Genomic DNA, 118,413 nt, shown 5'->3' on the forward strand with positions numbered 1-118,413 from the left:
GCCCCACGGGCCGGGGTGACCTGGACCCGCACAAATGGTCCCCGGCGGGGAGCTACCCAAGCTCGCCCACCCCCGCGTAGGGCCTGTGGCCAGGCTGGAAGTGGGTGCCAGGCTCCGAGGGTGGCACGTCCCAGGGCCCCTCTGCAGGGTGTCGGGGCTGTGAGGCCTGAGCGGTGGCCGCCGTCATGCCTGCGGGGGACCCCTTCCACCCCCACTAAATGCACTGCAGCCCTGCTTCAAGACGGGCTTGGAGATCGCAGATGGGGCTGGCCCGGGTGGCTCTGCGGTCAGCCTGGGCCCAGGGCGAGACCCCGGGTCCCGGGATCGAGTCCCGCAGGGCTCCTGCCTGCCCCTCTGCCCGGGTCTCTGCCTCTCTCTCTCTCTCTCTCTGTCTCATGAATAAACAGCATCTTGCAAAAATATGTTTAAAAAGCTTGCAGGGGAAGCCTTCTGTTACGAAATGTGAGAAGTCCCAGTATGCAGCAGCCTCCTTCCGTCGGCCCTAAGCAGCCTGTCCTGGGCCGCCGTCTGCAGGCAGCGCCCGGGAGGGGGTGGCCCGGACCCCACAGGGATGGGCTGGGGTGACCTGGACTGGATCTGAGGCCCAAGCCGGCCCGTGGGACAGCAGCGGGAGGCGGGACAGTGGCCTGCCTGCACGCCCGGCCTCCGTGCCACACAGGAGGTGCCCAGGGACCGCCAACCCCTGCACAACCCGGGCCGCGACCACTATGCCGCTACCACTTCCAGTTCTGGAGGGTTCTAAGAGGCCCCAGGGAGGGGATGTGCCTGGCCCTCTGTGGGGCTGCGGGGTCCAGCACGGGGGAGGGGGATGAAGGGGGAGGGAGGAAGGGGAGGAGGGGGAAGGGGGGATGGGGTCCAGCGGGGGGGGGGGCGGGGGTGAGGGAGGAGGGGGGATGAGGGGGTAGGGAGGAAGGAGAGGAAGGGGAAAGGGGGAAGGGGGAGGAGGGGAGGGGGTCCAGCATGGGGGAGAGGGAGGAGGGGGGAGGGGGGAGAAGCTCCAGGGGGGGTGGGGGGGGGGTGGGGGGAGGGGGGAGGAAGGGAGAGGCTCCAACACGGGGGAGGGGATGAGGGAGGGGGTCCAGCACAGGGGAGGGGGGACGACGGGGTAGGGAGGAAGGGGAGGAGGGGGAAGGGGGAGGGGGTCCAGCACGGGGGGGGGGGTGAGGGAGGAGGGGGGATGAGGGGGTAGGGAGGAAGGAGAGGAAGGGGAAAGGGGGAGGGGGGAGGAGGGGAGGGGGTCCAGCATGGGGGAGAGGGAGGAGGGGGAGGGGGGAGAAGCTCCAGCACGGGGGGGGGCGGGAGGAGGAGGGGGGAGGAGGGGAGAGGCTCCAACACGGGGGAGGGGATGGGGGAGGGGCTCCAGCACGGGGGAGGGGGGAAGGGGAGGAGGGGGAAGGGGGGAGGGGGTCCAGCCTGGGGCGGGGGTGGGGTGGGCACGTGCGCGCCCCTGGGGGCCCCGGCTCCGCCCCTCGCGCCGGGCGGGGCTGTTGAGACACGGGGTCTGTTGTAACCGGGCGTGCGCTCCTCCAGGCCGCCGACGTGCAAGCCAGCGGGTGGTTGTGCAATGCACGTGGGGCGCGCCACCCTCGCTGCGGGCCCTGCGGTCAGAGGGGAACCGGGCCTCTCCTGCCGCGCTTAGCGCCTCCGGGTGCAAAGAAATGCAAAGTGAACCCCGAGGCCGGGAAGGCCGGGAGGGTGTCTCTCTTTGGGAGGAAGCACGGAGGGCTGAGACATGGTCTTTAAAGGTTTTAAAAGGAAACACTCTAGGGGCCACGCGGGGGGCTCAGCGATGGAGCACCTGCCCTCGGCCCAGGCCGTGACCCCGGGGTCCCGGGATCGAGTCCCACATCGGGCTCCCTGCGTGGAGCCTGCTTCTCCCTCTGCCTGTGTCTCTGCGTCTCTCTCTCTCTCTCTCTCTGTCTCTCAGGAATAAATAAATAAAAACCTAAGAAAACAAAAACACTCCAGGGAAGGAGAAAGCCAAAGAAAGGTCTTAAACAGCAAGCAGATACCCGGGCCTGGAAGTTTAGAGGCAACCGCATCCATCAAGGAGACAGAGGCAGAGAATGCAAGGAACAGCTGTCACGGCCAAATACCAGAAGGAGGAAAAGGCCCAGGGCACTTTAGGGGAACCGTGAAAGGGCGCAGAGTGTCTTGCTCCAAGAGAGAGAAATAGCACTGAGCACAAATACGGGGATGAAGGATCTGGATGGCAGAAATGTGGATCCTACAAATGTGTAAGAAGCACCGAGAAACAGAAGAAAAACACAAACAACCATTACATAAAGGAGAAAGGGGCAGCAGGTGTAAGCATGAGACGTTTTCTCCGGCCCTGCTAACTCCCCTCGTGGGCCACCTGCGCATCCAGAGGAGCCGCACCCCTGCCCGCGGCCCCCCCACCCCCCAGGGCTGCACCCACGGCCACGGGCTTGGCTGGACCGAGGATGGACTGACCCGAACGGGGTGAGCGAGGGCACCGCCACAGGCCCGGAGAGAGGAGGGAAGCGCCTAATCCAGGGTTCGGAGGAGGGTGGCGGGAAGCGGCCGGTTCCCCCAGGATTGCTGCTTCTCAGGCAGCTTAGGAGAAGCAGGGACCCAGGAAGACTTGAGGCTGTTTGTGGCTGAGCAACGGGCTGTGCCCGGAGTGGAAGGTAAAGGGCAAGGCCGGCCTGGGGCATCATTCACAGAGTCACACATCACTCAGAAGGAGGGGGTTAGGGCATTTTACAGTCTTGAGAGAAAAAGTATTTTCTGCTAATTTTGCAGCTGGCCTTGCTGTCTGTCCCCCCACCCCCACCCCCAGGGTGGTTAAAGGTAGCACTGCTTTTTTTTTTCTTTTTTACTCTTCAGCCTCAGTCAGGTTTTTCTCTTTCAGTCCCATTTTGGCCGAGAGCAGATGATGTCAGCCCCCAGGACATCACTCCGCGATCTTCACCACAATCTGGGCTGATCTAAAGGCGGTTCAGAGAACATAACCTATAGTCAGATGAAAGGAAGCTTCTCATTCCTGCTGGGGGCAGATAAGCCACAGCTTATCTGATAGGACAGGGGCTATGCATCAGCATCTGGACTCCGGAGGTCCCGAGCGAATAGGGCAACACGGGCAAACACTAGCAGAACAGATTGCCATCAGGGTGTGTCGTCCGCCTCTAGACCGGGAGCCGATTTACTCAAAATTATGCCAGGAGAACAGGTTCCATCCCCGATCGGTAGAGCCTGTAGAACCAGACGCAGGGGTCATAGCTAAATTACCTCATCTCCTGATTTCCACGTTTGTTTCTCAGCTCTTTTTAATAATGTCTAAGATTCTGAAGAGCTCTAGAGGAATGCAGTTGCACCATCCTTCTAAGATGACCTGTGTTCCACCCTGGGAGGCAGGCCTCTATGGTGTCCGGAGGGCTCTATTCTCTAGCACTGCCTGTCTGACGTTATGAACCTCCTGGAGGAGCTTTTCCATCACCTTACTGAGTGTCTAGCTCTCTCTGAGCCAAAGGTCATGGGATTTTTCTCATTCTTCAGGCCTTTTGTATGAAATGGAATGAAAAGGCATGGGAAAAGAGAGCCCCGGATTCCTTTTGAGCGGGGACAGTTTTTGAACGCAGATCAAAACCCAATTCTTCTCATTCTTAGAATCACATAACCTAAGGGAATTTGATGGCTCCAGCGGACCCTGGATGATCTTGAAGGCCAGCCTTAGTTCACCAAGATAGTGGATCTCTGTCCGAGTTACAGGTGACAACCAATAGGCTTTTGTGCCACAAATCCGATCCCAGTCATTAGGGGCCATCAGAAATCTGTCTTTGACCAAAACACCATGAAGGAGCTGGTTGTCAGATGGTATTGTGATGTCATTGCACATTTATCAAGTGTGGTTCAAGACCGAGCAATGGAGTTTTCAGTAGAGAGATATCTAGTAGATCTAAGCCCAAACCACAGGAACTTGAGCCTACATACTAAATAGGATCTATAAAATTAAGGCCGCCTCTAAACATATCCCCTCTGTTCCCCAGTATCTTCGCAAGTTCTATTTCTATGGAAGTTCAGCTATAAAAGCCCACTCCCATGACAGGCACCCAAATGTTGTTTGGGTGCAGGAGGGAACGTCCTTTTCTGGGTCGGGTGTGAGAGGGGGCTTTAGATTTTTGAAGATCTCACCTACTGTGGAATTTGCCGTCCAAAGTCTCTTGGTGTTTGAGCACAATTGCCTAGAAAGCCCGCTGAATCGGTATCAAGCCTAAGAAGTTGAACGGCACCTACGGGGACGTGAGTACGAGTCGACCAGTTTGGGTAGGTTTTAGCCAAATCACAACCCAACTGTAGCCAGGTGTTGGACTCCAGTCAAGGAGACACTAAAGACGTCAAGAACAATATGAAGGTTAATATTGGGATTTCTCTGTTTCCTAATTTATACAAACTATCACTTTTTTAAAAAAAAAATTATCAGACAGTCAGAAAGTTTTAAACACAGCCTGGATGTTAAGAAATTATTTTTTTTAAAGATGTAGTAGCGGTATTTTTTTTAAAAAGTGTCTTTATCTTTTAGAGGTAGGTGCTAAATACTTACTGATGAAATGACGGGATGTCTGAAATTTGATTCAGACTCATCTATTCCACATGATACTATAAGGGTAAATGCGGACACGGACAAATCCCGGCTGCTATCCGCCTGTCAAAACCTGTAGAGCTTTTCAGCATGAGGAGCGAACCTTGATGTATGCAAATTTTTAACACATCATTTTGGAGGGTGAGGGATATCCCAGGATGGAACGTGAGCAAAGTGCACTAAAATGTGTGAAACAACCTACTGCAGTGGGTGGGAGAAAAGGCCTGCTGACCTAATTAATTTCGGAGATGATTAGATTGTGTGAAGCTAAAGGCAAAAGTAACTGCACATCAGCATGTGCTCGAGTCGATGTAGCGGTTTCTCACACGGGTGCAGCTCGGAAGCCACCATACGTACGTCCCGGAATTCAGCGATTAAATCAAGGAGGAGGGGTAGGGGGAGCCAGATTTCCCTCAGTCCCAGTGGGCGGTTAAGACACATTAGGCTTAGATTGGGAGACATAGTATGAACTCATGTGTAGCTTAAAAATTCACGTTTTTTTTTTAATTTTATTTATTTATTCATGAGAGACAGAGAGAGAGGCAGAGACACAGGCAGAGGGAGAAGCAGGCTCCATGCGGGGAGCCCGACATGGGACTCGATCCCGGGACCCCAGGGTCACGCCCTGAGCCGAAGGCGGCGCTAAACCACTGAGCCATCCAGGGATTCCAAAAATTCACGTTTTTTCAATAAAGATACAGAAGGTGACCTGCAGAATTATTTACTCATACATATGTAACATAAACACACGGCTTCAGACACACACTCTTCCTCGCTCTGTCAGCGGAGGGGATCTAGAACCAACACGGCGGTGGCCGTGAGCACGCAGAGCGCCCCAATCTGGCTCTCGAGCTTGGTTCTCCAGTATTGAAACCTGGGTTCTTTGGCAAAATGGCTAATTCCAGGACTGGATCCAAAGATTGCGAGCCTGGAGCGTCCTGCAGTTCCAGAATGCAAGGATGTGTTCCAGAAAGAACCAAAAGGGAGGAAGGGGAGGGAGGGAGAGGCCTCGTGCACACACCTGCACACACAAGGGAGGCCCAGGGAGCAGCCCCAAGATGCCCCGGGGCCAAAGCCAGAGCGATTTGAGCAAATCAACCAAGTAAAGAAAGGGCTGTTGAAGGACAGCTCGTGTATCCAGTAAATATCTAGGCGTCTGTGCCGGCTGTGCCGACGTAAAGCTTGAATAAGTAGGAAGAGCAGAGAGCGTGGGTAGACCAAACGCCTGTGCAGGAGGATTCCAGATCACTCGTGGAGATGCACAGGGTCCCACTGTGTCTGTGCCCTGAGGTCCGCGGGACCCTGTGGGGTGGGGACCCGACACACGGCCTCGGCGAGGCGGCCCAGGCCAGCCCCAACGGTGCTCGGTGCTCGGTGCTGCCCACGAGCCCTCGGCCGTCTCCCTCCTGCAGACTGTGACCCCAACCCAATCACGGGGACACGGACAAATCTTGGCGCCCCGACGACGTGCCGACCAATACTTCCCAAGGCTGACGAGGTCACCAAAACCCAGGGTAACAGGTGCTTTCGGAGGGGGTTTGAACCCGTGTCCTCCGAGGACGGGGAGGCGCCCACAGCCGGCTGCTTCCCGCGTTCCCCCCTCTTGTCCCCCAAGTGGCTTCGACCTAGAGCATCCTCGTGGTCAAACTGCCGGGCCCCGCGGCGCCAGGTGCTCCCTCTGGGCCGGGCCAGCGCGAGGGCAGGGGCGGCCGGGGTCGAGGCCCGTGTGCGCCCGTGTGCTCGCCCCAGTGCAGGGCCCACAGCTTGCCCCTCACGGCGTTTGGTGGACGTGGGACTTTGAGCAGCCCGCCTCGTCCCCGTCCGTGCTCCAACCTCCCTGTCCGGCAGGCGGGGCGGGTCCTGAGCACCCTGGGGGCCCGGCTCCGTGCGGTGTCCTGGAGGGACGAGTCCAGGAGTGGACTTGCCCCCCCGCCCCCTTCCAGGGCTTACCATCTGCAATTGACTATTGACTCAAAATTAATCAAATTATCCAATAAATGAAAACAAAATAGTCACCGTTGGGACACGAAGGGACAAGGGAAGACCTAGGAAGATTGCCGGGGAGAAGCGGTGCTCCGGGGAGATGCGGAGGGTGGCGGGGGGGCGAGGGAGAGCAGCAAGGGCGCGGGGCCACCCGGCCGGGCCACCTCCCCACCGCCGAGCCGGTTCCCCAAGGGGCTGCATCTGCAAGGACGCGACAACCGCCGTGTGGCTCAGACGGACAAGCCGCACTGACCCGCAGCCGCGTCCGCCCCGTCCTGCCCGGGGTGCGGAGCCGGTGGGCGACAGTGGCAGCAGAGCCAGCCTCGGGGCTCCCGGCCCCTCGCAGGCCGCCCGCCCCTTCCTCCGACTGGCCGGGGCTGGGGGCGCTCTTTGCCCTGGAAGCTGGGGGCCCCCCACCCCTGCGGGCGCCCTGCTGGGTCACTGGCCACTCTGCAGAGCTCATCCCCGTCGGGGTGCACCTGCCACCGCCCTGGCCCCCTGGGCACCTGCGCCCCTAGCGGGAAGGTGAACACGCAGCCAGACGGCGGCCCTGGGCCCCTTCCAAGGGGCAGGCCCTGGACCTCCGACCCCCGGGAGCTGCGCCCCCAGAGTAACTCCCGTGGGAGCCGGCCAGGAGGCCCCCCTCCTTTCCCCCAGCTGGGTGCACCCCCCCCCCGCCACAGTGCTTGCGGCTCTCTGCTCCCCGATAGCCTCCGCAGCCTGGAGGCGTCGGGGCTGGTGTGCCAGGGCGCCGGGCCCCAGCAGCCCCCCAAGGCCCCGTGGAGGCCACGCCAGGCCGAGTGGCGCCGAACAGAGCTGCGAGTCCAGCCGGCTCTGGAAGTCCCGGGCGCCCGCGGAGGCGCTGGCAGATGACCCTGCAGGTGACACAGCTGCCCAGGCGTCAGGAGCCGGCGAGGAACTTGGGGGAAGTGGCGCTGGAGCGGCGGTGGGAAACCCAGCTTTGGAGAACTTCTGCCGAGATACGCAGTTTTTATTAAGAATTCGAGAAAATTGTGAATTGGGTTGGGGGGCGGGGGGCAGGAACCTACCTCTGTTCAATTTTTCTCCTGATGTGACATTAGGTAGGAGGATCGTTATTGGGGCCTCATTTTATTTTCTTTTTTCTTTTTTTGGGGGGGGGTTCCTCATTTTAAAATCGACTCCTTTTGTCACAGAAGCAGGTCATTTTCTAGGAGGTGTGAGTCCCTGTCCCTGGTTGAAGCTTGCAAGGGGTCCGGGTGGTTCCGCTGGCCCCGGGAGCGTTTTGATCCTCTCTGGTCACTGATAACCCCTCGGGCTAGTTGGGCTACAGGCTGTCCCAGCCCATGGGGAGGGGGGCAGTGGGCCTCGGTCATGCCCGGCACCAAATCTCCCTTTTGTTGCCTTCCTTCGTTCAGGTTGGGGGGCTATGCAAGACTCACATCCAGAATGGGGACACCCTTGATTTCCCCCAAAGAGGAAGGAGGACCCTTTCTCATCAGAACCAACTAGAAAACTCTAGGGAAACACCGGGATTGGTTTACCCACCCTTGCCCTAAGAGATGACCTGGGAAGGAGAAAACCCCTCCTCCTAAAAGGGGGTGTTGATCTAGGCTAATGAAATCATAAATAAATGTCTGGGGAGGGGGAGCCTCAAAGAAGTCATTTTTATTTACAAGCATTTTGAGGTTGTTCCTGGTGACCTCATAGTCCAAATTTTCCTGAATGGTTCTGAGGTCATTTAATGTAATTTTTCCTCAATAAAAATGATTTTTTAGGGATTCCCCAGGTGGCGCAGCGGTTTGGCACCTGCCTTTGGCCCGGGGCGCGATCCTGGAGACCCGGGATTGAATCCCACGTGGGGCTCCCTGCATGGAGCCTGCTTCTCCCTCTGCTGTGTCTCTGCCTCTCTCTCTCTCTCTCTCTCTCTCTCTCTGTGACTACCATAAATAAATAAAAATTTTTTAAAAATGATTTTTTAAAAGATTTATGTATTCATGAGAGACACAGAAAGAGGCAGAGACACAGGCAGAGGGAGAAGCAGGCTCCACGCAGGGAGCCCCACGTGGGGCTCGATCCCGGGACCCTGGGGTCACACCCTGGGCCAAAGGCGGATGCTCAACTGCTGAGCCCCCCAGGGATGCCTCAATAAAGATGATTTTTAAGTGTACACCTAAGTATGACTTTTTGGACACTTCTGTACAAACTTCCTATGAGTGAATGAACAAATCTGAAAGGGATTTGTCACATCTTCTGTCCTTGGTTCAGAAAATCTGATGTGTCCCTGCCCTGCTGCAGAGCATCTTAGAGACGTTAGCAGGCATCTCCGGCACGTCCCGCCTCTGTCGGCTGGGCTTCCCTGTGCCCTTGGGTTCTGCTGGTTGGTCACCCAGGTCCGGGGCGGTGGGGACCTACCGACAGGTGAAGGATGTACAGAGAAATAATGTTCTACGGGTTAGACTGGATTTGGGGTGCGGAGCCCTATTTGTGGGCCGCCTGAAAAACATCACCGCAAGTTCCTTTGACTGAGACTCCTTTGAGATTTTTGGGGTCGGGGTTGGGGGTTTGCAACGCCTACATCGTGATCCCCCCTCTTTTGGCTTCAGACTGGGCCTGAGGCTCTTGATCTAGCGGCACTCTCTGGTGCTCAGGGCGGGCGGTGGCTGGGAGGATGGCGGTGAGGGTGGGGGACTCGGGGGGAAGCAAGTGCACATGCAGGACGCAGGACGGGATCCACACCTGGGCCTGGACGGAGGATGGTGTGAGGTGGAGAGGAAGAGGTGAGTCTGAGCCACCGTGAGAGAGAAGTCCATAGGCTACCTGGGGGCTCAGCGGTGGAGCACCTGCCATGGGCCCAGGCTGTGACCCCGGGGTCCGGGGATCGAGCCCTACGTCAGGCTCCCTGCATGGAGCCTGCTTCTCCCTCTTCCTGGGTCTCTGTCTCTCTCTGTGTGTCTCTCATGAATAAATAAATAAAATCTTAAAAAATAAAAATAAAAAAATTTAAATTTAAATTAAAAAAAAAATCCATACAACGTGTTGAGTACGTGGATACAGGGAGAGAAGAGGGGCTCCTTCCAAGGGGCAGGTCCTCTTGGAAGGCAGCGGGGCTTTGGGGGGGGGGCGGAGGACGTCCTCGACCTTGACGGGAACAGGCAACTTGGGGCGAGGGCCCGGAGCTGCGTGGATTCAGACATACCGACACAGGGACACAGGGACACCTGCCTTTCCGGCAGTTGGAACCGGGACCACTTGTAGCTGATGCTCAGGCGGGGACAAGCCGAGGAGCCGAGGAGTAGAACCCACAGTGCAGGTCGGAGACGGCCCCGCAGCGCCGGGACCCATGGGCTGGAACGCATCCTTTTCTCGACTCTTTTCTTCCTTTTTTTTTTAGTTTCTTATTACGAAGAACTTAAAAGATAAAGTATGGAAAAACATAATGAAGACCCTGTTCGCATACACACGGCCTCGGCAACCATCGAATCGTGGCCCATCTTGCTTTCTCCCACTCGCACCCACTCCTCCCCGCATCACTGTTTCGAAGCCACTTCCAGACATCGAATCTTTCCTTACAAATATTTCAGTACAAATTTCAAAAGATAAGGACTCTTTAAAAAAAGGGGGGGGAGGAATCCTTGGGTGGCTCAGCGGTTTGGCTCCTGCCTTTGGCTCAGGTCATAACCCCAGGGTCCCAGGATCGAGTCCCATGACGGGCTCCCTGCATGGAGCCTGCTTCTCCCTCTGCCTGGGTCTCTGCCTCTCTCTGTGTCTTTCATGAATAAATAAATAAAATCTTTAAATATATATATTTAAATTAAAAACCGTAAGCACAATACCATTATTATGCCTTAAAACCTGAGTGCTATACTATTCGTATGGAATCAGATTCATATTTGCACTTTTAAAAAAGAATTTGAGCCAGAATTCAAATTAGAGCGCAGAGAGGATGGGTGATAGCCGCTGAGCGTCTCTTGCTCCCGGGATGCTCCATCTCCCCGACCTTGGGGCCTCGCTGGGGTGCACAGGGCTCCCCGATCGTCCTCTGGCTGTGCACGGCCTCTTGGTGCCTGTGGGGGGACTGGGGGTCCCCCCGGGCCTGGCCTTCCCCAAGGGACCCCGTCCTGCCCTCGGGCCTGAGTGGTGGGTGCACCCGGGGCAGACGCGCGGACCCGGCTGGGCACCCCAAGCCCGCGTGGTCACCTGCAGAGACAGGAGCAGCACGTCCTTCTTTGCCTTGGAAAGTTCTGGAAAGAGGCGGGGCCCATCATCGAGGCCTCCCTCCCTGAGGAAATGTGGGGCAGGGCCACGGAGCCCTAACAGGTGCCCTGTGGGCTGGGGCGCCGGCATGTCACAGGTCAGCGCCCCCACCCCGCGGCCCTGTATGAGGTGCAGCCGCAGGGGGGGCCCGGGCGGCAGCGAGGCTCGTGGGGTGCAGAGAGGTCGGGGCTGCCAGCCAGGGGAGCAGCAGGGGGCGGGGGGAGGAGAGGGGAGAGGAGGGGTGGGGTGGGGGGACCCCGGGGCTGACCGCAGCCACAAGGCCCATCGCAGGGCTGAGCCTGAAGCCAGACTGTGCGGGCTTGACCGTGTCCCTAGGAGGGGAGCTCCCCCCAGCGCCCCCTCTACCCCCCTCACCCCCCCATCGCCCTGCGCTGCCACCGGGGCCATGGGGACACGTCTATACCACCATCCAGCTCATTTCTACAGCAGTTCTGCGGGGGCTGCTTGGCCCCCGGGAGCCGGGCCACCCTGTGCCCCTGAATGGGATGCAGGACCTCGGCCCTGCCCGGAGGCCCCCAGAGAACCCGCAAGGCCGGGAGGCCCCGCCAGCCTCTCAGGTCCCCCGGGACAACCCTGCGGGGGAGGCTGGGGGCCTGCGGGTGTGGAGGCTGGGTGCTGGCGTATAATGGGGCGCTGTGCTGCTAAAGTCTGACTTAGACGTTCAAATAAGCCCAGGGGTCAACAGATGCAGAGCGCGTTGGTTTTCCTGGGCACAGAAATTCCTCTGCTAAGTGATCTGGATTATCACCAATCCTGTTTCCCTGTAATAGAAATTCTTTTTTTTTTCACTGCTTATTGTTTCTAAAATTATTCTCTTCCTCTGACTTAGACAACATAGGGAAAGTGATTGGAGGGGGAAGAAATCATGGGAGATGTGCTTCCAAATCACAAACCTGAGAAAAGGAGAAGCGTGCGAGGTGTTTTCTGTTTTTCACTGCGGACGAATTATACAGCAAAGTGCTTTGGAAGCGAACTGCGACGCCAGAAGTTCTCTGCCCAGCTTCTGGTTGTTGATACATTTTCGTCTTTATGTGTGACATGAACAGTTTGAGTGCAGATTAATTACCTGCCATCTGGCCCATTTATTTTAAATATAGCTTCTGAATCCATGGATTTTTATGTGCTTTTTCTTTTGTTTATATATATGTGTGTGTGTGTGTGTGTGTGTGTGTATAGACATATATCTTTTTTTTCCCCATAATCTAAAGTGAGAAGAAACTCAACACTTATTTTTAGAAGCTCATTCACTGAAGCTGAAAGAGATAAAAATATGTTTCCTCTCTTAAAGTTACTTCTTTGATAACCTGAAATCATTAAAGCATCCGAGATGTCAAACTCCGAAGTTCAAGCCTTAATGTCAGTAAGATTCCAACAGATGAAACACCGTGACCCAGGTTTCCTCTGGACGGGAGGTAGGCACGCACGTGGCTAGGAGGGAGCAAAGCCACGCGCAGCACTTACCAGGTGCAGGTACTCTGGGCACTTGCAGGGACAGACTCGCTCCACCTTCACGGCAGCTCTGGGCAGCAGGCACTACCATCCCCCCATGCTGTGGATGCAAAAGTAGAGGCACCAAGAGGGTCAGTAACCTGCTAAGGGTCAAACACTAGGAAGTGAAGGAGCTGGCTTGGAAATCTAAGCTGCCTCTTCCCAGAGCCATAGTCTTGCTCTATATGCAGCGTTTCTTAAAATAATTAATTAATTAATTAATTAATTAAAATGGTCCTTCTCGGGGCGCCTGGGTGGCTCAGGGGTTGAGCATCTGCCTTCGGCTCAGGCTGTGACTCCAGGGTCCCAGGATCGAGTCCCACATCAGGCTCCTCAAGGGAGCCTGCTTCTCCCTCTGCCTGTGTCTCTGCCTCTCTCTCTGTGTCTCTCATGAATAAATAAATAAATTTTTTTTAAGACAAGCAAGCCATGATACAAATAAGTATAAGGTGCTAGCATTAGTCTTACAGAAACACGGTCCTTACCCTCAGTAAGTTTAGAATCTGATACCCCATTGAGCTCATGCACACGACAGTTTGCAAGTTGATGAGTGTTGTCGACATGTCACATGGCTCCGTGGCTAAGTGACTTGTGGCTGTTGCTCTGTGTGTCCTCTGCCCAGAAGTCCCGTGAGAGCAGCCCCCTGGTCTGCCCTGTTGCCAGCTCAGGTCCAGTGCCTGGTCCAGCGCCTGGTATGCAGCAGGGGCCCGAACGTGGCACGAACGAATGGGCGGATGAGTGTTGCCAGCCTTGTGAGGCCGTGGACTTGGGGGAGCGATATGAGGATGCCACTGCCATTCAAAGGATGGGACCGAAGGAGGGGCCGATGGCAGGTGGCAGGATGGGGACCGCGGAAGCCAAGACTGGGGGTGCAGTCTGGGAACAGCATTAGGGTGAGGGCCGGAGGGATGCTGTTGCGCTTGGTCTTGAGGCTGAAAGGAGGGCAGCTGCAGGAGGAAGGGCGGTGGGGCCCGTGTGCCGGAAGTTTGGGGGTGAATGGAAGGAAGGATGACAGCGTGGGACGTCTACTTGCAGGGGCAAGGCCACTGTTGATTCAGTGAAGTGTCCGTTGTCACTTTGTTGCTGTCTCAAGTGGAGGCCCCTCTCACTTGTCCTTTGTCCTCAGGGAACAAAAGGGGCCTTGAGTTTCACAAGTGGCCCCGTGATGCTTCGGAGAGCCCCGGCTTTGGGAGCAGAAAGCCCTCATTCAGGTCCCCGTTCCTCCCATTCCTCGCCGCGGTGCTGCCCGAGAGGCCTTAATTCCCTGTTTTCTCATCGATAAAGTGGGGACTCGGTCACGGAGCACCGCAAGCTCCTGCCCCGCGCCAGCCACTGCGCTCGTGGGAGGTTCCCACATCGCGGGACGAGGCCTCTGTACAATTCCAAAACCGTGAAGCCAGCTACTATTTTAAAATTATATCTTGGCTTCTGCTTCCAGGAAAATGGGGTCCGATGCGCCTTTTCGTCTTGCTCCCACTAAGTACAGCTCAGCACCCCGGACACCACATATAGGACGTGGGGTGAAGGCACAGGCTAGAGACTGTGGGATCCAGGGCGCAACCTGGTGCTGAGTGGCTGGGGTTTTCCCTGAGCTTCCATGTACCAGACTTAGAGCTGCAGGAGCTGCCAGCCTACAGATTGCAACGGGAGCAAATTTTTAAAAATCCCCAATGAAAGCCTGTTCTCTGTAACCAAAAGTCCAGGAAAGGAGCATCCTAACAAGACTAAACACTTTTAAGACCGTGAGCACTCACTCCAGCTACAAAGCACAGGACAGGGGCGCCCCCGGGCTCAGACTCCTGATTTCAGAGCAGGTCATGACCTCGGGGGGAGCGAGCCCTGCGTCGGGCTCCTTGCTGGCCCTGCAGCCCACCCAAGATCCTCTTTCCCTCTCCCTGTGCCCCTGTCCTGCCTAAAACAAGACGAAAACACAGGAGAAACAGTGGCCCCGCTCCCACCCATAGCAGGAAAGCAGGGAGCAGGAGACTTCCTGCTTCACCAGGCTCTACCAGAGGGCTCCAGCTGCACACACGCACGTGCACGTGCACACGCACACACACACACGCACACTGAGGGGATCAGAGCAGGCCATACAGAGCTGGGACTTTTATCCCCATGTGACAGTAACAAGGCCCCGGCCTCCGCAGTGTCAACGGAGAGCACACGGGGAATGTGAAGTCCACCCACAGACAGCGTAACGAGGTGCCCCTCCCACCGCCACCCCGGCGTCAGCAGTGACGAGGCATGAACTTCAGCCCCTCCCAGCCAGGGTGGTACGGATTAGTGGATGCCCAGTGGGATCTAGAACTCCCACCCCTGCCCAGCAGTAACTGGGAGCCCCTCCCCTCTCCAGTGTGAACAGAGGTCAAGTGGCAAACGTGGCCTCTTGCCCCCTCTCACCCGCGCCCTGCCCCACCCGGCAGTCACAAGGCTGTGCTCCTCCCTTCCCCTGCCAGATTGACATCAGAAAAGCCAGTTAAGGTGGGATCTCATTGTGGTTTTGATTTGTATTTCCCTGATGGTCAGTGATGCGGAGCATGTTCTCATGTGCGTGTTGGCCATGTCTATGTCTTCCTCTGTGAGATTTCTCTTCATGTCTTTTGCCCATTTCATGATTGGATTGTTTGTTTCTTTGCTGTTGAGTTTAATAAGTTCTTTATAGGTCTTGGAAACTAGCCCTTTATCTGATAGGTCATCTGCAAATATCTTCTCCCATTCTGTAGGTTGTCTTGTAGTTTTGTGGACTGTATCCTTTGCTGTGCAGAAATTTCTTATCTTGATGAAGTCCCAATAGTTCATTTTTGCTTTTGTTTCTTTTGCCTTTGTGGATGTATCTTGCAAGAAGTTACTGTGGCCGAGTTCAAAAAGGGTGTTGCCTGTGTTCTCCTCTAGGATTTTGATGGAATTTTGTCTCACATTTAGATCTTTCATCCATTTTGAGTTTATCTTTGTGTATGGTGAAAGAGAGTGGTCTAGTTTCATTCTTCTGCATGTGGATGTCCAATTTTCCCAGAAAAGGGAACCCTCTTACACTGTTGGTGGGAATGTGAACTGGTGCAGCCACTCTGGAAAACTGTGTGGAGGTTCCTCAAACAGTTAAAAATAGACCTGCCCTACGACCCAGCCATTGCACTGCTGGGGATTTACCCCAAAGATACAGATGCAATAAAACACCGGGACACCTGCACCCCGATGTTTCTAGCAGCAATGTCCACAATAGCCAAACTGTGGAAGGAGCCTCGGTGTCCATCGAAAGATGAATGGATAAAGAAGATGTGGTCTATGTATACAATGGAATATTCCTCAGCCATTAGAAATGACAAATACCCACCATCTGCTTCAAAGTGGATGGACCTGGAGGGTATTATGCTGAGTGAAATAAGTAATCAGAGAAGGACAAACATTATATGGTCTCATTCATTTGGGGAATATAAATAATAGTGAAAGGGAATAGAGGGGAAGGGAGAAGAAATGGGTAGGAAATATCAGAAAGGGAGACAGAACACGAAGACTCCTAACTCTGGGAAACGAACTAGGGGTGGTGGAAGGGGAGGAGGGCAGGGGGTGGGGGTGAATGGGTGACGGGCACTAAGGGGGGGCACTGGACGGGATGAGCACTGGGTGTTATTCTGTATGTTGGCAAATTGAACACCAATAAAAAATAAATTTATTATTTAAATAAATAAATAAATAAATAAATAAATAAATAAATAAACAGTATTATCATCACTTAAAAAAAAAAGAAAAGCCAGTTAAAACAGGTGTAAATAAGATCAGAGTCTCACAACACAATATCCAAAATGCCCAGTTTTTAACTGAAAATCACTCATATGCCAAATATTAGAAAAATCTCAAAAGAAGAAAGATGATCAATAGATGCCAACACTAAAGTGGCAGATGCTAGAACCATCTGACAAAGGTTCTAAAGGAGCCATCTGAAAATGCTTCAAAAAAGCTATTACAAATGTCATGGGAGGAAAACATGAAAAAATTGAAAGTTCATAAGGAAATATGGTCTCAATATAGAAATAGAAAGTAGGAAGAAGAACCAAATGGAAACTTCAGAACTAAAAAATACAATAATTAAAGTCGATTCACTGGATGGACTCCCTAGCAAGGGGCAGGGGCTAGAGAAAAATGAAATCTGTGAACTGGAATAGACAGCAGTAGAAATTGCCCAGTCTGAATAATAAAGAGAAAATAGACTAGAATAAAGAGAAAGAAAACTGGCAGAGGTTCAGAAACCTGTGGGCCCATAACCAAAAATCTAACAGTCATGTCATCCAAATCCCAGTAGAAAAGAAGAAAGGGAGCAAAGCTGAAAAAAAATACTTGTAGAAATAATGGCTGAAAACTTCCCAGATTTGGCAAAAGACAAAAACCTACAGACTCAAGATGTGAGTGAATCACAAACAGGATAAACCAAAGAGATGCATGCCAAGTCTAATTTTTCAAAACGGAACATAGTGTTTGTTCTTATATTTAAGTGTAATTTTATGCCTGAGTAGAAGAATAATAAAATTTAGAGCTTATTAAAAAAAAAAAACTAAGAGAAAAAAATTTTGAAAGCAGTCAGAGAGAAATCATACCTTACACATAGAACAAAAATAACTTGAATGATAACAGGTTTCCTTTCGGGAACCATGGAGGCCAGAAGAAAATGATGCATTTTGCAAGTGCTGAAATGAAAAAACTGACAACCCAGAATTTTATGTCCAGTGAAAATATCCTTCAAGAATGAAGAGAAAATCAAGACATTATCAACTGAAGAAAAACTAAATGAATTTATCATCAGCAGACTTACCTTAAGAGAATGGCTAAAAGAAGTCCTCTAAACAGAAAAGGAAATGAAAAAGGAAAGAATCCTAGAATATCAAAAAGAAAGAACAACAGAAAAAGTTAAAAGTAAATATATTTCTTTCTCCTCTTAAGCTTCTGAATTATATTTTATGGTTTAAGCAGAAATTATATCACTGACTGTTGTGCCTATAAATGTACAAAGAGGAGGGGTGTCTGGGTGACTCGGCCAGTTGTGTCCAACTCTTGATCTCAGGTATTGATCTCAGGGTTGTGAGTTTAAGCCCCATGTTGGGCTCCACACTGGGCATAGAGGCTACTTTAAAAAAAAAATGTATGTAGGTATATAGAGAAAATATTTAAGAATTTATAAGCAGGGGAAGGCAAAAGGATGTAAAGGGATTTGAGTGTTCTATACTTGAACTGACAAAATGGATACCATTAAGCTGTAATAAATTATGCATATATAAAGTAATAGCTGGAGCAACCATTTAAAAAGCTACAAAGAGATATGCCCCAAACACTGTAGTTCTAGGAGAATGTACAGAATGATGTAATTGTAAAATGAAAATTAAAGTTAAAAAAGCCATCTATAGATAAATAAAAATAGAACTCCAAAAATTGTTCAAGTAATCCACAAAAAAATAAGAAAAATAAACAGAAGAATAAGCAATAGAACAAACAGAAAACAAAAAATAATATGGCAGGTTTAAGTCCTAATATCAATAATTATATTAAATGTAAATGATCTAATCAAAAATCATGACATACCACCTTATATTTGTCAGAACGGGCTAGAATCAAGCATTGGTCAGGATGTGGAGAAATGGGAGTCCTTTTGCATTGTTGGTGGGAATGCAAATTGGTGCAGCCTGTGTGAAAAACAGCGCAGAGATTCCTCAAAAAATTGAAAATATGATACTATACGATCTAGTAATTCTCCTACTGGGTATTTATCCAAGGAAAACAAAACACTAATTCAAAAAGATACATGCACCCCATTGTTTATCGCAGCATTATTTATAATAGCCAGGATATGGAAGCAACCCAAATATTTAGAAATAGATGAATGGATTAGAAGACATGGTATAGACATCGATGGAGTATTACTTGGCCATAAGAAGAATAAGATCTTGCCATATGCAACAATATGAGTGAACCGAGAAGGTAAGAAGCTAAGTAAAATAAGTCAGAGAAAGACAAATACCATATAAGTTCACTTATATGTGGAATCTAAAAAATAAAACAGAAACAGAATCATAAGTACAGAGAACAAACTAGTAGTTTTTAGCGGAGAGGAGTTGAAGCCTGGTTGGGGAAATAGGTGAAGGGGATTAAGAGTTACAGACTTGGGCAGCCCCGGTGGCTCAGCGGTTTAGTGCTGCCTTCGGCCCAGGGCGTGATCCTGGAGACCCGGGATCGAGTCCCACGTCGGGCTCCCGGTGTATGGAGCCTGCTTCTCCCTCTGCCTGTGTCTCTGCCTCTCTCTCTGGGTCTCTCATGAATAAATAAATAAAATCTTTTTTAAAAAAAAGAGTTACAAACTTCCATTTATAAAATAAGTCACAGGGATGAAAAGTCGAGCATAGGGAATAGTCAATAATAAACGTAATAACATTGCGTGGTGACAGGTGGTGACTATATCATCACGCCGAGCGTAGCATAACACACAGAACTGTCAAATCACGATGTTGTGCACCCGGAAGTAAGAGAACACTGTATGTCAATTATACCTCAATAAATAAATAAAAATCATTCAAAATGTGAATGACCTAAATGCATCAATAGAAAGACAGAGATGGGCAGAATGAACTAGAAAATGTAACCCAACTGAATGCTGTCTATAGGAAACTCCTGTATAGTTAGGTTGAAGGTAAAAAGATAGAAAAAGACGTATCACGCAGACATGAGTCAAAAGCAAGCGGAAGTGGCTATAATAATATCAATAAAGTACACTTCACAGTGAAGAAGTTTACGCCCAAAGGCATATTGTGTGATGACGAAAGGGTTAATCTACCAAGGAGACACGGCAACCTTAAATACGATGAAGCACCAAACAATGAGATACAAAATACGTGAAGCAAAAGGCGCTAGAATGAAAAGGATCAGGGGACACATCCACGATCACGGCTGGAGGATCCTACATCCCTCTCGCTACAGTTGAGAGAGCAGCTGGACAACGAGTCAGCGAGGACGGAGAACATCATCGAGGATCGGGATTTAATTGACTTTTAGAGAACACTCGGCCCCCAAAACGGCGGAAAACAGTCTTTTCAACTTGTTCGTGGGACATATGCCAAGATAGGGTTCTATGTGAATTTCACGATTTAAAAAAAGACTCTATTGGCCCTTTGAATATTTAGATATAACCATGGGGTTTATATTGGAGCTAATTTATCAAAAGCGAAGATTTACATTTTATCTCACTTTCATTACCCGTTGATGTTGACTGCATCTCATCCGCCACGGCGGGTAACTCCTTTCCTCCCTTCCCAAAGGGGGGGCAGCAACCCAAGACAGGGGAGCACATGCTTTAAGCAAACCAAAACTCTGCCTATCTGGACTTAGAGAGATGTTGTCACATTCACAGGTGTTTTCATAAAAGACTGGCCAAAATATTGCTCTCCTGGAAGCTCCCCTCTTTCAGCCTGAATGCTCTTTCCTGACTAATACTATGCACGTTCTAGTTCCTTCGTTCATTCAGTCCCTCATTCGTGCATTTATGCCAGAGAGAGACAGTGAGAGAACGGGGCGGTGGGGAGACGCAGAGGGAGAGAGAGACCACCTCAAGCAGGCTCCAGGCTCAGCGAGGAGCCCGAGGCCGGGCTCGACCCCCCGAGCCCCGAGATCATGACCTGAGCCAAAACGAAGAGCTGGACGCCCACCTGACGGCGCCACGCGGGAGCCCCTTGTACGTCCTACCTCCATGGGCAATCGCGTGCGTTACCTAAGCACCTGCACGGTGGCTGTGACGGGAGTTGGTCGTGTGCCTTCTCCGGGCACGCACACTCGTGAGCACAAACTGGATCACCGGGGTCACACAGCCGCCGGCTGGTGGTTGGGCCTTTTCCTCGGCCAGGGACGTGGCACGTACATCTCATTCCTTCATTCACGCTCTCAGCCCCGCCGTGGCCGGGACCACCGTGGCTATGAGTGATGGAAATTCAACTCAAACTTGCATAGGCAAAAGGGAGGAATTTACTGGAAGGCTCACAAAAACCAAGCTGTGGGCAGGACAAGGGGTGCTGTGGCATCACAGCTATCTGTGCTTCCCCGGCCCCTAACACAGCATCCAGTTTTCTGAGGGACTAATTCATCTTTTTTTTTTTTTTTTTTTAACAAATCTCCCTGGGCAACGCATTCCAGGTGTAGACAACGAGGAGTTGGAACCACCCACGTACTCAGTGATGTGCATGAAGTAGGGACCACGTAGCACAAGAGATCGCTGGTGTCTGCCGGGGAGGATGACGAGGCCTGTCCCGGGGAGGGGGTCACGCTTTTTTTTTTTAGATTTATTTATTTATTATGTATTTATTTATTTATTTATTTATTTATTTATTTATTTATTTATTTATGATAAACAGACAGCGAGAGAGAGGCAGAGACACAGGCAGAGGGAGAAGCAGGCTCCATGCAGGGAGCCCGACGTGGGACTCGATCCCGGGACTCCAGGATCACGACCTGGGCTGCAGGCGGCGCTAAACCGCCGAGCCACCCGGGGATCACCTGGAGGGGGTCACAGTTAACGTAGAAGTGCGTTCCCTGCTCTTCCGTGTGGTTTCCTTGGTTCACGGAAGACAAGACTCCAAACAGGACAGGTCACGTCAATCCGAATAGTGATTTAAGTTACGACTATATATCAAATGAGTTACATCCCAGAAATGTCCCTGGAAAAAAGAAACTCCCATCTGGGCAGTTGGCATCAAGATTGAAACACTTAAGGCCCCTGGGGGCCTCAGTGGTTGAGCCTCTGCCTTCAACCAGGACGTGACCCCGGGGTCCCGGGATCGAGTCCCGCATCCGGCTGCCCGCAGAGAACTGTTTCTCCCTCTGCCTCTGTGTGTCTCATGAATAAATAAGTAAAATATTTTTTAGAAATTGAAAAATCAAGACACACACAAGGACCCTTCTCCTTTCTCTTCGTGAACAAAGAGAGAAGCGGACGGAGGAAGAGCCGAATGAACTGTTTCCACTTAATTGTGGGAGAAAAGTCACCAGTGACGAGGAGATGCCCTTGGCCCTGGAAAACAACGTGTCGGTCCCCGCGTGGGCATCGGGGGGGCCCGGGCTGCTGCGTGCTGGCGGCCAGGACGGGCGGTGACCCTCCCACGAAGCAGTCATCCCTCAGAGCCACGCCTGCCCCGTTTCCTCTCCTCTCCCGCTTCTCCATCCCTCCAAGTGCGTCTCCTGGGGACCCTCCAGGAGCAGGCCCAGCGCAGGTGCCCAGGTGCCGCTGCCTCTGGTGGGAGCCACATGGTGTCTGTCCTGGGCCTCGGTTCCCGCCCCGACCCCGCTGGGTGGGCCAGGGGCGCCCTGACACCCGGAGGCCCCCGCGGGTCATTGCACCTCCGACGCCCGCTCGGGCAGCACGGCTCCAATTTGGCCTACTGCTCCCCCCGTCTCCCCCTCTCGGCCCCGCTCATGGCAAGGAACAAGCACTTGCCCCCCAGGGCCAGTGAAGGGGTGAGCTGAGCCCCTGAGCACAGGCGCCGGCTCGGCCGGGAAGAGCAGGTCCCACCGGCATCTCCTCCCGGAACAGTGAATGGACACAGGAGACGGCAGTGGCTCGAGTGGGGAAGGGGGTCCTCCTGGCACCGGCTCCATCCACGCTAAGTGAATCGTGACATCTCGTTTAAACGAATACTGGTTTGGATGGAGCTAAATGATGGGCGTGCGTCCCCCTCCGGGGTGGCGCCCAGCACCCCGCCTCTGCTCCTAGGACGGCTCGCCTCCCACCCAACGCGGCAGGAAATCAAATGAAAACCCTGTTTTCTTTTGTGCCTGCCCAGAACCAAGAGGGAAAGCAAAGAAAAGGGTCAAGACGCCTTAGAAGCGTGTAAGACGCGGACAGTCACCGCCCAGGACTCAGAGAGTGTTGTTGTGCTTGTAACAAAGGGGGAGTTGGAAGGAGTGACCTCCTCTAATTTATTTAAAATACCCTTCAGGGCCCCGGGGGGCTCAGTCAGGCAGACGTCTGCCTCTGGCTCAGGTCGTGATCCCAGGGTCCTGGGATCAAGTCCTGCGTCAGGCTCTGCGTCTTCCTCTCCCTCTGCTCCCACACTCATGCCTTCTCTCTCTCTTTCTCTCTCTCTCTCTGTCACATGAATAAATAAAATATTTTTAAAAAGTACCCTTTTCAGGTTCAAGTTGGGAATTGAGTGTGTGCTTAACGTGGCCGATGGCACCGGTTTCCGTGGGCAACCATCTGTGGATCCGTGCTTCACACCCTGCTTCACGGCCGTTTCATGTGGGTTCACATGTAAAAGAAAATCAAAACACAAAACATGAAAAGAAATTGTGAGAGAAACGTGTTTTTTTTTTTTTTATGATCTTCCAGTGGGCAAAGAATATAAAGAATTAAAGGATAAACAGGTGGCTTTCAAGTACACGACAAGGTGTTCACATCCATCCATGAGAAGAGACAGGCCAATGAGGCGGCATGGAGAAGGGACCGAAATATTAAGTCCTGTGCTTCATTCTACCCTGGAGATCCTATAGATATCGGGGAAGGTTATGATGCTGGCTTTTCACCGGGCATCCCGTGGGGGGTGGTCTATACCGCTTTTATTTGGTCATTCAAGGGAAGGTTCGCTTGGGAAGGCTGAAGGCCTCAGATGCAATTGAGATCATAATTGCAAAATAAGAGAGAGAACATATTCCTACTAAATCAACACTCTATAGAATAAGAATCAAGCATATTTCTCTAGGATCTTTTTACATCGTATTACTAAGGTAAAATGCAGACTGAAAAAACAGCATGTGGGATATACCAATTTTGTCTGTTTTGTATGCCGAGGAAAAAACTGGAAAATGGTAATGGTGGTCATCCCTTACCTAGTAAAATTAGAGTTGATTTTTAAAATATTTTCCCTTTACACGCTTTTCTATTTATTTTTCCCAATATTTCTACAAGGAGCACATGCACATTACTTGTGTTTAGAAAGAAGAAAGAAAGAAAGAAAGAAAGAAAGAAAGAAAGAAAGAAAGAAAGAAAGAAAGATTAATTAAAACAAACCCAAATCTGTCCCAGAAAAGAGTGTGTGATACTTTCCTCCAAACCAAGACCCAAACAGATCTGTGACAACCACGTGCAATAACTTACAAAGAAATGGAGGAAGCATCTTTATGTTGGTTAAGTGAGAACTTTCTCAACTTGTCTGTCACCTTAGGAGATCAACTTAGGGTGAAACCACTGCAGCAAGAAAGTAAGGGATAGTGAGAGCTTCTCAAAGCTTTGACTTCCTAAAAAAAAAAAAAAAAAAAAAATCTTTGTGGCCCCCGTCACAGATCCTGTGGTTTTAAACAGCTCTCGGGGAAATTTAATCCGCGGGCCTGTGTTTAAACGCTCAGGATATTATTATATAACTAAGCAGCTGGGAGATTAATCGTGATTAAAAATAAAAAGGGAAAACGCACACAGTGCACCCGGGCAGGACTGTTTGATGAGAAACGGGTACCTCGTCGGGAAACCGTATTTGTAGGGGGACGAGCAGTCACCCGAGGAAGACGCCGCAGCTCGCGTCTGCCCCGAGAGGTGCTGCTGACCCCAGGCAACGGGACCCGGCATTGCGGCCCCCACACCCCGCAGCGTATACGCGACTAGGAGTACCACGGGCCGCTTGCAAGTATTAATTTTCAGATTTCACGCCCAGTCGTAAGGTGCAAGCAGCTGCAGGTGGCTGCCTCCCCTCCGTCCTCACCCGCGCTTCGCGGTGGGAGCGGCACCTGCCGTGTGGCCCCGGGCGCCCCCAGAGCCCAGCCCCGCGCCGTCCGACTGCAGAGCTGTGTGGGGCAGCACAGGCGTCGGGGCACGTCCTGGGGCGAGTGGAAGGATGACTACAACTTGGTCTGCGCTGAGAACTCGGGGAGAGGGAGCACGCGGACAGCAGTCACTGTGCGGGCGCTCCGCTGCAGGAAGGGTGCTGCGCCGCAGGAAAGGTGCTGCACTGCAGGAAGGGTGCTCTGCCGCAGGAAGGGTGCTTTGCTGCAGGAGGGGTGCTCTGCCGCAGGAAGGGTGCTGCGCCGCAGGAAGGGTGCTCCTCTGCAGGAAGGGTGCTGCGCCGTAGGAAGGGTGCTGCACTGCAGGAAGGGTGCTGCGCCGCAGGAAGGGTGCTCTGCCGCAGGAAGGGTGCTCCGCTGCAGGAGGGGTGCTCTGCCGCAGGAGGGGTGCTCTGCCGCAGGAGGGGTGCTCTGCCGCAGGAAGGGTGCTGTGCCGCAGGAAGGGTGCTCCACCGCAGGAAGGGTGCTGCGCCGTAGGAAGGGTGCTGCACTGCAGGAAGGGTGCTGCACTGCAGGAAGGGTGCTGCGCTGCAGGAAGGGTGTTCTGCCGCAGGAAGGGTGCTCCGCTGCAGGAGGGGTGCTCTGCCGCAGGAGGGGTGCTCTGCCGCAGGAAGGGTGCTGCGCCGCAGGAAGGGTGCTCCACCGCAGGAAGGGTGCTGCGCCGTAGGAAGGGTGCTGCACTGCAGGAAGGGTGCTGCACCGCAGGAAGGGTGCTGCGCTGCAGGAAGGGTGCTCTGCCGCAGGAAGGATGCTCTGCCGCAGGAAGGGTGCTGCGCCGCAGGAAGGGTGCTGCACCTCAGGAAGGGTGCTGCGCCGCAGGAAAGGTGCTGCGCTGCAGGAAGGGTGCTCTGCCGCAGGAAGGGTGCTGCGCCGCAGGAAGGGTGCTCCTCTGCAGGAAGGGTGCTGCGCCGTAGGAAGGGTGCTGCACTGCAGGAAGGGTGCTGCGCCGCAGGAAGGGTGCTCTGCCGCAGGAAGGGTGCTCCGCTGCAGGAGGGGTGCTCTGCCGCAGGAAGGGTGCTGCGCCGCAGGAAGGGTGCTCCTCTGCAGGAAGGGTGCTGCGCCGTAGGAAGGGTGCTGCACTGCAGGAAGGGTGCTGCGCTGCAGGCCAGCTCCAGGCGGGCATCACCCGGCACCCCACATACATAGCTTCTCCAGCACCCACGGGAGCTCGGAGGGTGAGCGAGTCACACGGGCCGGGCCCAGGCCGAGGGGGCGCCGTCCCCGCACACTCCGGGTCTCGCTCCTATGGACCCGCGCCTGCCAAGCACCCGGGCCTGCGGGAGTCCGGGGCGTGACTCCCGCGGACACGGACACGGACTCGCCGGCTCAGGGCAGCACCAAGTCCCCGACCTGGGCTCCGTGCGGGGGTTACTCACCGTCGCCTCCCCGTCGCGGGCACAGACAGGCCCCACTTGGCCCATTTACCAACGGGCCGCCGCAGGCGCCAGGGTCCCGAACGTCGCTGAGGTCCCGCAGGGGGTCTGGACCCCCAGGCCCCCCGGCCCACCCTCTCCGAGCCTGAAGGCGGCTGCCGCTGCGCACCGAAGCCCTTGAAAGGTCCCTATCCCGCTTCCAATGCTAACGGGCCATGCGGCCGCCCAGCAGGCCTCCTCCTTGGCAGACAGTGCTGGTGGCGGGCGACACGCACGTCCCGCCTCCACTGGTTCCTGAGCAGAACCCCGCGCCCTGCGTGTGTCGCTGTGTCCGGGTGAAGGTCTCAGCTCCCTCCTCGGAGGCTAAAGCCGGCCCAGGAGGGCCCCGCGACTCCGGGGAGCCCCCCGCCCCCAGCTGGGGGTATCAGTGGGTTCTTGCTGAGTCCTTACAGGTACAAGCGGGATGTTTTGTTTGCAGCAAGTGTCTCCGTGACGTTTACCGGCGTGTGGCTCCTTCTGGACAAGGCGACAGGTTACTGGGCCAGCGTCTTCAGAGAAACCGGGTTTCTGAGAGCTGAAGCAAATGCAAGGCACTCGGGGATGTGGTGAAAAGCTAAGTCCCAACCCTTTGATCTTCATGCAGATGTCGCACTGGACCGGGACGTGGCCACGTTTCATTCACACTTTCCCAAGAACTCTGAACGTGACATGCTTTTTACTTCCGTCAAAGCAAAACACCAGGAGCCTTGACCTAGGCTGTCGACTTCGCCCCCGGCCTCGCTCCTACTGCTCCCGCAGCCGGGCCTCCCCGCGTCTACACCCCTGCCCAGACTCGGGCTCCGACTCAGCCGGCCTGACGCGGCTCACGCCACCTCCTGAGCCCCAAGTGGCGACGGGTCTCTCCCGGGCGGGCCCGCGCCCAGCACTTGGTGCCCATCTCCGTCGCCTGTTTATTTCCCTTTCACCTACTTTGGGGCTAGAACTTTGTACCTGGAATACCCACAGTCATACTTCGGAGAAAAGCTGTGCCCGTGAGCTTTTAAACTTGGCGGTTTAAGATCTCGAGAATGGTAAAAAACACACAGGCGCCGGCATCCAACAGGACTGCGGGCTCGGCATCCAACCCCAGGTCCGACGGCCACAGACCGTGAGCTTGACGTCTCCGAGGCGGTTCCATCCTTTGGAAATAAAGACTTACTTCTCCGTGAAGGTCAGTGGATAAGGGGGGGCAGAGCTACCACGGGTCCAAACTCACGCTCAGCTGCTGTTAGCCTCGGGAGTAATTTCATTTTGTGAAAAGGGGACATTTAATCAAAAAGAGAGGAAGAAAACTGCCAGCCGAGTAGGAATGACTCAAAACCTGTTTTTATAATGACTCGTGACTTCACCTACATCGAGGTTAATCTGCAATTCGTGCCTAACGTGCTATCCGTTGCTCTCCACCTGGGCAAGAGCAAAACGCATCTTCAAGGGTTTGAACATGTATCGGATCCTTTGAAACGCCACCCCCCCCCAAAAAAAAATCCTAAAAATTAAATGATGTTGGCCCCATCCAGGGAGCGTCTTCTGTGCCATGAAGTCAATAGGGCAGTAAGTGTCCTGAGCAAGACCCCGTTTTAATCTCGAGGAGACTGGAAACAGTGGTTTATCCAAATTTTCAAGCATCAAATTTAGAACGGCTCAGAGGGTATCGTGAAGTTAATTAGTTACTAGTAAATCGGCGCCTGAGCCGGCAAAGAATCCAGTGATCCATGTCGGGTTTTTTTTATTTTTATTTTTTGATCCACGTCATTCAAACCGTTCTGTGTAAGGCCATCAGACGGGGACCGAGATGCTTAGCACTGACCGTGGCCGGACTTCGGCGGACGAGCCGGGCGGCGCCTCCTGGGCCTAGGACCCTTGAGCTCAGCGTCCCAGGGCCAAGGGTGTCCCACGTCCTGGCGCTTGCCTCTCCAAAGCCACAGAATTAAACAAGAGGATATTCCTTCGGCATCGGGGCCGACTAGGAGTGTAAGGGTGCCCGGAGGTGCGCAGGCACGCGGCCCACGGCTCAGCCTCTACTTGCTCTGGACCAGAAGCCACCCAGGGCGGGGGGCCCACGACACATCTGACAACGTACGCTCACCCTCAGGCAGCTCCCAGGTCGAGTTTTATCTGCGAAGATGGTGTGTTATGTCGGCGGGGATTCAGACCGCAGGTTTGGGACAGGCGGACAGAAGAGCAGAGGAGCAGGGGCGCTGGGAGGACACAGGCCCGCGGGAAGGGGGCCTTGGCGGGCGGAGGGCAGCCCGCGGTGCCAGCAGCGCCCGCAGTTGTGTTCTGCGATCAGTAGGTATTTTATGATTAGAAATTCTGAATTCCCCAGACAAGCCTTATTTCTTTTTAAATATCAAATGAGAACGTTGACGAGTATACAGCACAGAGTTTATCACTGGGAAGCTCAAGCACTACACTAGTTTTCAAAAAATGTAGTATCCCCCCTTTATTTTTTATTTTTACGATTTTGTTTATTCATGAGAGACACAGAGAGAGGCAGAGACACAGGCGGAGGGAGAAGCAGGCTTCATGCAGGGAGCCTGACGTGGGACTCGATCCCGGGACCCCAGGATCACGCCCTGGGCCAAAGGCAGTGCTAAACCGCTGAGCCCCTCAGGGATCCCCCTCCCCCACTTTTAAAAAGATTTTAATGATCTTAGCGCACGAGCACGGGGAGGGGCAGACGGGGACGCAGGCCCCACCCCCAACAGGGAGCCCAATACGGGCTGGATCCCCGGACCCGGGGTCGGGGCCTGGGCAGGAGGCAGACACTCCCCCGAAGGGGCCCCCGGGCGCCCCTGCAGTGCCCCCTTGATGACTGCTCGGTTCCACTGTGGCCGTGTGACCAGTGCACGTATGGATTCAGTCTGGGCCGCGATCATGATGCTGAAGGGCGGAGCAGAGCCACAGCTAGGAGGCAGCGGCCATCAGCCCAGCCACACCTAACGCCCAGCAAGGGCCGCGGCCCTGGACCACGGGAGCTTGCCTCCACGGGTGAAGGTTCACGGCGCGGTAATGGGGCACGTCGGGCCAGAGCGCTCCTCGCGACCCCGGTGGAGGCACAGCCTGCGAGCTGGGGCTGCTCCGCTGGGCACCAGGGCACTAGCACTCCTGCCCTCGCTCCAGGTCAGGACGGAGGCAGTCCTGGTCCTGCCCCCTGGTGGCTGGGGCACGGCCTGCAGCCTCCGTGCGGCCAGGGCCACACTCCCGGGCGACTGGACCCGACCTGACTGCGCCCCTCGGGGGGATCCCCGCAGCACTGGATGGGCACCGCCCGGCAACGGCTCAAGTCTGCGAGTCACACATCCATCCTAAAGCTTCGTTACTTCCTTAAGTCAACAGCCAGGTCCTGTTGTTGGTAAACAAGAGCCTTAACTCCCAGACTAAAAAAATAAAAGTAAAAAGCAGCGCCGTAAAGTTACTTTAATATCTTTTTCTCCATGACTGAATATACAGTGATAAGGGGAGTAGCGTATCCTTCTGCTGTAGAGACGGGTGGAATATGTCAAAATCCACCTGCTGGATCCTCTTTAAATAGTTCTCCAGGGCAACCTGGAAAAGGAGAATAATGGCCATTAGGTCATAGAATTACTAAGTTTTTTAAAGAAACTGAAAAAAACTTGTAAGTATTCAGGCTATTTTAGTTTCCCTGAATTTAAATGAGAATTTTAAAGGGCAGAGAGAAAATAAAGACATCTCAGAAGTTTCTATCAGACCAAGTAAGACAGGATCCAAGAGCAGGTACTAGAAATATTAAGCCAACTCTGATCATGATTTATAGAACGTAAGTTTATTATTTGTTTTACACACAATGTACTCAATCACGGACAATGAACGCCACCCCCCCCCCCACACACACACACACACACTGTGCCATGAGGACGAGCGTAAGTTGTTTAAAAACTTATTTTGTGGAAAAGTTTAATGAGTCTCCATGTTCTTGCTAGAAAACAATGTGCTGCCTCGGAGAACCACTGCGGGCCCCTGTAAGTGTCACCCCACACTTCCCCCGTCACGCAAAACTTGATCTTAAGCTTTCGTGGGGATTAGGGAGCAGGATGGAAAAGATGGTGATGGGCCGGACTCTTTATTTTATGGTTTTCAGTTCTTTTTATTAATTTGTACTTTTTATTTTGGTAACTTGAGTAAACAGAGAAGCCACCTAGTGTTGCATGGCACGGTCCTAAGAGGCATGTCGAGCCTTTCAGTCCACCCGCCCAGCTCCCCTGCTGTCTGCACTACAACCTGTGTGCTCCAACACTCACGGGGTCCTGCTGTGGGTTTGCTGGAAGACTCAGATGAGCCAAAAGCCAAAAAACAAAAAAGGACTGTATTCTCACCCAGGCTTTTTTTCCCCTACACACAAATGCACATACAAATTTAGTGTCTACATTTTAAACCCTAAACTTACACGTACGTATGAGCAACAGGACAGGTGCATGAATGTGCATAGCTCTGCCTTGTGCTGTCTTAGCAAAAAACCTGCAAACAATCCAGGTCTTTGACAAAAAAAAAAGTACTCTTCACACAATGCAATATACTGCCGTGAAAGGTGTGATAGACGACATAAAGCTCAAAAACAAAACTAAACAATATATTGTTTAAAAATAGATCAAACAGGGAAAAGCCCCTCCCCCCTTATTTAAATTTTATTTATTCATGAGAGACACAGAGAGAGAGGCAGAGACCCAGGCAGAGGGAGAAGCAGGCTCCACGCAGGGAGCCCGACGCGGAACTAGACCCAGGGTCTCCAGGATCACGCCCTGGGCTGAAGGTGGCGCTAAACCGCGGAGCCACCCCGGCTGCCCGGAAAAGCCCTTTTGAAGCAGCAGAATAATTAATTCAAAATTCAGGAAAGCTACTTGGGGGAGGCAGGCAGAGGCCGGGGGATGAGACGGGGATTAAGCAGAGGACTGCGGTTTAATGGTGATGTTCTCGTTCCTGGACTGAGTGGTGAGCTCACGGGTGTTCACGATGTTGTGCTTTGTAACACACACATATTTATTTGTAGATATCAAATACTAAAGTTTTAAAAGAGAATGAAAAAAAAAAATTTGGAGATATTTTAGTGTACTTTCACATGTTCCCTTTTTTTTTTTTTGGAAAAAAGAGCTCATGTTATTATTCATGATGCTCTAAGTGATAAATATTTAATAATTTGTGATCTACTTTCTATCTCTAAGAATTCTACTATGCGGGATCCCTGGGTGGCGCAGCGGTTTGGCGCCTGCCTTTGGCCCAGGGCCCGATCCTGGAGACCCGGGATCGAATCCCACGTCGGGCTCCCGATGCATGGAGCCTGCTTCTCCCTCTGCCTGTGTCTCTGCCTCTCTCTCTCTCTCTCTGTGACTACCATAAATAAAAAGAATTCTACTATGTTTGTTAATATCTAATTAGAAGGACTGGTTAATGAAATTAAGGTAGTCAGCACATGATAGACTATTGTGTAGCCATGGAATATTGTACTTATAAATATTTTTAATGGTGTGGCCAGATGCTTGTGAAGTAGGACGACATGCAAAGTGTGATTTCAACTCTACACAAAAATTCATTAAAAAAAAAAAAAAGAATAAGCAGTGGTTATGTCTGTCCTGGCATCATAGGTGATTGTTCTTTCCTTCTCCTTTTTCTTATGTTGTCCAAATCTCTGTTCTGAGAATGTCGTTTTCAACAAACTAGGAGGAAGTTCCATTAAAGTACAGATGAAGGGGCAGCTGGGTGGCTCAGTTGGTTAAGCATCTGCCTTCAGCTCAGGTGGTGATTCCGGGGTCCCGGGAGGGAGCCCAGGGTCCTGGAATCGAGTCCCACATCCGGGTCCCTGATCAGTGAGGCGTCTTCTTCTCCCCCTCACCCCTGCTCATGCGCTCTCTCCCTCTCTCTCCTCTCTTATAAATTAATTAAAATAAAATAAAATACAGGTCAAACATGACTTCAAAATCAGAGCTCAACTGGAAATGCGCAGATTAGGATTTGGTCCAGAGGCACGTCTGGCTAACGGTGCGTATCTGCACACACACACACACACACACACACACACACACACGCGTGCGCCTGCGCAGACAAACCCATACGGTCTGGTGACTCCACATCTGCCCCAGAAACACAGGCAGGGCCTCAGCAAAGCACAATGTGATGAACAAAACCCACCACACATCTGCCCCATTAATTAAACAGCCTCCTCTGTTAATCTACTTACCGTCTGAAGAAAAGCAGGAAACGCTTTCACAGGAACACTTTTGTGGAAGGACCTAGCCTGCAAAGGAAGGAGAAAGGAAACTAGGTTCAGACGTAAATACTTCTGGGAATAAACACTCTGCCTCTGAAGTGATCACAAAGCAACACTAGAAGCCTAACGACAAGGCCGGGGCCTCTCGCAAAGGCAAGAAAACCGCTCTCCGGCCAATTAAGATTAATTTCTTAAGCCTGAAGGACTCAGGAAAAAGAACTTTAGTAAGAATCGCATTCTTTCCTGCAGGTGGGCTTTGGCCCTCCCCAGCCGCCCTAGAGCACCTACCCCCGGGCCCTCTCGCTCGGTAGCGAGGGGAAGGAGGAGATACTGCTTTAACGAGGCCCGGCAGCTCCGCGGCCTGGTGGCGGGCATGTCCGGTCACCTCCTAACTGCCTTCCCGCCCGCTTCCCCAGCTTTTGTTCCGTCCACGCAGGCAGCCAGATGAGCGTCCTGGGTGGCTCTTACTCTTACTTTCTGTAACCTAAGTCCCCGACACACCAGGCCTTCTGTCTCCAGGGCCCCACAGCTTGCTCCAGTCTCAGCAAGCCCAACTCACCACGGCCCGGCCGCCGGCCGACCCACGCGACGCCCATCCTCCTGCGCTCACCAAGCCCACTCTCGTCTCCAGGTCTCGGTTTCTATCGTCAGAGAACGCCTCTACCCCCTGCCCTCTGGTTTTACCCTCACCTGTCTACTAAAATTGCTCTTTTCGAGATCATCCAGGATTTACTAATCACCGTACCCATCTTTTCAACCTCTCTACAATGCGCAAAACTTTAATATTCCCCTTTCTTAGAATGTTCTCCTCCCTCGGTTTCCAAGACACTGACTCCTAGCACACCTACTTCTTTGATCACTAGTTCCTTCTCCTCCTTCCTAATACATGGCCCTTGCTCCTTCGACCCGAGAAGTGGAGGTGGGCCTCGGGTTCTGCCCCTGGCGCTCACGTCTGGACGTACACTCTCCTTGCACAGTACCATCCACACGCAGAGCTTTCACCACAGGCCTTCTCTGTGCATGACTCCCAAATCTCTTACCTCCAGTCCCCACCTCCCTTCAACGCTGCAATCCCGCAGTCTTCAGTAGTTCGTCTCCCTAAACGTTCTCAAATCCCCTTAAATTCAGCGATGACCAACGGCCGGGCCAGAGGCTGCTGCTCAGCAGCATGTGCCCCTGCTGCTCACTGTGGTCCCTGAATGGCACCACCACTACGTAAACCTGGACTCCGTGCAGCTTTCCCTCTCCCTGATCCCGCCACAACCCAGTCAGGCATCACAGTCAATTCCATCTCTGGGGTGTGTGTGTGTGTAATCCTACATACTAATATATACACACCCAGCCTCTCTAAGCCAGGTCCTTGGTCTCTCACAAGCCTCCTGACAGATCTCCCACTCTCCAAATTCGTCTCAAACGCTGCTGGCCAGGTTCTCCAACGTGCAACACCACTGTCACTGCTCTACTCACTCCTGGCAATGTTGAAGGGGCCCACGAGCCATATGCCAGGCACAGTGACGGTCTTTATACATGCTGACCCATTTATCCAAATCACAGCCCCCTGAGTTACGTTCTAATAGGACCTTCTGTCCCAGAGGAAGAAACCGAAGCACGGAGTTTAAGACCACGTGACCAGTAAACTGCAGAGCCAGGACTGAAGAGTCAGCTCCAAAGCCAGCATCTGCACCCTCATCCACCACGCCCCAGGGCCTCTCCAAAGCCTCCCAAACGCCACAGTCTTCCTTCAGTTCACCCTTCCAAACCTGTTTTCCAGGATCCTAGTTCAAATAACCTACAAGTTTTCACATGTGGCTGACTGAAGTCATTTGACAATTTTCATTCCTGGCCCCATCCCAGCTTTACTGTGTATCCAGGGGGTGAGGCCTGGGAATCTGCATTTTCCAGGTGCCTTAAGTGTCCATCGGCTGAAACCATTCAGGTCCCAACACAGGGCTTTCCTGCTTTTATGATTCTGTTGTGCTCTCAGATCTTACCCAAAACTCTGCTAGTTTTAAGTAATTTCTTATCTAAACTTCCATGTATTTTATCTGTATCTCTGTCGTGGCAGAGAACTGTGCTTCAGGAAATTCAAAAAAAGACTAAGACTCTTTGCCTTCAAAAAGCTTACAATCTGATCACCTACTTAATATTTCACAAATATTTGCTGAATGCCTATAATGAACCAGACACTTAGATGCTGAAGAAAACAGCACAGAACCAAAGTTATGTCCATTCTATGAGGTGAAGGGGCATTAAACAAACTTTTAGTATGTGAGGTGGTAAAAAGTGCTAAGCTAGGTGAAGGGACGGAGGGTGATGGAAAGGGACGATGTTATTGTAGATTTGGTGGCCAGGAAAGATCTTTTTGATAAGGAGATATTTAAGGGGTTGTGGGGGGGAGGAGTTGGGGGGTGGAGAGCACCTTTCAGGCAAACAAACAGCAGGTACAAAGGCCCTGAGGTTTGCAGGTAAATGACAAATCTTTAGGATCCACTGAAGCTCAAAAAAAGGGGGGGGGGTTGGTTCACAAGAAGAACCAGGAAGAAACCGTGTCATGAGAATCAAGAAAATAGAAAGTTTCTGCCAAGTTTTCAGGAGCCACTACGATGAAGGAAGATTTCCAGCAGAATCGGGAAGGAACAGCATTATTGGGATGAAGGACATAGTTTCAAGAAAGATGTGGCAAGGCAGCAACTGTCTGGCTCAGTCGATGGAACACTCGACTCCTGACCTCGGGGTTGTGAGTTCAAGCCCCATGCTGGGTGTAGAGATTGCTTAAAGATAAAATCTTTAAAAAAAAAAGAAAGTGGGGGTTGGGGGAGTCAACAGAGGACAAGTTACAGCTTGAGAAGACGTGAAGAAGTAACTCTTCAGAAAGACCTGAAGTGGTACGCAGGAGAAATCAGGAACCAGTTTAGGAGCCAAGTCAGAGAATCAAGGGAAAAACTATTAGAAAGTTTCAAGGAGAAAAACTGTCTATGGTGTGAAAAGCAGAAAAAGTTTACACGTATGAGAGTCTTAAGTGCCCATGAAATGTGACACTATTTAGGAGTGCAGTGCTTATTATCAGAAGAGATGGGATGGACGTGAAATGATGGCACAATGAACGGTGCCAGGCCGATGCCAGGTAAGGTAATGATGAACGCAGGCGGCTCACTCACAGAAGTTTGACTGGGAGGGGGACACGAGCCACAGGGGGGTCCAAGGCTGCCTGGAAAAGGGGCCAATTCTCAGGCCAGCTGCGGATGCCGAGGACGTGAGCACCTGGGAAAGGAATCATCGCCCCAGCAAGGTGGAGACACACCACGTCCCTGAGAGCGAGGGTGGGTGGGGCGCGGTGCAGACAGGAGCCAAGCCAGGAAGCTGAGTGAGGGTGCGTTTGTGCACGCAGGGAGAGAAAGCAGGACTGTGAAAGCTGGAGGCAGTTCGTAGTGGTCCCTGAGATGAATCTACTGGGATTACAGTGAGAACTGGAGTGAAGACTGGGAACCATGAGCACCTCTAGGCATGGGAGTTTCCTAGACGCTTCGGCAGAGAGGCGACTTACATGCTTTAGGTGCAGGTGCGCCTGGCTGGCAATGTCATAGATCACATCTCTCACGTTTTTATCCTGGTTCTTCCGTAGAAAATCCTCTTGTGAAACACCATGCTGGGCGGGAAAATACAACATTAGGAATCTAAAAGCACACACACTTTAACTTAGTTCCAGAAAAACAGGTGATAGGATAGTATGTACAGTATGCTGCCTATCTTGTTCTGAAAGTACATGTGTATGCGCGTGTGTGTGTGTGTGTGTGTAGACACACACGCCCCTAGAAGAATACAACAGGATGTTATTAACAATAGCTGTAGGTGGGACAAAAGTACACAAGCAGAAAACAAACCTTCAGATCCATCATGGACCTAAGTGCCTGACTGATAAAATTCTCCCTTGCTGACTGGAGCCAAAAAGCAAGAAGCATTCATTTCACAGCAGTTACGTGACTGGATGAAGCAAAGAACCAATAGCTCCTGCCCACCCCACCCCCCACCCCCCACGTGCCTGAGGGAAGCCAACAGAGCAACGGGAACAGTCTTACCAGCATACAGATGTCCATGGGAAGGAACACTCTTCTCCTGCTACCATGATAGGGCGTCGCTCGCAAGCAAGTGACGATGCCCTGTGCTTTGCCAATGTGACTTGCGGCATGATCTGCATGAAGATCCTTTACACCTGTGATTTTTAGAAATTAAGCAAAAGGGCTGCTCTTTACTTCTTAAAGGCACAAAAAATCAACACAAACAGCTTGGAGAAATCACCTAAACATGTAAAAGCAGGTGTTTATCCTATGTTTCGTTTCAGAAAAAACAGGACTTATTTAAGCAAAACTGGGCATAAAGACAAGCTGACTGTTTACCACCAAACAGGTCTCCAAACTGCAACTTGTAAATAAAAGAGTTTTCCCTGGACCACAGCACACCGAGAACACATTTGGAATTTTAATCAGCTATCCTGGAAAAACATTACGAGTCTTGCACTTCTTGTCCTCGATGCAATTTCCATATGACCTCATTTTAAGTATACGCTTGACAAACATTCTGCTCTTTGCTCCGTCCTTTCATTGTGTTGGCAAACGTGCCACCGGGTGGACGTGCAGTGTAAGCCTGGGAATCTCAACAGGGACTTGTGTTACTCCTTTCGGCTGACACAAAGATCTATATTACCTTCCCCAACACAGAGGCCCAAATAATCTCCTCCTTACAAGAAGACTTCACCAACTTAAAGTCAGATGAGGAAAAGTATCATCTAAATTAGTTTATTTATTTTTAAGAAGAAAGAAAAAGAAAAAATCTCATAAAAACTTTGAGAAATGCAGTTTTATACTTTCTGCACACACCCCGTGTTTTAACATGGGGAAGTAGTACTGACGGAATGACGAGTCGGGCCCCAGGCCTTCCAAATTGTAGAAGACGCTTAAAGAGGAAACAAATCATCTGCAATTACCAGAGTATTAATTACAGCATTCCCAGGAGGGGGCTAAAGTACTTTTATGAGAGCCTGAGCATTTTGATTAGTCTGCACTCCAGAGAAAGATTATATTCCCCTCCTTGCTAAACAAAACAAAACAAAAAATGTTCCTGTATCGGTGGTGCAAAGAAAACTTTCAGTGTTAAACTGATCAGACTGTCAAATTGTGAGAGTCAAGTCTGAAGGGTATTTTCTTTGAAAAAGAGAATTATGAAACAGAAAAAGACTTACCCAATATTTCCAGTGTTAAGTAAAGAAGAGAGCTCTGTGTGTTTTCAGCATAATTTTCCAATTCCTGGATATTACGATATGCTTTGTCATCTAAATTCTTTTCCTATAGTCAAACAAAACGCAAATAAAGTTTGATGAATTGTCAGTATTTTATAAAGAAAAGGCACAATTTTTTTGCCCTAAAGAACTAATAAAGAATAATTAGTACATAGCTCAGTACACAATAAGATTTTAAAAAACATTAAAGTCCTACTCATTCAATACTTACAAATCACCCCTCAACATACTACCTTGGGGATAATCTCAATACACAAATCACCACAGTCATAGGGTTAGCTAGTTATTAATTCCTTCGAAACTGATCGATGGTTATCTTACCTGATTATACTATATTCCAGAAACAGAAAAATGTAAATCTCAGAGCAAAAACATCCAGCTACTTTTACAATAATACATTTACAAAGACTCCATTGCTAAGGAAATACACCCATTCCTTTTTTTTTTTTTTTTTTTTTTAAATCAGAAGAACATGGCACCAGCAATGACCCCAGGGGAAAACGTTATGCCCGGTCTTTCACATTCTGTAAAACTTGAGACATAACTCACATACCATGAAATATACCCTCTTAAAATGTACAACTCAGTGTGTTTCAGTATATTTACCAAGTTGTACAACTATCACCTCCATCTGGTCCCAGAATGTTTTCCCCACCCTGCATCCACTAAGCAGTTACTTCCCATTTCCCACTTCCCAGCAAGCAAACCACTCATCTACTTTCTGTCTACACAGATTTGTTTGTTCTGCACATTATATAGAAATGGTGACAGGATATGTAGTTTTTTGTATCTGGCTTCTTTCAGTTTGCATGTTTTCAAGGATCATCTGCGTTGGAGCCATGTATCAGTACCTGATTCTTTTTAACTTAAGAAATTATGATTATGTTCCACGTATGGATGTACCACATTATGTTTGTACTCACTCACTGATAGATCCTGAGTTGTTCCCACTTTTGGACTATTAGGAGTAATACTGCTATGAACATTTGTGTGCAAATTCTGTATGGCCACATGTTTTCATTTCTCTTCAGGATAAATATAGGAGTGAAAATACTAGGTCTATGGTAACTCTATGTCTGACTTTCTGAAGAACTGCCAAACTTTTCCAAAGCAGCTGCACCATTTGCCATTCCCATCAACAATGTACAGAAATTCCTAATTTCTCTATATCCTCACCAACACTCATGTACTTGTGTTTATCCATTCGTCTTTTTACTTACAGCCATCCCAATGAGTGTAAAGGAGTCATTTATTCTGCTTTTGACTTGCATTTCCTTAATGAAAAGATGCTGAGCATCTTTTAGGTGCTTATCGGTCATTTGTAGATCTTCCTCACAGAAATATTTACTCAAATCCTTTGCCCATTTTTAAATTGGATTATTTGTCTTTCTATTTTTGAGTTACAAGAGTCCTTTACATATTCTAGATACTTGTTCCTTATCAAGTATACAACTTACAAAAATATTCTGCCATTCAACTCCGATTGAAGTTTTTAATTTTGTTGAAGTCTAATTACCTTTTTTTTTTCTTTTATTGCTTAGGCTTTTGGTATCTTATCTAAGAAATCACTGCCTAACCTAAAGTCCCAAAGATTTATGCCAGTGTTTTTTCCCTAAGTGTTTTATAGTTTTAACTCTTACATTTAGGTGTCTGACGGATTTGGAGTTAGTTTTTGCATATGGTGTTAGATAGGCATCCAAATTCATTCCTTTGCATGTGGATATCCAGTTGTCCTGGCATTATTTGTTGAAAAGTCTATTCTTTCCCCATTGGATTATCTTCACACCCCTGTCAAAAAATCAATTAACTATAAATATATGGCTTTATTTCTGGACTCTCAATTCTATTCCATTGAATTATATGTCTGTGCCATACCAATACTCCACAATTTGGTTACTGTAACTTTGGAACTAACTTTCATCTTTTTCAAGATTGCTTTTGTGATTCTGGGTCTCTTGCATTTCCATACGGATTTCAGGATCAGCTGGTCAATTTCTGCAAAAAGGCAGCTGGAATTTTTATAGGGATTGTATCGAATCTATAGATCAATGTGGAAGATTGATTCCAGTCTTTTAAATATCCCTCCCTACAAATGCCAAATGTTATTTTCCATTAAACCAAAAAGTTATCTCTGTCTTAAATTCTGTAACTGTCTTTACCTCATAAAAACAGAAAACACCTAGGGTGCCTGAGTGACAGCCAGTTAGGCCTCCCACTCTCAATTTCAGCTCAGGTCATGATCTTATGATCTCAGGGTCATGAGACTGAGCCCTATGCCAGACTCTGCATTCAGCTGGGAGTCTGCTTGAGATTCTCTTCATCTCCCTCTACCCTTCCCTGCTCCCACTCACATACACATGCTCGGGCGCTCTCTCTCTCTAAAAGAAATTAATAAATCTTTAAAAACAAAACAAAACCGAAAACACCTGAAAAATAGATCTTTTTGGTGCTAGTTCTAAGTCTGTAGGCCAACTGCACAATTTTTTAAAAATGCTGAATCATTATCTCCCATTTTAGCTTATAATTAGTATAGTCTATGGTTATTAATGGGTCATATTCAAATAAACTAAACATATTTTCAAGACAATAGTATGTGATAAATATCAGGCTGATGAGGACAGGGGGCCAACAATGTGTCAGGAAGACACATAATGTATTATTAGGCTGGGACAAAGAGCAATTTGCATGCTTGGCTGGACCTCAAGCTCAGTTCCTAGAATGTGGTCTGGTACTCCATTCACTAGAGTAGAACCGTCAGTCTCCCTCTCCTGCTTGGACAGAGATCCAAATGCTGTGTGTACATAAACATACGTGCATGACTACTAAAGTTTTGATGGTACTAAGGAATTATCTGTAATTTTTTGAGGTATGATCATGTATTGTGGGTATATTTTCTAAAAGTGTTTTTAAAATCTTTTCAAGATACATATATATTTGTAGCTCCAATAATATATCTGGGGTTTACTGTAAAATAATCCAGTGGGGTTTAATGAGAGAGGCTGGTAAAATATAGATGAAGCAATACTGGACGTGTGTTCATAGCTAAAGCTGGGTGAGATACATGACAGTATGTTATACTCTTCTACTTCCGTATAAGTCCAAAATTTCCATTAAAAAAAACACTGCAGGGGATCCCTGGGAGGCTCAGTGGTTTAGCGCCTGCCTTTGGCCCAGGGATTGATCCTGGAGTCCCAGGATTGAGTCCCGCATCGGGCTCCTGGCATGGAGCCTGCTTCTCCCTCTGCCTGTGTCTCTGCCTCTCTCTATCATGAATAAATAAATAAAATCCTTAAAAAAAAAAAAAAAAAAACCACTGCAAAACATAAAACAGTAGCGTGTGGGTGTGTACACACACACCTCCGCCAGGGTGCTGTGTCTGCCGTCTGACTCAAGAAGCAGAGTCAGGGCTGAGGGGGTGGCACGCAGTGAGGGAGAGTGGACAGAATGGCACAGTCCTCTAAAAGTTTCCGTCCCCCAAAATATAATACGCTTATTAAAACATTTCCTCCCGGAGGAATTAGCTTACAGATTAAAAGGGAAGAAAACACTTAAGACTTGAGCAATTTCAACTTACTCTTTCATCAATGATTTTCATAAGCCATCTTTTAGTCAGATTATGTCTTTTCACAGCCTAAAAAAACAAGAGTGTTATACATTTTTAGAAAGTACTAGAAATGACTTCAGCAGACTTGAATAAACAAACCAAATACAAACGTAGGTAAGGAAACATTTGTAATAACTCATCATCAGATAAACAGCCAGTCATGTTAAATATCAGGGGAAAAGAAAATGTCCCTAAAAAACATTTCAAAACATTTCCAAGTACAGATGATACATCCAAAACATTTCCACTAGACTTTTTTCTTATGCTACTGGTAATTTAACAATTCTACTTTCAAAAAAAAAACAAGAATTAAATACTGAGCTTCTGTTATATGATGCAACTTGACTTCTATGTTTACTTATCACACATAAACTTTTTTCCATAGGATAAAAATTCTACTTAGGGTAAATTAGCAAGCAAAGACACTCCAGGAGGAAAAAACACACCTAGTGCCCAGATCTTGGCCACCAGTACCATTCCCCCCAAAGGAAATGAGGCCCTGAAGAAACGGATGATTCCAGAGAGGGGACAAGAGAGATTCAGGGTGATCCTAGAATATGTTACTGTGCCAGAAAATAAGAATGCCCCCAAAAGTGATGGGGGTGCATGTCATAAGGACACAGGAGCCAGTCTGAAAGAGTTCCCACTGTCCAAATCTGGGACAGCTTTAACACCAATATTATTCAATATAGCAATGAATTATAAATTACTGGAAAAAAATAGGAATTCATATCAATAATTAATAAACAAATAAATAAATACAGGAGATTGAGAGCTCTTCCCTACAGCAGAATGCCAGCCAAGTCCCAACCAGTAATGTTGACAGAGGGCTAGAGTCTGGAAATTATCATTTTGCAATCATAACAAGGGAAGACTAAATCAAAGAAGAACCATCAATGAATGCTAAATTTAGGAAGAAACTGATATGTGCACAGTCTTGAAGTCAACCTTAAAGTCTTAGGTTGTAAGAGTAATTACAATTATAGACTAGGAAAACCAGGCAACATCTTGACCAGATGATAAAAATTAATAATGCCAATAAAGGACAGATGGACAAAGTGTGCCTCTAGACATGACACCCTGAGAAGAACATGTCACTTTTGCAGTATTCTGGCCAAACACACATAAACTGAATTGGCCATGAGAAAACATCAGACCATTCCAAAATGAGGGATGTTTTAGAACAGCAAGGGGGAGGAGGCTATAATCTTCAAAACTGTCAATGTCTTAGAAGACAAGGAGAGCCCAGAGAACTGTTCCAGATTAAGCAGGCAAAAAAGACAGGACAACTAATACCTGACCCTAGACTGGATCCTATACTGGAGGGGAAAAATACTAATGTAGACAATACTGGAGAAGCCTACAAAAGTGGAATATAAATAGAAAATTAGATAAAAGTATCATACCGAAGTTAAATTTATCAAAGTCAATAAATGTTTTGGTTACATAAGAGAATATTCCTATTCTTAAGCAATGCTCATTAATGTATTTAGAGATAAAAAGACCATGATGTATATAACGTATACTCAAATGATTCAGATAAAAATTTTGAGTGTGAAAATGCACATGCACATGCAAGAGAATGCTATACAAATCATTAACAAATAGACTAAAATGTTAACAGGTGAATCTGGATATAGATTATAGAAGTTTGTTTGTACTATTTTAAATTTTGCAACCTTTCTCAAAGTTTGAAATTATTTCCAAGTAAGTTTTAAAACCATTTTCTTACCAAGTCAACAATAAGATATATTTTCATAATAAAAACAGTAATGAGGGATCCCTGGGTGGCGCAGCGGTTTAGCGCCTGCCTTTGGCCCAGGGCGCGATCCTGGAGACCCAGGATCAAATCCCACGTCAGGCTCCTGGTGCATGGAGCCTGCTTCTCCCTCTGCCTGTGTCTCTGCCTCTCTCTCTCTCACTGTGTGCCTATCATAAATAAATAAATAAATAAAAATTAAAAAAAAAAAAAAAACAGTAATGAAACAAAATCTTAGGAATATCCTACACTCCACCTAAGACCCTAAGCTGTCACTGATACTAAAATGTAAAAAGCATGCTCCTCGACACACATTTATGTCACAAAGGGTATGGAGACAGAGCCCATTTTGCCCAACAGGAACCTAATGGAAGCTACAAGTGCTGCGTGGCATTGGCTAAAGCCCTTTCAGCACTGCTCCTAATACATGGTAGGACTCCCTCAGGCTTCTCCCCAATCCTAGGACTCAGCCTGGGATTCCTCAGTTGCTACAGAATCCTGATATTGTTTTATTTTGTACAAGTCTAAGCGGGGTGAGGCATGTTTGATCTCTGCAACCACCATCAAGCACCATTCCTGGCACATAAAGTACTCAATAAATATTTAACCACCAAAAGTTGGATTTCTGTTTACTCAAGGCTGAATCCATACCGGCTGCAGTTCCTTGACCACAAAATATAATTCTTCTGTCTGATTCTGGAGGAAATCAGAGATCAAGGTAAAAAAAATAAGTATTTAATAAGAAGCTGAAAACATGCTGAATAAAGTATCAACAATTTTGGAAGTAGAAGCCAAACAGAATAAAAACCTTGGCTATAAACATAAAGTGCAACTAACATTAATACATAGAGAAATGAAGAAGCCTATATGAAATACATATGTAATTATAGATACACAACTATTTTGTACCCTAAAAGCACTAATGAATCACTGTAGCAGAAAAGTGCTCACTGGGCAACACACAGTCACTCTTTCCTACTTAATCTTAGAGCCTGTCTCCCAAGAACCAATGGAAGGCTTTACTGGACAGAGGCCCAATGAGCATAACATCCAGCAGGAGGGGGACAGGGAAGAACAGGGGACAACTGCTCTGCTCACTACCTGCCTTTTGCACAGTCTCAGATTACTCTTCAACACGGGTCACATCAGAAAGCTGGCCAACAGCAATCATCCAAACTGAAGCAGCAATTAACACTGGACAAATTGGCACGCAGGTAAACACTCTACAATTCAGATACGTCTTCCGGGTTTGTTTGTTTTAAGAGAGGCCAAGAACAAAATAAACGTGTGTTGAAAGAATTTCTAACCATCCTTGATGTTTCCTGACAGAGGCCAGGGCATTCCAGGCAAGCCTTAGCATAAACCCCCACTGCAGTGATGTTTGCCTGTAAGACATCATTTTTCTAGGCTTCAAGAGAAACTTTTCTTTAAATGGAGTCACCAAGTTTGAGGTTCTTAAAGGAAGATGAACAGAGGTAAACAACTAATCTAATACTCACAGCTTCCCATCCACTTTTTCTTCTCAGTCCCCGGTTGACGGGGGAGCCTGGCTTTCCATCCTTACTGGGGCTCTGTGCAGTCAGTCAGGGGCCCAGGAATGGGGCCCGCCTCTGCTGGTGCGCAGACCTGAGAAGAGGTGCACCCCTGTCAGGTCTGTTGAGTGGCTCCGTCACAGCACCTGTCTTTGGCACTCCTCACACCACAGTGGGGACCCAGATCAGGGACAAAAGGCACCTAATTCCCTTCCTCCAGTCGTGGTGCAGCACATTTCCCAACTCTGCATGAATGAAGGATCCGTACAGCTGCTCTAATGTGGAACTACTCACTAGATACATCAAGCTATCCTAAGAATTCTCTAGCTCATAGGTTTCCAATCTCTAATATTTCAAATTTATCAATAAATATGCAATGCTATCAAACTAAACAAGGCAGTTTTATATTTGTGTCTAGATAATGGTGAGGGCACGTCTCCCTTCACAAAAGATCAATATGGGTTTCTACAGCCCACAGTATGGATTGGAGCGCTGGAATAAGGAGCTACTGGGCGGACAGGACACGCAGTTCACCTGCCACTGCTTCAAAACTTGTGGGGTTTAGTTTCTACACCAAATAAGTGGAAATATAGAATTTATAACACAAAGGGACCAGGTTCCTTTTTTTTTTCCTTTAATAAAGAAATTCACTGAAGTTCTGTGCAATTAGCAGATGATTTTTAATTCCTCTGTCAAAACTAACATAGTTCTGAACATCACATGAGCCTAAGATTATTTTCAGGAATAGATTCCCCATCGCCACTAGCCATGTTGTATGCATCAAAAAGTATGCTCAAATAACACTTAAAGGAAGCATTTTGTTTTTACCTTCCACAGCTCCAAGGCCACAGGCTGCTGGGGTGGGTTATCACAGTATATGTCGTCCACTGTTTTTTTCCAAAACGCCATTCGCATCAGTCCAATTGTTTTCTCAGAGACAGAGTCCTTAACCTGTAAACAGAATTCAAAAACCTTAATAAATGCACTCTTCACAGTTTCAAAATCAGTATTTGTGACTGTATAATCACATAAGTCAGCCAAAAACTAAGTTTAATTCTATATATTTGTTTCAATTTTTCCTTGAAGCCTATATATTGATCAAACTGTTGCCATTAAGTTTCCTAAGTAAACCTGCAAATTACTTTCAATATTTTCAAGGTTTGCATTCCAAAATAGGAAAGATATTCTTCTAGAAATAAATGGCAATAAAAAAACAAAAGTGGGAGGAGGACATTTAGATTAAAAGAAATTTAATAGAGGAACCAGTTGCAGTATATGGAGTTTATCTGATCCTGATTTGAAGAGAAAGAGACAACTGGAAAAAATCTGAACACTGGATGTTTAATGATATTAAGGAATTATTAAATTTTTAATGTATGACAATGGCATTGCAGTTACTTTTTTTAATGAGTTACCTCTTGGTGATACATACTGAACTATTTACAGATGAAAAAATTTATCTGAGACTTACTTCAAAATAACAGAGGTGAGGATGGGCTTAAGTGGGGATAGAAGGAAAACTCAAGATTGGCCATGAATTAGTAACAGGTGGAGCTGAGTAATGGGTTTATGGGACCTTATTATACTACACTGTTTATATATATTTGAAGTTTTCCATAATAAGAAAGTTTTTAAAAAATAAGTGGAAGAGAAGAAAAACAATCCTTTTGGATTAATGACTGTAAAATTATTTCTAAGTCTGGAGATAAACCTAGGAAACAGAACCAGGGGCCTTCTAGAGGAAGCAGGAAAGGAAGTAACATTTATCAAATGTCCAGGAGTACCAAGCCCTTTGCTAGGTACCGTCCCAGAGATTATCTGATTGCAGTCCCCACCACAAACCTGCAGGGTCATTACCAATATACCAATTTAAAAATGGAGAATTCATGGCTCAAAAAAGACCGTGCTCTGCACACTCACAGCTCTCATAATGGAACCAAAAGGGTATGCAAAAGATTATGGGTGAGGGGAGCAGCTCACTACAAAGGTGCACCTGAGGAATATCTGGAGTTGATGGAATTGTTCTTTTTTCATGACTATCACGGTGAATGCATGAAACTGCATGTTTCAACACCTACAGAACTGTGTACCACAAAAAGTGAATTTTACTGTATATACATTTAAATAAACTCATTCATTCACTACATAACGTTTTTTAAGAGAAAGAGGGCATGTGTGTGCAAGCAGGGGAGGGGCTGAGGGGGAGAGAGAGAATCTTAAGCAGGCTCCACACTCAGGGAGGAGCCCTATATAGGGGTTCAGTAGGTTAAGCATCTACTCAGGTCATGACCCAGGGTCCTGGGATGGAGCCCTACATCAGGCTCTCTGCTCAGCAGGGAGTCTGCATCTCCCTCTCCCTCTGCCCCCCACCACCTCCAGCTCATGCTCACTCTCTCTTTCTCTGTCTCAAATAAATAAATAAAATCCTTAAAAAAATAAAATTGAATAAATAAAATATCAATGTCATAAAAGGCTGTGGAAATGTTCCAGATTAAAGAAGGCTAAAAAGATGAAAATTAATACAATATATGATCTTAGATTGGCTCCTGTACAAAAGAGGCAAAATGACATTATTGGGTGGTTTGACAAAATTGGAAACCAGATGGGAGGTTAAACAATCTACCAATATCAAATTTATTCAAGTTGATTATTATGATTATATAAGAGAATATTCTTACTATGAAATAAATACTGAAGTTTATAGGGATAAGGGCCATGGTGTAGTCAAGTTACTCTAAAGTTATTCAGAAAAAAAAATACATATACACACACACATATTTGTCTATAACACACACAAAATGACAAAGCATATGTGGCAAAATATCAACAACAGGGTATATGGATATTTTTTGTACTATTCTTTTGTGTGAGATTATTTCCAAATAAAAAGTTGTTTTTGTTAATGGTCTTGGTGCTGGGTAGGTCTCTTAGCAATGTTTAGTATTCAGATCCCAGTGGCATATGGCCTATTCTCAATACAATATCAAGAGTAATCTTTTTAAAATGTGACCAAGCTTTAACGTCCTTTTCTGCTCAGAACCTTCCAATGGTTTCCCATCTCCGAGTAAAAGCCAAAGTGACTGCAATGGTCTCCAAGACCTTGCCTTTCTGGTCCAGGTACCTCTAACCTAATCTCCTCCCATGGTCTCCCCGACGCATCTGCTGTGCCATACTGGCCTTCTTGTCTTTCAACATTATCAGGTACACCTGCACCTCAGAGCCTCTGTATGTGCTGTTCCTTCTGTTCCTTCTCTTTACTCAAATGTCTCTCTTATCTCCTTCAAATCTTTGCTCAAATGCTACCTTCTGAGGTTTTTCCTGACCACCGTATATAAAATAGGAACTCCTGCTACACCCAGCCTTCCCCATCCCTCTTAATTTTTTTTCCACAGTACTTGCTTCCACCTGATACATTACACAGTACTTGCAGGGACTTTAAATGTTTCATTCAGTATTATACCCCAGGACCTTAAACAGTGCCCAGCATATCTGAGATAATCAAATACTCACTGAATGAATGAACGAACAAGACTGTGTGTGCAAAACAGCAGCAAAACACTCTTACAATGTGACAGAGAATTCAGGGAGAACCCTACGGATTTATCCATTAAAATGAAATTTTAATCATTTTAGAGTTAGAAAGGAAGATCACAATGGGGACTCCTTATTGCTAAAGTGTCCTTAAGATGCAGATGTGCAGTTTATGCCTGAAAAAGGATGAGGTAAAAAAAAATACTGACTCATGACTTCTAGAAATAACACCAAGAAAAAACTAGCCAGAGTCTGAGGGTCTCTGCAGACTCAGTGCCTAACCTCGGGGGTGCTTCGGAGCTGTACTGACACCCTTTCATTCATTCCTAGTTCACTTCCTATCCTATACACTAGAGCAGTCATGCCAAAACTTGCCACTTTCTTCAAGACTCCAAACCCTCCCCCGATCACTCAGTCTTAATATCCGAGCCCTCCGTTTAATGAGAAGACCAAGGTCACTCCACTTCAACTCCCTCATTTCCATCCTCCATTTCAACTTATGTTGTATCAGCCCACAGCCTTTCCATTCTAAGAAAAAGAAGGCTCTTTCCTTCCTTCATAATTTTTTAGACAAAAGTGAGTTAGAATGATCTAAGGCCTGGGTTTGCTATAATTACTTCTGTTCCCCATTTCACATTAAAGCTAACACCTCATTAAAAAGTGCTTTGAAAACTGCTATAAGCAGTGATACTGTGATGAGCCTACTCAACAAACATGCTGTTAATTGCATAGTTTTATAATATCCCTAGAAAAATAAATAAAAATCCCAGAATGGTAGTTCCAGAAACATCAAGTTTGTCAGCTAATTTATTTTTGGAATTGAATTGGTAAGCCTATATAGGAACACAAAGAAATCACCAGCAGAGACCTTATACACACCTAACATGCAAATTATAACTGTATTTCTTTATTTTTCAGCATTAAACACATTATATCACCATTTTTGCAAATAATTTTTTAAGGTATTTTAATACCAGCCTGAGCCAGTTCCACATTGAAGGCTCTCAATGCAAAGGCAGAGCTTCTGGATTCTGCAGGGAACAGCAGGGAGCATAAATAGCCTTCATAATCCCGTTTCCTATAACAAACAGGCAGAAAAAGATAGTTACTTTTCATCACTTTCTAAACTGTACACCAAAAAGTGCTGACTAGTATTAACTGAAAGAAGAAAAAAAAAAAAAAAAACCCAAGGATTCAATTCAAAACAGGCCTAAAATTTCTTGTATTTTATACTTGTTTCTTTAAAATTACAAAAAAATGTATCTACCCTTAATCCCGGACTAGTTAAAAAGAAATCTCTATTAATTTATCTGAACTTATATGGTACTTATAATTTTCATTGTTTCAGAATTACTTTGGTTTTAGTAAGAATTCAAATGATTTACTGAGGTAGAAATCAAGAAAGTAATACCAGGAAGTATTGTATGAACTCACAGTTTTTAATATACAAATAAAGACACAGATAAAACATAAAAACAGAAAATAATATGGAGCGTGTGAGTGTGTGTGCCTGTGTGTACACTTACATTTCCTAGCAGCATCTGCAGAGAGAGCCTAGAAGCAATGATAAGGAAGATTGAGAATTGTTCAAGCCTGAAGAAGACTAAAGAGATGTGATAACTAAATGCAGCATATGATCCTGAATGTATGAAAGTCATAATCAAATAATGACCAAAATTTGAATGGAGCCTGTGGATTCAGTGGTAATAGTGGATCCTGACTCTGAAGGTGTACCATAGTCATATGGAAGAGGATTCTTGGGTGTACTAAGAAATACACACCAAGGGACACCTGGGTGGCTGTCGGTTGAGTGACCGACTCTCTTGGTTTAGGCTCAGGTCGTGATCTCGGGGTTGTGGGATCAAGCCTGATGTCAGGCTCTGTGCTTGGCGGGGAGTCTGCTTAATATTCTCTCTCTCTCTCTCCCTCTGGCTCTACCCCACTCACAAGCACTCGTTCTCTCTTGCTCACATGCTCACTCTCAATAAATAAATCTTTTTTTAAAAAATACACACCAAGATTTTAGGGGGAGGCGATGGTGCATCATGTCTACACCTTATTCTCAAATGGCTCAGAATGTTAACAATGAGGGAGTCTGAATAAAGAGTATACTGGAGCTCTGTGTACTATCTGTAATTTCTATGTCCGTTTGAAATTACTTCAAAATAAAAAGTTCAAAACAGAATGCTTATTATATACATCATAGGATGACTGCCTATCAACAAAGCTACTTTCACTATAACACACTGAAACTTTAATACAAACATTCTTTCCTATAAAACAATAATCTAAAGGGGGTCCAACCTCCTTCCATGGAATTTAGGTACTGAAATTCAGGTTACTCCCACATTTTAATTGGTTTACCTTTTTTTTTTCAATTTAATTTAATTTTTTTTTTAAGATTTTACTTATTTATTCACGAGAGACACACAGAGAGAAAGGGAGAAACAGGCTCCACACAGAGAGCCCGATGCGGAACTTGATCCCAGGACCCCAGGACCACACCCCGAGCAAAAGGCAGGTGCCAAAACACTGAGCCACCCAAGGATCCCCCTTAATTTAATTTTTTGATAGAGAAAGAATGTGGGGGGGGAGCACAGAGGGAGAGAGAATCCTAAGCAGGCTGCATGCTCAGTGCAGAGCCCAATGCAGAACTTCGTCTCACCACCCTGAGATGACAACCAGAGACGAAATCAAGAGTTGGACACTCAACTGACTGAGCCACCCAGGCACCCCTCAATTGGTTCACATTTTGTTGTCTGCCTAACAGAGAACTTAAACCTCTTCTAGCCACACCCTTCACAATTTCCTCCAACTTCCACATAAACAAAAGGAAGCGATAATGACAAGTAATCCTGCTATCACAAAACAGCCCTACCAAAAAATCTCATCGTAAGTGATTTCAGGTACAAAATGGACAGTGTGGGCAAAACAGCTCTATAATTTATACCTTTAAATACATTACAGATATATTTTAAAATTCGATTGTAATATAAAAAGTCTCTGAACTTCAAAGTGTTTAAAACACTAGGCTGTTAATATGAAACAGGGAGAAAACAGTGACTAGGAATCATGACTACTATCTTAATTTATATTCAAGTAGTTGACAGAAATGCTACCTACCATATCTATTTCCTAATTTGCAAAATGAGGCTTGATAAGCAACCTGTTTCATATCTTCTAAAAATATGCAATATTTGAAACACTTTAGATTTCTTAAAGGGAAATGAAAAATGAAGACATTCTAGTATGGTAACAATCTTTGGGGAATAAGATACTCTACACAGAGAAAGGTTTCTCTGTAAAGTTTTTTTTTTAATTTTGGTTGGAAATTTTTCTAAACAACATTACCAATTTATTTACATACACGAAGATATACACTGAATATTGGAACCATTTCTTCACTCAAGATTATTGTTATAAATATCGATTACTGGTAGACGAGGTTATCTTAAGTAGCCAACCAAGGTCCAGTTATGGGAGAAATGTTCCAGATAGCGAGAAATTCCATACCAGGATGGTTTTATACAGCAACAGAGCCAAGAACCTTTCATCCATTCATTAATGGTAACATTTATTCAGTGCCCACTATGCGGCAGCACTGTGCTAGACACCAAAAATAGGTATAAACTTCAGTCTGGTAGGGAGGGGCAGACCAATGAAAAATCAGCATATCTGGTGTGAGGACTGCTGTGCTAGTTCTAGTTCCATGGACCTGTGCCATCAAGGCACAAAACAGCGGCTCCCCAGTGTGTCTGGGGGAGAATGGAGAACAGGTACGCTTTGAGACATCACCACTAGCACCTCCTTACCTCCTTAGAAGCACTAATCCCAAGGCCTAAAGCAGCCTTGGGGTTCCTCAAAACCATCCCCCAGGAAACCTATGGAAATTAGGTCTGAGATATTCCCAGGAACCTAGATTCCTAGCAGAGCTCTCTGGCAGGCTAAGCCGAACTTCTGGCCTGGTATCTTTTTCAATACGTGGAGGCCTTGCATAAGACACATATGCAAAAAACGACCGTGCCCAAATGATGTCAAGGGCCAAATCCTTAAGATTAATGAACAATCAGGAGCTAGAAACTGTAACCTTTCTTTCAAGTTACATTTTGTTTCTATTTAAATTTTTTTTTTATTTATTATTTATGATAGTCACAGAGAGAGAGAGAGGCAGAGACACAGGCAGAGGGAGAAGCAGGCTCCGTGCACCGGAAGCCTGATGTGGGATTCGATCCCAGGTCTCCAGGATCGCGCCCTGGGCCAGAGGCAGGCGCCAAACCGCTGGGCCACCCAGGGATCCCCTTGTTTCTATTTAAAAACTACAACTGTGCGTATGCTACCGTGCCAGCATATTTATACATACATCATTGCATTTAACCCTCATAACCAGGCTCTCAAGAGTAGAAATTTACAAATGAAGAAATAACTGCATCTTAATGTGAGCAACTTTCCCAAGTGATGGATTTGGGATTAATAAACTCGCATCAGGGCAGCCTGGGTGGCTCAGCGGTTTAGCGCTGCCTTTGGCCCAGGCCGTGACCTGGGGAGGGGGGGTCCTGGGATCGAGTCCTACGTGGGGCTCCCTGCATGGAGCCTGCTTCTCCCTCTGCCTGTGTCTCTGCCTCTCTCGTGAATAAATAAATAAAATCTTAAAAAAAATAAATAAAAATAAATAAACTCAGCTCAGGTCTGCCTGCAAAATCCAGGCTTTTTAATAAATCACTCAAAAGCCTCCATTCCACTCAAATACCTACACGAACAGATGAAGTATCTGCCCACTTGCAAATATGTATTTGAGATATCACTGCCATGATATCCACAGACTATTACTGGAAGAACTGCATGATCACTATGCACATATATATAATATGTAGTGTGTATATACATACATACGCATATAGCACATATATATGTAATATATTTTTACTTACATACAGCAATACATTAAGAAATTAGGAAGAGGGATTATCCGCCTCTGGATGCGGACGTTAGGACATCACAGGTGTCAAAGATGGGCCCGGACAAGTGGATACGGGTGGCATGCATTCTGATGCCCTATATCTTACTATCCTCAAAAAATCGGTAACTTTATATAAAAATGAGTCTCACTCTTCCCGCAGGTTTGCCTTTTTGCAGAGTTCTTACGGCTCGGATCTCCACTACTGCTAGCCTGCTTCCTTTACAAGCGCAATCAGCAAAGAGGGTGGAGCAGGGCCGTCATTTTTCAAAGGGGCCCAGAAACCACGCGCTGAAATCCGTGGGAATCCTGTTGCGTCACACTACAATTTGCTAAAATAGAATGCAAAAAAAAAAAACAAAAAACAAAAAAAAAAAAGGCGATGTCCCGGCGCAGTCCGCCCCAAGCCGGCCCGCAGGCCCGGGTGCTCCGAGGCAGCAGAGGCCCGGCCTGACCCCGGCCCGAGGTCACCCGCCGCCGGGTTCACGACCCCCACGGTCGGCGCCGCGCCCCGCCCCGCCCCGCCCCGCCCCGCGCCCGACCCCCAACACCCGGGGCCGCGAGCGCGCGTGCCGCACGGCTGGCCAGGAAGGAGCAAGCCTCGGCCAGGGCGGCGGACGACGGGCGTCACGGGCCCCGCTCCCCGCCCGCTCACCGCAGCAGCTCCACGCAGTAGCGGTCGGCGCCCGCGGCACCCGACCCGCTGGCCGCGGCCACGCTCCGCCCGGACCCCGCGAGCCCCGGGAGCCGCCGCGCGCGCGCCCACAGGCCCCGGGGCGGCCGGCGGCGGCACCACAGCCCCGGAAGGCCGAGCCGCGGCGGGCCGCAGGCGGAGCGCAGCACGGAGGCCGCCATGACACCGACGCTGCGTGCCCTCTGACCCCGCCAGCCACGCCTCCGCGCGCGCCGGCCGGCGCGGGCGGGGGTCGCTGCGCTCCAGTGCGTCTGCGCGGCCGCCGCGGCTCCGGGCTGCTAAACTCCAGGAATGCGCTCCAGTGCGTCTGCGCGGCCGCCGCGGCTCCGGGTTGCTAGGCTCCAGGCCTGCGCTCCAGTGCGTCTGCGCGGCCGCCGCGGCTCCGGGTTGCTAGGCTCCAGGCCTGCGCTCCAGTGCGTCTGCGCGGCCGCCGCGGCTCTGGGCTACTGAGCTCCAGGGCTGCGCTCCAGTGCGTCTGCGCGGCCGCCGCGGCTCCGGGCTGCAGAGCTGCAGGGCTGCAGGGCTGCAGGGCTCCGGGGCTGCGCTCCAGTGCGGCTCCGGGCTGCATGGCTCCAGGGAGACCCCGCCCGCCCGCCCGCGCTCTCCGCCTTCCTCCAGGGCCTTCTGAAACTGTATCCATCAAGGTAGGAGGAGAGACAGTGTTTCCCCGCCGGCTTACTACCTTACCTTACAGCTTTCAGGTATGGGCCGCATGGGGGGAGCCTCCTTTGCCCTCCGAGCCGCCGCCCTTGGAGTATTGAGGCGGGTCTGGTCGCCAAGAGCTGCCCTGGCCCCGCCGTCCCTGCCCGCGTCTGCATCCCGGGGACACCTGCCCGCACGTTTGGACGAGCACGCGGCCGCCCGACGGGTGCTTGCTGGAGGGCGCACCTGGTCGTGACCTTGCTTGCCTGACAGTCTGCGCTGCGCATTGCATCGGCCCCTCCCTCCGCCATGCGGCCTCCCTTTGCTTCTCAGCCCCCAGCTCCCTAAGCCCGAAGGACTGGACCCCGTTACCTGGACCTACCGGCTGGATAGTCCGGTCACCTGCTTGAGACTGGCCCCGAGACTGCCTCTCTGCAGCCTGTGCAGGGCCTCAGTTCCTCCCGCATCAAACTCTTTTCTCTCTGAGCTTCTGTCCTTCCGCCCTGATGGACACACACCAGTGTTTTCAATACCACAATTTAAACCTGATCCATAAGAGGAAAAAAAAAATCACTCCTGTGCATCTCCAATTCTGATCTCCTGCCCAGCTGGACTTTTCCATCTGGACATCTTCCCATTACTTCAAAGTCAACCTGTCTGCAAACCAAGTCAAACTAATTCCCCTTGTTGGTCTCTTTATTTACATGGACACTATTCCTCCTCTCACAACCAGAGGGAACACTTGGCAGTCATCCTTCCCTTTGCCCTCTTCCTAATGTAATAAAATTGGTCAGATCCATTCTTTTTTTTTTTTTTTTTTTTTTACCTTCACAGGCTCACATCTGTGGCTTCACAGCTGATGGGAAACCTGGATTCAGTCCCTGGCTCCACCTCCCACTATCTCTCCTATTATCTCTGACCTTCGGTGACCGATTTACCTTTTCTTGAGCCTCAGATTCCTCCTCTACGAAATGGAAATAATAATAAATCCTACCCCCTAAAGTTCTTAGGAGAATTAAATAAGCTAATATATTTAAGGCACCTCCTCATGTGTCTGCCCATAAATAGCATTTAACAGAAGTCATTTAACAGCTATGTAGGGAAAACATTAAGAAAGACTATTTAGGGCAGCCCAGGTGGCTCAGCAGTTTAACGCAGCCTTCAGCCCAGGCTGTGATCCCGGAGTCCCAGGTCAGGCTCCCTGCATGGGGCCTGCTTCTCCCTCTGCCTGTGTCTCTGCCTCTCTCTCTCTCTCTCTCTCTCTGTGTCTCTCATGAATAAATAAATAAAATCTTTAAAAAAAAGAAGAAAATATTTAAAAGGAACAAAAATGGCATGCCTTAGTGACTCAGTCCATTAGGTATTTAACTCCTGATTTCAGCTCAGGTCCTGATCTCAGGGTTGTGAGATTGAGCCCCACATTGGCCTCCATTCTAAGCATAGAGCCTGCTTCAGATTCTCTCCCTCTCCCTCTGCCCCCTTGCCCCTAGGCCACCCTTGTCCTCCCATGCACTCTCTCTCCTCTCAAAAAAAATAAAAGGATTGCTGGGTGTCCCAGTGGGGAGCTAGACATTATTCAGGTTATCTGATTCTGTGGGGTCTTACTGCCTTTCATCATCTTTGAGCTATTTTACAATTCCGTAAGTTACTGGATATTGACAATAATGCAAATAATTCTTGTCCATAAATATGCAAATTATGTTTGTAGGGATTCTGTTGATTTTTGTTCTGTGGATATTGGCCGGTTTCACCAGTTTTGCATCTGTTAAAGCAGATTTACTTAAGCATTCCTAACTGCCTATGTAGTCTGGTCCTTTGATTACCTCTTTGAATTGGTGGCAACATCTTACTGGTTCTCACATTGATTAATGAGTTAAATGAAAAAACAATTTTAAGATTTTATTTTTGGAGTGCTTGGTGTGCCACAGTTAAGCATCTGACCTTTTTTTTTTTTTTCTGAATAGGCAATGGGGTTTTCTTTTTTCTTAAACTTTTATTTATTTATGATAGGCACACAGTGAGAGAGAGAGAGAGGCAGAGACACAGGCAGAGGGAGAAGCAGGCTGCATGCACCGGGAACCTGACGTGGGATTCGATCCTGGGTCTCCAGGATCGCGCCCTGGGCCAAAGGCAGGCGCCAAACCGCTGCGCCACCCAGGGATTCCAGCACCTGACTTTTGATTTCAGCTCATGTGACCTCAGGGATCAAGCCCTGGATTAGCTCCACTGAGCATGGTGTCTGCTTGAGATTCTCTTTCCCTCTCCCTCTGCCCCTCCTGCTCGTGTTCTCTCTCTCCCCCTCCCTCTTTCTCTCTCCCCCCCCCCAATAAATAAATAAATGTTTAAGAAAAAAGATTTTATTTTTAACTAATCTCTACACCCAACATGGGGCTCATACAACCCCAAGTCTCACGCTCTACTGACTGCCAGCTAGGTGCCCTTTAAATGAATTTTTTGACATGTGTTCATTTTATATCTGAGAGTCATGATTATACAATTTTGTTAAAAATTTAACAACTACCATTAGGTGTTATTAACTTCTCTTCCATTTTGTTTCCAGTACCTAGTTTCACATCTTTCTGATGGACCTACCTCATTTGTTTCCTTATTTCCAGGTCAGTCAGTCTGTATTGAAAACTACCATGCCTAGTAATCACAAATTAATGCAAATCAAAGTAATGTGTGCTAAAGGTGTTATGAGCCTGTAGATTTATAAACTTTACGGCAGAAGTCCAATTAATGGCAATAGAGGAAAAATTAAGGACTTTTTAAAATTATGCTATGGATGATACACTTCCACCAACTAACATAGATAAGAACATCTATTATTTGCTAATCTTGAAATTAATTTTTTTTAGAATTGTGAGCACATGAAATAGTTCCTTAGTCTAATTACTTGGTATCAAAACCAATGTATTTGAAATATATAAATACTTTTATTCAGTCAAGGTTACAATCAAGGCAAAAGCTCAGTGCTTAACCCCAAAATTAACACTTACAAATAAATGACCACAGAGCACAATTTGTTAACTTGGCCTTAGCTATTGTATTAGTTGTTGTATTTCATCTATAATTACACAGATGGAGAGTATGTGCTCCCTGGCGATTATAACTGTCCCATCTGTGAAATTATAGATGAAATACAATAACATTTCTTTCCAAGCCCAAAAAGACTGTCCTATGGTTGACTGCTAAATTTTAAAGAGTTATGTCTTACTGTTCCAGATTATTACTCCTCCTCTTATTTTTTCCATGCCCTTTGTCAAAAAGTGAGTTTCACTCCTTATGTTACGAGTCAGGCTGGCTTTTTGGCATTTACACGACACCTTGAGCACATAAAGGGCCTGAGACGGTCTACACCAGATCATAGCTGGTTAAACCTCCCAGGATAAGAATACTCCACACCCTTTCTCCTCCTTCTCCAAGGCCCTCAGGGATCAACTGACGTCTTAGTCCATTTTGTCTTCTTACATGTTTTTCATTTTATTTTTGTCTTTGAGATTTTATTTATTCATGAGAGACACAGAAAGAGAGGCAGAGATGCAGGCAGAGGAGAAGCAGGCTCCATGCAGGGAGCCCGACGTGGGACTAGATCCCGGGTCTCCAGGATCAGGCCCTGGGCTGAAGGCGGCGCTAAACCGCTGTGCCACTGGGGCTGCCTATTTTTCATTTTATACATATGTACATACACACACACACACACACACACACATATATACACACATTTGCCTATGTTTTCCAGATTTCCTTTAATGATATATATAATTAAAGAATACATATATATATAAAATATATAATTAAAGGATAAAAAGTATACATATATATGTAGGAAACATGATAAAACGAGTAATTCAAACAGTTACTGTTTACATTTTGGTATTAGATCTAACCTTTTTTTCTATGCATAGGCTTTTTTGCTTATAAATATTGCATGTATAGTATTACTTGAATAGCCAAACATGGTTATAAACATTGTGCTATTATTTCATTCATTTTAAAACATTTATTGGGGGCAGCCCCGGTGGCACAGCGGTTTAACACCGCCTTCAGCCCAGGGCCTGATCCTGGAGACCCAGGATCTAGTCCCACGTCAGGCTCCCTGCATGCAGCCTGCTTCTTGCTCTGCCTGTGTCTCTGCCTCTCTCTCTCTCTCTCTCTTTCTCTCTCTCTCTCTCTCTGTGTCTTTCATGAATAAATAAAATCTTTTAAAAAATAAAATAAAAATAAAACATTTATTGAAAGTCCACTCTGTTCCTACAACGTACCAGTTTACCAGGATTCCAGAGTGAGCCAACAGACATGCTCCGTGTCCTCAAAGAGCGTATTCTTTAGTAGTAGATAAAGACATTTACCCAAAAAATCACTTCAAATAAATATATAATTATAAAATGTGATAACTGCTATTGTGTTAACAAGGATATAAATTCAGCTGCTCAAATAAAGACACAAAATAGCAGTGATGTAAACAAGATAAACATTCATTCCTCTGTCAAGTAGCAGTTTGGGTGTAAGCAGTCTCAGGCTGCATGGAGATGGGGGAGACCTAGGCCCTTTCAGTCTGGTCATCCCGCCACGTGAGGAGTGTAGCCCTCGCCTGTGTTTCCGAGACGTCCCTCTAGTAGTTCCACATGGCACCAATCCCAAGAGTGAAAGGATAAGGAGCAAGACGCCCTTCTCTTTAAAAGAGAAGTCATTTTTGTGCCATGGCATTTAGCAAAGTGTGTGCTTCTTTAAGCATTAACTAATGAGACTTTCAGTCAGTCTGATACCAAATTTCATCGTGGCACTGAACATAAACAATGTATTAGATATATGCAAAGTGGTTAGGTGGTAAGGAAACGTCTGTGATTTCATTCGGTGACAGGATCACAGTCCCTGCTAATATTTCTGTGCCTTGTTGCCTTTATGCATAAATAAAACAAATGCTAAACTTCAGTTAGCAGTTCATGAAACTACAGATGTGATTTTTTTTTTCCCATTCTGATTCACAGGCTCCGGGAATTCTATCGACAGCTTCTCTAGGTTGAGAACCTCCTACCTGGGGTGCCTAGGTGGTGCAGTTGGTTGATCCTCTGAGTCTTGGTCTTGGCTCAGGTCATGATTTTAGGATCATGAGATGAAGCCCCACGTCAGGCTCCACACTGAGCTCAGAGTCTGCTTGGAGTTTCTCTCTCCTTCTCCCTCTGTGCCCCTCCCCGCTGCGCATGCACTCGCTTTCTCTTGCATGCTCTCTCTTATATATATAAATAAGTTTTTTAAAAAACTTTAAATATATAATTATATTATATATAAATATATATATAAATAAATCTTTTTAAAGAAAGAAGTTTCTGCTTTAAGGGAACACCCCAAAATTTGCACATATCACATCTGCCCATACCCCATTGGTCAGAATTTGGTTTTCTACAAGGGAAACTGGGAAGTAGGTTTTATTCCAGTCAGCCCTGTGCCCAGTTAGAAATCAAGAGTACCTATGGTTATTGAAAATTAGAATGGATATTCTCATTCTGGGTTCAGTGAGGTACCCCTAACAAAGAAAGAACCTTACACTATGAAAGAGTTTAACAGGGAGTCCTAATCCAGATTATGGAGTCAGGAAACTATCTCAGAGAAAGTGATAGTGAAGCTGAGATCTGAAAATGTAATTAATAATCATAGTGATGACATTTGCTACTTAGTGCTTACCAAGCAGCGGGCGTTCTTCTAGGGTGATACTTGCTTTAGGGTGACTGTTGAGGTTTTAGAACTGCAAGTCCAGCATCCTGGGAAACCCCTCCGTCTGGGGCAAACTGGAGGGTTGGCACTGTGCTGGTGCCGTTGTTACCATCCACACTTTACAGAAAAGGAAACCAAGGCATGAAAAGGGTAAGTTGCCCCGAATTACTCAGCTAGTGACTGGCAGAGGCAAGATTTCCATGTAGGAAGGCTGCTCCAGAATCAACCTGCTTAACCACTGGTTTGGTTTGCATGGGCAGCCATAATAAAGAGCCACAGACTGGGTGGCTTAAACTACAGACTTGTATTTCCTTACGCTTGTAGAGCCTAGATGTCCAAGATCAAATTGTCAGCAGGGTTGATTTCTTCGGAGCTTCTCTCCCTGACTTGTAAATAGCCCCCTTCTCCCTGTGACTTTATGTGCTCTTTCCTCTGCGTCTATGTCCTAATATTATCTTTTATAAGGACACCAGTCTTTGGATGAGGACACATCCTAGTGACCTCATTTTTCCTTAATTACATCTTTGCACACCCTGACTCTAAATAACAGTCCCCTTTTGAGGAGCTGGAGGTAGGACTTCATATGCATTTAGGGGGAATGCAATCCAAGCCCATAACGACTCTGTCTTCTGCTACCAGGCAAAGGGAATGGTGTTCCACAAGACAGAACTGCGTGTGCACGAACCCTGAATCAGCAAAAGGTCCGGTACATTCAAAGAGTGAATGCCTGTGTCGCTGGCATTTACTGAATGTGCAGGAGGTTGGGCCAAGTGAAGGTGGAGAGGTAGGCAGGAGCCAAGTGATGTGATGTGTTGTAGGCCAGGTCGAGATGTGAGGATTTTGTCTTAAGTGCACAAGGAAGCCCTCAAAGGGATTAAAGCAGGGGTTTGGCAGACTTTGAAATCCAACTTAGATTTTAAAAGACAGCTCTGGTGTCTCTGGACGTGGGGAGACTGGCTGGGAGCTAATGGCAGGAGCCTGGGCCAGCACCGTTGGAGACTGGGAGCAGTGCAGTGGTGGAGGGAGGTGGAGAAAAGTGGGTGGGTATCCACGGTGAAGGGTCCCGCCAGTGGAACTTGCTGGTGCATGGAAGGGGTCAGGGAAAGGGAGCCTCCTGCTTCATCCACCTGCAGAACCCTTTTCATACCTGTATCCACCTTCCTGCCTTCGAGGAGCCAGGCACCACTCCGCCCACAGAGGTACATCTTCTGAGTGCCCGAGCATGGTGTTTGCACTTCCCTTGGCAGTGATTGGTCCAGGGCAGTGCATGTGTCCCTGCTCTGGCCAACGGCACTTAGGAAAAAGTCTCCCATGGGGCTTCTGAGAAATTCGCCTCGCTAATAAAGGTACAATAAGCCACTTACGAAATATTCTTGCCAGAAGTTTAACATAAATCTAAGTAAGCGTCTAAATCTAATTTTGAAGTTCACGAGAAATGCAAAGACCAGAGGAACAAAATGAATGGCATCATAAGGAAATACACCAGAATAATTCAAAAGAAAAACACAATGCCATGAGAAGCAAGTTGAGGGCATGCTCTAAATTAAAAGGGACCAGAGAAACCTAAAACCAAACACAGTGTATAAACTTGATTGGATTCTGGTTGTAAAAAGATAAGTAATAAAATACATTTTAGGGGCTACTGAGGAAATTCTAACCTGGACTGAATATTAGGTGATACTAGGGAATCACCGTTAATTTTTCTTAAGTGAGCTGTTATTGTGGATCTGTAGGAGACATTCTTAGTCAACATAGGCTGATGGGGCACGTGGATGGCTCAGTCGGTTAAGCATCTGACTGGCTCAGTTGTGATCCCGGGGTCCTAGGATCCAGCCTGACGTCAGTGTCGAGCTTCACGCCCAGCAGAGAGTCTGCTTGGCCTTCTCCCTATGCCCCTCCTCCCCCCAGCATACCCCCACTCAGCCTTGCTGTCTCTCTTAAAAAAATAAATAAAATCTTTTTTTTTAAAAAAAAAAAAAAGGAAATATAGGCTGAATCCTATAGGGGTACAGTGTCATGATGTCTGCAACTTAATTTCAAATGCTGTAGGAAAAAGAGTGAAGGAGAGAGATTGAGCAATCGTGGCCTGTGGCAAAAGGTTGTCAATTGTTGAATCTAGGTAGCGGGGATATGGTTCATCATTGTACTGCTCTCAGCTTTTCTGTGTGTCTAAAATTCCTCCACATGAAGAGATGAGGGGGCAGAGACACAAAGAAGATGCATACCTCTTCTTCCTCTAGATGTTGGCAGTTTTGAATGTGCCACTTCCAGCTGGAGCAGCCATGGTGGGGCCATGAGGGAGACTAGCATCTGGCTAGTGAGCATCTGGCTGAAATGCTGACCTGGCTTTGGGGACCTGCTGACATTAGCAAGTCAGTGCGTTTTCGGCCGTTGGAGCTGCCTTCCTCTCTGTTATGTGAAATAATCTATTTTCCTTACTATTTAAGCATTTTGAGTTGAGCCATTATCTCTAGTGGAAATAGGAAAAAACCTGAAAATAGAGTCATGGGGGGAGGGCTGCTGGGAAGCCAGGAGACAATGGTGGTAAAGATATAAATCATGATTCGTATACGGTGCTGCTCTCTGCTTACTAAAATATGAGTTTTCCCATATCGTTAAGATTTACTTATAGACATTTTTAATATTTTGGAATAAGTAATATGTTCTATGGTAGATTAAATAAGGCCACAGATTTTTTTTTTTAAGATTTTATTTATTTTTTAGCGAGAGAAAGCATAATGCAGGAAGGGCTGGGCAGGGAGAGAGAAAGAGAATCTCAAGCAGACTCCACACTGAGCACAGAACCCAACTTGGGGCTTGATCCCAGGACCCTAAGATCCTGACCAGAGTTGAACACTTAACCGACTGAGCCACCCATGTCCCCCTGAATATGGCCACAGGTTTCTTACAGCTATTCTCATCAAGAGGTGGAGTCTGTTCCCCACCCCCTGAAGCTGAGCTGGGGTTTTGGGGGGTTTTTTTGAAGCACAGTTAACATTCAGTGTTGCATTAGTTTCAGTTGTACAACAACATAATTCAACGATTCTTTCTTTTTTTTTAATTCAACGATTCTATACATTAATCAGTTCCTCCACAGTAAAGGTAGCCACCATCTGTCACCAAACAACATTATTACAATATTATCGGTTTTATTTCCTATGCCATCCTTTCCATCTCTGTGATTCATTTGTTTTATGCCTGGAAGTTTGCACCTCTTAGTCCCCTTTATCTGTTTCACCCATTCCCCCCCATCGACCTCTCCTCTGGCAACCACCAGTTTGTTCTCTGTGTTTGAGTCTGTTTGGGTTTTTTTTTTTGCTGTTGTTTGCTTGGGGGTTTTTTTGTTTTGTTTTTTTAGATTCTACATAGAAGTGAAATCATGTGGTGTTTGTCTTTCTCTATCTGAAATCTGAGCTGTCTTTGACATTTGCTTTGACCAATAGAAGATAACAGAAATTACATTATGCAATTCCAGAGTGTAAGCCTCAGAAACCTTGCAGCTTCCACTTTCCCTGTCTCGAACACGTCTCCGAGTCTTCTATGTGAGGAAGTTGGTCTAACCTACTAGAGGGTAAGAGGTCACAGGGAGGAAAACGAGAGCCAAGACCAACTGACAGCCGTGTGAATGAGGCCAGCTTGGACCTCTGGGCCCATCATATCAGCAGAACGCTACCATGTGACCGAGGCCAGGTAAACAAGCAGAAGAACAACCCAGCCAACCCATAGAACCAGGAGAAATAAGAAGTCATTGTTGTTATAAGTCATCAAGTTTTAGGGTTGTTTGATATGTAACAACTGATTATGAATGCAATTTCCATGGTCTAAAAAAATTTATTTTTTTTTAATTTTTTTTGTTTTTATTTATTTATGATAGTCACAGAGAGAGAGAGAGGCAGAGACAGAGGCAGAGGGAGAAGCAGGCTCCATGCACTGGGAGCCTGACGTGGGATTCGATCCCGGGCCCCGGGCCAAAGGCAGGCGCCAAACCGCTGCGCCACCCAGGGATCCCTAAAAAAATTTAAATATAAAAATACCTAAGTGAGGACTCAAAGAGATTTAAAAAAATTTAATATAAAAATACACAAGTGAGGACTCAAAGAGCTATTTACACAGATGTTCATAGCATCATTCATGATAGCCAAAGGGTAGAAGCAAACCACATGTTCACTGATTAATGACTGGATAAAAAATATGGTATATACCTACAATGGAATACTATTCGGCCTTAAAAAGGAAGGAAATTCTGACACATGCTATAATATGGACGTTAGGTTAAGTGAAATAAGTCAGTCACAAAAGGACACGAACTGTATGATTCCTCTTACATAAAGTACCTGGGAGAAGTCAAATCCACAGAGATAGAAAGAATGGTGGTTTCCAGGGCTGTAGGGAAGGAGGGGGCAGTTATCCTCCGATGGGTACAGGGTTCGAGTTTGCAAAATGACAAGACTTCTGGAGGTGGTTGGTGGTGATGGCTGCACAACAACGTGAATAGACTTGATGCAGAGCTGTATGCGGTTAAGATGATAAATTTTGTTATGTATATTTTACCACGATTAAAGATAGCGGTGAAATTCTCCAACCCATTCCGTATCTGCCCCTCTCCTCACTCTCCCATGACCCTTCATTAACCATGCTCCATGGCAGTTTAAAAACTATGTCCACCAATTCTGGAATACTCCTTTCTTCAAGAGACTAGGCTTCGATTTCTCTCCCCATGAGCATGAGCTGGATTTGCTTCTAACGAGAATGATGTTCCACCTCTGAGTTTAGGTGCTACAAGGTCTGCACTCACCATCTTGGGATCCCCACCCACACCTCACCCGTCACCTGCAGCTGGGTGTGTGAGCAGCCCCAGGGAGAGGCCCGTGCGGCAAAGAACCCAAGCCTCCTGCCTGCCTGCCAGCAGTCACGGGTGAGCTTGGAAGTGGATGTGCAGCCCCTGCCGACGGCCGCGCCCCAGCTGACAACTTCCCTGTGGCTGCAGGAGAGACACTGTGCCAGAGCCACCCAGAGCCACCCAGCAAAGCCACTTCCTGACCCCTGGCCCTCAAAAACCATATGAGGTATTAAATATCAGTTGTCTTAATCCATTAAGGTTTCAGGTAATTTGTTATAGGGACATAAATAACTAATACAGCATCCTTTCCTTTATTCATGCAGATAATAATGCAAATAGGAATATAGATTTCATTCTCTCCCTGCAACTTCTTACATAAAAGATAGTATGTTTTGTTCACATGATCATAATTTCCCTTAGATATTTCCATAGAAGTTCATAGTGAGTTTCATCCTTTTTTTATTAGCACATACTGGTTAATTTAACCAGTCTTCTAGTGGTAGACACTTGTTTTTCTCTATTCATTGCCTGTGACACCAGTGCTTAAATTATTAGCTTTGTGCACTATTTTTGCATGCAAAGGCCTAAATAAATTCCCAGAAGTAGAATTTCTGGGTCAAAATTATGTTTTTGATAGACGCTGCTCAATTCTCCTCATAAGATTTACGGCATTTTGCACTACTACTAGCAGTGGGAGAACCCAGTTCTCTGCAGCAGCCTTGCCAAAAGTTTGGGCATTTTTACCAATTGAATAAGTAAAAAAAAGTAGTATTTCAGTTTAGTTTTAATTTGCATTTCTCTTATTAAGAGTAAAGATGAGGGGCACCTAGGTGGCTCAGTCAGTTAAGCATCCAACTCTTGATTTCGGCTCAGACATGACCTCAGGGTTTCCTGCTTGAGGATTCTCTCTCTTTCCCTCTCCCTCCGCCCCTCCCCTTCCTTGCCTGTTCTCCCTGTCTCCAATAAATAAATCTTTTGTAATATGGATTCTCTATCTCCCTCTGACCCTCTCCTCCCCCCCTAAAAAAAACAAGTGAAGATGAGCATCTTTTCATAGTTTTAGAATTACTCTTAATATCCTTTCCTATAAACTTTTTTACTTTAAACATTTTAACTTAAAACACACGTCATTTATTTGTCAGTTTTTAAATATTGACAATATTTTCAATATTTACATATATATGTAAACCCTGTGCCCAACGTGGGGCTTGAACTCAACCCTAGGATCAAGAGTCCCACACTCTACCAACTGAGCCAGCCAGGCACCCCTACTAACCAATATTTTGACATAAGGCCAAAGCCTTTTCTTCGGTCCTGGTGCCCTCACTGGGGATCTTTGCTGTCTCTTTTTTGCATACATCACACCTATAATGCGTTACCCACAGTTTCAAAGTTTCAAATTTCAACTTCTTTAAAGGGGCATGAAATCTTAAAGAGTCTTGAACATCCGGTACAGCATTCTTTCGTATTCTTTTTTTTTTTTTTTAATAGTTACGGGGTAGAATTTAGTAATTCATCAGCTGCATATAATGCCAGTGCTCATTACATCAAGTGCCTTCCTTCATGCCCATCACCCAGGTACCCCATCTCCCTACCTACCTCCCCTCCAACAACCTCAGTTTGTTTCCTAGAGTTAAGAGTCTCTTATGGTTTGCCTCCCTCTCTATTTTCTTCTTATTTTATTTTTCCTTCCCTTCCCCTATGTTCATCTGTTTTGTTTCTGACTGACTTATTTCACTTAGCGTAATACCCTCCAGTTCCATCCACGTAGTTGGAAATGACAAGATTTTGTTCTTTCTGGTGGCTGAGGAGTATTCCAGTATGTGTGTGTATGTGTGTGTGTGTACATATATACATATGTATATATTTGCCGCATCTTTATCTATTCATCTGTCGATGGACCTCTGGGCTCCTTCCATAGTTTGGCTTCTGTGGACACTGCTGCTGTAAACATTGGGGTGCAGGTGCCCCTTGGGATCACTATGTTTTGTATCCTTTGGGTAAATACCTACTAGTACAATTGCTAGATCCTACGGAAGTTCTATTTTTAACCTTTTTTGGACCTCCATACTGTTTTCCAGAGTGGCTGCACCAGTCCACATTCCCACCAACAGTGCAAGAGGGTTTCCCTTTCTCCACATCCTCGCCAACATCTGTTGTTTCCCAAGTTGTTAAATTTAGCCATTCTGACTGGTGTAAGGTGGTATCTCATTGTGGTTTTGATTTCTATTTCCAATGCTGAGTGATGTCGAGCGTTTTTTCATGTGTCCATTGGCCATTTGTATGTTTTCTTTGGATAAATGTCTGTTCATGTCTTCTGCTCATTTCTTGAATGGATTTTTTTTGTTTTTTTGGGTGTTGAGTTTGCTAAGTTCTTTATAGATTTTGGATACTAGCCCTTTATCTGATAAGTCATTTGCACATACCTTCTCCCATTCTGTAGGTTGTCTTTTGGTTTTTGTTGACTGTTTCCTTTGCTGTGCAGAAGCTTTTTATCTTGATGAAGTCTCAACAGTTCATTTTTGCTTTTGTTTTCCTTGCCTCCAGAAATGTGTCTTGCAAGAAATTGCTGTGGCTGAGGTCAAAGAGGTTGCTGCCTGTCTTCTCCAGGATTTTGATGGATTCCTGTCTCACATTTAGATCTTTCATCCATTTTGAATTTATTTTTGTGTGTAGTATAAGAAAGTGGTCCAGTTTCATTCTTCTGCATGTCACTGTCCAGTTGCTCCAACACCATGTACTGAAGAGACTATCTTTTTTTTTTTCCATTGGATATTGTTTCCTGCTTTGTCAAAGATTAGTTGACTGTTGAGTAAAGGGCCCATTTCTGGGTTCTCTGTTCTGTTCTCTTGATCTATGTGTCTGTTTCTGTGCCAGTACCATACTGTTTTGAAGATCACAACTTTGTAATACAGCTTGAAACCCAGCTTGAATTGTGATGCCCCCGCCATTGGTTTTCTTTTTCAACAGTACTTTGGCTATTAAGATACCGAGGAATAAACCTAACGAAAGAGGTAAAGGATCTGTACTCTGAAACTATAGAACACTTATGAAAGAAATGGAGGAAGACACAAAGAAATGGAAAAACATTCCATGCTCATGGATTGGAAGAACAAATAGTAATAAATGTCTGTGCTACCCAAAGCAATCTACACATTCAGTGCAATCCCCATTGAAATACCATCAGCATTCTTCACAGAGCTGGAACACACACTCCTAAAATGTGTATGGAACGAACCTCTCTTTTCATAAGCTTTGCCCACTTTTCTATAGGTTACAGGCCTCCCATACTGATTTATAGTAGCTCTGTGTACATGAAAGAGATTAGCCCTATGTCTGGGACATAGATCACTTTTTTCCCAGTTTGTTTTGGCTTTGTCTTTTCTTGTAGAATCTTCCCATGTTCAAATTTTATAATATATTTTTATATAGCCAGGCTTCATCAATATTTACTTTTATGGCTTCTAGATTTTGAATCATCATTATAAAGACCTTCCCATTAAAAAATGTTTTTAATCTTTGTTTTCTTCTAGTACTTCTATAGTTTTAGTTTTTATATTTCTTTGTCTTTCTTGAGTTTTTTTGGAGGAGACAAATGTTGCAAAGACATAGATCCAGGGATCCCTGGGTGGCGCAGTGGTTTGGCGCCTGCCTTTGGCCCAGGGCGCGATCCTGGAGACCCGGGATTGAATCCCATATCAGGCTCCTGGTGCATGGAGCCTGCTTCTTCCTCTGCCTGTGTCTCTGCCTCTCTCTCTCTCTCTCTGTGACTATCATAAATAAATAAATTAAAAAAAAAAGACATAGATCCAACTGTTTGTATCTTTCTACTTGTCTTGACATCATTTATTCATGGGTCTACCTTTTCCTCTTTGACTTGAGATGCTTCTCTTTCCATGGAATGAACTAACATATGTATTTGGTGTCTATACTGTTCCATTTGTCTATTAATATTCTAGTACTCTCTTAACTATTGCATAAAATACGTTTTCATATATATCTGCTAATACTGGTGCTTTCTCATTGCTCTTTTCCCTTGCCAGTGTTTTCCTGGCCATTGTTGTTAATTTTTTCTATTCGACCTTTAGGATCAGTTTTTCTATTGAAAAAAAAAAAAAAACTGAAAGTATTTTTATTGGAATTATGTTAAATTTATATTTAACTTATGGAAAATAGGTATTTTTATTATACTGAGCCTTCATAAATATTTTTGTTGACACTATTATAACTTATCTTACTGATAGATGTAACACTATTGATTTAACTGTGCTCTTGTTATTTGATCCTTCCCCAATTTTTGATTTTATATATAATTCTTAGATGAAACACTGTAGTTTAATCTTTGTCCATATCTGTGATATTATTACCTTGTGATAAAGTCCTAGAAATAAAATCACTAGTCAAAGGCTGTGGACTTTTGGGGGTCCTGGGTGGCTCAGTCAGTTAAGCATCTTTCTTTGGCTCAGGTCATGATCTCAGGGTCCTGGAATCTAGCTCTGTGGAGGGCTCCCTGCTCAGTGGGGAGTCTTCTCTCCTAAAACCCACCCCTCCTCACCCCTTGTTCTCTCTCTCTCACTCTCTCTCTCAAATAAATAAATAAAATCTTAAAAAAAAAAGTCTGTGAAGTTTTAAGATATCTGACATTGCCAAAATTATTACCAAAGAAATTATATACTCCCACAAAGAAATTATGATGAAAGTGATTGATTTATTAAAATTTTTTAAAGTCATGGTAATATGTAAAAAGTGATATCTCACTTTTAATTTTCATTTATGTGACTGTTAGTGAGATAGGACATTTTTTCTTTACTACATATTTATATTTGATTTTCAGTGATTTAGTGTCAATATTCTTACTCATTTTTTGTTAAAAAACTAGTAGTTAAAAAAAACCTAGTTTATTTCAAAGTATAATTTTTTTCTTACCCATTTTTTAAAAGTGTATTTGTTCATTTGAGAGTGAGAGCACGTGCATGGACACACACATACACCAGTGGGGAGAGGGGCAGAGGAAGAGAATCTTCAAGCAGACTCTGCTGGATGCATAGCCCAACTAGGGGCTCAATGCCCAATTGACCCCACGACCCATGAGCTCATGACTTGACCAGAAACCAAATGTTGGTTGCTTAACCTACTGAGCCCCCGAGGCGCCCTTTTCCTTACCCATTTTAAATGCTGATGGTCTTAATGTTTTTCTCTTTGATTTGGATGAGCTTTTATATATTAAGACTGTCAAATCTATTAAGTTTTACCATATTTGTGTCAAATATTTTTCCAGTTTGTTGCTTATTTTCAGTTATTTATAACATGTTTTGTTGTGTTAATTTAAATGAAATCATACAGAAACATGTATAGTAGAAAGTGAAATTTCTCTCTGCCCCAACCCTCTCACTTCTGCTAAGAGATAGGTATGGTGATGTTTTTTGGACATTCAAATTTTTAGGCCTTCTTTGTTGTCAAATATATATATAACTCTTCCTTTGTTCATTTCTTCTATCAGTTTATGCTTAGAAAGACCTTCCCATACTGCAATCTGAGACGGAGGGGAGCCAAAGTGAATATAGAGAAGCCAGTGAGTGGGATTTTGAGGTTGTCTGGGCAAGAGGTTATTGTGGCTTGGACTGGGATGGTGGTCATGAACATAAAAAGATATGGACAAATCAATATATAATTTGAAGATCAGCTTGCTGACAGACTGATGGGGGAAAGTAATGGAGAAAAGAGAGAAATAAATGATGGTTCCTGGATTTTTGGCATATGTATCTGGTGGAATGACGTATCTTTTTCATTCCTGAGCTGAAGAATGTGAAGTCTTTTAGGGGGATTGAGGACATTTTGGTGCATGATACTTTCCCAAAGATATTCATAGACATGTGATCCCATTTTGTGGGGTCCTTAAATACAGGTTAGCATATCCTTCAACTCTCTGTGGCTAAACTTGGTCTTTTAAAAAAAAATTTTTCTTTTTTTTTTTTTTACCTGCCATGTTTTAATGGGCCTGCCTACTTTGTAGGAATGTTCTTTTGTGTTTACAAAGTGTTCTTGAGTTTGTCTCATGTTCTCATTGATGACTCCTACCTGAATACTAATATGGGCCAAGGTTCTCCATTCCCTGGTCAGTGGGAGCCTCAGAAGGAGGGTGTTGGGCACTGGAGGATCACAAACATGGGTGGGGAGATACTCCTCAGTGCTTTCTGCTGTTATCAGATTGTTGCAATGAGGGCCCTCAGGCAGTTCCCGAGGGCTGCTGCTGCATAACTCACCACCTCCTTTTATTTCAACATAGAGGTCATCAAAGGAGAACCTAGTTTAAGAGTGTGTGGCCCGGAATAGCTAGTTTGGAACTAATCAGTAAAAACACAGTCAGCAGGTTTGTTTTTGTTGTCCTTGTTGTGGTGCACAGTGCCCAGTGAAGCTTCTAGTCCTCCTTGAACTCCACAAACAAGATTCAGAGGCCACCGCCCTTTCAGAACCTCACAGCAACACCAGAGTCCCTACCATGGGGGGAGAAGTAAAGGTTGTTGCCTCTGATCCCCCACCCTCTACAATCAGTCCGCTGCAGGCATTGGACCACTCTCCCTGAATGACCTGGAGAAGCCCTCTAACTCCCTGCGGAAGGGACATGCACCTAGTTGTTTTTCTGAGAGTGACAGTGGCTTCTGTGGAGCTGTGCTATGCGCATGCTTCCTCCCTATTCTTCCAGCAACCAGTAGAACGTGCCAAGAGAGGGAAAGGTTCATTAGAGTTAGAAATGTAGTCTGTGGTCTTCGAAAAGCTTTTCTGGGCAAAACTAACTAATCCTTCTAGGGAAATAAGCAGCCTAGGTCGTTCGGAAATTACATTCTAGCTGCTGCACAATTCTATTGCATAATCAAAGGTCACACCTGCAGCCAAATTAAATATGTTTGTCACTAAGGATATTTCCATCTGGCAAACAAAATACTGTGGTATTATACTGCTCCCTCTTCCTGGAATGTCCTTGTGTGCTGTATCTTCAAGGAGGCCATTTGGCAATGTTCCCAAATCCCTGGCCTTTGACCAGCCACCTCCTGCCTCTCCAGACTCCCAAGAGAGCTATGTGGGGGGACATTGCTGGCAAGTGAACACTGTTTTTTCTTTTTACACTGTTTATACGAGCCCCACTGCTGAGCTTGTCTGGATCACTTCAAAGACAAAAAGAGACATAGACAAACCCAACCAAAATGGTGGGACCCAAAACCTAGATCAAAGTGATGAAGCTGCAGCCCTAGGCTTTCCTGAGGCTACGGCTGCAGGAAGAGACTCCCAAGCTTCTCCTTGTTATCAAAAGCCCTGTTGCCCTTCACCCACCTCATGAACCTCTACTCATCCTATGAACCCCAATTCCAAAGCCTCGTGCTTTCTGAATTTGCCTTGACCCCAGCCCCATCCAAGAAAAATGAGCAGTTCCTTCATTTGTGATCCTGTCTGCATTTCTCTTTGATCACTTTACTAGCTCTTATTATGGTATCTGTTTATATGGCCCACTTCCCAGACACCAAAGGTAGACTCTGTCTTATTCCTCTTTTTATTTCCAGCACCTGGCCAAGTGCCCGGCGTTGGGAGGTGTTCGGTGTAGTATGCTGAGAGCCATGTTTTCTGGCACTGGAAACAAGACACCTGGTTGTGCAGTGTGTGCAGTGCACAAACACGCTGGGCCAAGGGGGTGAGTGGGGCTGGTGTGGACTGGTTTGGGGCTGTCTCTGAGGAAAGAGAACCTGTTTTTTCCCACAGAGGCACAAGTTGGCAGGGCTGTTATGAGCCCAGAGGGGATACCTCCTAATTTGCGACCAAGATACTACACAGACTTGCAATCTTCCCGATTGCCGACCCAGACAAACCAGACCCAGCAGAATTGCAGAATGTGAAGAAATTCAAGCTTGAAAGGAATAGTTTCCCTTGTGAAAAGTTTCCACTACTCATCTAATAGGCAGGCCTTCCTGTTATCTGATTTTGGAGAACTTACCGTCAATTATGAATAAGAGGATCTGAATGCATTATGCTTTCCAATGTAGGGTACTCACCCTCAAGTACAATTTTAAAAATGTATACAATTACGCAGTTTTAGACCTGAAAGTAATCTATTAATGTTTCTTTTGAGCATTTAGTATTGTCTATATGCTTAGCACAGACTAGCATATAAAAATTAACCAGTGTCAAATACCTATTTAGTAGCAGGTTTTTCATTTGCTAAAAGGGCATCTACCATACAATTCTATCAGAAACAGAAAGAGGCAAAGTGGTCACTGTGTAGGTGCAATTGGAGTTTTATCCATCTCACTCTTTGGTTTTCGCTGTAGAAGCTTCCATTTCTCTAGTTTTTTCCCCTCCTTTTGTATGTTCACAGCTACCTACTGAAAACAACCAACCAACCATTTTGAGGATATCATTGCTAGATTGGGAACACCCTGAGGAAAGGAAATAAGTCTCAATCTTGTGTTTATCCCATGGCTTTTATAGCAGGGTAAGTAGTTCAATAAACCTTTTAAAAATGAAAGTAATGAATGAAGGCATTAATGAATGAATAAATAGGAGGTAAGGAGAAGTAACAAGAAGCCTTGCATGCTGTGATATTTTATTTAAAAATTTGGAAAAAAAATGTCAAAATATTAACATTTTCTAAATCAGAGTGGTGGATATATGAGTACACATTATCTTACTGTCTGTGCTGGTTTTCATATTTAAAAACTTCTATAATTTGAAAAACCAAGATGAACAATAAAGGTAATAATAGTATGACAAAAGTGCCTTTCTTCAAGTATCTTGTCATTACATATTTCAGGTACACATGATTGCAGAAATCTATTGGGCTATACATTTTTTAGGAGTTGACTGAGTAGAAAAAAAAAAGCAACAAATAACTCTAAAACTAGAAAAGCAGGAGACCAAGACCCTTCTGAGTGTGCCATCTATTTTCTGTTTGGACCTTGATTGATCAAGGGCCTGGACCATGACATCCAAGTTTTACCTCCTCCCCAGTAGTCAGTACCCAGACTTCTGTCCTTCACTTAGCAGATCCCAGAAGAGAACCTTAGAGAATTACCTTTAAATACTAACCCCCTCTCCATAGCTGCCATCCTCAGCTCTAAGTCCTCGTGTTCTCTTCTTTCCTACCATGAAGTTATAGAAACAGAAGTGGTAAGTGACTGCAAAACACTTGAAAATATATTGCCAGCATGAAATAATTACAATCATCCTTTCATCAATTCCACTTTTGATCACTTTGCCATCGTCATATATTAATACATTAATATACATTAATACATTAATATACATTAATATATAAAAATTATAATCAGGGGCGCCTGGGTGGCTCAATTAGTTTAAGTGTCTGCCTTCAGCTCGGGTTGTGATCCCAGGGTCCTGTCATCGAGCTCCACATCGGGCTCCCTGCTCAGTGGAGAGTCTGCTTCTCTCTCTCCCTCAGCCTGCCATTCCCCTGCTTGTGCTTGCTCTCTCTCTCTCTCTCTCTCTCTCTTTCTGTCAAACAGATAAATAAAATCTTAAAAATAGAAATAAAAAATAAATTTCTTTAAAAAAAAAACAAACTGTACACAGACTCCTGGGTGGCTCAGTGACTGAGCATCTGCCTCTGGTTCAGGGTGTGATCCCAGGGTCCTGGGATCAAGTCCCCATCGGGCTCCCCACAGGGAGCCTACTTCTCCCTCTGCCTGGGTCTCTGCCTCTCTCTGCATCTCTCATGAATAAATAAATAAAATCTTTTTTTAAAAATTATAGTCAGAGGGGAAAATCTAAACATTCTATCTACTCTATAATGATGAAAAGAGAATGTGTGTGATTTAGTTAATTTGAAATATCATTGGAAAGCAGCAATAAAAATGAAATGGACAATACAATTGGTAAGCGTCTGGGGTCACGTCCCTGGGCCTGGGCAGGGGTGTTGGTGATATCTGAAACTCTTTAAGGCCTTCGTACATGCTATTCCCTCTGCCTAGAATACTTTCCCTTCCTCTCCCACTCTTCAAATCTGACTAATTCCTATATATACGTCAGCATTCTGCCTAAATGGCACAACCTCAGATGAATCCCTGATCCTGATCTAAATCAACCCCCAATTTTGTTAATTCTCTCTGATGACACCCAGTTCTTTTCCTTCTTCCTACTTACCACAGTATAATTATATATTATTTGTGTGTTCGTTGTCTAATATCCATCTTACCCATGAGGACAGGAACAAGGTTTGTTTGGTCTCCTTGCCATATTTATAATTCCTGGCATGGAACCTGTCAATATTAGGGGCCAGTCTATAACTGTAATAAATGAATGCACAGAGTTCTTAGGAAGAACCATGCACTTGTGAATCACAGCTCCATTTATAGTACTGTTATCAAAGGTGAATTATTTACTTGACTTAAGCCTAAGATATGCCATAATTAGGACTATTAGATATCATTCTTTAGAAGAAATAAATGTATTTATATATCTGCTGTAGATTTGCATTTTATGAGTCATATTTTGTTCCAGGAAGCCAGAAGTCCAGCCAACTTTGCATAAAGTCTTTAAAAAAAAAAAAGTTCTTTCTTAAAGTTACAAATGACTAGCTCTGTAATTAGATGTACTAGGGGAGGGATGCCTGGGTGGCTCAGCTGTTGGGTGTCTGCCCTCGGCTCAGGGCGTGATCCCAGAGTTCTGGGATCAAGTCTCGCATCAGGCTCCCTGCAGGGAGCCTGCTTCTCCCTCTGCCTGTGTCTCTGCCTCTCTCTCTCTCTCTCTCTCTCTCTCTCCCTCTCCCTCTCCGTGTGTCTCTCATGAATAAATAAATAAAATCTTAAAAAAAAAAAAAAAAAGATGTACTAGGGGATGCCTGCCCTTTTTGCCTGCACAGCTTCTTTTCCCCCTTCCTCAGGTTAGAGTACCAAGGACCACCATAAGGCCTCTCGGGGGTTGTGCACTGCAGTGGGTCACATCCATGTAGACTATAACATGAATTAGAATTCTGAAGCTGTACAGCTCTGTGGCCCCCACATAACTCTTTCTTTTGGTAAATGCTTCTCACCCACCTAGATAGTGCAACCTGTGGGTCTGCTTCCTTGCCATAGAAGTGGATATGTGATGTAGGCCACTCAGCCAAAGAACTATCTCTAGAAACCACCACTGATTATTATAGGACTAGGCTCATAATCAAGGAAGCCAACCAGCATTCTTTGGGGGATTATGTGAATGGTAGGAGAAAAAGAATCTCTCCTGGGATATCTAATACTAAGAAGCATGAAGTCTGGAGCTACTGGTGGTTCTTTTGCCATATAATAATAAAAGCTTATCTGCAAACAAAGTCAACATAGAGGAAAGGAGAACTGAAAGAAGGAGAAAAGGGGACAGATTATTGATGATATGGGTTGATCCCCAGCTCTGCCTAAATACTCATGGCCTTTTTGGTTACGTGAGCTAATAAGTTCCCTCCCTTGCTTAGGAGAGCTTGAGCTGAATCTCTGTCACTTGCAACCCCAGGACTCCTGGCTAGAACAGGTGCATAAGTGAAACCATCAATCAGGAACTTGGAACTTGTTTTCTGGTTAACAGAAAACTGAACATGCTACTTTTGACAATGATGATGTCATTTCTCTGCCCACAGCTCTCCAGTGGCTTCTCTTATTACCTGGGGAAGAAGGCCATTATCCACACGTGGCGAGTTGGTCCCTACCTTATGGGCGTCTGACCTTATCTCCCTCACTTTCCTTCATGTTGCTCACCATGCTTCAGGAACCCCGACTGTGGCAGTCCTTACACTTGCCACTCGTGTGCACACCAGAGGGGATTTGCACTTGTTACTCCCTCTACTAGGGAATAACAATACTGGTCTGTGCTTTCTCCAGTTACCTTCTTGACTATATTCTCTTCTCCTTTCAGATGTGAACTTCCCCCATCACCCCATCTAAAATCTTACTTTCCGTAGGGCAGTCATAACAAAGTACTACCGTTTGGAGACCTTTTCAACAGAAATGTCAGAGTTCTAGAAGCCAGAAGTCTGAGATCAAGGTGTTGACAGAATTGGTTTGTTCTGAAGGCCATGAGAGAGAATCTATTCCATGTCTCACTCCTAGCTTCTGGTGGTTTGCTGGCGATCTTTGATGTTCCTTGGCTTGTAGAAGCATCACCCAGATCTCTGCCTTCATCTTCACATGACATTCTCCTTGTGGGCACGTCTCTGTGTCAAATTTCCCCTTTTTATGAGGACACTAGTCATTGGATTAGGGCCCACTCTAATGGCCTCATTGTGATTTGATCATCTGCAAAGATCCTCTTTCCAAATGAGGTCACATTCACAGGTACTGGGACTTCAGTTTTGGAGGGGACACAATTCAACCCATAATACTCTTCTTATCTTGCCTTATTTTTCCTTATAGTATGTATCACTGTCTGACATTATAGACTTACGTTTTTACCATTTGATGTCTCTCTCTCTCTCTCTCTCTTTCTCCAATTTAGGATGTAAATTCCATGAACTCATGGATATAATGTTATTTTTAAAATTAATCTTTTAATTTAAATTCAATTAATTAACATATAATGTATTATTAGTTTCAGAGATAGAGTTCAGTGATTCATCAGTCTTGTATAATACCCAGTGCCGTCCTTAATGTCCATCACCCCGTTACTCCGTCTCCCTCCCCTCTTCCCCTCTAACAGGATATAATGATATTTAAAACAGTGCCTAGGGACCCCTAGGTGGCTCAGTGGTTGAGTGTCTGCATTCGACTCAGGGCCTGATCCCAGGGTCCTGGATCGAGTCCCACGTCGGTCTCCCTGCATGGACCCTGATTCTCCCTCTGCCTATGTCTCTGCCTCTCTCTCTGTCTCTCATGAATAAATAAAATATTAAAAAAAAACAGTGCCTAAGTATATAGAAGGTATGCAATCAAATATCTGCTAACTGAGTGAATACTCAACAGGAAAATAGATTCTCCAATTTTAAAATGTTAAAGTCTGAAACTACTTTTTGCATAGTCAAGGATTTGAAGAAACTAAGCCGTCTCCAATTTCTTTAATATGCATATTCAGAGTCTAAGACTCGCTGGAGATCCATCCAAAATATCTGTCACAAACTAACAAATACCATCACTGTGAAAATAGAAGACTGGATAGAAACACTCTGAGGAAGAATGGAATTGGGAGTGGTAGGTTGAGAGAGGACATGTGAGAAGTGGTAGAGATTGAATGAGGTTAAAAGTGGTCAAGTTATGGAAAAATCTAAAAGGACTGATCTTTATGCCTGACTTCATGGTAAAAGTATGCCAGTGGCCTTCAATGGAGTTTCATTGTGTTCATTACACATTAAAAAGCATTTTTAGAGGCACCTGGGGAGCTCAGTCGGTTAAGCCTCTGTCCGACTCTTGATCTCGGCTCAGGTCAGGATCTCAGGGTCATGGGATTGAGCCCTGCATCCGGCTCTGCGCTTAGCACGGAGTCTGCTTATCCCTCTCCCTCTGCTCTTCCCCCCCATTCTTTTTCTCTCTCAAATAAATAAATAAAATCTTTTAAAAAATAAATAAAAATAAAAGGGATTTTTAACTGAAAACAGATTTTTCCTGCTGCAGGTATTTCCAAATGGCCCCTGTGGCATTTACTGTGAAGTATTACCTGCGTATCATTTAATCAAGTTATTATTATCCATCTTTCATCTGGTGCCTCCACGGGATTATGAGCTGAGGGGCAGGAGGCTCTGTCTTTGCTAGCCCACAGGTAGTCAAAAGACAAGTGATAAAATATTTGCAGCACACACGTGCAAGAAAAGCGTTAAGAGCCCTTACTTACATAAGGCTTTTCTAGATCAGTAAGAAGACAAATGACCCAGTGGATCAAAGAAAGTGCAGGTGCCATATAAACATTAAAAGTTGCTCAATCTTGCCAGTAGCTGGGGAAATACAAATTAATAACAAAATTGAATTTTTGCCCATCTGCTTGGCCAAAGTCGAAAAGATTGAGAACTTCCAGGCTGCTGAGGGGGTGGATAATCAGACACGTTGATACTTTTGGGCGAGGGACGGTATGTGGAACTGAGTGTTCCGATCTGAAAAACACTGACCCTCTGACCTGAAAATCCCTTGTTTAGGAAGCTGTCCTCCCGAAGAGTCGGCCCTCAATGTGATACACGCCGCCGATAAGACTCCAGAATTTTAATGTAGGAAAGACATAGGGGTGCCCACTGGGCTTTAAGCAAATCAAGAATATGGTATTTCTTGTACTTTTGAGTTTGTGTAGTAAAATTCCTGCTCTCTACAGAATTAATTATTAACTAAATAGCACAATCAGCTTTTGTCAAGTGGCAAGTAGAGGCCAGGGATGACATCAGATTCCTTAAAACAGCGTTTTAGGGATTTAGTTGCAAATATTTAAGAAAATAACTCTTCAGTTTCTACCACTCCCCACTCCCCAAAACCGGTCTCTTACCCAAGGGGTCGGGGGGTCGTGGGAGGGCCCGGGGCACCCAGGGCAGGAAACCTGTCGGCTTTTGTTCCCAAATGTCACTCTCGGCTCTCCCCATCCCTGTTGTCTCCGTTTGTGATGAGAAGGAGAAAGGCCAGGTGGAGCCAGAGTTGCCCCCACGCTGGCTCCTACTAAGGGCGTGGCTGCGTGGTTTCCACCCGAGCCAAGCCGGGAAGGCCTCTGAAGGGACAACAGGAGCTCCTCTCACCCGGACCGGACCGGACGGGGCCAGTTTTTTGAGCTAACTGCTCCGCATAACAAAGTGAGAAGAGCCTGGACTCCTGCTAGGGCCAGGGAGGGGACGAGGGCCCAGGAAATGGGGGCGATGGAGGGGTTCTGAGAGTGAAGGGGGCTCACCCCGCACAGGGCCCGGAGGCCCCCTGCCCCGTTCACAGCCCAGCTGGGAGCAGCACGGTTGGCTGACAGCCTCCGGCTTCAACTCCTTCGGGAGCTGCTCCAGCTTTTTATTTTTATTTTTATTTATTTATTTGTTTGTTTGTTTGTTTGTTTATTTATTAGGAGGCAGGGAGGTTGTCCCACTCTTCCTTGTGGACAAGGCCTAGACTTTTCAGCCAGATAGAAGGCTCCTTTACCGTGCAAGCTGTGCTTTGAGCGCCCCTGATTTCGGCAAAGCCTTTGTCAAGTGGGCCTGGGCTGGAGGGGCCCCCCCTGCCCCAGCGGGCTTGCCTCCCCTTTGTCCTGGCAGCTTTCACTCCCCCACAAGCCTTTGCTGCCCCCCTTCCCCGGCTCAGCACCTGCTCCCCAGAGCCCACCGGGCACAGCTAAAGACTCCTCATTTGCAACTGCAGACTTCACACCAGTGGGGATTTGTAAGACACCAAAAGGAACTTTTTCCCTCATTTTAATTTCAAGTTCAAAATTTAAAACCGAATAATTGCCAATCTGTTCTCTGCCACTCGGTCACTGTTTAACCTTGAATGATGACCGATTTTGTCTGAGCAAACAGTCACAAATTCCCTCCGGAACATATTCTTTGTCATTTTTTTTGTTGTTAAAGAGAAATGAAAGAAATTCTGGAGGGAATATACCCACAAATATCACTACAAAACTTTCTAACTCTGACAAACAATAGGCTCCTAGTTTTAGAATGAGAAAAGATCTTGAAGTTTATTCCAATTAAAGTCCCTCACTTCGCATCAGAGCGTTTGCCCATAGAGCCCTTGAAAATTGTAATCTAGATCTCCAGTTACAAAAACCGATAACAAGCAATGCAACTTTGCCACCATCTTAGTAAAAACAGCTAATGTTCCAAAAATTATAGCTATGTTTGCAATATTTAAGATTATTGTCAGACTTGGTGCTAATATCCATCTAGATGGTAGCGTTAAAATTATTCAAGGAGAACAAAAAGTTCAATCTTTAGGATCTTTTTATTTCTGTTGGATATATTTTCCTTTTCTTTGTTTTCAACTTGCTGATTATATTTTTAAAAGGGCAATTGAGTTTTCTTTTTCAGAAAAACGACACATAAGGCCGCTTGGCCTTTCTGATCTATGTGCTGAGGAATTGGCAATCGTGTTAATTCAATACAGTGTATTTTTGCGGGGAGGGGCATTCTTTGTTCAGTTAAGAAGGAAAAAAAAATCGCTTTAAAAATGTGTAACTTTTAAAATGACGTTAACAAATAGTTATTACTTGCTTAATAAGCTTTGAAGCTTGTTAAGGGGGAAGTTGACATCCAAAACGATTCTTCTGCGTGTTTAATAGGACAATATATTTGTCAATTCCTTTTATTCTCTAAAAGCTCCGTTCTCTGCCCTCTTTTGTGATCTCTGCTGAAATTACATCTGCGCTTGGCTCTTTCTCCTTTACAAAAAGGAGAAGCTCAGCTTCGGACCCAGGTTGCTTGACCTTCATTTATCCACTTTCCACCCCAGCTGGCCTGGAGCAGATGAAGTTACGGTGAGATTTCTCTGCCTCTCGAGAAGACCCTGGTGCCTAGACCTTTCTCTGCTGCTGCTTTGAGGAGCTCTGCTACACATCGACCCTATCGACCCTCTCTCCTGTGACCCACTGCCCCAGTAGTTCCCAGGGCGAGATGGCTAATGATCTAAGTCCAGCTAGGCCTGGTCTCTACTGACACCATGGAACAGCCAACTTGTCTGTACGAAAGGGTCGTTTCAGCTGCAAATTACACGCAGATGGGGAATATCTTTTCTGTGCTACTAAAAGTGAAGCAGGGTGTTTCCAAATGAGAGGCAATCACTTGAGTGAGCGGTATTTACTTGCATGTCCTTGTAGGTCGTACTCCACGTTGCCTAGCAGATGGCGTCTGTGGTCGTAAGCACAGAGTGCAGAGTATTTCCACATCTGTAAAGTATACGTGCAAATGTCAGTGTAGCCCGTGTCATAAGTGGAAAATTATTTTCCTATTTAAATCTTAAATAGTTTCGATGGCAACTACCCAACAAGATTAATTACTAGTTTTTAGTAACAGCTCAGTATACGTAGAGTTCCTTTGCAAGGAGCTTGTGATCTAAACAAGACTTAGCAAACCAATACCTCTAAAAATTAGCTGAGAAAAGCCTCGGCGTCAGCATTTGGAGAGAAAACTCGTCTTAGAATTTGCCCTTTGTTACACTTCCCCAAGCTAGGGTTATTCAGAGTTTTTCTTTACACAACTGGACATGGGTAAGACTTGATCATCATCTTTAATTCATTATGTGTTACTAAATAATAATATAGTTTCCCAATTATGGATTAAATATTCTTGGCTTATGGTAACGGAAAGGAGGAGGAGTGGGCACCGACCCAGAAGGTTATCTGGCCCAGTTCTTACATTTATAAAGAGTCTTGAATTTAGGCTTCTGACATTACCTTCAATGGAGATTACACCAAAATACACTGATGGGATTGAAAGAAGACACCCTCATCCAAATTTAAAATTGAGATCCCTGAAGAAACTATATCACCTTCCAGTGTACTGTGGATTTTAAAAGTTGAATCTTTAAATTATCTTCCGACTAGCACAACTGTTTTGTGTTGTAATTTTTGTGTGTGTGTTAAAGGCATCAACTGTTAAAAATGTGAACTTTCAAAACACCCCAATTTTTAACCCTTTTAGTGATTTTTTTAAAAAAATATACTGGGAACCTCAAAAGTAATGGAGGCAGCCTAGATCTCTCTCAGCCTTTGAGAAGTTCTGAAATGATTTGGTTAGAATGCAAATATTTCCACAAGGTAGCAGGAGCATTTTCATGTAAGCCTAAGAAACCATAGACTAAGGAATCCAGAAAATAGGAAATTCTAGAAAAGAATAAATTGTATGTTTCAAATGAAGACTCATTGCATACTCTTTCTTTTTTTTTTTCTTTTTTGCCTTTGTATTGGATTTTATGGACTTTAAGGAATATTTCAGTCACACTATTCCAACATGTTAATACATATTTAAGATATATAATATCTGCTGCTTTAAAGCACACTTTTCTCGGCGTAAAGTCACCAGCTGGCTTTGGTAAACTTATAGAAATAGCAACTATGTGAAGCCGTGAATATTCAACAAGAGTAAACTGCATGATTTACAAGTGTTCTTGGACACCCGAGGCTTGGAATGCTCTAAAATAAAATCTGACAGATAGAGGGTCTTTGAAAGACAAGTCTTACAGCCATGTCTTAAAGGAGAAAGGAGTGACGACAAAAACAATAAGAAAGTCAACTGTCATGAGTTAGAAGGGAAGGTTAATCCTGGGTAACAAGTCAACGGAGGTCATTATCTGAATTATAAATATCCTGAAAGGGAACTCCTTCCTCTTGTTTGCCCAGTTCCCACAACCGCATCGTCTCCTGGGGAAGCATGCATTTATTTATTTACTTATTTCAGCAAATTCAGTACAGAGTCGTAGAGACAATCGTTTTTGAACAGACATAACAAACCATTATTTAACAGACTGAAATATGAAGGCATCTGTCCAGTTCAGTTGGGAAATTCTCTCCCCGAGCCCAGTAGGCGTTGGTGTGGCCGAGGGCATTTAGGGAAGCATAGAGGAGACAGAGACACACAGGGCACCAGAGGTGGAGGGTTAGAGTCTGCTTCCACCTCTGCGGCAGAGTTCAGGTGCTCCTGCTGGTCTGAACGCGGGGCCTAAGGTCAAAGCACGATCACAGGGGAAGGCTCCTGTCCTCAGCCCCGCTCCGAAGAGCCCAGAGTCCTAAGAGCTAAAATACAAGCTAACGAGTAACAGTGGCACAAACTGTGCCCTTCCAGGACTCTGCAGACGGCAGGTAGAGGAGGATTTTTAAATCTGCAGTGGTTTTCCAGGAAGGAGCACGACAGACACAACTCATGGTTTGTTTGACGGGGGCCTGAAGTATATACTTCGGGACAAACCCCGGGAATGGTCCCCGAGATACGTGGTCCGCGTATGTCATCCAGGTACTCCTCCGGGCAGCTCTGTGGTTGGAGGTTCGTACTCCTATATGCAGAGAAGGAAACGGACCTCAGGCAGAGAAGTCAAGTCGTTTGCCCAAGGTTGGGTGGGAAAGTTGGGCTTTAGATCCCCTGACTCTCAGACGGATGCCGTTTCTACAGTATCTTTCTGCGTCATTCTTACTGTTATTTAAGTACTTGTAAATTGACTTGATTTTCCCCTTCTTCAAGGGAAGGAACACAGGCCTGAACCTTGGGATCTTTGTTGACGCTTCCCATCAGTCATCCCACCACTATTTATGGAGCAGCTAATAAGGACCACGTGTCGGGGTTAAAGAATGAATGAAACACAATCTCCGCTCCCAAAGAGCATACCGGTTGGTCGTCCGAGGCACGCGGTGGCATTCATTCCTCATGTATCTCTCCCCGTAGCTCTCTTCCGAGTGTCTGGTGCAGGCCCTCACCGCCTGGACAGCGGTCTTGTAAGTGGTCCCTCTGGGGATGGCTGAAGCTTAGGTCACCATCTCACAGCCGCCACCAGATGAGATCGAGCCCCGCGTCGGGCTCCTTGCTCACTGAGGAGCTGGCCTTGGATTCTTTCTTCCTCCCCCTCTGCCCCTCCCACTCACTCTCAGTCTCTAAGAAATAAATAAAATCTTAAAAAAAAAAAAGTGGTCTTTCTGTGTTATTAGCCAGGTCGCAGGAGATCTATTCAGACAGTGTGGGCAAGGTAAAGAATTTATGTATTTATGTATTTATTTATGAATTTATGGTTGAGGGGAAGAGCAGGGGGAGAGGGACAAGCAGACTCAGTGCTGAGCATGGAGCCCGAGGTGGGGCTCTATCCCACGACCCCAAGATCATGACCTGAACTGAAACCCAAGGGTTGGACACAACCGACTGAGCCACCCAGGCACCCCAGGGCAAATTTTTTTTTTTTTTTTAAGTAGTAAGGAGACGTTCAGAAACTGGCAACAGTGGGAAACCACCACCATGCCTAGGGCCAAAATACTCCAGAAGGTATGTTAAAATCCTAACTGCCCCCAGCGACAGCCACGGAAGGAGGCAGCTGGGAAACCTCTCTCCTCCGCGCTTCTGATCTACTGGAGCCAGTCCTGCCCCAGCTCCGGAGCCAGGCGAGCAAACGGGCCCAGCTGTGCAATCGCAGGGGTCAGCCTCCCCGTGCAGAGAATGGGGGTGGATCGGGCCGGGGCAAACAGAGCACGCAGCTGCCTCGCCACTCCTTCAAACCATAGGAAAGAACACCACGCACCTGGCGAGCGCATGTGGGACGAGAAGAGGGGAGGGCTCCTGGACAAGTGTTGACACCTCCAGCATTTATGGCTACGAAGAGTAGATTGCATCACCAAGGGAGACAGAAGAATGTCTAGAGAAAACCACAATGAAATACCTCACGCCTCTTAAGATGGCTGTTAGGGACTGATCTGTGCCACCATGCCCCCATTTTCGTATGTGGAGCTCTACCCCCCAATGTGACGGTGTTTGGAGATGGGGCCATTGAGATCATTAAAGTTAAGTGAAGGAATTAGAGTGGGGCCTAATCTAATAGCACTGATATCCTTATAGGAAGAGACACCAGATCTCCCTCTCTCTTTCTCTCTCTCTCTCTCTGTCTCTCTCCCTCTCTCTCTCTCTCCCGTGCATGCACAGAAAAAAGGCCATTCAAGGACAAGTGAGAAGTTGCTGTCTGCAAGCCGGGAAGAGAGGCCTAATCAGAAGCCAACGTACTGGCATCTTGATCTTGGACATTTAGGCTTCAGAACCGTGAGAGAATAAACTTATGGTGTCTAAGCTCCCCTCGGTGACATCCTATTACGGCCGACTGAGCAAACTAACGCAATGACTGTAATCTGTAGAACGGGAAATGATGTGTTGGTGACAATGTGGAGAAATCAGAACCCTCGTACGTTGCTAGTGGGACTAAAAAATAGCACAGCCGCTGTGGAGTGCAACATGGGGGTTCCTCAAAAAGCTGAATGTGTAATTACCATAGGACCCAGAAATCTCACCCCAAATTCATTGAGAACAAGGACTCAAACAGGTACTCGTATGGCAGTGTTCACTGTAGCATTATTCACAAGAGCCGAAAGGTGTATTAACAGACATAGTAAATCCATACAGTGGAATGTTGGCCTTTAAAAGAAATAGAGTTCTCCTACCTGCGAAAATATGGATGATCCTTTGAAAACACTATGAGTGAAATAAGCCAGGCAGAAAAGAACAATTATTACATGGTTCTACTTGGATGAGGTATCTGGAATAGGCAAGTTCATAGAACCAGGAAGCAGAGTAGAAGCCACCAAGGGTCTGGGGGGCGCGGAGAGATGGGGAGTTATTTATTAATGGGTACAGAGTTTCATTCAGGGTGATAAAAAAAAGTTCTGGAAAGATAGTGGTGATGGTTGTACAACATCGTGAATGCTGCTAATGACACTGAACTGTGTATCGTAAAATGGTTAAAAACACAAAGTCTATGTTATTTATGTTTTACCACCAAAAATTATAATCATCATCATAATAATAGCTAGGGAGTTTGGAAGCAAGCCAGAGCATGTGGCGTCATGGAGCCAAGGAAAAGAAAGTTTACCAGAGGCGTCCTGTGTAGGGGCGTCCGCTGTGCACGTCGGCCCATAGCCCTTCTTCCCTGGCTCCTCTCTTTCTGGTAACAAGTCCACCCTGCACTTTGAGAAGTGCCCTTCTTTCACTCCTGTGGGTCACACATGGCTCCCAAATGTGGCTCCAGGAAGGACCATCTGGCTGTAATTAGGGGCACATGAACCCAACCCGTGCAATCGCCACCTTTTCTCAGGACCCTATATGTGGAAAGTGAAACGATCCCCCTCTGTCTAGGCCTACCAGCTGGTGTAATCCAGAAATTGTCTGTGGCCAATTTCCACACCATGACTTCTAACCACCAACACACAGAGGAAGCCCGTTTGAAATGGGGATGAAAAAGAGGAAACCCAAGCCAGGAGCACAGTATTTGACCCATGCCACCTGATGCCACCTCCCTCCCCAGAACTCGCAATTGTACAAGCCATTCAAGTGCTCTTTGCTTAAGCCAGCATGAGCCGATTTTGTTTAGTTGCCCCCAAAAGAGTCTCCGTGGATATACACGTGGTCTCCTGCTAGACATTAGGTGCTCAGCTAGGCGGACTTTGAATCCCAGCACCCAGTGTAAAGGATGCTCGATAATATGAAATAAATGTTGAAACCCTAACAATCATTCCAGGTCCAATTCAAATCTCATTTCTGTCTATAAAAATTTTTTTTAATTTTTATTTATTTATGATAGTCACACAGAGAGAGAGAGAGAGAGAGGCAGAGACACAGGCAGAGGGAGAAGCAGGCTCCATGCACCGGGAGCCCGACGTAGGATTCGATCCTGGGACTCCAGGATCGCGCCCTGGGCCAAAGGCAGGCGCCAAACCACTGCGCCACCCAGGGATCCCTCTTTTCTGTCTATAAAAATTGTATTGAACCCCCAAATCAAGTAGGATCCTTCCCAGAACCCTAAAACGACTGCCTGTGACTCCCAATGGCATGTTATAGATTTTGCTTACTTTGGTTGGTTGTGTGCTTGGCCATGTCTCCCCACCAAGCAGTAAGTGCAAGGGGTGCAGGCCCTGAGCCTGCTACTAGCAGGTGCACAGTACAAGCTGACTGTTCTTACCTCGCTCCCACGTGCCAGCTGTGCAGGGGGAAACGGGGCATGGGTGCGACCCCGTCCACTCGGAGGTGCTCGACACGCTCAGGGAATGATGCCAACTGCTTGGCCCCAGCAGAAAACAAGCAGAGAAGAAGATAAGTGGCATATATACCCTTGCAGAGAAACAAGGCTCTAGACCGAGAGCAAAAGATATTTTTATCCAGAAGATGATAGAAGGATGCAGAGCAGGCTCGGAAACATCTTAGAAGTAGATCGGGACCAAGCACACTGGAGACAGGCCCAGAAGCTCCACCAACGGACATTAGCATCGGGGAAGTCCTGAGTCCTCCCTCCCTTGTCTCCAGACTTCTTCCCTCCTCAGTGAGGTGGGCGGAGGCCGACCTCAGCCTGACCTCCGGCGGCCTCGGGCCTGTGGGCAAACAGGCCACAAGGGACCACGTCGGGCCAGCGGCAGCTGTGTGGGCTGTTCAGGGTCGCGGTCACCGCAGCCTTCCCCGCACCAACTGAGGCCTGGATGGACAGGCTGGCTGGCTGCTCAGGACGGTGGCGCTGCGAAGTGGCATCGCCAGGCCACACGCCAGAGGCTCAGGGCCTCGACTGCTCTGCAGCCGTCAGAAACGTAGTCACCCCCACTGTGACGACGGGAGGCGTTGTCCCGAGCAGGCCAGCCACCAGACAACACGTAGTCCCTGTGGCCGTGGAGGCTGATCCAGAAGGGGGGGAGCTGGGAAGCTGGTGGCACACTTCAGTCTGGGCCCAAAGGCCTGAGAGTGGGGGTCGCGGGGGATGTGGGGTCCCGGGGCGGCTGCAAGATTGTCGGTGTGAGTCCCAGGTGAGTCGGAAAGCTCAACGGCCAGAAGCGAGGCCCACCCGCTCTCCTCAGCCTGCTGACCCCCCCGCTGTCTCTCCCGCGGACACCCTCCCAGGCCCACTCAGCTGTCTGGGCCTCCCTCTGCCAAAGCAGGAGGATAAAACTAAGCATCACAGAGGGGTGATCAAACTCCAGGAAACTGAGTCGCACTCCCCAAAACCACTTCCCAATGTGCTAGAGGTTCAAGCAACCTGCAGTTCGGTCCTTCTCCCCTGGTGAAGGAAACACAGAAACTGTATGCACAAAATGGTCAGAGGATTTATTTATTTTTTTCCTATAAGAAGAGAGGATTGGCGGGGCGCCTGGGTGGCTCAGTCAGTTAAGCATTCGACTCTTGATTTTTTTTTTATTTTTTAGTTTTTAAAGATGTTATTTAGCTAATCATGAGAAACACAGAGAGAGAGAGGCAGAGACACAGGCAGAGGGAGAAGCAGGCTCCATGCAGGGAGCCCGACATGGGATTCGGTCCTGAGACCCTGGGGTCACATGCTGGGCCGAAGGCAGGTGCTAAACCACTGAGCCACCAAAGGATCCCCCAACTCTTGATTTTTGGCTCTGAGCATGATCTTGGGGTTGTGAGATGGAGGCAGACGTCGGGCTGTGCATGGCTGCACGCCTGCTTGAGATTCTCTCTCTCCCTCTCCCCCTGCCCCTCTGCCACCAAAATAAATAAATCTTTTTTTTTATTTTTTTTATTTATTTATGATAGTCACACAGAGAGAGAGAGAGAGAGGCAGAGACATAGGCAGAGGGAGAAGCAGGCTCCATGCACCGGGAGCCCGATGTGGGACTCGATCCCGGGTCTCCAGGATCACGCCCTGGGCCAAAGGCAGGCGCTAAACCGCTGAGCCACCCAGGGATCCCAAAATAAATAAATCTTAAAAAAAAAAAAAAAAGAAGAGGGGATCGGTACCATATACTCTGTCACACGGTTTGATTTCTTTTTCCCCCCGCAGGCATACTTTACTTTCATTCTGAAATGCATGTTTTTAAATCATTGCAGCAAATGACTCCTCTGCGAGACCAGATTCCGGGTCCGTGGCGGTGGCGGTGGAGCCGTGCTCGTATGCCTCAGCCTGTACCTTCAGCGTGTAGCCCGACGGCTAAGACCCCGTAGGCGCCACACAGATACCCCAAGAAGCCTGGGCGCCCCTTGTCAAGCTCTGCTGCATCGGAGGGCGTCCCGGTCCCGCGGCCCAGGGCCCACCGGCTGGTGGGGGGCGCCCCGAGTCCGCGCGCACCGCAGGCCGGCCTTTCCGGCGCTTCCAGAGGACACAGCGGAATTCAGTAGGAAAGAACCAAGCCCAGCAGTACCTTTAACCAGGGTATTGTTCTGTGCAACTTCGTTTCCGTTTTGCACACGCCGTGTGGTGGTGTAAGCGGATTTCTTCACCGGGCTTGCAAGCGGCCAGCCCAGGCCAAGGAGCACACCCGGCTGCCGGGCCCCACGGTGGGCCTGGCGCCTGGCGACCCCGGGAAGGGCCTCCGTGCGGGGCACAGCTCTTCCCCAAGGAATGATGCAGACTGGCGTCCAGACTGGCCAGCAGAGGTGAAAGAGAGCGAGGCTCCCTGGGGCACGGACAATACGCTGCCTCCGTGTGTGCGAGCCTGTGTCTTTGGTGTCACAGAGTAGTTTGGGGACAATACAAAGGAAACCGGTGACAACAGTTGCCACCTGGGGACAGGCACAGAAAGGAGATGGTTTCACTGTCTGGCTCTTGATTTTTGTGCCGTGTGCATGGGTCCCTAAAATTAATTAACAAATATTCCTGCAAAATGCCTTTCTAAGGCAGTGGATGTAAGAAAGACAAGACTTTTAAAAACACAAGATTGGTGGCTTCCAAATATCCCACAGGTAGTAAGGCATGATTATTTTTTCTCAACTGATTTAAAAAGGGGAAAAAAAAAAACACCAAGCCCTCATTGTCTGTGAAGGTTAAAGAGAAACCAGACAAACCTAGATGTTGTCTGATTTACCGCAGAAAAGGAGAAGTGGCCTCTCCTTCTGGCCAGGGGAGCAGCCTGGGTGTCAGAGGGAGACTGGGGTGGATGGAATTGCAGTTTCCCAGAAGTAAGCAAACCTCCGATGTTTATGGGAAAACCGCAGGTCCTTAGGAAGGCCTGACTAACGAACACTCAGCAGTTGTCCCAGAAGGCAATGGTGACCAAGGATAGTCGAAGCTAATTTTGTGACCATTTGGGGAGTCGGGTTCTTCTTCCCGCAGTCCTCTGATGGAGTTCTCTAACCTCTTCCCCTCGTTAAAATATTCCTTTACATAAGCCTAATTATCGGAATTAAAAGAGCCGCTTATTACCGACCTGAGTTTCTATGGCAACCGTAAAATAAATGCCAAAGCGTCTGAAGCATCGAGAAAAATAATATGCCCTAATAATAGGTGGCCCTGTGAATCCTTTTTAATAAGACAAGTAATTGGGAGCCAGCTACTCTGCCTGTTGTAACAAGAACGGCTGCGCAGGTCTGCAAAGTTCTTAAAACCCAGCAAAACCTGTTAAAGTCACCGCAAGTGCGTTCCCGGCGGCCTTGGGGATATGGTTGAGGTGTCCCGGCGTATCGCGCTGGAAGAGAAGATCGTTTTCCTTTTTAGATTACATGACACGACCCACCTGTCCCTGACATACCCCCCGCCCCCCGCCCCCCCTTTCTGTTTCACCGAAGTGCGGGGCCCAAAGCCTGGCGGGGCGACCCCGGCCCAAAGCACCAGGGAGCTCGCTGCCCCCGCGGCACCTGCCTCGTTCCCCCTCGGAGGGAGGCCCAGCTCCAGGGACGGGCCGGGCGGGCCCTCACGGATTCATGTTCTCAAACGCACATTCTTTGCTGAAATGAGCTATTTTCTTGACGTATTGCGAATCGGACGCACGATCCCCGGTGCTGGTTTGCTGGGGCCGCTGTGCGAGGTGGCTTAAGCCACAGACACGCATTTTCTCCCGGTTCTGCGGGCCGAGGCCAGACTAGCTCCGGGGCCAGCAGGCTCGGCTGCTCCCGAAGCCCCTCTCCTGGGCGTGTAGACGGCCGCCTTCTGCCGCCTGTGTTCCCACCTGGCCTCCCTCCGTGTGCCGCTGTCCTCGTCTCTTCTTGTCAGGTCACCACTCAGATTAGGACCTCATTTCGAGGGCAGCCCGGGCGGCTCCGCGGTTTAGCGCCGCCTTCAGCCCCCGGTGTGGTCCTGGAGACCCAGGATCGAGTCCGGCGTCAGACTCCCCGCATGGAGCCTGCTTCTCCCTCTGCCTCTCTCGTGTGTGTCTCGTGAATAAATAAATTTTTTTTGTTTGTTTAAAAAAGGACCTCATTTTAACTTAATTACCCCGTCTAGAGACTCCACCTCTGAATACAGCTGCCTCCTGGGGCCCCAGGGGTACGACTTCCACCCATGACTTTGGGAGAGCGGAGCAGAGTTCAGCTCATGGCAACAAGCACGCTTCCTTATGATGCGACTCCACTGTCCTTTCCATTATGGTGAGCACCGCCCAGCATAACCGTTCTCCTTGGGAGAGGAGGGGACATGGACGCACAGAGAGGGAAAATGTCATGTGGCCATGAAGACGGCCATCTCCAAGCCAAGGAGGGGGGCCTCGGGAGAAACCAACCCCGGGGCGCCCGGGTCATTCGGCAGGTTAGGCCACCAGGTTAGGCGTGCAGCTCTTGGTTTCAGCTCAGGTCGTGGTCTCGGGGTCATGAGGTCGAGCCCTGTGTTGGGCTCCCCACTGGGTGTGGAACCTGCTTAAGATTCTCTCTCCCTCCTTCCCTCTGTGCCTCCCCCCTCCCTCGAAAGAAAGAAAGAAAGAAAGAAAGAAAGAAAGAAAGAAAGAAAGAAAGAAAGAACGAACAGGGGATCCCTGGGTGGCGCAGCAGTTTAGCGCCTGCCTTTGGCCCAGGGCGCGATCCTGGAGACCCGGATCGAATCTCGCGTCGGGCTCCCGGTGCATGGAGCCTGCTTCTCCCTCTGCCTGTGTCTCTGCCTCTCTCTCTCTCTCTGTGACTCTCATAAATAAATAAAATAAAAAATAAGACAAACAGACTCTGCTGCTACCTTGATCTTGGACCTCTGGCCTCCAGAATTGTGATAAAGTAAATTCCTGTTTAGGCTACGGTCTGCAGTCCTCTGGCACGGCAGCCCCAGCTGACCAGGGCACCCAGAGAGACAGGAGGAAGGGTGGCAGCTCTCCGTCCCCACAGTGCCACACCCCGCCCGCGGCCTAGAGTCCCGCTGCTCTTGTGCATCGTCACCACTAAATCAGTATTGCCTGTTACTAGGCCTGTCCTTCCAGGCAAAGAGAAGAAAAAGGAAGCCGGAGACGATGGGAAAGGATCAGAGAGATATGAGAGCACCAGAAGAATGCTTGTGTCGTGGGAGCCAAAGGAAAGGAGAATCTTGGGAAGAGATCTTTGGAGCTCTCAAGGAGGCCGAGGACTGAGAACTGGCCATCGGATTTGACAGTTGGTGGTTCAAGCAGTCGGCAACGTGAGAGCGGCTGGGATCGGTGGCAGGGAAGGAAAGGGCGTTTGCTGAGGAGAACTTTCCATTTGTACCGTTTATTTCTACCGCTTGCTACATTTTACCATAAGAATAATCAACATGTAAAAAAAAAAAAGAAGAAGAATCAACATGTAAAAATTTCCCTTAACACAATCATTTTTAAAGAGTCAAATCCTCTCTACCCCTACCGATGGAAGCATGCACTTCTAGGAGTTTGGAGCACATTCTCGTACACTGCTGGTGAGTGCACAATGCATTTGGAAAAAAAAAGAAGGCAATTTGAAAAAAAAAAATCAAAATTACAAATGCAGTTAATTAGACCTTAATCCGGTTGTTTAAAAATACTACAAATGTCCAATAAAAAATAAATTAAAAAAAAAAAGTTAGTAAATTGAACACCAATAAAAAATAAATTAAAAAAAATACTACAAATGCATAAGCCTTTTATTTTATTTATTTATTTATTTTATTTTATTTTTTTTTTGCATAAGCCTTTTAGACATACTCATACTCGTGCAAAATGACACTATGTACAAGGATAGCTTTATCTGTTATGGGAAAAGTCTGGAAACTATCCAAGTAACTTCCAATAAGGGACAGTTAAATAAACTGTGCTACAGACACAATGGAATGTCATGCTGCTGTTTAAAAAAAAAAAAAAGAATGAAGAAGCTCTTGTACTGATATGGAAAGATTTCCAAGAGAGATTAAATGAAGAAAAAAAAAGAGCAAGGTACAGAACAGCTGTACACTCCTTTTATGTAAGCGAGGAGCAAGAGAAGAATACACTTATAATTATAAGTGCACATATGAATATAATATACATATATTATTTAATTTGCTTATATTTGGGTAAAGAAACACTGGAGAGATAAGAAGCAAATGGGACCGGCTATCTGGAGAGAAGAGTGTACATAGGGACAGGGGATCATTCTAGATTATTGTCCCATTTGTATAAAATGTCATCTGATCCTTGTAGCAGATCTGAGGCAGGGGTCATTATCCCCATTTTACAGATGGAGATTAGGAAGGCTAAGTCACTTGCCCAGTCCGCCGGTTTACACAGCGTGGAGCCCGACTCCAGCCCAGCTCTGCCGGACTCCAAAGTCCCCGCTTGAACATCAGACTGTTCCCTGAATAAACACGGGCCCCTGCTCCTCAGATCGATGCTCTAAAATAAATCACATCGAACGCAGAAGAACCAAAAGTAACAGCCGAACATATTTTAAAGTGTTCTGCAAACACGAGGGGCTAGAGATTGGGGGATGTTTTCTCCTTGGGCGCGGGGGTGGGGCAGGGCTGGTTTTACTGGTGGCTTGTGTTTGTTTACTGGTTCCTCTGTTGGCTTCCTGGCTTTCTAGATGTCTGTCTTGGACGCAGTAAGTGGAGGAGGGGATGGAAAGATGAGCTACTCTATGTGGTACATACAGTTCCCTTACGCAAGTAAGTTTTTCGTCAAGGCTTTTGAAGTTTAGGATTTAGATGTTTCGCTCCAGGGCATGTGGCCCAAGAAAGACTGGAGACACAAGAAGGGAAATAAAAGGTGGGGAAAAGGGGGCACCGGGTGGCTCCGCTGGTTGAGTGTCAGACTCTTGGTTTCTTTTTTTTTTCTTTTTTTTTTAATTTTTTTTTTGTTTGTTTTTTGTTTAGACTCTTGGTTTGGACTCAGGTCATGATCTCATGGGTGGTGGGATCAAGCCCCACGTCATGGTCCACACTCAGCCGGGAGTCTGCTTGAAGATTCTCTCCTTATGCCCCTCCCCTCCTCTCTCTCTCAAAAAAATAAGTCAATTAAAAAAAATTAAAAAAATAAAAAAAAGAGGGGCAGCCCGGGCGGCTCAGCAGTTTAGCGCCGTTTTGGCCCAGGGCGTGACCCCGGGGTCCCGGGATGGAGTCCCACGTCGGGCTCCCTGCATGGAGCCTGCTTCTCCCTCTGCCTGTGTCTCTGCCTCTCTCTCTCTGTCTCTCATGAATAAATAAATAAAATCTTTTTTAAAAAAATGAAAAATAGCAACTTCCTGGATCAATGCTGCAAGTCTCCTGGGTAGGACTAGTAAGTCCTAGTAAGACCAGGGACTTACTACCTGGGCATAAATGGAAAAGTCTGGAGTTCATCCATCGGCAAGAAGGTCCTGGCACCAGTTGAGTTATACCATGTGTTCTAGATCTTTTCAGAACTAATCATGTCCTTTTTTTCCACGTCATGAGGAAATCTCTCTTAAGCCACAATCCTTTTCTAAAGGGGAATATCCAGACCTTGAAGGAAGTAGCTCTTGGTTCCGAGCAGCTCACATCCTGAGGTCCATTAGTGACGTGGTCACGCTTGTCGCTTACACGTAAGACCTGGGGGTCCATCAGAGGGGTTCTCATTGGATCTCTTTGGACAGCAAGGATTTTTTTTAAGTTTAGTGAAAAAGGGGGGGGCAGCTCCAGAACCCATAGCAGAAAGTGGAGAGTTCACTTCTCTGTTTTCTGCTAAAGATGGAAAACTGGAGCAGTTGCTTCTTCCTGTCTCCCTCACAGGTACTTGCGATGCAAGGAGCACACAAAATTGCCGCCCTGGTTCCAAAGCACCTCATGAATGCTTGGCCTTCGTCTTGCAGCAGAGCTGCCGCCCCGGCTTGGCCCGCAGGCCCCGGGTCCTCCCCGCACGGCTAGGCCAGACCTTGCGGTGCTTTTGTTCTGGAGACCAGCCCTCTCCTTGGCTCATGACAGCTGAGAGAAGGTGAAGCCGTCTTAGCTACGACGCTGCTGAAGTCAACGTAGAGTGAGGCTTTCGTGGTTTGCAGTCTTCAGCAGAATAGGAGCCCCCGTGATCCGCAGGCACTCGGAGGACGATGAGCACCCCTTGGTCATGCAGCAGGTCGACGCCCAGGCCCCCGGCCACCTGCCCGCATCACAGCCAGACTCTGAATGTTCCTGGTCAAATGGTGTATCTCACGGCTTCCATTCGGGCCTCTCAGTTCATGGGTCTCACCACGGAGTCCTTCGTCCCTCGTTTACTCATCGCGGCGACCTGCCGGGTCAGAGGTTGGCCTACAGCGGCCTGCGCGGGACCAGGCGGGAAGCCGGCCCGACCGCCTCTCAGGAGCCAGGGCCGCTCTCCCTGGCTTGGGCCGCAGGGCCCTGAGCACGCCCGTCTCCAGACCGGGGCCGGGGTGGAGTCTAAAGTAGTCCCCATTACACGCTCTGAGATGCCTTTCTTGGTTGGAAAACAACGTATCTGCGCCTCACAACATGTCTGAGCGGGGTAGAGGTTATTCTGTTTCCTTTCTTGTTTTCAATAACAGCTTTACTGGGATGTAATGGCATCCGACCCACTACTACAGGTGTGCAGTTCGGTGGCTTTTATTCTATTCGTGACGTCACGAACATAGCCATCACCACACGCCAACTTTAGGAACATTTTCATCACTCTGGGAAAGAAAAAAAAACCAAAACCCATGCCCACTAGCCAATGTATTAGCTGACCTTCTCTCCTTATACATTTAATTATTCTGTACGTTTCGCATAAATGGAGTCAGATAATACGTAGTCGGTGGTATCTGGCTTCTTGCACCTCGGGTAATGTTTTTACGGCTCGTCTATGTTGTAGGATGTGTCAGTCCTTCATTCCCTTTTATGGCCGAATGATACTCCGTTATGAGGATATTTCATATTTTATTTACCCACTCATTAGTAGATGGTGTATTCTTTTTTTTTTTTTTTTTTTTTTTGGTGTATTTCATTTTATATGTGAAGAAACTACTCAAATAAACAGCTGGGCTGTTCAAAGCCAGGTCTCCTGGCCCCTGATCCAGTGCTCATTTCATAAAATCCACTAGGTCCCATCACCTAAAAGCACATGTTCATTTCTACTTCTAAAACACACCTATCAGGACCCCCGGGTGGCTCAGTGGTGGAGCGCCTGCCTTTGGCTCAGGGCGTGATCCTGGGGCTCTGGGATCGAGTCCTGCATTAGGCTCGCCACAAGAAGCCTGCTTCTCCCTCTGCCTATGTTTCTATTTATCCCTGTGTCTCTTAAGAATAAATAAATAAAATCTTTTTTAAAAAATAAATAAATAAAACACGCTTATCTACAAAATTCTGCACTAGGGAACGAAGCTAAGGAATGCAGCATAGCTTCTAGGACTATCCCCTCAGTGGTCCAGGCAGCCTCCTCACTGTTTGCTATTGCCATTTAAGGGCTTTTCTCCATTTCCAGAGAAAAAAGAAAAATAAGTAAAAAAAAAAAAAAAAAAAAGAAAAGGTTCTCTGTAGAAGACAGTTCTCACTGTTGCCCCTGATATTCTATGTCTCTCTTCTCTGTCGTCTGTGAACAAGTCATAGGTCCTTAGAACGGACTGGTGAGAGCTGAGAGGAAAAGCATTCCTGGTTAGAAAGGAGTACACCAGAGGTCGACAGCCACCGCCACTCAAGGTCGTGTGCCAAGGCGTGGGCTCCAGATCCACAGGTCACATATGCCAATGCTAGGAAACTCATACCATTTACTCTTGCCCACCCACTAGTTTTACACACTTAGAAGAGGCCCTCGGTGGGGAGATAGCAGAGTGGAGGCTACTATAATATAATAATTATTTATGTATGCAGAGATCTTATTCAATTTTAAAAGAAACAACTTTTGGGGTGCCGGGGTGGTTCAGTCGGTTGAGCATCCGACTCGATTTCGGCTCAGGTTGTGATCTCAGGGTTGTGAGACTGAGCCCAAGTTAGGCTCCATGCTCGGTGGGGTGTCTGCTTGGGATTCTCTCTCTCCCTCTGCCCCTTCCCCCCACACATACACACGCACATGCTTTCTCTCTCTCTCTCTCTAAAATAAATAAATCCTAAAAAAAAAAAGCAACTTTAGACAAAACATTGACCCTCTAACAAAGCAAGTCTGTCCAGCTTTAAATCAGATTCCAAGAGTAGCCAACTTCTGTTTTCAGCAGCTGGCAAGAGCACCCCTGATGAGCCCCGCTGGCATGTCATCATCCCATATGGTGTAAAACAAAACCAATCTAGACTCCTAGACAAGCTTTACGTGGTCACTTGAGTTGTGCAGTTGCTCTGGTGGTAGGCCAAAGTCATCATTTTTGTATTCTCTCCAGAGAGCTGTACCGTCGTGTACAGTGATGTCTATCCTGGTAGTGAGTCTCCTGTAAACAGTCAACCAATGCTCTGTGACATAAAAATTAATCTGTATGCAAATGAAACTACCCGCAGGGTTTTTTTGTTGTTTTGTTTTTCAGTAGGTTCCATCCCCAGCATGGAGCCCAATATGGGAGCTTGCACTCATGACCTTGAGATCAAGACCTGAGCTGAGATCAAAAGTCAGATGCCACCCAGGTGCCCCCACAACGCTACCTGGATATACTAGGAAAACAGTCTGGATGCATTAATCACAACACTACGAAGATCTGTTCAGGCTGCTGCAGGGGACTACCACGGACTAGATGGCTTATTAACAACGGACATTTCTTTCTCACAGTTCTGGAGTCCGGGGAGTCCAAGGTCAAGGTGCCGGCAGATTCAGTATCTGGCGAGGACTCACTCCCTGTTCACAGATGGGCATCTTCTCACTGTGTCCCCAGGGGCAGAAGAGGGCAAGAAAGCTCCCTGGGGTCTCTTGTAAGTGCACTGATCCCATTCATGAGGACTTCACCCTCATGACCTAGTCACGTCCCAAAGGCCCCACTTCCTAAAACCGTCACATCAGGGTTTGGGATCTCAACATATGAATTTTGGAGGCCCGCCCACATCCAGTCTGTAGCGTGTAGCAAGGACAATGGAGTTGGCTGCGTTAAGTCAGAAGCACCAAGATCAAGAGCAGCCCAGCAAGGCCGCTGGAGGAGGGGCTGGCGGGAGCAGGAGGAGGAGGAGCTGTCGGAAGTGGCTCTGCAGGACCCCAGGTTGACGACCTCGGCGAGTCTTCCTGCAGCTCATCTCTCACTTGCCCTTTGTCTCCAGCTTTCCTCTCTTCCTGGGAGATTCCTCGGCCAGGATCTCCGTCTGCTCCGCAGCTTAGGCCCCGGGGGAGCCACCCACCCGCCCACCGGGACTGGCCCCGTCCATGCAGGCCGCTGCTCCTCTTACGAATCGGTGTCAGCTAAATAGGAACTCTAGGGCAGCCTGGGGGGTCAGCAGCTTAGCGCCGCCTTCGGCCCAGGGCACGATCCTGGGGTCCCGGAATCGAGGCCCACATCGGGCTCCCTGCGTGGAGCCTGCTTCTCCCTCTGCCTGTGTCTCTGCCTCTCTCTCTCTCTCTCTCTCTCTCTCTCTCTCGTAAATAAATAAAAAAATTTTTAAAAATAAATTAATTAATTTAAAAAATTAAAACGAACTCTAAACACACTCGGGTTCTGGTGAGTCCCCTCCCCTAACCTCTCGCTCTGTCCCCGCACACTGGAGATGGAAGGAGCCCCCCAGATGAGCACGGGGCTCAGCAGACCTCCTCCAGGGGAGGGAGCTCCGGGGTGGGGTGGGGGGTGAGCGTGTGTCGAAAATGAGAAACCTGGTCTTTCTCTTCTGTTGTGGCGGGTGGGCAGCGGGGAACCCCTCAGTTCAGTCTATCTCCAGAGTATTTTCCTTTTTTACCCACACAAAATACTTCGGACCCCGGGTCATCAGATGGGTGTGCGGGGGGACTTCCCCAGGCCAGCGAGCGGGGCTGCAGCACCAGGTGACTGTCTTACAGCTGGACTCAGTCCTGACCCCGTCTACCCAGGGTCACACACTCACTTGCAGGCCGCTTGCAGGCCCGGGGAGTACCTGTGCTCCTGACCTACCCACTGTACGTGGGAGGTTCCAACAGCCCCCTCCTTGGGTGCACTTAATTTACGGGGCGGCTCACAGAACCCAGAAACACGTCTACCAGTTTCCTGAGAGACTTGATAAAGGCTACGGGCAAGGAGATCCGGAAGGCAAGGTCTGGGAGAGTCCTGAGCACAGGAGCGCCTGTCCCCGGGGGGCCGGGCGCCTCCTCCTCCCCCTGGTGTGGAACCTCTCCGAGCCCCACCCCCCAGGACCGTCGGGATTCTGTGGAGGCCTTGTCCTGTTGGCAGGATGGGTCATTAACTCCATTTCCAGCCCTTCTCCCTTCTCCAAAGAATGGGGCCGGGCGGCCAGAGCCGAAAATTCCAAACATCTAATCATGGCTCGGTGTTTCCGGCGCCCAGTCCTCCGCCTGGAACCCCCCAAGGTTGCCGTCTTAGAACGAGACACTCCTCCCGCCCAGGAATTACAGGCATTTCAGGAGCACTGGGTCAGGAGCCAAGAGCAGAGACCAATATTCGTGCTTTGGCTACGTCAGAGTCCCACCGTAATTTCTGAAAGAGGCTGGGAGCAGAGACCAAGGCACAGGGACACGGGACCGGGGAGCAGGCCCTGCCTCGGGCCCCTCTTCCGTCCGTCGGGTGAACGGACCAGGAACGAGCAAAGGTGAAGAACACTGCGTCTACTGTGATGACATTGACTTAAAATTTCTCAACTATATGTCCCCAGGGATATGCCCAAATCTGGAAAACCCCTAAAGACAGACATGGGAATGATAAAACACCAAATCCGGGGCAGTTGTTATCCCCCGGGTGACGGAGGAGCAGCGCTCTCAGGGACACAGAGGAACTCAATGACACGAGTTTAGATTCTGAAGCCCCAGTGGCAGGTCCCTGAGTGTTCCCAGCACCATCTGTTCACCACAGGGGTCGTTTTTTTTTTAATTTCTGTATTAACGACCAGTAAAAATAAACATTGATGGACACCACCACATACACCAGAGCTCGTTTCAGTCCTCGATTCCTCTGTTTCCTTCATGTGCCCAGTTAGTCTTTTCTTAATTTTGGTAAAACATGCTTAACATGAAAGTTTTCCGTTTTAGCCACAGTGGTGTCTTTTAATGCTCCTGGGTCCTACGCCACAGGTGAACAGGGAAGGGGATCAGCATCACACAGAAACCCAGCGGGCTCCCAGGCAGTTTTTCCAGGATGTTAATATTTTGACCTGACCCAGGCAAACCTTCTCACAAAGAGGAAGTGTCCATCCTATTTGAGGGCCCTGATGGAAAAAGCTGAGACGTCCCACGCCAGTGCCTTCCTCGAGTGGAGTGGTTCGGGGGCTTGCCGCTTCCTGAGGCAGGTGAGAAACTATGGAGACCCTGCCCCTCGTGTAAATCAAGTGACTCAAGAAAGCCAGATTGGATTTTTAATTATGGTGATAATCACCCCTGTTGGAAGCCAACGCCCTTAAGGACCCTCGTCCCTAAGGAGGAAACAGCAGTGCCAGGCCATGAGGCTGCAAAGGGCGGCCATGCATTGGGGCGCCTGGGGCACGGTCCTGACTGTGCCTCGGCTCAGGCTGCAGTGTCAGGCCTCCCTCTCAGGGTGGGGAGATCAAGCCCCCACTTGGGCCCAAGCTCAGTGTGATCTGCAGGGGTTTCTCTCTCCCCCTGCTCTGCACCTCACGCCCTCCACCACACATGCACGCCCGCTTTCTCTAAAATAACTAAATCAGTCTTAAAAAAGAAAGAAACAAAGGCCACGCGTTAGGCTGCAAATGCCAACAGAGAGTGAAGTGCAGGGTATTCACGAGGATGGTCAGCATTTTTATCAGGGCTCCGCTTAGAAACTTCTTAAGATTCTGACCGACCTGTTCTTAACTGTGTTTTCCCCATCAGCCCTTTTATTTTTAGTGCACGATTTGGCTAGATAGGAGGTTTTTCAAAAATGCAGAAGGATTGTTTTTGCTGTCTGCACACGCCGGGATGTTCTAAATACTTTCTGAAAGTACGAAAAGGCTGTAAAGGAGGAACCATCTAAGTAGCAGAGCAACTGCTTTTTCTGTTTTCTGGACCAATGTTCACCCAGGGCTTAGGCAAGTCAAAACAGCTTAAACAATAAGGAAAATACATCATTTCATACGACACATAGTTCCAGACCTAAGGTGAGAGGCGTAGAGTGGCATAGTGACGTCTTCGACCCAGTCCCTTTCCATCTTCCTCCTCTGCCGCCCACGGCACCTGGGCCCTGGTTCATCCTCAGCTTGTGCCTCTGGGACACAAGATCGTGGCCGCAGCTTTAAAGCTCACAGAGTCCAATAAATAAAATCTTTAAAAAAAAAAAAAAAAAAGAAAGAAAGAAAGGGCAGCTGGGGTGGCTCAGCGGTTAGCGCCACCATCAGTCCAGGGCATGACCCCAGAGACCAGGGATCAAGTCCCACGTCGGGCTCCCTGCATGGAGCCTGCTTCTCCCTCTGTCTGGGTCTCTGCCTCTCTCTCTGTGTGTGTCTCTCATGAATAAATAAATAAAATCTTTAAAGATAAATAAAAAAGATTAAATAAAAATAAAGCTCACAGAGTCCTACAATTACGTTCAAAGGCAAAAGGAAGGTTCTGCTCTAGAATCTTTTTTTAATTTATTTATTCTATTGAGGAGAAAGCTCTTTCCAGAAGTCCACCTGCATAAATTTCCTCTCAGGTTTCTTGGGCCGGAGTTGGATGGCACGGCCGTGCCCCAGCTTCGGGAGAGGCTGGTTACGGAGTTCCTGGCATTTTCAGCCTATAGAGACGGAGGCAGCTGTGCCAGCAAGGAAAATACAGCAGGAATGGCTCTGGGTCAGCACCCAGCACGGCCAGTCGAGGCAGACAGGACCTGTGCTTCGCCCCAGGAGGTCACCTTTTTAAGGTTCTTCCAACGTTAAATGGCCTTTTCATCACAAAGTCACACCCTCAGATTCACCCTTGTCTTCAGCCGCCCCCCCCCCACCCCCGTGCACATGCAGTTCCCTCCGCCTGGGATCCCGCCTCCTTCCACGCCTGCTGTGAGACGTCCACCCTTCAGATTGCCACTCAGACACCACGTCCCAGGAAAGCCTTCCAAATAACGGGTCACACTTTGAGACCCTCCCCTCCGGCCCCGTAGCACTAGGACAGTCCCCCCTGCACGGGCTAGCACAGGGTCTACAACGGCTCAGCAAGTCTGCTGAATTGAACTGAACTGTTTTGCCCTCTGAGCTGCAGAAGGAAGTGTTCTAGAAAACAAGTTTCTTGGGGTGCCTGGGTGGCTCAGCGGGTGAGCATCTGCCTTGGGCTCAGGGTGTGACCCCAGGGTCCCAGGATCGAGTCCCGCATTGGGCTCCCCGTAGGGACCCTGATTCTCCCTCTGTCTGTGTCTCTGCCTCTCTCTGTGTGTCTCTCAGGAATAAATTAATAAAATCTTTAAAAAGAAAAAAGAAAAAAGAAAACAAGTTTCTCTTCCTAGTATAGTATTTGGGGGGATTTGGGTGAAGTGATACAGCACAAAAGAGCTACCCCAGAGCATCACAAAGCCAGATTTCAGGTTGTACTACAAAGCTGTGGTCATCAAGACAGTGTGGTCCTGGCACAAAAACAGACACACAGATCAATGGAACAGAATAGAGAACCCAGAAGTGGACCCTCAACTTTATGGTCAACTAATATTCGACAAAGGAGGAAAGACTATCCACTGGAAAAAGGACAGTCTCTTCAATAAATGGTGCTGGGAACATTGGACATCCACATGCAGAAGAATGAAACTAGACCACTCTCTTGCACCAGACACAAAGATCAACTCAAAATGGATGAAAGATCTAAATGTGAGACAAGATTCCATCAAAATCCTAGAGGAGAACACAGACAACACCCTTTTTGAACTCGGCCACAGTAACTTCTTGCAAGATACATCCACGAAGGCAAAAGAAACAAAAGCAAAATTGAACTATTGGGACTTCATCAAGATAAGAAGCTTCTGCACAGCAAAGGATACAGTCAACAAAACTCAAAGACAACCTACAGATGGGAGAAGATATTTGCAAATGACGTATCAGATAAAGGGCTAGTTTCCAAGATCTATAAAGAACTTATTAAACTCAACAGCAAAGAAACAAACAGTCTCATCATGAAATGGGCAAAAGACATGAACAGAATCTCACAGAGGAAGACATAGACATGGCCAACATGCACATGAGAAAATGCTCCACGTCACTGGCCATCAGGGAAATACTAATCAAAACCACAATGAGATACCACCTCACACCAGTGAGAATGGGGAACATTAACAAGGCAGGAAACCACAAATGTTGGAGAGGATGCGGAGAAAGGGGAACCCTCTTGCACTGTTGGTGCGAATGTGAACTGGTGCAGCCACTCTGGAAAACTGTGTGGAGGTTCCTCAAAGAGTTAAAAATAGACCTGCCCTACGACTCGGCAATTGCACTGCTGGGGATTTACCCCAAAGATTCAGATGCAATGAAACGCCGGAACCCCTGCACCCCGATGTTTCTAGCAGCAATGTCCACAATAGCCAAACTGTGGAAGGAGCCTCGGTGTCCATCGACAGATGATGGATAAAGAAGATGTGGTTTATGTATACAATGGAATATTCCTCAGCCATTAGAAATGACAAATACCCACCATTTGCTTCAACGTGGATGGAACTGGAGGGTATTATGCTGAGTGAAATAAGTCAATCAGAGAAGGACAAACATTATATGTTCTCATTCATTTGGGGAATATAAATAATAGTGAAAGGGAATAGAGGGGAAGGGAGAAGAAATGGGTAGGAAATATCAGAAAGGGAGACAGAACATAAAGACTCCTAACTCTGGGAAACGAACTAGGGGTGGTGGTAGGGGAGGAGGGCGGGGGGTGGGAGTGACTGGGTGGCGGGCACTGAGGGGGGCATTTGACAGGATGAGCACTGGGTGATATGCTATATGTTGACAAATTGAACTCCAATAAAAAATAAATTTAAAGAAAAAGAGCTACCCCAGAGGTTCAACATTGTCTTTTTCTGTTTTATACTGTGTTTTAACTACAAAAAATATCTCTTGCCCAAATTATTTAGGAAGTTTACCTAAGAGTTGTTGTCTTCCTCTCCCAAATTATTGGAATGACCGTTCTTTAACTTCCAAGCACTGGTCCTTATGGATTTTCAGACTGCTTCTCAAAACGAACAACATGGTAATGGTTGTTGAAGCTGGATGGCAGTTGTATGGTAACTCATGACAGTACTCAACCTGTCTGTATGTTTAGAATTCCCGTAAGGAAAATCAAAAATCAATGGGTTCTCCGTCTTTCAGCACCCTTGAAGCCTATGGCTGTGTATCTGGTAGAAAGTATAGGGAAGAGTCAGGTATGACACATGGGAAATAAGCTTCCATTCAATTCAGACACAAAACCTGCAGGCCCTAAGGTTTTCTTTCTTCTTTCCTTCCCCAAATTCAACGAGTCATGAAGCTTTCTTCTTCCATTTACTTTTGGTGAAAGAGTGCCAGCGCAGGGTGGGAGCATAGGCCAGCTGCCAGCGAGGTTGAAGCTCTGCATTGTTGACTGTACTTATTTTCTCTTGATCTGATGCTTCTGTGGCCCTGTTGGGTCTTTCTCAGGTGGGTTCCCAATGTCATGGGTTCACGTTTGCTTCAAGAAAGAAAGAAAGAAAGAAAGAAAGAAAGAAAGAAAGAAAGAAAGAAAAGAAAGAAAGAAAGAAAGAAAGAAAGAAAGAAAGAAAGAAAGAAAGAAAGAAAGAAAGAAAGAAAGAAACTTTTGAGTCAGCTGACACCAAATTTTGGTGACGATAATTAACCAAAGGCAAAATTAACCAAAATTCTTTTGGGTGAGATAACAACTTTACTGTCCAAGTGATCTTAGTAAATGTCTATTTGAGTTCCGATGAAAGGAACGACAGAGGTTGCAGATTTTCACATTCTTCTGTGCGCGATCTACACGGCGAAGCTTCCTCCGTTGTCTCCTCTTCGCGAAGTTCTGCTGTTCTCCACAGCCTAGTTTAAACTGTCTCCTCTGTGAAACCCAAGGTGGAGGTCCCTATTATAATAAAAGTGATTTTTATTACAGTCTTAGTCAACTTGTGTCCAACTCTTATTATACCAGAGGCAACAGTTGAAGAGCAATTATCCACCCACTCACCAAATTCATTTGGGAAGAAATTTAAAAAATGAGCGCCAGGCCCCTCCGCTAGAGATCCTCACTGGGAGCTCTGAGCTGAGCCAGGGAACTTGCAGTGTACTACGGGCCTTCCGATGAGTGTGCAGCCCGGCTAAGTCTGGGAAACCGGGTGGGATGGAGAAGCCACGGGCCCTGGACAGCCCGTGGACGCAGCCTGCCTGGCCTGCAGACCGTGCCGGCTCACTGGCTTCCTATAAAATCCGCTGCTTGCGGAGCTTTCATCGTGCTCGGGCTTCATGTGTATCGTTCTGTTTGGTTCTTGCAACAATCCCATGAGAAGATGATTATTATCTCCACGTTATAGGAGAAGAATCAAAACAGAGGCTGAAGGAGCTGCTGACCTGCCCAAGACTCTACGAAAAGCAGCGGCAGCAAACCCAGGCCGGCCGAGTCCCAGAGCCAACTGTGCTGCCAGAGCCACAACCCTGACCGCGCACACTGGGCCTTTGTACTCGTCCCCTTGCGTGACCGAGTTCGTCAGAGATGGAAGGGGTTAGGTGCCTGGCTCCCCGGTCTAATGGTGGGGCAGCGTGCAGGCGGGACACTTCTCAGCTCTGCAGCCAGAGCCTCGAGGTTTGCAGCTCATGCAAACTCCAGCGACCGGCTGCTTCGCCGAGCTCACAGGAGGCTGGCCGAGCGCACGGAATGCCAGTGCGTTCACGAGGAGTGGGAGGGCACCTGTGTGATCGCAACCCAGTCGAGGGCCCAAATCGCAGGTCAGAGGATAGTTTGGTAAGCCTGGAATCAGAAATAGGAGCTGGATGCCACGGGGAGATATTTCCGCCCCGCTAGCTGCACCAAACAAATGACTGTTTCTGCAGGGGGGCGGGGCGGGGGGATGCATCTGTCCAGCAAATGGGGGTGGAGGTCAAGCAATGGGACTCTCATCAGCTCGCGCTCTCTCTCTCTCTCTCTCTTTTCTATTGGAGTTCAATTTGCCCACATATAGCATAACACCCAGTGCTCATCCCGCCCAGTGCCCCCTCAGTGCCCGTCACCCAGTCACCCCCACCCCCCGCCCACCTCCCCTTCCACCACCCCTGGTTCATTTCCCAGAGTTAGGAGGCTTCCATGTTCTGTCTCCCTCACTGATATTTTCACTCATTTTCTCTCCTTTCCCCTTTATTCCCTTTCACTATTTTTTATATTCCCCAAATGAAATGAGACCATATAATGTTTGTCCTTCTCCGATTGACAATAGCCAAACTGTGGAAGGAGCCTCGGTGTCCATCGACAGATGATGGATAAAGAAGCCGTGGTCTATGTGTACCATGGAATATTCCTCGACCGTCAGAAACGACAAATGCCGAACATGTGCTTCGACGTGGATGGAACTGGAGGGGATGATGCTGAGTGAGGGAAGTCAGTCGGAGAAGGACAATCATCAGCTCTGTTAACAATCACTGAATAAAAGGCAGCAATTCTTACTCTCCAGTCTTCCTTTTAAAGCAAATCCCCATAAGCACCGTCTGCAGAAGTATTTTGGTTATAAGTATCTAAAAGCCCAACTCAACCTGCCTTAGGAAATGTCTGTGCTCACATAACTGACAATCCCAAGGACAGAAGACCTGGCCTCACCACACGACCAGGTCGGGGTTCCAGTGACTTGCTCCGCTCCGTGGACGGCGTGATTCTCAGGCTCCCCTGAAAGCAGGTTGGCCGCGGCTGCCGCACCACAAGGTGCAGAGTCAGGTGCACCATGGGGAAAAAAGAAGAAAAGGGCCTCGTTACACTGGCTTCAATCTAACGGGCTTAGATTACTTGCTCACCTTTGAACCAACCGTGAAGCAAGAGGGATGGGAAATGCTGGGCCTCCGGCGCGGGCTGCTCCTCTTGAGGCAAAGGGGGAGCCCCTGATGCCTCATGGCTCGTGGAGGATGGAGGCCCAAGTAAACAGAAGGCACTCTTGCTGGAAAAAAGGGGGAATAGATGTAAATAAGCGAGCATCCAGTAGACTATGGCTCCAAGCCCCATACAGGTAAGGTGTGGGTTGATGGTGTTTCTCTCCTTCCCACAGCAGCCGCCTTCCGGCCGCACCCTCCGCGGGCTGCACCCAGGCCGGTCTTGGGGCTTGCGCGCCTCCTCCAAAGCGTTTCTCAGCGCAGGCCCTTCTGCTGCAGACTGGACTTTAACACGAGTGGCTCAATTTCCCCACCAATGTTTCAAAAAAGAGGGTAGCAGAAGGTGAGCTCACCCAGCCTCTGCAGAAGGCCAACGTCACCCCAAGAGACACAAATCTCAACAGAAGGAGGAGCTCGCCCCCGAGGAAAGAGAGTTCGGGCCCGATGAGACACGAAGAGCCGGGAGCCTCAGAGACCCGCATGGCCCGGACGCTTTCTCGGGTGGGGCACCCACGGCTCCCCGCACTGGGCAAAGGCGCCCTGCAGGCAGACTTTCTCGGGCTCGAGCATCGCATGTTTGAAGCCTCCGGCAGCCCCGTGGGGAGCCCAGCTGGGTGTCGGCTGCTGCAGGGGGGGGGTCGGGGGGGGGCACATTCGCGAAATGAAAACAGGAGGCTGTGCAACAGCGGCGCACCTGCCCAGAAAAAGCCAGAGAATGACGCTGGAAATCAAATATAAAACACCAAGTGTTGTTGGGAAAAAATGCATACGGCCCTGCATATCCTTCGAGAAGCCTCTTGCCAGCGCCCTCAGCGCCCCCGGCCCCCAGCCTCCATCCAGACAGAGGGTCACAAGAGCCCTGTGGGAGTCTGCAAACCAGAGCGACCGTGGAAGAAGGTTCCAGGAGACCAGCAGCCACAGGTCTCAGGAGCTGCAAGAACGTGGGCCCTTCCCGCTGCCGGAGCCCGGGGGGTTCAGACCCGGGGCCCAGAGGCACGTCTGCACCTTTCAGCGAGGGCACCCATGGGAGCCTCCGGAGGCGGCAGCCATCCCCCTCTTCTCCTGCCCCACATCCCTCCAGGAGGGTGAAGCCGGGCCAAGGTGATCCATCAGGACAGCTTCGGAGGGGGCTGACTCGGGGGAGCCCGCAGAGCCTGAATGAGGGGCCCATCCCACGCAGGGCCCTCGGGTAGGCGGCGGGGGCCCACGCGGGCAGGCCGCTAAGAGGCGGGCAGGAGGGTCAGCAGCCGATCGCCGGGCCCTGGACGCACCCCTGGGGTCCGCTGCTGCCCGCCACCGGCCCGTCCGGGGCCCAGGAAGCCTTGACCTTCAGGTCCCCACAGGCGGCAAGTGTCTCCACTGAGCCACGCTGAGGGCAGGGCCCGTTCCAGGCAAGCACGGCCCACCTGCTAGCGCAGGCCTGATGGATGAAACCGGCTCGTGGAAAGGCCGCAGCCCTGCAGGTCCCGCCAGCTGGCCCTTCTGGAGAACCCCGACCACCTTGGCTGCTTGCCCGGAGCTGCTCCGGCCCTTGGCCCAAGAGCTAAACCCGCAGGCCACACCGTACCCTTCTCCAAACCCTCCCGAGCCGTGCTCTCGCCTTGCACACACGGTGCACACATTTACAGCCCCGCACAGATATCCACTTGTAGGGGTGTAAAAACATCTGGATCCATACAGCTTCCTCCAGATGTTCTTACACACGTCGGGTTTCATTGTATCCGCCACGCAGGGAGCGAATTCAGCGTGGGAGAAACCATCAGCACCTCCAGTCTCCAAAGGCCCTCGGGAAAAGCAAACTGCTCCGTCCACCGACCAGCTCGCCCTGAGAGGTCTTGGGCCAGGACCTTGCTGACAGCACATCTACGCGTGTGAGACTTCTATTGGGGGATCCCTGGGTGGCTCAGAGGTTTAGCGCCTGCCTTTGGCCCAGGGCGCAGTCCTGGGGACCTGGGATCGAGACCTGCATCGGGCTCCCTGCATGGAGCCTGCTTCTCCCTCTGCCTATGTCTCTGCCTCTCTCTCTCTCTATGTCTATCATGAATAAATAAATAAAATCTTAAAAAAAAAAAAAGACTTCTATTGGGAAGTATGTCAGATGTTCCTCACAACCGTTTTTTGTTTTTTTTTTTTTAATTCAACTTTCTATTTTGAGATACCTGTCGATTCCCGTAGGAGGTAATCCGGAGAGATCTCTGGAACCCTTTACCAGCCTCCCCCAGCGGTAGCAGAGTTATGAACACGTAGTTTTGTAAGGATCAGGACCAGAATGAGGATGTTGACTTTGAAAGCATCAAGGGACAGAACATTCCCAGCGCCCCAAGGATCCCCTTCACGGCCCTGTCACAGCCACACACCCTGTCCCCTCCTCGGCCCCTGATATCCGTGATTTCCCTTATCGTGTTCCCCTTATCCGTGATTTCGTTCAAGAATGCTGTATAAACAGAACGATACAGTACATAACTTTGGGGGTTGACTTTTTTTTTTCCACTTAGCATAATTCCCTGGAGTTTCATCCAGGTCTTGGCTTATATCACAGGTTGTTTCCTGGGGCACCCGGGCGGCCCAGTCGGTTAAGCATCTGGCTCTTGGTATTGGCCCAGGTCTTGATCTCAGGGTCATGAATTGGTCCCGAATTGGGCTCCACACTGGGCCTGGCGCCGACTTCAAAAAATAAGCAAAGGAAATATATAAATACAAGAAGCTCGGTTCCATGTCCTGCTGAGCGCGATCCCCTGGTAGAAATGTCACCACAGTCTGTTTAAATATTCACACATGGAAAGACATCTGGGCTCTTAGAAATAGAGCTCCTGTAAACACTCATGTGTGGCTTCGTGTGCGAACACGAGTCTTCGTTTCTCCGGAATAAATGCCTGGGAGCGCAACTGCTGAGTCATGTGACAGTCGCGCGTCTAGTTTTCCAAGACGTGGCCAAAATTTGCAGAGCGCTTGTGCCCTGTTACGTCCCTGCTCGCAAAGCCTGAGCCATCCATTTCCCTGCATCCTCGCCAGACTTCGCTGCTGCCGCTAGTTTGGGGTGGGCCACGCTGATAGGTGTCTCGTCACACCTCACCGTGGTTCTAGTTTGCGTTTTTCCGTATCGGCGAATGATGCGGAACGTCGTTTCGTGTGTTTATTTGCCATCTGTGTTCCTCTCTGGTGAAATGTCTCTTCATGGGTTTTATCCATTTTATAACTAGATTTTTTTTTTTTGATTGAGTGCTGAGAGTTCTTTATATACTCTAGATACCGGGTCTTTGCGGAAGGTGTGGATCGCAAATATTTGCTCCTATTCTATAGCTTCTCTTTGTATTCTTTTAACGGGGCCCTTTCTCAGAGCACGTCTGTAATTTTGATGAAGTTCGATGTAACCACTTTTCCCTCCATAGGTCATTCCTTTCGGCGCCATGTCTGAGAATCCTAGATTCTGAGATTTTTCTCCTATGTTCTTTTCTTCTTCTTTTTTTTAAGATTTTATTTATTTGTTTATTTATTTATTTATTCATTTTAGATTTTATTTATTTATTCATGATAGACAGAGAGAGAGAGAGAGAGAGAGAGAGAGAGAGAGGCAGAGACCCAGGCAGAGGGAGAAGCAGGCTCCATGCAGGGAGCCCGACGTGGGACTCGATCCCGGGTCTCCAGGATCACGCCCTGGGCCAAAGGCAGGCGCTAAACCGCTGAACCACCCAGGGATCCGTTCTATCATTTCACGTTTAAGTCCATGAGTTAATTTTTGCAGTGAGGTCTGAGACACAGGCCAGACAAGAGCCTGCGGCTACCTGCTTGAAAGGGGGACAGAAGGACCCCTAGAGAAGGAAGAAACATAAATGAACGAATACGTCAATATATCGTCGCAGGACTATTTTACGTGCTAGTTGTTACTTGTGATGATCGCCTTATTAACAAGATAGCAAGGAAAAATCAGCGGTTACTTTTATTAATATTCTTATTTAACAAACACTTACATAGCAGGTATCACTTGCCCGGTGCTGCGCAGGACTGTTTGCAGACATTAGCTCATTTAGTTCTCACAACACCTTACTGGGTAGATAGGTCCTATCGTTGTCCCCACGTCACAGATGAGGGGGAAAAAAACTGCAGCACAGAGAAATTAAGTAACTGGCTCCATCGGGGTCACACAGCCAGCAGGGGCAAAGCCAGGATTTGAACCCAGTTTGTCTTTAGACTCTGCAGTCCCAATGACATGGTAATTACTGAGAGTTCCTCCTGAGAACTGGATTCTTAAAAAATGTACTTATCTTCATAATTAGCTCATTTGCCTTGAGCTTGACCTTGACGATCTATTTTAAAGTCACGCCTTCGCTCTCTAAATTTGTCTTGCACGCCACTGACTGAAACACTTAATCATTTAGAAAAATAACCTCTTTCATCATTTCAGAAAACAGCCTTCCAGGAGAGCTCTGTCCCTGATGCTATCAGAGCCATTATTTTTCTTACGTGGCATTTGTCAAGTAGCTGCAATTTGATAGTGAGGGACCCAAGGTTGAGGTGACACTGCCAGAAAATAAAATAATAGCAACTGGTTGGTTTCGCAACTGACGACACGGTGCTTCCACTTGCGGGGGAGTCGAAATTCTTTCCAAGGACACGTGAGCTCCCCGGGAAGGCCCTAGAAACGGAAGGTCCGGTGGTGGCCGTCTCCATCCTCGAGCAGCCCCCGACTCCACTGCGAGAACCCCCACAGCCGTCGTTGCCACCTGGGGGGGGCGGCTAGAGGAGCAACCCCAGAGGAGAGCAGCGCCCACGGGTCACCCCCTGAGCGCTCCCGAGCCGGGGCTGCACCAACCCTCTTGGAGCAAAGTTGGGTAACACATTGTCTGGAAGCTTCGGCTTTACCTTCCAACTCCGCGAGCTGCTCCTTGACCTCCATTCCTTTGCGGTCAAGACCACCTCAGCTCCAGCACTGGGGGCTCCGGGAAGGACTCCACTGGCAGCCGAGCCTGCCCCCGCCCCCCGCACCCCGTGCCCGGCCACCTGGACCCCAGGCTACAGGTCCCGGGGAAGGGCCACCGAAGGCCCAGCTGTGGGCCTGGCACACCCTTTGTGGCCCAAGTTTGCTATTTCGGGATCCCAGTTGGGGTCACACCCATTGAGACTTTATTATTTACTCCCCTGGAACAGTTTTTGAAGCTTTAGTTAGGTGTGGACTCCTCGAGGGCAGAATTTTCTGAATTTTCTTTGTAATCCCAGGACTTGGCAGCTGGCAGGGAACTCCGCAGCCGTGTGGGCCTGGAGGAAAGGCAGCCAGTCTTCCTGCCTGAGCTGGAGGCAACGATTGCACAGGTCTCCTTTTTTCCTATAAATACTGTTCCCATGGGTGAGGATATAGGGTTTATACCCTTTGCAATCCTGCTGTTTTCAACTAGCGTGGTATAGGCATTTTCCTGGGTGCTATGGCCTGAGTAATCGTGCCCCCGCCCCAAATGGATATGTTGGAAACTTAATGCCCAGGGTGACGGTATTAGAGGTGGAGCCTCTGGGAGGGCGGCAGGCCATGAGCCTGGAGCCCTCATAAGTTGGGATTAGTGTTCCTATAAAAGAAGCCCCAGAGAGGTCACTTGCCTCTTTGACCACATGAGGGTACCGAGAGAAGTCAGTGACCCCACAAGGACCCTTACCCGGCCATGCTGGCACCCCGGTCTTGGGCTTCCAGTCTCCAGAACTGGGAGAAATACATTTCCGTTGTTTATAACTGACCTAGTCTCTGGTATTTTTTTTATAGCAGCCCCAATGGACTAAGATCCTGTATTACCACAGATTCTTCCCATTTTCTCCGTGCGTGCATCTGGTGTGCATGTGATTAAAATATTTGTATGACTGTACCAAAATTTTCTAAGCCCTTTTTTCTTTCTTTTCCTTTTTTTTTTTTTTTTTTTTTTTTGTTGGTGTCCAGCATTTAGATTATTTCCTCTTATTAACTCTTGTAAATAAAACCGTGGCCAGCTCTTTCATGTGCATTTTGGCTTGGTTCCTTAGGATTCCCTGAACTGGAATTGCTGGGTTAAAGGGAATAAACAGCTTTTGCTAATTTGATAGTTTGAAACACGTCATCCTGTGGTTTTAATCTGTATTTCTTTCCTCGCTAATGGTGCCAAACATTTTTCTTTATCTTTGTTTACTAACTGTATTTCCTCCTCTGTGAATTGTCTGTCTGTGTCCTTTCTCCATTTACCTGGTAGGGTCTTAATGTTCCTCTTACCTATTTGCATGAGTTTTTTTCCATTTTAAAGATTCTCACCCATGTCCTCTTTGCTGAAAACAATTTCCCTCTTTCTGTGGCCTGAGTTTTAATGCTGTGGTGTTTGTTTATTGATACAGATATTTTCTGATTTTTTATGACTTAAATCTCTTGTACTTCTATTGTTTCTAACCACGAAATTCTTGAGAGGCCTGTACCCACTACATCGCTTTTCAAAACTCCAGTCTCTCCAGAATCCACCATCACCCAGCTGTTGAGTCTAGGACTCTGTACAAGCTGCTCTCTATAAAGTCACCAATGACTTTCTACCACCCTTTCAGTCTTGTGGCCTCACTTGACCCCCCTGGAGGCATCTGGAAGGTGGAGAGCATCTCTCCTCTTGGCCTCCAAGGTGGACCTGGTGGTTGCCTCCTCAGCACCATCTGTTCTTTCTCCTTGGCTGCTCCTTCTCAGTTCCCTTCACCAGATCCTCCTAAAGCTCCCATTTCCAAAGGGCCTGAGACATGTCTACCCTTGTTCATTAAGTCTTATTCCTTGGGTGATTAATCTCATTCAGTCCTGTAGCTATAAATGCCAACCCCGTGCTGGTGACCCCCAAATTTCTATTGCCAACTCCATACTCCAACTTCCCCTGCAACATCTCCCCTTGGATATCGAATAGGCATCTCAAGCTTACTGTGGCCACAAGACCAAAGTCAAATCCTTGATTTACTCTCCTAGACCTGTCCTCTCTATCCCAGCGAACGGCCACCTCAACATACGGATGCTCACACTGAAAGCTTTGGAGTCATCTTCGACTCCACTCTCATACCCTAAATCCAGTCTATCAGCAAATCTTTTCAAATGCATCTGGAATCCAATCACTTCTTACTTCTGCCCCTTCCAAGACCCCATTATCCCTCACCTCTACTGCAGTAGAATCTTACCTGGTCTTCCTGCTTTCACTCTTGGCCCTTGTATCATCTGTTTCCTTTTAAAAGTGAGGTAAATTGTGGTCACACCACGCTTGGAACCCTCCAATACAGCCTTTACCATGTCCTGGAAGTCTGTACCTAATGTCTCCCACCCCACCTTTTTTACTGTCTTCTTTGCTTACTCTGCTCCAGCCAGGTTGGTTGTGTGATTCATTCAAGATAACCGAGCATGCTCCCAGGAGCCTCAGAGAGCTCCCACCTGTTCTTCCCTCTACCCAGCATACTCTTCCACAGATACCCTTGATGCCTCTTCTGCTTCAGATTCCACCCCAGTGTCATCTCATGAAAGAGGCCTTCCCTTATTCTGTTTTATCTTTCTTCATAGCATGCATCGTCACCTACATGTGATGCATCTATTTACGCTTACTGTCTATCTCCCCTGACGAGACTGTAGCTCTAGTGGTAGAAACCTCAAAGTGGTTCCCCATCACCCGCACCTTCTGGTATTCATGCCCTTAGAGAATCCTCTTTCCTTCAGTGGGAGCTGAACCTAGGGACTAATTTCCCAACAAATAGGGTATGGAAAAAGTGATTGGACATCGCTTCTAAGATTAGAATTACAAAAGACTGACTGCTGTCCTGCCTCTTACTTGACCTCTGGCCCAATGGAAAGGCTCACGTCGCAATGAGCTGATGCCTCTGGCCAACAGCCAGGAAGATATGAGGCTAACAACCCCATGAGTGAGCTGGGAAGTAGATCCTCCCCTACTAGACCTTTAGATGACTACAGCCTTATGAGAGACCCCAAGCCAGAGGCACCTAGAGTCCCTAAGCCACGCCCAAATTCCCGACCCATGGAAATGGTGAAATAATAAACGTTTGTTTTTTTAAGCCTCTGAGTCTTGGAGAAATGTGTTACGCAGCAATCCATGACTAAAACAAGGTCCAGTGGAGCAGGATTCCTATTTGTTTTGTTCACAGTATCCCCGACCTCTAGAAAAGCGCACGCAGTCGTTAGTCAGCAATATTTCTGAATGAATGAATGGACTTCAGTTGTGCTAGGAAGATGGGCTGTTTTGTTCCGGATGTGGTGTGCCCGTGTGAGCACTGGAAACTACGTCAGCCGTTTTATGACCGTTTGTTAAGCCGTCCTGCGTGCAGGGGCAACACAGGGCGGGCAGAGCCAAGAAAATAAAGTCAAAGAGTCAGAAACCCAATGAACACACCTGCCCTACCTGTCAATTGTTTTGGTTACTTGAGCAAAATGTAAACTAGCTGGGGTTGACTTTTCAATCATTTGAAATGAAAAGCATCCTATTACAGTTTTTATGGCATCATTCTCTCCCCTGCCCCCAAACGTTCTTCTTTACCTTTTTCTTTCCTCCGTCTACCCCCAGAGATTAGGTGTCACCTCAGTTTGCATTCTCCCTTCTTCTCTAGCAAGACAACCCTGATTTAGTGAGAGCAGTGAGGGGCTTAGCTAAAGAACTACATTTCCCAGCCTCCCTTGAAGATCAATCATGTGACTAAGTTCTGGGGAGGGTAAGCAGAGATTATGGGGTGGGTCTTCTGGAAAGACTTCCTTAAAATCAGCCTCACTGGGCTGCCCTCTTCCACCGTCCTGCTTCCTGAAATGTGATGGTGGGACCTAAGGTGACCATCTCATGATGGTAGCAGATGTGAGGGTGAAACACAAACACTAAATATAGTGGAAGAAAAAAATACGGGCCTACGTCTTTAACGAAGCGTCTGAGAACCCCGCCTCAGAACCTCTGTGACGACAGAAATACAAATCCTAATCTTGTTTTTAATCCTAAGTGACATGACCCTTAAATAGGAACTTCCTGGCGTCTGTCCTTGCCTTCTCCCTTCATGCACACACACACCTCTCCCAGCTCATCTCCTCTGCTTGGCTTCAAAGACTCCAGGAACCGTCTACATAATAAAGGCTCCCAAACTGATGCCTGCACCTCCTGCCTATTTCCCAAGCTCTAGACCCAGACTCACAAGTGACTCCTAGATATCCCAACTAGATGGCACTCCGGAAGCATTTGGGGATAGCATGGATGGTGGAGTCAGGTAGATACGGTTTCCAACCCTGACTCCATTACCTTGAGTAACGTTGGGTGAGCAACAGCATCTCTGAGCCTTAGTTATCTGAGATGTAATGAACCTACTACTCCTACTACTTTGTAGGGTTTTTATGACAACAATATATGTAAAACAGTGCTTGGCCTAGACCCAGTGCTAGATGCCTTTAATTCTTCCCCCCCCTCCCTCCATCACCCATCCCACCCACACCCATGTCCACTATCCTCTGTCTTCACCAACTGCCCAATCTCCCAAGATAGAAGTCTTGGAATCTTCTTCAGCTTCTGTCAGACCCCATCATTCCCCCATAGCCAGTCAGTGACCAAATTCTGTTGGTTCTATCCTAGAACCGTGACCATGCTTTTCTGTCTCCATTATTACTCTTATTTCTATGGCCAATCATAGGCTCTTCACAATTTAACCTCCCACCCTTCTATCAGAGTTGTTTCCTTGGAAACAAAACAAAATGAAAAAGACAAAACAACAAAACAAACAAACAAAAAAAAAAAACAGGATCTTGTGTCAGCATAGCTCATGGACGTTTCCTGAATTTTCTTGCCTACAGAATAAAATCCAAATTCAAGAAATGGTCATCCAAGCCTGTCTCAATCCATCCCCTTCAGCCTCTTGCTCCTCTTTCCTGGTTCTCACCATTCTCGGGCCCTTCCCCGACTCTGTCTTCACACTGTTGGGATGTATGTGTTCTGCCCTTGGTCCTTTAAACCACACTATCACCATCGGTCTATGGCCTAATAACTAGAAGTTTAAACTTTTCTCCCTCCATTTCTCCCTTTGCCTCTTCCACTTTACTAAGGGTTCTGTCCTTAGTATCAGGGGAGGTTGGGCAGGTGGACCACAGAGTTGGCCTAGAGACACTTGCCTTCCTGGCTTGTATTTCCTGAGTCCTAAGCCCTTTGAGCTGAATAGGTGAGCGTGTGCCTCGGGTGGAAGCAGGGCTGGAGAGAGGTATTTCTCCAAAACCAAGAAGAGAGGTCTGAGCCTGGGGAGAAGAAAGAGGTCCCTAGGGCCACCAGCAGCAGGCACCTGTGCCCTGCTTTCTAGATGCACCAAAGGATGCAGCAGGCACTTGGTGGGAATACCTATGATACACCAGGGAGAAGGGTTTTGTGTCATTTGGACAGTGGTACGGGGGACCGCACAGCCCTGCAGGCCGAGTAACACAGCAGGATTTTAGCACAGCTCTGAGTGCAAGGGGAAGGCCCAGCAACGGCTAAGACTGACCTTCCTACAAGCCTAGTCAGATGGGGGCTGATGGTGAGTTGAAGCTGGATGATAAGAAATCATGAAATAGGATATTTAGTGCCCTGAGTTTCTTAAGTTGCTTGAGAAGCAGGCCCTGACCCATCCTCTTAGGCTCCTGCCCTGCCCCTCCCTGCCTGCCCTCTGATACCTTGCTCTTGTCTTTCTGCCCCAGATTTCTGGCTCCCCAGACCTGCTGCCAGGAGTTTTTGCCAACCCTCACAACTTCCCTCCTGATTCTCTGGACTTTGAGTTTCCTGCAGGGCTGTCGGCTCTGCCAGCAGCTTGTTCCAACAAGCCCCCACCCAGCCAGGCCAGCCTCTAGCCCCAGAGGCTAGGGGCAAGAAGGGACACAAGCACAGGCTTTTTTTTTTTTCTCTTCTCTACCTAGCAGAGCGTTCCTTATCCTCCAGGGCTTTCCTCACATGTCACCTCCTGGGAGCCTTCCCTGACCTCCCTAGCCAGGGTTCCTTTCCTGGGCTTCATAGCATCTTGCTTAGGTCTCTGTGCTTCCCACAATGTATTATTTGTGTGTTTATACCGTGGCTTTTGCACCTTGACTATGAACACCTTGGGGGTAGGAACCACGTCTCGTTCACCTGGCGCAGTGTCAGCTGCAGAACAGGGCGTCGCAAATGCTTGCTAGATGCCGGATCTCACGCAGTCCCCCAGACTCTCGTGCATCATTCTTTCCTGTTGCTCTGTATTGCGTAGAGAAGCACGTGGCTGCAAGTAATGGAGAACCTGACTACAGTGGCTTAAATAGTTCTTTTTCTCATGCAGAAAGAAGCCTGTGGGTAAGCGGCTCAGACCTGTCGGAGGTGAAGCTTCCTCCCATCTCCCTATCCCGCTGGTTTCAATGAGTTGGTCCTAC

General features: G+C 47.4%; 1 protein-coding gene and 1 long non-coding RNA gene across 12 annotated transcripts; one reads left to right on the plus strand and one right to left on the minus strand.

Moving 5' to 3' along the window:
- Window positions 1-28,965: 28,965 nt before the first annotated feature.
- On the minus strand, window positions 28,966-53,311 carry NDUFAF6 (NADH:ubiquinone oxidoreductase complex assembly factor 6). Of its 8 annotated transcripts, XM_072803855.1 has the most exons (11): window positions 53,112-53,203; window positions 52,609-52,788; window positions 48,481-48,580; window positions 44,800-44,922; window positions 43,939-44,065; window positions 40,651-40,707; window positions 37,020-37,122; window positions 35,860-35,993; window positions 35,328-35,429; window positions 31,754-31,810; window positions 28,966-29,109 (listed from the first exon to the last, which is right to left on the minus strand). In XM_072803855.1, the coding sequence occupies exons 6-11, from the start codon at window positions 40,669-40,671 to the stop codon at window positions 28,981-28,983; spliced, it is 546 nt and encodes a 181-aa protein (XP_072659956.1). In that variant the 5' UTR covers window positions 40,672-40,707; window positions 43,939-44,065; window positions 44,800-44,922; window positions 48,481-48,580; window positions 52,609-52,788; window positions 53,112-53,203; the 3' UTR covers window positions 28,966-28,980. The 8 variants fall into 8 exon arrangements, with proteins under 8 accessions (XP_072659956.1, XP_072659952.1, XP_072659953.1 ...); XM_072803851.1 differs by lacking the exon at window positions 43,939-44,065 and having other exon boundaries at window positions 48,477-48,580; window positions 53,112-53,206; XM_072803852.1 differs by lacking the exon at window positions 43,939-44,065 and having other exon boundaries at window positions 48,477-48,580; window positions 52,431-52,788; window positions 53,112-53,206.
- Window positions 53,312-53,572: 261 nt separating this feature from the next.
- On the plus strand, window positions 53,573-83,868 carry LOC140620085 (uncharacterized). 4 transcript variants are annotated; one of them, XR_012019824.1, is made up of 8 exons: window positions 53,573-54,569; window positions 56,353-56,407; window positions 62,983-63,197; window positions 64,281-64,573; window positions 69,848-69,919; window positions 71,904-72,031; window positions 72,713-72,829; window positions 83,429-83,868. It is a non-coding gene; the product is annotated as an uncharacterized lncRNA (long non-coding RNA). The 4 variants fall into 4 exon arrangements; XR_012019823.1 differs by lacking the exon at window positions 69,848-69,919 and having other exon boundaries at window positions 53,574-54,569; XR_012019826.1 differs by lacking the exons at window positions 56,353-56,407; window positions 69,848-69,919 and having other exon boundaries at window positions 53,575-53,851.
- Window positions 83,869-118,413: the final 34,545 nt, after the last annotated feature.

The sequence above is a fragment of the Canis lupus genome, chromosome 28 (assembly GCF_048164855.1).
Source record: "Canis lupus baileyi chromosome 28, mCanLup2.hap1, whole genome shotgun sequence".
In the NCBI taxonomy this organism is placed as follows: Eukaryota; Metazoa; Chordata; class Mammalia; order Carnivora; family Canidae; genus Canis; species Canis lupus.

Excerpts from the sequence above, each read along its gene's own strand:
- NDUFAF6 (XM_072803847.1), bottom strand. The coding sequence starts at position 53,311 with ATGGCGGCCTCCGTGCTGCGCTCCGCCTGCGGCCCGCCGCGGCTCGGC. Across the intron at positions 44,923-48,480 it reads TCAATGTGGAACTGGCTCAG|GTTAAGGACTCTGTCTCTGA; the intron begins GCTGGTATTAAA and ends TTCTGTTTACAG. Across the intron at positions 40,708-44,799 it reads TGGCCTTGGAGCTGTGGAAG|GCTGTGAAAAGACATAATCT; the intron begins GTAAAAACAAAA and ends TTGTTTTTTTAG.